General features: G+C 37.2%; 2 protein-coding genes and 2 long non-coding RNA genes across 5 annotated transcripts in view; 2 read left to right on the top strand and 2 right to left on the bottom strand.

Annotated features, from left to right (window-relative positions):
* The window catches only part of slitrk6 (SLIT and NTRK-like family, member 6), a 19,537-nt gene extending 12,660 nt beyond the window's left edge, over window positions 1-6,877 (bottom strand). Inside the window, exon 1 of the mRNA XM_084397598.1 lies at window positions 6,473-6,877. The gene's annotated coding sequence lies outside the window, so the exon portion shown is untranslated. The remainder of the gene's footprint in view (window positions 1-6,472) is intronic.
* Window positions 6,878-51,754: 44,877 nt separating this feature from the next.
* Window positions 51,755-123,275, top strand: LOC311286763. The gene is made up of 3 exons (XR_014626630.1): window positions 51,755-51,819; window positions 122,501-122,571; window positions 122,913-123,275. It is a non-coding gene; the product is annotated as an uncharacterized lncRNA (long non-coding RNA).
* LOC311286675 lies at window positions 62,348-62,879 on the bottom strand. Its single transcript, XR_014626614.1, has 3 exons — window positions 62,794-62,879; window positions 62,551-62,585; window positions 62,348-62,412 (listed from the first exon to the last, which is right to left on the bottom strand). It is a non-coding gene; the product is annotated as an uncharacterized lncRNA (long non-coding RNA).
* Window positions 123,276-134,809: 11,534 nt separating the features above from the next.
* On the top strand, window positions 134,810-140,228 carry slitrk5 (SLIT and NTRK like family member 5). 2 transcript variants are annotated; one of them, XM_084401963.1, is made up of 2 exons: window positions 134,810-135,564; window positions 137,157-140,228. In XM_084401963.1, exon 2 carries the CDS (start codon window positions 137,214-137,216, stop codon window positions 139,815-139,817), a length of 2,604 nt encoding a protein of 867 aa, XP_084258089.1. In that variant the 5' UTR covers window positions 134,810-135,564; window positions 137,157-137,213; the 3' UTR covers window positions 139,818-140,228. The 2 variants fall into 2 exon arrangements, with proteins under 2 accessions (XP_084258089.1, XP_084258090.1); XM_084401964.1 differs by lacking the exon at window positions 134,810-135,564 and adding an exon at window positions 136,058-136,374.
* The last annotated feature ends 3,951 nt before the right edge of the window (window positions 140,229-144,179 follow it).

Raw genomic sequence — 144,179 nt, 5'->3', positions numbered from 1 at the left:
AATTAGCTCCTACTTCAGAGTAGGGTCTCAACCAGCACAAAAGGAATTACCAGTGACGTAAGTGTACGCTGATTGGCCGAACACATGTAAAACACCAACACCCACCATTTTTTAAATCAGTGTAAACACACAGTTTACACAGAAAGCAGCAAAGAGATATAAACATGCATAAAGCTAAAGTTAACGGCATTTACCTGTCGCCTTTGTCTGCGGCGTTGTGTTCTTTCTCAGACTCAGTGATATGTATACTGCAAGTTCTCATAGGAGATTGTCTCTTAGCCCTCCTTTTTGGTCTTTCAATCGAATAACTTACAATATACATCTACATTCCATCTCTGTTATCACAAAACCCATGATACACAACAAAGAAACAGCTACAGTCACTGTGTCCTAAAGAAGTCTAAAGAAACTTCCACTATAAAGAACTTTGTGCGATGGAAAAGTTATATGGATCGCCCCTCTCTTTACCTCTCTTCAGATAAAGCGTTGTCGGGATAATTCTGGTTCGCGTGGCTACGTGGAAGCGATACAAATTCTGTATTATTAATTTTAAGGCCAGACAAGTAGTATGTTAAGGGTTGGTTTGTAGGGAAGGACTACACGCCTGCGCACATATATTCAAACGCACATACCTATAGACTGAACTCGTAATACGCATGTGCACGCCATCGGCGTTCTCACTGGTTCGCGTTTTTGAAGTTTGCGCAGAAAGAACTTAAGAGTTTTCTGTTAAAACGGTCTCGTGTTAGCGGCCCCTAAGTTAATAATGATCGTTGTGATGGAAAGTGAATCAATCAAACTAACTTTAGCTGGACAATAACTTTATTCTAGAGCTGCTATAAAGCTCATTGTAAAGCTGCTATCGAACAATCTACATTGTTAAAAGCACTATATAAATGAAGATGACTTGACTTGATGTTAAAGGTTCGTCATGGAACCATTTATTATTAAGAGTGAAGAAAACAACATCATGTTGTTGCCTACATTTTGGAACCGCATTAGTGTTGTGATGCCTATGATGCCCATGTAAGTTTTGGAGCCTATACATCGTCCCTGTGCACCAAATTTGTAATTTCTCATATTATGATATGCATGTATTTATCACAGCTATAGGAGGGGAAGAAGTGCTGTGTGCTTTCTTCCAAATGTGTTGTACAACAAATGTACAAATGCCGTAATTATTTTGCTGGAATTAGCCGTTAGATCTACCAGATGAAACCAAATACGTTCACAAAATCAAACATCTGGATGTAACAGATGTACCTCTCCCTGCAAATCAACATCACAACAGGAAGTTGTTCTCACTTTTTCTGCTCTCCATTTGATTTTCCCCTTCACTGCAGTTTATTCTAATAGACCACGCTTCCGTGATCCCATTTTATTGGTACATGCTAAAGTAAAGCAAGCATCACTGTTGCACATATTCAGGGTTAGTGATTTGAACAAACCCCTAACCCAAAGTATTAAACTTTGGTGCAAAACCCATGCCAGTTGTGCAATGGTTGTAAAATACCTAAATATTCATATGTTCTTAAGAAAAAAAAAATAATAATAATATCAGTCTGTCTAATATGGTGTTAGCTTACATGTGTACAAGAAAAATATATAAATAATGTTCAGAACTTTATATAATTTTCTCAGTCACTGAAGCAAATGAAGTGGAAGAATGACAGCAGTGAGTCTGACACAGAGCTGACATCTTAAAATTATATAGTGCTGCATTTCTAGATTAATCATATGAGTGTCCACGTCGTTCAGCTCTGTGAATTACGTTTTTGCCTGAAGCTTATGAAAAAGACTGTAGCTAATGAGACAAACGCAGAAGATATTACAGAGATGTAATCATTTAATAAAATAGCCATCACTTTTAACAGCTTTCCAACTGTTTTCCTTTTATAGCACTTTAAACTAGATATATTCGTTAACACTTTACAATAAGTTGCCATTAGTTAACATTAGTGAATGCATTAACTAACAATGAGCAATCCATTTGTTACCGTTTTTTAATAATCTTTGTTACGTTAGTTGATAAAAATACAATGGTTCATTGTTTGTTCTAGAGATGCACAGATGTATAGGCCATTGGTCGATTGTTTAGAAACAGCCGGTGATCATGACCGAATACTGTGTGTGAAGAAAATCACTCTTGTGTTGAATTCAGGGCAAGTTAATGCAACAATAACGCATTAACAGTTAAAAAATTGTTAAAGCAGGCTCTGTTTGATTATGAATTACCCGTAGTTTTTCCCTACACTAAACATTATTTGTAGTGCGCCCCCATCCAATAATTGCAAAGAGCTTTGTGCTTTGTTACATAAAACATAAGATAACATAAGATTTCAAATTCAGTCCATTTTGATCACAAAATTCAAACAATAAATGGCATTTGATGTTCTTAAATGGGACGTGACAGATCGCTGTAGCACCTCAGGTCTTTTCTTCCTCTTTAATAAAAGTTACAGCATGAGAAAACATGAATGGATATCAGAAGGTATGTTGAAAGATACAGTACAACTTACCGAAATGAATCATGTGTCATGTAATCGCTCAATCAGTGTTTCAACCGCAGATAGGCATCAATAAAAGATCTCGTGAACGATGTGTCACTTCCAAAATAGTTCACCCAAAAATGAAAATTAGCCCATGATTTACTCACCCTGAAGCCATCCTATGTGTATATGACATTCTTCTTTCAGACGAATACAATCGGAGTTATATTAAAAAATGTCCTGGCTCTTCCAAGCTTGATAATGAGAGTGATTGGCTGTTTGTCTTTGGAAGTCCATCAAAGTGCATCCATCCATCATAAAAGTGCTTCACACGTATCCGGGGGTTAATAAAGGTCTTCTGAAGTGAAGCGATGCGTTCGTGTAAGAAAATACTTTATCGACTAAAATAACTAGCTTCCGGCAGACGGCCGTAAAGAGTAACCCTTGAACTTGACGCACAGCGTAATGACGCCAATTGACGCCTCTCGCGGTTCAAACAAACAGGGCTGGGAAACTGCGTTCGTCATTACGTTGTGTGTTTAATATTTAATTATATTATTATTTATTATTAAATATGGATATTTTTTTCTTACACAAACATTTATTAACGTCTAATAAACGCCTTTATTAACCGCCGAAGACGCATGGAGCTCTTTAATAGTGAATAGATGCGCTTTGATGGACTTCCAAAGGCATACAGCCAATCACACTCATTATCAAGCTTGGAAGAGCCAGGACATTTTTTTTAATATAACTCTGATTGTATTCGTCTGAAAGAAGAATGTCATATACACATAGGATGGCTTCAGGGTGAGTAAATCATGGGTTAATTTTCATTTTTTGGGTGAACTAGCCATTTAGCCACAGATCACAGTTGGTTAGTTTGCTTTAAAAAAAACTACTAAAGATGAGCTTATTACCTGTTAATTATATATGTATGCTTGTAAGTGGTTAGGAAAACTACCTAAAAATTTCTGTTTTTATTTGAGTGTAACTATTATATCTGAAAATAAATACCAGTTGAATATAATACTTGTGTTGTTAATTTTAACCTCTAATATTATAGTAATGTTCTAAATGAGAGGGTTCCCTGTATAGTTTGCAGAATTATTTGGGAGAGATCAAACTCTCGGCATCGGCAGATGTCATTCTGAATCGTCTGTCGGTAACGGGCGGAGAAATTTTGTATCTGTGCATCTCTAGCTTGTTCATGTTAGCGCTCATCTCAAGTTTTTTCCCCTCTATTTGGCCAGGAAAAAAAGGATTTCAATGTTGCCCAGCATCAATAAATCTAACTCCTCTAACCCCACAATGTGAATCCTCTAGACAATCACATGTATTTACAAGGGCAACCGTTATCTCAATGCAGGGAAAGAAGATCGATGATTTAATTTTCTCAGTGTTGTTTTCATCAACAGACACTGAGCCTTTGATACTGCAGGTGCATTTCTTCCCAACAAAGTTGAGAATAGTTGTTAGTAGCGTGGCAAGCATCACTCATGGATTAGGGGTTTGCTTAAAGTACTAACATCTGGGATACAACTCATCCAGCATCATTTGAGCTACAGACATGAAGGACTCCAGTTGTGTGCTTACTTTTCGAAGCAATTCGACCAGGTGGTCGATAAAACAGGCAAAAACATTTTTTTTATCCCCACACAGACAAGGACCTGGGCCATTTCTAGAGACTTGGGGGTGGACTCTTTTAACTTGGGCTGGTAAGCAACCATACAGCAATGCACTAAAAATCACTCCGAACTCCTTAGCAACTAAAAGCAATGCCCTAGCAACCACCTTCAACACTTTGAAGCATTTGAACTGACAAGCACCACTAAAAAAATCCCATTCTCATCACAATGAAATCCTAATTGGTACAATTTGAATCAAGTATATAATTTTAATCAAGAGCTGCCTCGATACTTTGTAAAATGCAAACATAATTCTGCCAATTTAAATAAGATATAGCCAGGTATGGAGATCCAGTGCGCTTGTTTTGACGCACCGGTGATGTTTGTGTCGCTGTCGAGCATGTAATCACATAGCTCTCCATAAAAGGAAGTAACCTACAACAGATTGTTGCAGGTTGCCATCCGCAGCATGTCACTGGGGGGACCTTAACATCCAGCGCAGGAGAATGAGGGATGGAGAGATGAAGAGAAAGAGTGGATACTGGGCTCGGGGCAAAGGGATGAGTGAATCAGTGACGCTCCATTTTACCCTGCGCAAATCAGTGGGCTAGCGCAGATGGCCCTTCATTGTGTCTGTGGCACTATGGAGGAAATGATGTGCTCGCCCCAGGGAGACGCCACAACACCCACATATAAGAACAGAGGCCAAAGAAAAGCCCACAGTCCTGTGAAGCTAATAAACTCGCCCACTCGATATGGAGTGTCATTCACTATTTGTAAAAGTACACTGTTTAACGCTCACGTTCTGTTGATTTTACTAAAAACATGTCAAATCTCTAATTTTACTCATAATTCTTTTTTTAATATGTACTTCTGACCGTTAGACTGATATTATTGATGCTTTTAACCCTCTGATATGTTGCGTATGTGACTGTTATCTAAACTCTTAAAATAGAGGTTTTCCTTTAACATGGAACATTGCACAAAAGGTTCTTTAAAGTGAAAAATGTTCTTCAGATTATTGAAATATTCTTAGAAAAAAATGATATGTTTAGGAACTGTTCACTGAAAGGTTCTTTGTGGAAACAAAAATGGTGGATCCATTGCATCGCTACAAACCCCCCTTTTTGGAAACATAATTTTTTTAGAGTGCAAGGATAGTATTGATTCTGTTTGAGGTAGTTGATGCATGCAAAAAACATACTGTTATACAAATGCAATAAAACAAACCGTAATTGGCATGTACTGTGCATGTGTGTCGGAAAACGTTAGCATGTGAAAATGCATTGCATCTGTTCATGTTAAATACTTGGGGTCTCCAAGACCTCCAAAAGTTGAAATGTTGTTCATAATCAGTGCTGTTAATGGAAAATGAATTCAATATCAGCATGCTGCCCACATGTATGCATTGATCAGATACTTTTATGCAAAGTGATTTTCGTTTAATCAGCTCATAACCCTGGTGTCGCTCTGCCAGTTAAGCCACTAAACATATTAGCAATGGTAGTATGTTGTTTTTAACAATAAAAGGACCAGACTCCAGACATATTAATCCTACACATTAATCCTAATGCATATATCTATAGCTTTGTACTTATCCTGTGTGTTGCATTCACTAAAACAACAACAACAAACATTTAGATGTGCACAAACCAATGTCTTTTCTTTAACAAATGCATTCAGACTAGTTTAAACCTCTCTAATCATCAAGATAGATTTAATGTGGACTCTGCATGTCAATATCTCTTGAGCATCTAGAGATGGTGCTGCAAACTGCCTCTCCAGACATTAAATTAAGACTTGTCTGTGTGTGTGGGTATGTCTGGCTGAGTGTGTGTGTGTGTGTGTGTGTCCATGCCTTTGTGTAAATGTGACTTTGAAGGCGAGCATCTGTGCTGCAGACGGCTACATCACAATGAAGTCACCTGAGTTTCATTTACAGGGATTGAATTTGCAGGGAATGAATAAGTAAAATAAACCTTATAAGGTGTCCTTGAGATCACAGGAGACAGAGTTACATTAGCACGGCCTATTATACTTTTGAAATACTTTCATATTCAAATGAAAATATACTGTGCTATAAGAGGAGGTGCATATGAAACTAGCATACCCTGTAACTGTCCAAAGGGCAAACAAGTGCTGTGCATTTAGCAATCTAGGCTTTGTGCCAACATTTAAATCTTTAACAAATGTTTAAGACCGTTAAATGATACAAAAACGATCGCATCTGCCGTGATACAACCAATCATTCATTCTGAACACTTTCAGTCCTATAGAAAAAGAGACAGAAGTGCATGGAATAATCACACTTTGCTTGCTTTGACTTCGGATGTGCCATTAGTAAGCCACTCTTACCCAAATTACGCAGCGCAGGAGTCTTTGTAGCTCCACTTGGCCAAGTTATTTGTGCTTTTGTGGATCAAACAAAACCACCCAGTTTTGCAGCACTTCTCAAAAGGCTTCCCTGGCACGGAAGAGCCCACCGCGCAAAAAGACGCATGGAACAAGTCCAGGTCCAACTTGCCCTCAGCTGTCCATCGCGCAATGATGATTTGTTTTATTATTTACTCATGTGTCCAGTAACGATTTTCCGCATTTTTTGGGGGAGCTTCACGTCTCAGTGTTCAGATCACAGATAGTCCAGTGGTTGAGAGTTAAAGTCCGCGATTACAATTCAGTATCCTTCGGAGAGAGCCTGACCCCCGCGGTGTCTTATAGAAGGTATGATGATGGACATATTCTCTAGCCTCTCGATCTGCCCAGTGAATGAGCTTGTGCTGGAGCTTCACTTCGCTAGAGCTCCTCCCTCCGTACAGTCAAAGGAGCTATCGTGACTCCATATGGAGAGGACAGAGAGAGAGAGAGAGAGAGAGAGAGAGAGAGAGAGAGAGAGAGAGAGAGAGAGAGAGAGAGAGAGAGAGAGAGAGAGAGAGAGAGAGAGAGAGAGAGAGAGAGAGAGAGAGAGAGAGAGAGAGAGAGAGACCTGAACGCATCCTTGCGCAGCGCGAGCAGGACTTCTGCAGGAGTGTGTAAAGAAGCCATTAGTTATGTTGTTACCTTATGAATAATTGAGGGAAGTTGTCGCACTTTTTTACTGCAGTGAGGTTTATTGTTAAACGTTCATTTCTGAATCATACATTAAAGTTTTGACTACGATAAAAAATAAAAATAAATAAAAATAAAATAAAAAATAAACATCTGTCCAAGGAAAATAGCCTACAGCAGGGCATGTTTTTACACAATATGAGAAGTTTCACTCGTTTGAATCCCTATATATTTTGAATATGTATTTAATATGTACAGTATATGGATATGTTAAAGGAATCTCCTACTTTGTAATAGTGGGCAACAATCCATATAGACATGTATACTTAAAACTGGCTACAGTATGTATGATAATTATATTTTTTAAAAATCTATAAATGTTGTAAAAAAGTAAAACATTATATTAATATGCATTATATGTATATAGTACTGTATATTTACTATTATACTAGTAACTCATTTAAAGTATGTTTTAACCTTCATCTAATATGAACTTATCAACAAGATGTGCAAACTGATATCAAGATGAAATGAGTGCTTAAGCATTTTTTGAAAATAATTCTATTCATATGAAATCATATTTTCTTCAGTTTTCCTATAGGATCCACCCAACCACACACACTTTTTCTTCTGTCTCATCATGACATCAGCCAGACTGACGAGATCATGTATAGCTCATTGTGAGTCATAAAGCGTAAATTCGTTGAAACTGTTATGTGTAACTGAAACCTGCCATTTCAGAAACCACATTTAATTATCAGTTGTAATGTGTGTAACCATTAATATTAGGTGTATTGCACTCTTATACACGAGTGGAAAAGAGGAAGACAGCTGTGTTAAACACTGATTTTTTCTTCACTTGTATGCTTGTGTTTTCAGGTGTTGTGCAAACACCCAGAGCAGCCCACACCTTCTCTATCCACATTATGTAAGGTGAGTACACCCACGTGAGAGGAAGAGTCAACCCTCACATGCACAGTATCTGACATAAATCAATACAGCGTTCTGACATGCTTTTGATGAATACAAATATAATATTTCAAAACATGAGAAGAGATATGCTTTCATCCTTTACCTTTGCAACTAGGCTATTCAAGTTTCTTGTATGGATCATATTGTTTTGCCCTTCTCTCAGACCTATTCATAAAATATGTAAATCCATCAAAAATGACACATTTTTATAAACTCTGATCATTTAATGAGATACGTGTGACATTTCTCATTATTTTGTCTTACACAAATTGCGACCTTCAGTTGTGGGATCCTTTTCATCAGATTGAACCATTTTCCCAGATAAAGTTTTATTAAAAGTGAGTGTACGTGGTTATCAGGGAGGCAACAGTGTTATCGAGCATGTTTGAGATTAAAAATCAGTGATGTGTGAAGAAAAACAGAAAACAAAAACAAAACACAAACAAGGGAAATATCACATCAACCAAAGCTGTTATGGCTATTATTGCATTTTCAAGCTATAAGGTTGTCAAATTATATGTAAAAATTGTGAAAATATGATTAAATTGCGTGCATTTTGGGATGTATGAAATGCTATATGAAACTAGCCATCGTGCAAGACAAAGGAGTTAATTAATTTACTACAAAAATGTTTAATGTAATTTCAAGCACACAATGAAACATAATTTGAGATGATGACATTCTGGTGTTAATGTTCATGACTTTCAAAAAAAAAAAAAAAAAAAAAAAAGTCATGTGATGAATGGATATACATTTTACATTGTTAGAATCAAATACTACACTAGAGCGTGAATGTGTGTTTCACGAGTTTATTTTCTGAAAGCCCACAGGGCCAGAAGTGCATATTCAAAGAAACACCCATAAATGAATGAAAGCACCTTGAGGTCATTATGGGTTGCAAAGTGACAGATTCTTGAACTTGAGAAATGTTTTGCTTGAAAGGTGTGTTTGTGTGTGTGTGTGTGTGTGTGTGTGTGTGTACATATGCTTCAATGCAATGCAATTCTAGAATAGTAGAATACAAATATTTGACATTTTACTTATATACTGCAAAGGAATTGCGGCCAATAGAGTGGCGTTATCAATGCATGTAATGAATTTGCAGAATAAGGCATCTGCATTTTCCATCTGTTTGGGCTGAATTACTCTGAGATTCTCTGGGAAGCAGCATTCCGAAGTTCGGAGTCAGCAGCTGCTAATGAATGCTGAGTTAAGACATGCTCAGCTCAATGCAATCACTGATCTCCGGTAAATGCGATAATTCAGTCAAAAGTACAAAAGCAGCGCTCTAGTTTGTACAGGATTTAAAGGTGCATTGCGCAAGAGTCTGAGTTTTTGCAGAACTACGCCCCCTCTGGCGGCAAGCGAAACTGCAACCAGAGGTGTGCACGCTCACGGACCACACGCACACGCACGCTTGCACGAGCACGAGCTGGTCATAACCCAAGGAGCATCAGCCGCACAAATCTTTTGTTTACAATCATAATGTCTTCAGAGGTAATAAAGTTTTAAATCTGCAAGTAATTTAAAATATGTGAAAGGAAAGGCAATTGAGTAAATAACACTTGTGTGAGGGAAAAAATGGGGGTAGTAGAAAACTTCGTTTTTTATTCCCATCTATCTCCATGTTGAACTGTGTTATGTGTTTACTGTATCCACTTATGACTATTATTATGGAAACACGTTCATGAACAATATAAGTTATTACTTTGTAAAAGCTCAAAATAGTAATCATGATACCATACCATACACAGTCGGTCAACAAAGTACACCCAAATGTCTCAAGGTAATAAACAATCAAGTGGCACTATGACGTTACCATAAAAGCCAAACAGGCTAATCCGCCGAAGATTTGCGGGGGTTTAGCCTGTTTTATTGATCAGCTAAGTAAGTTAGCATATTCCAATAGCAATACATCGTAATTAAGCAGTAATTTGCTCAAAAGTATCTAACTTATATATCAGCATTTTATATCACAATCATTCTGAACCTGATCACTGACAATGGTAAGTTAGTAAAACCTATTCCGATTGTACATTTATCTAGCTTACGCTAAAGCATTACACATTTTATGGATCGTCATTTATTGTCATTATTGGCCGTATCAGACATTAGAGAATGGGATATATCTTACCTTTTTATCAAGAAAAAAGCCAACTGAGGATCCCGTTTGAGCCCTAGAGCAGACCGGAGATCTCTCCATTTGTTGAAAGCCTTCCCTATGTTTACTCTCGTCTTACCCCGACGCCTGTCTGACTCCAATTTGGACCTTTTGGTTGCACTAGACAAAAGTTCTCTTTTTTTTATCTTACGTGGAGTTTGCGTTGGTGTTTGAAATGAACTACAAACTTCTCTTCTCTGAACTTCTAATGAACTTCTCTTAGAATCCATTTTCTACGGAGAATGGCGGCGTCGGCGCATACACAAACCTGCCAGACATATGAGCGTGCCGTGAACGCGCATGACGTCACGCCCAGTCTCAGATTCCGACCCGAATCCCTCTTATTTATTTTACTGTACAGGATTATAGACGCAATCGCAGTGATCAGAGAAGGGCTCATTCAGCCCATCAGGCAATTGTTTAAGCATGTATGGGTTAGAAAACGGGTATTTTTAACATGAAAAGTTGCGCAATGCACCTTTAAGTTAAATAAAAATAGCCAAATCGATTATCTCTAGAACAAGCAAAAATTGCCCATGTGATATACACCAAATGAATTATATCTCATTTTTAAACACTACATAAGAGCCAGCGACAAATTCCCGAAGGACTGGAGCTTGCATCTCCAAAAACATCTAAGCAAATTTTTAAATAGGTGTTATGTTTATTAATACCATAGCTGAAGTAAACAACTACATTCTCGCAAACAAAAAAAATCTTGCAACTACATTCCGTGACACAATAACAGTAGTATTTGTAAAATTATAGTGGGTTTGCTCCTCCGCCACTGACACTTGCTGTGAGAAATGCTGCCAAACAAGCGGAGTGATGAAAGTTGTGAAATTGTTTCGGTGTGATACAAGCACATTTCTGGGTTCTCAGAAGCGGCAGTCGTCATAGTTGGGTAAACGTCTATAGTGGTGAATGGGAGATGACAGCAAATATATATATATATATTTTTTTATATTTATTTGTGCTAGTAGCAAAATAAAAAAAATCTGCACTATTGCATTTCCACAACTTTACAAAAGAGGGAAAACTAGAAAGAGATTGACTACAGCATCAGAAAATATAAAGATGTCAAATTTGCTGTCACTCCCTATAGTGATAAAAAACCTATACAAAAATGTTACCACTGTGCAGGCTGGTGGTGGTGGTGTAATGGTGTGGGGGATGTTTTCTTGGCACACTTTAGGCCCCTTAGTGCCAACTGGGCATCGTTTAAATGTCCATCCCTTTATGACCACCATGTACCCATCCTCTGATGGCTACTTCCAGCAGGATAATGCACCATGTTACAAAGCTCGAATCATTTCAAATTGGTTTCTTGAACATGACAATGAGTTCACTGTACTAAAATGGCCCCCACAGTCACCAGATCTCAACCCAATAGAGCATCTTTGGGATGTGGTGGAACGGGAGCTTCGTGCCCTGGATGTTCATCCCACAAATCTCCATCAACTGCAAGATGCTATCCTATCAATATGGGCCAACATTTCTAAAGAATGCTTTCAGCACCTTGTTGAATCAATGCCACGTAGAATTAAGGCAGTTCTGAAGGTGAAAGGGGGTCAAACACAGTATTAGTATGGTGTTCCTAATAATCCTTTAGGTGAGTGTATGTACAGTATATACACAGTAACTCTGCTATCACTTTGAAGTCAAGAACAAACTCAAGCCATAAACTTTAAATACTTGCGTGACATTAAGGTTTGCTGTTGACGTTGTTGAGCGTTTCTGATGAGCTCTCCTACGTAATGTTTCAAAACTGCAGGCAGGTGGAGACGTTCTTTCTCACGTAGACACGCCTGCAGCGTAAAATAATAAAACGAGAAGAGAAATATTCACAGAAAAGGACAGAGAGATTAAATGAACAAACAAAGGTATGATCGGAAATGAAAGCAATAACTCATCGAATAGACAAAGAAAAGGATTGTTTGCGTGTGAGATTATGAGTGGACAAACACGGAACTATTGTATGAGGGTTTTTCATCCCTAAACCTATGTTTGATTAACATGTGTTGAATTATTTGAACGTGTTCCATTAAACATTCAGAACAAAGAGCCATGATGATTATGATATTTGCCTGAGGTGAACAATGAGAAGAATGTGTATATGAAAACCACTGTAATACAGCACCTGCTGCTACTTAGGCAAATTATTTCTCAACAGAGCAAAGGAGCAGTGGTGGTATAAATATATAATAACTGATCTATTATTATATTGTAATATGTTATACAATAATATTGTAACATATTTACTAAAATGTAAAAAAGTTGTCATAATTTAGTTTTTTTCATATATACACAATGCAATAAATAAATTTATTTTTATTTAACTTTTTTTTATTATTATTTTTTTTATTTTTTTTATGAAAGATTTTGGACATATTTTTCCAAAACGTAAAAAGTAGTCATAATTATAAATGTGTTCAAATATACACAATATTATAATTTAATGTAATTTATATATTTATTTATTTTGATATATTTTACAGTTTATAAATAAACTTTTTTATTCTTCTTAAAACTAGTCATAATTATGAATTTGTTCATATATAGTCAATATAATAATTTAATATAATTTATATTTAAATTTATTTTTGATAGCTTATATTTTATGAAGGTTTATAATAAACAGAATTGTACACTTTAGAGATTCCTAAATGTTGTTCTCGCTGTTGGTTTGCAGTAGGCCTAATATATAATATATATATATATATATATATATATATATAATATTTGTAGACAACGTCTTGTCTTTACATGTGGGAAAGCAAGTTATCATGTCATGATGCCTCTGATTATGACTTATAGGACTCATCTTTCCTAACGCTAACCCCAAACAATAAGTCCCAAAACCTAAAGTATGCAAAATGGAACAGTGCTGAATAAAGAGTCTGTGCTTTCCCACAGCATGCAAAGTAAGAAAACTGAAATGTTGAACAGGAAAGGAAATGCTACCTGAAGTTAAATAATAATATTGCCATACTGAAGGAATTGTGCATATTTATTCTGTTTTGCATGGGACCGGACAGTGTCCTGTTCTCGTGAGGCAGATTAGAGGGCAAGCTGTCACCGGAGGCACGCATGCTTTATGCAAACATTACCTGAGCTGTCAACAAATGCCACAGAATGTTTTAACATGTTCAAACAGCTACCGGTACGGATAACTACACGCTCCTTATCAAAATGATCAGGGAGGCATTCTCTGGAATGAAACAGAAGTGTGGTCAAAGACGTAATGTCTGTGTTTTGTTGTCTGTTATTTTAAAGGTTGCACATTGCACAACATTGAACAACATTGCAACAAGTGTTGTTTTTATTCCTGCACCAAAAAAAAAAAAAAAACTGCATCTGAGCCAACTGTAAAGTCATGCATCTTATTAGCAGCTGATCGTTTTACCAGGTTACCCAAAATATTTAAAAAGTAAACATGCATTGGGTGGAGATGTGTAGTCACGCTTTCCAGTTTCTGCATAACTTCCTTACTGCTCAACACAACACTTTGAACATCATGCCAAATACTTTACATCATTTGAAGGCTGACAATTATTGCTTGAATTATATATTAAATAAAATAATTGAATATATTAAATATGCATTTATTATATCTACATATTGATTTAACATTGCATTCCAATCCCATTAGTATGAATATTACATTAAATTCAAATTCTTTCAAATTGCTTTGCTTATACCAACTGTACATACAGAAGAAGATTTTGGCAGAATGGCATAGAATTTTGTTCCTGAGAGAGAGGGACATCGTGCTCATAACAGTTCTGATTGACATTTCTCATGGATTTTTGGAAACCTTTCAAAACCTACATAATTTGCATACAGTAGGCACATTCCTTCCGATGTTTACGAGCATGAGGCATTCGATCATTCCATTCAGGTTTGTGATGAAGTCTCCTGCCCGTCTATAAGACATATTTATAAACAAATAAAACTATGCAGCACTGCATCAGTGATAGTTTATTAAAAGTAATGTGCAGCAAAGGTTCTTATTTTAATGTTTGTTTTAGGTTATGTTGCCCAGCTCTTATTGCTAAAATAAATTACTCCAGAACACATACAGTACAATAATATATTAAACGTATACTAGTTTTAACTCAGAAATTGCAAGTAAACAAGTAACACCGAATTAAACATTGTTGCATTGTAAACATTGACTTTAATATTATTTTATTGTACAACATACAAACAAAGTATTGACAACTTCAAAAATAATTTTTACAGTGTATATATGGATGGACGGACAGATAGATAGATATTTGAAGACAATAGATAGATAGATAGATAGATAGATAGATAGATAGATAGATAGATAGATAGATAGATAGATAGATAGATAGATAGATAGATAGATAGATAGATAGATAGATAGATAGATAATCAAAAATCATATTTATATAAATGAATCCATTAATGTATATTTATAGATTGTTTATTTGATAGGTATTTGATACCAGGCCATTGCTAGGATGTCTCGTGTGGTTGTTATGGTAGATTAGAAGAAAACCCGAGAAGGTCTCTGTAAGGTTCCTTGTCAAACTAGAAAAAGTTCAAGCACAGCCTGAAGTCACAACACCCCTGAGCTTCACCGATGTGACTGAAACAAAGCCTTGTTTCTGACCCAAATAATCAGGCCAGTGCCACATGATTCACATGATCTGTTTTGATCAAACGGGCACAGAACGGTGTGTGTCTGGAGATATTAAAACACCTATTGTATGAAGCGCTCTCCTCAAGGTAGGTGAGCATTCGGACTGTCATTTTGTCTGCGGGGCCGATCATTTGATCTCTCCCTCGGGGCGGATCGCACACAACGTAAGGTTGTCACCTTTAGAAAGCTCACATCTCTTCTCATGGCACTGCAGAACAAAGCTTTACGACCTGTCTTTACTCTGGAGTCAGATCCTGTCCATTGTCTGGCTGTGTTTCAACAAATTAAAAATGAATGTGTCATGTTTATCTAAAGCTCAGCGGCTTTGTGCCGAGTTTGTGGAAAACTTTGTCTTGCAAACAGTAGAAGCTTTTGTTGGCTTACATGCGATGTCTATTCAACGCCCTTCGGGGACGGGATCTGCTCACCAGTGCTGACCCACACGGTGGATGGATAAAGAGGGACAGCTTGTCCTGGAGATGCAAATGAGTGATGACCTGGTCAATCATGGACTAGGATTGAGCCACACGATCTAGTTAAACAGATGACAGATGCTTTCTCAAATAAGCATCCAGTGTGAATGTCTTGGGTTCAGTACAAGCTTTAACAACAGCATCTGTGGCTTGCTGTCCATTATGACGTATGAATTAGATCATAATAATTACAAATTGCCATTAGATTGTGTTGGAGAGAAAACAATTTCAACATGTCCCGCTATTTTTTTCTTTTATTTTTTAGGTGGATGAACAATTGCTGAGTGGATTTGCTATATAAACAGTCCGTTTCCAGTAAGCTTGCACGTATTGTCAAATTTGGGATTACCAACTGTATGTGTTCGTGACAGCAGATGAAAAATGTAACTTTGCACATAAGAAGGTTACTTGCTTTTATCAAACCTTATTTAATGTAGTAGCCTAATGGGAGCTGTTTTGAAACGTTGAATCACTTTAATCACATAATTCAGTTTCAAAGTGTTTCATATTCTGGGGCCATGAAATCTGTGTAAATTAGAGTCAACCTATATTGATAATATTGTTAAAAGTTAAAGAGCAATTAAATGTTAGTATTGTTAAAAGTTAATTAGCAATTAAATGTCTCTTGTTACTTATTAGAGCAGCTATTTTTTAACCCTTTGATGCACAAGCTGTGCAAACCCATTCTAATGCACAACACAGGTCTAAATGACTCATATTAGTGTCCTGTTATTTCATGAATGGCTTGATATTATTATTATTATTATTTTCATCTTTTAAAACCATTTTATTTCAGCAGTTAATATTCCATGATCTATGAATTCCATAATCCATTAATTAATATATACATTTTCCTAGGTTTTGTGTTACTACAAGTTTACACACGAGTCAAAAATGACCCATCTATATGCAAGCGTGATTTACTTTATTAGCGTAATAAAGACAATATTTTGTTCAAATAATCATTTTAGCAGTTATTTACATTTAACTTACATACCAACTGTACATTTACATTTAAATGTAACTTACAGACCAACATTTACATTCAGACCAACACATTTAAAGGGGTCATATAATGCCATGCGATCCTTTAGGGTCTAAATTAAAAGTTTGTAATATACTTTAATAAAAAATTCTTATTAGTATTGTAAGAAAACACTCTCAGCTCTGTTTTCAACACGCCGTTTAAGTGCATGTGTCTTTAAATGATAATGAGCTTTGCTCACCCCGCCCCTCTGTTCTGTGCGTACACCGTTTGTTAACACAATAACCATAACGCGTTGTTCATTATAAACGTGGGATTATGAATTATATTGAGAACGTTGTACATAGAAAGCATGCCGTAATGTACCCTGAGTGTAAACAGCCGCATTCATCGTGAAGCGTGCAGCAAGCGATTTGCAAAGATTAATATAAATATTAATATAAAGGTTAATAAAACGTTACACTCACTTCTTCTTCTGGAGGTGCAGCAGGAACACGAATAGTTGGTACCGGTCCTTTTTTCAGGAGCAGCTTCTTAGTAAAACCAGCTTTATACTGACCCTCGTTTGTAAAGCAGTCTGGTGTGTGAAATGATTCGCGCAAACATGAAAGCATTGACGTTGATCGTGGGGAATATTCCCTTCGAAAACAAACTCAGCCACTGCGTCTTCAGCGGTTCGGATTTAGGAACATCAAAATGATGCTGTGTTCGTTATTACACCCAAGAACAGAACACCACAATCGCTTAGACGCCATTCTGCTCATAGACAGTGCTCCAGCGTATCAACAATGACCGCGCCGGTCCGCGCGGACTATGATTGACAGCTCGCTCAGGAGCGAGGGCGGGTCTGTGTTGAAACGCTGCTGTCAATCAACAATCGTGGGAGGGGCGCCGATTTTGTGACGTCACAAAATCGAATGGCTTGATTTGAGAGGGCGGGGGACATATAAGAAGATTTAAAAAAATCTTTTTATGATGGTTGTGTACAGGCACTGCCAACACACATTTCAGTACAATCAACTTGTAAAAGTGCATGTACCATTATATGACCCCTTTAACACTTGAAATATGTTTATTTGCCACACAATACATTCACATATCACTGATAATAACACTAAAATTAAACTGTGGTGTATCTGTAGTGAAACTGCAGTGAATTGTGGCGAATGTGAGTGAATAAAAGAAAAGAAGACTGACAAAATAAAATCACACGGGTTCAGCGCCATCTCAATAGCCATCTCAGTGTCTACATCATGTTTCCTCTATAGATGGGCGTACTTTGTTTTACTTGAATTTCATATGATAATGAATTTGATGACATATAAAGGATTGTACAGGAGAAATTGAGAAATGAAATAAAATTCAAACAAACACATCAAACAATGGTTCACTTGTACCATCTTGTAATAATCCTCACAGTAATTCAAATAGGTAGTATCTTGATTTTTTGTTAATTTACTGATTTTCAGACAAATTTTTTTTCACTGGCTCTGGCCTTGCGGCGGGTACATATTTGCTGACTGTACCAGTTAACTTTAATGCATGTCTCGAAGCTGTTGTGCGCAGCTCTCTGAGGCTTAACTCTCAGTAAATAGCTGAACCCCAGAAAAACACAAGCCTGTGTAATGTGCTTTTCCCACCAAATTATACGGGGTGGAAGTGTTTCCAGCCTCCAGACATAATGAAGAATATATCAGGACATGTTTCAGAGCTGACACATTCTGCTCAAAAGAGACATGGTCTTCTGTCTCACAACGCCCTCTTCTGGCGAGTAGACACCATGGTCTGTTCATAGTATAATTGAGTTTTTCAATGATTTAAAGCAGGGGTTTTCAAACCAGTCATGGAGCCTAGCCAACCCTGCATCCTTTCTGACTGAATTAACTCAGATTTGTACTCCATGACCCAAGATGGGTCCAGGAACAGCTTAAAAAACTCAGATTTAAAGAAAAAGTGTGTAAGAGGCTAAAACAATATGGATAAGAATGTACATATGTAGTAATATTGTGAAATATAATGTAATGCAAAGTTGAATTTTCAGCATCATTACTCCAGTCTTCAGTGTCACATGATCCTTGAGAAATCATTTTTAACATGATGATTTGCTTATTATCTTATTGCTTATTATCTTATTGCTTATTGCTTATTATCAATGATAAAAACAGTCATGTTATTATTATTATTATTATTATTATTATTATTGCTATTATGTAATAACACATCACAGTTATAAAAAAAAGAAAAAAAGCCCACACTAAAACTGTGTGATAACATTTTTGTAAAACGTCTTGAACAATTAAACACAATAATAATAATAATAAAAATAATACAAAAAATGTCATGATGGGGCAATATGCGTTTCATATATTGAAAAACTCTACAGTTCATTATTTGAAAGGGTTTTATGCTATTTTATGTTATTGCTTCAGTTTTTGTCATTTCAGTTTAAGTTCATTGCTGAAAATACATATGAAGTAATGCATTTGAAATGCATATCATTTGGTATTTTTTATTTTACTTTATACTTTTAATTTACCAAATCAGTGAGAACCCATAACACGTGCAATGACTGTAAAACTATTTGTAATATTGTTATGTTTTTTATATCACATACATAAAAACCTCTCTATTAATGCTCTACATGATTTCGTAGTCATTTCACACAATATGAAATAAAAACGAGCTTTCCTCACATTTCTTCTATTTCCTGCAGCACTTCTACGGACACGGCTTGATCTGGTTTATGGAGTCCTTTCTGCACCAATTGAAGGAGTCTCCTGGGAAATCTGGAAGAGACCCCACCGCTTTAGATCAGTGGACATCACCCCGCGCAGTGGCGCTAGGACAGGTGTCTGTGCTGTTCCTGACAGGCTCGGTTAGAGAGGAGAGTGACGTGTGTTACTGAGATTATCTGTGGCTGAGAGTGAGTGCTGATGATAAGAGACAGGAAGTGCAGACTGCCTTTATCTGACTTTCAGAAGGAAAATGTGAATGTCTGAATACCTTTAAATCTGTGTCAGTCAATGAGATCAACTGATTGAAGAGTGTGACTTTGTGTGTCAGTATCAGGTATTTACAAACACTGAAAACACTGCATGTGTTAAAAGGGCTCCCATTATGACTGTTATTAATAGTAATAATAATAATTTCATTGTTATTTTTTATATTAATTTTATGTTGTTATAGAATTAATTTTATTTTAACTTTGGTAAAAAAAAAAAAAAATGCTTTTGTCATTAATATTATTTTTTATATATATATTTCTATAAGCTTTGATATATTTATTTCAATTTAAATACTTGCATTTAAACTGGCCTATTTCACTTAGTTGCAAGGCAACATTCCTATTTTTGTATTTTTTTAAGCTTAAGATTTTCATCTAGTATTTAATTATATTTTATTTCATCTTTATTTCAGTTGCCCAAAACATATGTGACCCTGGACCACAAAACCAGCCTTATGGGTCAAATGTTTTTTTTATTATTATTTTTTTTTTTTTTGAGATTCATACATCATCTGAAAGCTATAAGCTTTCCATTGATGTATGGTTTGTTGTGATATGACAATATTTGTTCGAGATTCAACTATTTGAACATCTGGAATCTGAGGGTGCAAAAAATCTAAACATCGAGAAAATCGCCTTTAAAGTTGTCCATTTATGTTGGCGATTTTGCTGCATCCACTCACAAAAATAATTTTTTGATATGTTTAAGGTAGGGAATTTACAGAATAGCTTCATGGATCATGATCTTTACTTAATATCCTAATGATGTTTGGCATTAAAGAAAAATCGATATTTTGACCCATACAATGTATTGTTGGCTATTGCCACAAATATACCCGTGCGACTCGTGACTGGTTTTGTGATCCAGGGTCACATATAGCAAATTATTATGTTATTATTGCACATTACAGTAACTCATAGCATGTTATTTAGACAATGTTAGCCCCAAAACATTTAGAAAGTAACTGGGTTGCCACAAAGCATGAAATGTTAATAATAATTGTTCCGAAACATTTAGAGAAACCAGTGAAACCAGTGAAAGCATGTGTATTGCCAAGCGGATGAGAGAATCTATACCTGTTAACTGAGCTTATTGTTTGGCTGAGATTTCAAGAAAGTCTCTTATTAAACTGCCAGCATGTTTCTGCACCCACAAGGGCAACAAAACATCGGATTGCTGCTGCTTCATCATTAAAGATGTGTGCTGTGCACTTTCTAGACCTTACTTTTGGAAAGTTTCATGATGGAAACACTGTTGCTCCGAGAGAAACAAAGACTAACACAGTTCACTATAGAAAAACAAACCAACTAAACTCCGCTGAGAGAAAACATAGATATATAGACAGAAACAGACAGACAGATAGACAGATAGATAGATAGATAGATAGATAGATAGATAGATAGATAGATAGATAGATAGATAGATAGATAGATAGATAGATAGATAGATAGATGAAAAAAAAAGAATAGATGAAAGAAAGAAAGAAAGAAAGAAAGAAAGAAAGAAAGAAAGAAAGAAAGAAAGAAAGAAAGAAAGAAAGAAAGAAAGAAACGATTGTCTCTTTTGTGTTTATTTTTACCTATACATAATTTTGTGAGAAAGAGCAATGTCTGAGCAATATAAATTTATTCTGGGATGAGTCAGTCACAAACAGGATGTGTGTATGAGCGAGCATGTGTGTGTGTGTGTGTGTGTGTGTTTTCAGAGAATCTGGTGCCGGGGCTGTAAATTGACAAGGGGCCAAAAACACGTCTCTCTCTCTCGCTCTCTCTCTCTCTCTCTCGCTCTCCCCTCCCCTCCCCGTCTCTTTTCTTCCCCGTCCCTTCTTTCTCTCGTCTCTCCATTCATGGCAGACTCAAGGCCCACAGTAGCAGGTGCACACATCCATTAGCAATTACCTTTATCCCTTGCTCTGTGACTTCGGGAGCCTTTCCCTGGATAGCCTGACTGGTGCACAGAATGCTAATGTTTTGGCCCCTGGGCACAGGCCAGAGCTTCCCCTTTCACTCCAAATCCCCCAATACGTGACCAAGCTCCTGGAACACGGGCATCAGCCGGGGCGTTTATCCCCCAGCCTAAACGCTCTCAGGTGGCACTTCCAATGAAACAATTACTTCGTTTTATCTCCAGTTTAGTTTTGCTGAAAATGGAGGTCAGAGACAATGTTGACTTGATGCAGACTTCAGTGTGAGGGAAAGGTAATCATTTAACGGTTTGATCTCCAGCAGAAAGCCGCCACCTGGAGTGTGTTTGCTGCCACGAGACACAGAGGTTTGACAAAGCTGCTTTTCTAAAGGGTTTGTTTTCTTCTGGGAGAATTTACACTGATTCTTCAGATATGTTAGCAGCATCAGGAAAACAAAACTGTTTCTGCATTTATTACATGAAAAATATGGTAATTTGGTCATCTGACGGCTCAGATCGATGGATCTGTCAGGTTGATGCTAGAAATGTCAATATGTATAATACATCTTTCACATGACAGTGAACATTTTGGGTTACACTATTTTAAGGTGTCATTGTTACAGTGTAATTAGCCTATATATGTATGTACTACTGTAAGTAATATTAATTAACTACATGTACTCACTATAGGGTTAGGGTAGGATTAGGACTTGGTTGAGGATGATAGTTGCATGTGATTATGCATAATTTACTGTTATTACTATGGTAAGTACATGTAACATATGTAAAAAGGACACTGTAAAATAAAGTGTTACCAAATTTTGTTAGTATTTGATGGTGATTATGCATAATTTACTGTTATTACTATGGTAAGTACATGTAATGTAAAAAAGGACACTGTAAAATAAAGTGTTACAAAATTTCGTAGTATTTGATGGTGATTATGCATAATTTACCGTTATTACTACGGTAAGTACATGTAACATATGTAACAAGGACACTGTAAAATAAAGTGTTACCAAATTTTGTTAGTATTTGATGGTGATTATGCATAATTTACCGTTATTACTATGGTAAGTACATGTAACATAATGTAACAATGAAACTAAAATAAAGTGTTACCAAATTTTGTTAGTATTTGATGGTGATTATGCATAATTTACTGTTATTACTATGGTAAGTACATGTAACGTAAAAAAGGACACTGTAAAATAAAGAGTTACCAAATTTTGTTAGTATTTGATGGTGATTAGGCATAATTTACCGTTATTACTATGGTAAGTACATGTAACATATGTAACAAGGACACTGTAAAATAAAGTGTTACCAAATTTTGTTAGTATTTGATGGTGATTATGCATAATTTACCGTTATAACTATGGTAAGTACATGTAACATATGTAACAAGGACACTGTAAAATAAAGTGTTACCAAATTTTGTTAGTATTTGATGGTGATTATGCATAATTTACTGTTATTACTATGGTAAGTACATGTAACGTAAAAAAGGACACTGTAAAATAAAGTGTTACCAAATTTTGTTAGTATTTGATGGTGTCGGTCCCATCACGGGATGAGTGACAGACCAAAATAAAACATTTTGTAAAAAAATTATGGTTTCAAACAGTCAAAAAGCTTTTCAATGGCCTTGACCCCTCTGGTCCAAGTCCTCAAGAATCAGCGATTAGACTTTTGTCATCACACAACATGATACACACCTTGTGGAACTTGAATCTGCCCTTGTTGGGTGGCAAAGTCCTCTAAAGATAATGAAATCATCTCATTAGATTAATGAGCAGAATTAGTAACGAGAGATGTGTGCTTGCGCTCAGTTAAAGGATGAGATTTGTCATCTAATTATCAAATAACACAAGGAAATCATTATGTAAAATATGTTTGATAACTCACTTAATGGACCCTGGGTCATGTTCACGATACCGAAGTAAAGAAAATTAAATAAATAATTACATAAATAAACAGATGTCTTGTCCCCTGTTAAAAAGGACAAACATCGCCTTCGTCAGATTTGTCGGGAAAATAAATAGAGACATAGAAGAAGCATCATTAAGTCTCACTCTGTGACTTTGTTAAACTTTGGATTAATTTATGACAGAGAACAAACACAGATCTCGCATGAATAATGGAATAAGTTGCTAATTAACTCAAATTGCTTAATGGAAGCTTGTCGAACTCGTCCTCTTGTACTGACTTTCCCTGTTACCTTGGGTATCATGGGTATTGCTTGACTCTTCATTGTGCTTTGGGCAAGAAAATGTGGAGAAATAATTATAAGACAAAACCCAAGGGAAGGTTGTGTGACAAACAATCAGACGGCAGTGTAGGTGGAGGAAGAAGCGCACACAGGCCTATGGACAAATAAACGTCCTGTGTGATGAATTCCTCACAGAGGACGTCTATTTGTCCACCGGGCTGTGTGTGCGACAGCCTTATTAGGTTCACCTTGCTAGTACTGAGTTGAACTCTCTTTTGCCTTCAGAACTGCCTTAATTCTTCACGGCAGAGATTCAACAAGGCGCTGGAAACATTCCTCAGAGATTTTGGTCCATATCGTCATGTTAGCATCACACAGTTGCTGCAGATTTGTCGGCTGCACATCTTTGATGAGAATCTCCCGTTCCTCCACATGAAAAGCTGCTCTACTGGAATGAGATCTGGGGCCTCATTTATAAAACTTTGCGTAGGATTTGCGTCAGAAGTGGCGTACGGATGAAACATACGCACAGAAATATTCGGATTTATAAAACCGTGCGCACGCACATCCTACGCAGTTTTCCCTTAATAAATCACAATCAATTCTAAATGTAGCGCAGCTTTTGCGGCTTCATGTCACGCCCATAGTTGCCCATAAATAGTCCGTGAAACGCCCACAAGTTAATATTCATCGATTGCGAAATCATGGCAAACACAGAGAGGAAGACCAAGAAACGGAACTTCACTCAATGTGAAGTAGAAATTATCGTCGGCGAGGTGGAAAAGAGGAGTAAAATGTGCCATTACTAATGCCAAAAAGGCACTTGAGTGGCAAAAGGTTGCAGACGCCGTTAATGCTGCAGCCTCACAACCTCGGACCGCGGCCGAAATAAAAAAGACATGGTCGGACATCAAAGTCGATGCAAAAAAGCGTCTAGCGCTCCATCGCCAGAGTGTGTCTGCCACGGGTGGGGGAAAGGGGACACCGGAGCTGACCCCTCTTGATGAGAGACTGGCGGCAATTATTGGGGAATCCCTATTAAGTGGAGTGGTGACTGACATGCCAATATTATTGCAGAACATATTTCACTTTTCTTTTTGCAAATGTGTTAATTTGCATTTCTGTTGTAATCTTCGTTTGATTTTGTTTGTTTTACACTGCAGATCGATCAAACGGGTGTTCGTGTAGGCTGTTAATTGTAAGACTTGCTTTGTGAAGTCTTCATGTTATTTATGAGAGGCAGTATTGCCATTTCTTTTACACAACGGTCTACAGTTTCACACACTTTTGCACGCTGTCACGTGTTTCTTCCATCTGCCGACGGTGTCGCCATTTCTCATTTCACCCGTTTTTGTGCGTACACCTGGGCCAGAGTTTGCGTGAAGGACCGCACATTTTCCAATTATTGCGTAGAGAGCGGCGTACGCCTTCTTTTGTGCGTACGCAACGTTTATAAATGAGGCCCCAGGTGACTGTGAAGATTATTTGAGTTTAGTGAACTCATTGTCATGTTCAAGAAACCAGTTTGAGATGATTTGAGCTGTGAGGCACCGTGTGTTATCCTGCTGGAAGTAGCCATCAGAAGATGGGAACACTGTGGTCATAAAGGGTCAGCAACAATACTCAGGTCGGCTGTGGCGTTTAAATGATGCTCAGTTGGTACTAAGAGGATGAAAGTGTGCCAAGAAAATATCCAACACACCTTTACAACACCAGCAGCCTTAACCCCTGATACAAGACATGATGGATCCATGCTTTAGTGTTGTTTACACCAAACTCTGACCCTACTATCTGAATGTTGCAGCAGAAATCAAGACTCATCAGACCAGGCAATGTTTTTCCACTCTTCTATTGTCCAATTTTGGTGAGCCTATGTTAATTGCAGCCTCAGTTTGCTGTTCTCATCTGACAGGAGTGGCAGTGGTGTGTGTTCTGCTGCTGTAGCTCTTCTGCTTCATGGTTTGACGTGTTCAGAGAGGCTCTTCTGCAGACCTTCGTTGTAACAAGTGGTTATTTGAGTTGCTGTTGCCTTTCTATCAGCTGAACCAGTCTGGCCTCCTCTGACCTCTGGCATCAACAAGGCATTTTCACCCGCAGAACTGCCGCTCACTGGATTTTCTCTGTTTCAGACCATTCTCTGTAAACCCTAGAGCATACATGCATTTTATTCATAGTTGCTGCTATGTGATTGGCTGAATAGATATTTGCATTAACAAGCAGTTGAACAGGTGCACCTAATAAAGTGGCCGGTGAGTGTTTTACAGTAAATACAACTAGAAACAAATCAGTTAAAAGATACAGAAATGCAGGAATTATTTATGCATTTTTTTCGTATAATATCTGATTCTTTTATTTCCACTGCCAAATTTCCATGATAATTCAATATAAACTGCATTCATTTCTAATAGAATAGAACAGAATGTTAAGTGCTTGCTCATATATATAAAAAAAAAGATAAAAAAAGAAAAGAAATACTGAATTGGTGTCTTCATAACTGCTGTTTCTGTGCAGTATGAACACCAGGGGGCACTAGTGTTGTTTGGAAAAGAAATATCTTATATCTACACTGATTTCTCTTCCTGTTTGACTTTAAGAGACATTGGCAATTATTTTGTTCATTAAAGGTAAGGAAACTCTAGAAGCCTTGAATGTTAACGACAATGATTATTATAATAGGTCTAACAATTACTCGTGTTTTACTTGATGCTGATATAACAACGATCTTGGGTTGAACTTATGAAAGCAGGCTGTTGCCTCTTCTTAATGTATCCATGATGTGATCTCACATCAAGGCCAAACAGCTTTATAAATCAGTAGCAGCGAAACTGATTCAGGGTCAATGTGGAGTTTTGACAGCCGAACATAAAATGAACAAACACAGACGGCCCACTGGGGAGTCATTCACAGCCCACTGGTCATCTGCCACTTCTGAGCTCACTCCATGCAGGAACAGACACATTGAAGACAATTCAACTGGTAGGTCAAACCACATACACTCTCTTGATTTAGAATAATAACTAAGTAAATGTTTTTTTTATTTTATTTTTTTATACTTGCTGCAGTAAATTTTTAGGGCAGGACAGTCACTAAAATGCACAGGGTCAAGGACTGAATACTGCTGAATCAACATAAATACATTCATTTATACCAACACAACTGCAGATTACCACTTTTTACACTGCTCCGGGGTTCGTTATGATGATTTTCCATAAAAATGTTATGATGAATATGGTAATCATGTTAGTGCCACAATACTTTCTTGTAAGGCTAGTGTGGTTGTCACTTACAATACTTGCAATACCAAACCACAGAGAGAGAGAAAAAAAAACACACACACACTTAAAGCCTATTTTTAGACTACATATGCCTGAAGATCATAGAGCTTGGCATGGCAAGTACATAAAGCAGAGATTTGTTGTTCATGATATTTGCCTTTTTTCTCTATTCTCTGAAGCTGGCAACCCATTAATATGAGCTGTCTAACAAGCACAAGCACCAGCTACATTTTCCTGTGAAAGTGTGTATTATTTCTGTTGCTACAGAAGATTTGGCTGAGGATGTGGTTGGGTTTTAGCTAGGGTTAGGTGCATGATAAAACATGTAAAAGCAATGTTCATCAATTTATGTAGGTCAGTGACATATCTTTTTTTTTTTTTTTTTTATAATTAAATAAGAGATACATTTTCAATCATACAGTTTAGACACCCATGCTAAAGTTGACTAAAAAGAGGAATAACAAATCATCTTTTGAAAATTGAACTTAATGCCTTAATTAAAAAAAAAAATAGGAAAAATCCAACCTTTAAGGACACCAATTTTCTTTGTGAATGAATAATGTATCGTAAATAAATAAATGTTCATCCTTAAAATACAGGGTGCATAAGTCTGGACACCCCTATGTTAAATTCCCATAGAGGCAGGCAGATTTTTATTTTTAAAGGCCAGTTACTTCATGGATCCAGGATACTATGCATCATATGGATTTTTCCTTTTTTTTTTTTTATTAAGGCATTAAGTTTAATTTCCAAAAGATGATTTTTAGTCAACTTTAGCATGGGTGTCTAAACTTATGCATAGCACTGTAAATACAGCAACTTTAAAATATGATAAAAAAAAATTGGTTTCTGAATTAAAATACATTTTATTTTATTTATTTTTTGTTTTGTTTTTGGGCATGAAGTGTTGTCAGAGTGTAAAAAAAAAAGTATAAAAAAAGTTTATATATATAAATACTGTATATATATATATATATATATATATATATATATATATATATATATATATATATACAGTATATATATATATATATATATATATATATATAATGAAAGTGTATGGAAATCACATAAAAATAAGTTATTTTAAAGCCATTAAATCAAACCTTTTGTTAGAAAATGTTGAACATGTTTTTAAAACCCATGAAACTATGATTAATAAAAAAATATTACGCTCCTAGAACTTTTTCATCCATAATTTCATCTTTTTAAATTATTCTTTTGTATTTCCTTCATCTCAGACATCTTTATTAGTCATTGACTCGTCTGTCACATGCGATACATTCATGCTTTTGATTGCAATCCCCATTCTGTCCTTACAAATTGTGTGCAGTTTCATCACTAGTTCCTGATTGACTTGTGATTAAAACAAAATGAATAAGATTGTTTTTTTGTTTTTTTTTAAATGAAAAAGGCTGAACCAAAAACACATATCTGAGATATCTGGCATATGCTGCAAAACATGCATTAATCATTCAGTTCAACCAGCTCGGACTTACAGAACAAACTAAAGATCAAACTTTTCTATGTAAGGCTTTTTATTTATTTATTTATTTCCATCACTTCTCTTCGATTGGTTTCAAAAGGCTACAAATGCATTGCATTGAGATGCAAACTGAGATACCGTCACTATCAGAAATGCCAATTGACTTGGTGTCCTGGTGTCACGGATTGTTACAAAGAAGAAATGGGTTTGCCCGGCCCCTTTTCTTACAGTGATGTATCTGTCATTAAGTAATCTATGCACTGTGTTGATGTTGCACGCCAATAAACACAATAAACACAGTGTCCCTCCATGTCTAAATTGACGTTTTCCTGTCGCCCACAAAGATATTGTTTGAACACTGTGGTCCGGTGCTTTGGTTTGGACCATCATTATGTGACTCATTGAAACACAAATACAGTCTATGCACTTCATCAGTATAATATGGACCTCTAAATAGGGATGTCCCGATACCACTTTTTCACTTCCGATACGATACAGATGCTGCAGCTTTGGCTATTTGCCGATACCGATGTCAATCCGATATTTTTATTTTATTCTTGAACTAATAATAATAAAATATATGGAAGCACTTTGCTCAATTAGCCACATAAAAACATCACTCACTCAAATGGAGAACAAATACTTCTCCAGTATATAGTGCACAACAACAGTTGATAATGAAAGACTGCCTCCCTTTATTCAAAAGACCTTGAGATATGTTTGGTAATTGTACCTGAATGAATTTAAAATTAATTTGCTATATTTCAAATCAATATATTTGTTTCCTTAAAATTTTAATTAACTTTAACGTTATTCTCATCTGAATTATAAATCATTTATTTCTGTATAAAATAATACTACCATTAAAAACACATTTGATTTTCTTTTTTAATCAATGTAGAATGTGTAACTTCAAAATAAACAGATTAGTGCTCTGTTTTAGGACAAGAAATGAAAACCAATGCAATATGATGAATGTCCAAAAGATTAGATAATTTTTGCTTTTAAACAGCGTGTGTGTGTGTCTGTGTGATTTTGGTTGGGTGACAGTTGTAGGTTACAGTTTGACAAGAGTTTACAGTTTGACAAAAGCACAATGCTGTGTTTTACACAAATATAAGGCTAAACACTTTTTGCAGTTTTAATGATGTCCTGTATGAACAAAATGACGGAGTATGTTTTTATGTTTCCACTGTTCGATCGCGCCCGTGCCTATCTCTCTCTCTGACACACAGACAGACACACACACACACACACACACAAACACACACACACACACACACACACACACACACACATTCCAGCATTGCAATGTTGACATCGCAGCCTGTTCATTTTGCTGCGTTCACACCAAACGCGAATAGAGTGTCAAATTCGCGTCTATCGCGTCTAGTTCGATGCTTGAACAGTTTGAATCCATTCGCGTGTCCAAAGCGAATAGGACGCGCCGCGCGCGTATAATGATAACGCGAGCGTTTGAAGCGAAATAGACGTGCGTTCAGAGCTAAGGCGGGGCTACAGATTAGGTGTCCCTGAAGAACGCACGTGTCTATACGCGTATCTAACAGTAGTTCCGCATTACATTAATTAATGTGCACGCGAGTTTTATTTATTTTTATACTGTGTATTCTCCGTGTAAATCCATGCACCGAACCGTGAGTCACGTACCGACCCAGCGGGCACCTTGACGTCAATTTAACATCAATATGACATCAACATTGATGTCAAAATGACGTCACGAAATAGGTCAAAAATGAAAGTCATATTGACGTCAAAGTGTCGATGTCAATTTGATGTCAAGATTTTGACCTCTGCTGATGTCATTTTGCCAAACAAAAAGGTGAAATGCATGGCCGTACTTATTACCAGCTTCACTTAAAACTAACCAGATTTACTTTATTTAATTTCCGGTTTAATGAAATCATATTTTGCATTTTAAAGTCACCATGATGGTGGTTAGCGTTTGCTTTAGTTGTGCTCTTGACCCTTGACTCTTTAATATAAAAATTTTGTTGGCTGCTATAATTGTGTGTTTATAAAACACATTTGGTGTAGCTAAAAAGCCATGAGAAAATGAGATCAGGTGATGTTGTCTGTTTATTGGTGATGGCCATATCATCATGTAATTGCCTGAATCCCTGATCTTATTCAGTGTCTAATGCTTTGATTATATAGGACTTGTGGTTTTAATATTGTCTTACTCATAGTAGAAGTAATTTGATTCCACAGCATGTCTAGAAGTTTTATCAAATAATATACTTGTTTTCTAAAAACTATTTAGCGCGCAAAAACCTTTCATCTATGGCATTACTTTCACGCACACAGACATCAAGAAACCGCATATGAATCTCAACAATGGTGACAATCAAACAAAATATCCAGATAATCAGATCAACAGATCAACATAATTTATTAAAGCCGCAATGCATGCTGGGAGATAAGGGTGAGTTTTGATTGGTGGTACCCAGCATGCACTGCAGCATGAAGCATTTCATTGATTGTCACCATTGTTGAGAGTCATACACTGATTCTTGATGGTTAAGTAATAATGTAGAGGAAAGTTTAATGCACTAAATGTTTTTAAAATCCTTTATATTATTTGATAAACATCACTGCTCTCATGCTGTAAAAAGCAGCTTCTATTAGAAAACATCAAAAACACAAGTCCAATATAATCAAAACATTAGACACTGATTAAGATCAGGGATTCAGGTAATTACATGATGATATCATCACCATCATCAATAAACAGCCATCATCACCTGATCTCATTTTCTCATGGCTTTTTAGCTACAACTATTGTGCTTTATAACCACACAATTATAGCAGCCAGAGAGCATTTAATATTAAAGAGTTAAGGGTCAAGAGCCCAACTAAAGCAAACGCTAACCACCATCATGGTGACTTTAAAATACAAAATATGATTTCATTAAACCGGAAATTAATTAAAGTAAATCTGGTTAGTTTTAAGTGAAGCTGGTAATAAGTACGGCCATGCATTTCACCTTTTTATTTGGCAAAATGACATCAGCAGAGGTCAAAATCTTGACATCAAATTGACATCGAAACTTTGACGTCAATATGACTTTCATTTTTGACCTATTTCGTGACGTCTTTTTGACATCAAGGTGCCCTCTGGGGAACGTACGTTCAATACGAATACACATACTGTTCCACCCCTAATAGGTATCGGATCATAGGTATCGGATATATTTTTTTTCTCCCCTCCGATATCCGATCTAGCGTTCTGGGCCAGTATGACGTGGATCGGATCGGGACATCCCTACCTCTAAATATGAAGCTGATTTATAAAGTATGAGTATGTACTGGCAATTGGTTATATGGACATCCATTAACCTTAAGTTTTTTTTTTTTTTTCATGTTCAACATAAGTGTAGTTTTTCCTGCTAATGCACTTGGATCCGAACCAAATTATTTTAAAATAATTAGTACTCAGAAAGCCCTTTCTAGCTTTATTTATTTGTAAATCTGTTTATTTAAGTATCTTTGAATGTATAATCCAGTGTTCTGACCACTATTTTCAGGGGTCACTGACTGAACTACTCATAACCAAATGATAGTGCTTGAGATGAATAAATGTGGGCAACTGCAGATGCATTTCATGAGTCAATTTAGGTACATGAAATTGCTTTACTGCCATTGGTGGAGAGACACTTGAGCAAACTGAAGGTCAGTTTAGGTCAGAGGGCATTGTTTAAGATCGATCCCTGCTCAGTGCTTTCCATCTGAGGTTGAATGTATTTTTCCAGATATGAGGTTTTCGCATACGTTATATTTGCTAGAGGCATGAATAATATGAATATTATGTTATTTGTTTGTTGCCACTGTTTCAACACAGTTAAAGGTGAATTTTAGTGGAATGTATCACAGTTGCCATAAAAAATATGAAGCAGCACAACGGTTTTCAACACTGATAATAATAATAATAAATGTTTCCTGAGCAGCAAATCAACATATTAGAATGATTTTTGAAGGATCATGTGACACTGAAGATTGGAGTAATGATGCTGAAATTTCAGCTTTTCCATCACAGGAATAAATAACATTTTAAAATATATATATATATATATATATATTTTTTTTTTTTCTTCACAATTTTAATTCACACTATTACTGTTTTTACTTTATTTAGATCAATTAAATGCAGCTTTGTTGAGCAGAAAAGACTTATTTCGAGAACATCAAAACAAATTAACAATTAATGATATTGTATAGTTTTGTAATTAAATCTAAAATAAAAATATATAAATATACTTAAAAAGCTCTTGCCCTGTGGATTCAAAGCTTGTTTAACTATACTTTTTAAGGAGTCTTGCCTGTAGTTGATCGTCAAGTCAACTACTTTTTAACCTTGCCTGTAGTTGAACTTTAAATGTTAAGTAGCTTGTAGCTTTACAGGCTATATAAGTAGCTTTACCAACATTTGTTAAACCAAACTATTCCACCAGTTTCCAAGACCATGTATTGTGGACACAAGCAGCTTATAGGGGTTAACATCTCTCATCTGGGGACTTAAACATGCATCTCACACAATACCGAACACTGGCTTCTTTGTGAGCGAGTGAGAGAGAAACAGAGGCAGACAGAGAGAACATTATAATGCATGAGAAGAAATCCTGTTGCACTTGAAACCTGGCATCATCAGTCTCCCATGGTCTCATAACAGCAGCACAAACCTAATTCTTTCTGAATCGAAATCTTTGTCTTTCCCTTCTGGTTTTTGTCTTTAGCAAAAACACTGCGGGTCGCTGTATGCTAGCTGGCAGACGTGTCTCCAATTTGCTTAACTGCCCTCATAAAATTAACAGCAGTGATAAAACACATACTGGGAGAGTATGTTTCTGATGAGACCTGCGGGCCCTAGGTCATTTGTGTTAGACATTATACACTAAAATATAATATTGAGAGATTTGCTTGAGTCCCACCAGCTCCTTACTGGCACCTGTGGTACACATACTGATTATAATGATTCAGTTGATTCAATGATTCAAACAAATTATGTTAGAATATCTTTAGATAATATTGTGACAATATTAAAATAATATTGGCCACTATAGTAGTGGTCAAAAGTGATTACCGGAGGGGATGTTTGTTTTTCAAAGTTCGATTAAATCATTAAAATATGAGAAGAAGAAAAAAAAAAAAAAGAGGCAAACTATGGGTTTTATTTTACAATGCAAAAAAAAAAAAAAACTATGTAATACAGTTACAAAATCATTGGGTGATGTCAATTTTCCTAGGCTGGACATCACTTGTGGTCACTCCTGTATATCTTTAGGTGTTTATTTATGATGAAGATCAAGAAACCAAGAAAGCTGTCTTAGGAACATTTTATCTTCATTATTTAGTTTTGCTGCTTTACAAATTACTTTTATGCATAGGTTGCATTGTTTATTGTCGCCCAGACACAGACTTGGAATTTTAATATATGACAATTCATAAAAAGTTATATATTATAAAAAAAAAAAAAATATATAATAATAATAATATTATATATATAAACAAACAGTAAAATAAACAGAAACCTTTTCTATATTTTTTTAGATTGATTTATACACTAATTCCTGTGACATTTGTGGCATCATTTCTGCCACACTTAACAGTTTTGCTCCTAATATTATTATTAGTTTATTAAATTATTCACAAGTTCAAGTTCAAAAGTATCAAGCAGACAGTGTCACTCAAGAGCATGCTTATTATTAAATGAGACATGATGTATGACAAAAACAAAGATGATCACTTAGCAAACTGTTATTTTATTCTAAAAATATTTCAAATATCATTTTTCCTGAGCAATAAATGATTTCTGCAGCCTTCAGATATTTTTAGAGGAATTGAAGCAACTGAAGCATGTTTGTCCACTGCATTTGCATCTGTAATGGCAGAGAGGATTGTTTTTTAGGCAGCAAGGCATACTAAAACTTTAAAGCAAACGCCCAGTCTAAGCAATAATTACACTACTGTCTTTTATTACTGGAGAGAGTGTCAGATAACTTGATGTGTTTTCCAGGTTGCACCGAGAAGAATAGGCCTACTAATGATCAACGAATGACTGCTTGCCAATGAAGAATAGTTATTAATGGCTCAAATAAAAATGAATAAATAATAAGCAAAACAAATAAGAACAAAAAAATATGCTGCAGACCAGTTAAAACATTAATTATTTAAACATACATTGGTTGCAATAATCGCATGATGCTGGAACACAAACAAAAACAGTCTTTAATCAATATATCCAGCAGAAAACACACAGGAGATCACAGGAGTGAGCTTAGAACACGACCCCCTCAAACAGCAACGACACCAAACACTTAAGGGCTTAAATGCACAGGGTTTAATCAACAGAACATGAAACAGGTGCGCAACTTAACCGGTAACCACAGAAACTAACAATGACCGGGAACACAGGCAAAAAAGGAACAGGAGAAATAAAACCATGCACAAAAAACTGAATGTAACTAAACATAACCCTGACACATATATAAAATTATTAAGATATGCCACAATTATGACTTGAATTACATTAGTAAACATGTAGCCTTTTTCCTGTATTGATGAGAGGCACTAAGGGAATGTAAAGACACAGTGATGCCAAAGAAAACAAACTCAGCCACAGTGTCCACAGTTCGATCTGTTTAAAACACTAAACACGGTATCGTGTGTATATTTTTCTCCTGATCTTCTTCACATAACATGGACTCAAGGGGAGGATAAAGTCACATTATCATTAAATGTGCAATTTCAAGAGAATCCTTTAGATGATTAACACTCTCAAGCAGCAAAACAATCATTGTTATTATTTTTCTTCCCAGACAGTGAATATGCAGTATGGAGTTCATGAAAATGTTATGACTGGTTCGTTCGTTCATTCATTTTCTTTAAAGATGTTCTTTAGATTTTAGAACAGCGAAAACAAAGAATATGCATTTATATTCGAAAAAAAGTATTTAATTGTGAAAATTATAGTCTAATAATCGAACTAAAAACAAATCAACCACATTAACCATACAACTAATATTTGTAATAACAAACTAAAGAAAGAAAGAAAGAAAAAAAAAGTCATGTAATGATGATAAAACACTATAATCAGCTCAATAAAATAAAATAGAATATAAATAGAATGTACAGTATATATGACATGATTCAAGCATCAGCATTGCAGTGCAATACCTAGTAAACAACACATCAAGATAACAGTGACACGTCCTTCTCCTATGCATAAAGAATGACAGGTTTAATTTAGACTGAGTGTCTGAAACTAAATAATATACTGTATCTAACAAACACAATAATTAATCAGTCAACCTAACACTCCAAAGATTGGTGATTTCAGACACATACGTGTGCACGCTCAGTCCCATGTGGCGTCTGCACCCAGTGTCATATCAGAATTGACAGCATGGGGGCATTGAAAGATTAAAGAAATGCCACATGGGATTGTTGCGTCACTAGGGCGGAGTTTGCTTTAAAGACATGGTGGCGGAAAATTAGATGCATTAAAGTATGCATTTATGCCATTGTACAGTGGGATTTAGTTCGTCTAACGGTGTGTGTGTGTGTATGTGTGTGTGTGTAGGCAGACAGTGACAGAGATAAAGGGCCTTCTGTGCTTTAAATGAGAAATCTGTGATCCTGAATCCTGATTCAGAAGGAACCTTTGCTGTTTCCCTTAAGTAAGCACATCCTTGTAATTGTTTTCTATTTTTTTTGTCCTTTTTTAGGACATGCACTTCTAAAATCTGCAGGAGAGACCATGCCTAAGGCGACATGATTTATATTGCAGACAAAGGGTCAAGTATTTCTGTATCATAAAATACAGTGAAGAATATCAGATGAGGAAGTCATGGCCCGAGTGACGAAACGCTGTGACAGAGCGCCTCAGCTTTTGTTGCCTGCCCTTAGGGTTGAGAATGATTCAGAGGAAACAAGTGATGAAAGCAGAATGTATACAGAGGATATATAGAGGGAGAGTTTGGTAAGATGTGTAAGTGGTTTAGCAATGTCACCTCTTTTAATCAAGTAAGCTGCAAACTTTTTTTGGGATCGCATTACCATATGTTGAGAAAGAGCTCATCATGTTCACATCTGACTGCGATTGAAATATGTTTTTATTTTGTCAATTTTGTACAGAGCAAGCATAATTATTTTATTTATTAATGTATACATTTCTAGTCCACTCAATCAAAGCTACCAGAATATAGGACTACTGATGGTCTCGAAACAAAACGAAACTGTAGAATAATCATATCATATAGGCTAGTTGGTAAAATGTTTTTTTTTACAAATACATACATTGTTACAAAGTTACTGAAGCTACATAAGCCTCACAGAGTTTGTAAACTGAAAAAAAGGCGAATCGTTTCATTTATCACTTCAGTCTTGATGGATGGGATTGAGAAAAATAATGCCTTGGTTTGTTCCGCCCAGTACATTATCCAAAGACCGAATTTATCCCTTTTACTGGTAGGGCTTGAATTGATACAGTTCTGTCACTTGACACGAGTTGTGTCTGATTTCACTTGATGGCAGACATTCTGAAATAGGCCTATATTTATGAGTATTAGTTTCACCTCTCATTTCTCCTTGAATGAAATAATAGTTCAATCCAAAATACAAAGAAAATTATTTTACTCACCATCGTGCTGTTCCAAACTCTTTTGGAACACAACCTTTCTATTATAAAGCACAAATTCTCGAATCTGATTGGCCGAGTAGCGTTTCAAGAGAGACAATATAAAATGGACTCCCTCTGCAGGTTACATAGTTGCACAGGTAGGTGGCGACTCTTTTGTGATCGATTCAATGGCCGCGTCAGAAAGCTTAAAAATGCTGCCTTCGAAGGATGCCTTCCAAGCCGGGAAAGCATCAAGGCCAACGCTATCTCACGACCAATTCGTACGAATTCGTACGAATGATAAAAAGTTGGCTAATTCGTACGACCTCACTCGTACGAATTTGTACGATTTGTCTAAACCCACGTGATGGGTAGGTTTAGGGGCGGGGTTAGGGGTAGGTCATTCGTATGAATTCATACGAATTGGCCAATTCGTAAAATATGTACGATTTTGCTAATTCGTACGAGTCAGGTCGTATGAATTCGTACGAATAAGCCACCTCGGAGAATTTGTACGTTTTCCCGTGAGATCGGGCTGTCAAGGCACGTCCGAAACCAATGTTAGCATCACTTCTAGTCTCCTGAGATATCTTCATCTGATGGAGTTTGGAAGGCAGCATAGATGTATCCTTCAATGCCTTTGATATCCCACAATCCTGTGCGTTCCATTCAGTGACAGTTGAGCTCGATAGTTGCGGTTTGTGTGACCAACATTTTTCACTTCTGATGTTATTTCTAGCAAGAAATGACTATTGCAGTAATTCAATATTTGCTTAGTTATCACCAAAGCTCACTCTATTTTGCTGTAGATTACGGCAACAAGTCAGCTGCAGTTTTCGGATGCAGTACGATGATGGACACCATGAGGCCACGGGAGAGGATTTATAGAACGCACTTTTTTAGTACGTTCAAGTAGTTTAGTTTTTCAAGTAGTTTACTGAGGGTTGATTTGTAAAGAAGGACAACACGCCTGCGCACATATATATTCAAACGCGCGTACCTTTGGACTGAACACGTAATACGCATGTGCGCGACGTCTGCGTTTTCACTGGTTTGTGTATTTGAGGTTTGCGCAGAGATAACGTATAATCGTTTGCACCTTCGAACCGATTTCGGGGAGTGCGTTCTCGAGACACCAGGCACTGTTTTGTGCGGATGGGTGGCCAGAGCGCGTTAAGGGTTTTCCTGTTAGAACAGTGTCGTGTTAGCAGCCCCTAACTTAATAACTAATGATCTTCGCAATGGAAGTGAATCAATCAATCAAAACTAACTTTAGCTGGACAATAACTTTATCCCAGAGCTGTTGTAAAGCCTAAACAATTTGTTACGGTAATTTCCCATTATCTCTGTAAAGCTGCTTTGAAACAAGCCATATTGTTATAAGCGCTATATAAATGAAGGTGATTTGATTTGACTAGTGGTTGTGAAGTAATTACTCATTCAAAATAAGTACTGTACCTACTCTAAGGAGTGTGATTTTGGATGCAGCCACTGTTTCTTTTTGTTCTATGGCGGAAATATGAGTAGTATGCTAGTATGCAGTTCCCAAATTAAGATATTAATTATATTTATGAGCGAGTCAAGCAATTTGTTCATAAACGCAGAATTCAGGTACGAGACAAATCTTTATAAGTGATGTAATAATAATTTAATATAAAATTATACTAGGGGCCAGATTTACTAACAGCTTGCGCCAGCACAAACCCTCTTTGGGATTTACTAAAGACATGCAGTGACTTTTAGCACTGAAAAGGCGTGGACAGGGTTATTTGTGTGGCTGACCGTTTTGCACATGTATTTGTAGGAGTTTCCCTTTCAGAAGCATGTCTTAAACCAGACTCTAATTTGCGGTGCTATTGGTAGATTGTGTTGGTCATTATGGAAATGATCCGGCTGCGTCTGTGTTCTTTAAGGTGTGTGTCATCAGTAGATCACGCGCTTTTTTCATCTGCGCTTTTGGAATTGCTTAGATTGCCATCAGGCTAATTTGACCTGTTTATTAAATTTGGCCTAAATATACCGTTATAAAATATATATTTTTACAGATATTAAATTTAAGACATTATTATTAATATTATTATTATGAAAACACTAACATCCAATCTTGGCTCATGAATTTTTTTTTGTCAATTTACCGGTTTCTGAATCAGATCTAAATGATTCGCTTACTGATCCAGTTCTCGAGTTCAACTTGAGCTCAGTGATACAGTTGCGTCGGTTAACAACCAAATGGAGTCGAAGTACAGTGGCACAGTGTAGTACTCTCTCCTACTCAGACAATAGGTGGATTCAGAGCGATTCTCTCTTTTTAACTCTCCTGGGCAGTGTCTCCCCCATTCGCCTCTTGGTTGGTCTCATTTTCCGCTCTCTTGCTCATGTTCATAAATGAGTTCGACGAGGATCCCGGGTATCCAGGCGGGTCTGCGAGCTCATCCGTGCAGTCTCCACTGCATGAGTTCTGGAAAAGAGGTCACTGAATAAAAAAGTACAGTTATACATATGGAATCCCCTGTCCTCCCTTGGGGCTGCCCACATCTTAGATGTGTCATTTTAAAATTGTCAGCACTTGTAAATAAATAATCATAAAAACCCCTCCTGCTACTGCTGAAGTAACGTTCCCGGGTTCAATACAAGTCATGCTCAGCTCAAAGGCATCCGTGACACGCTGGCGATTACCACAGGAAATAATGTTGACTAATCCTTCGATTAAACAAAAATCACGCTTACAGTGACAACGTTCTGCTGAGGTTATCTCAGAATTATTAGCAAACATTATTCCTGTAAAGTTAATAAAAAGAAATTTCTAAATAAAATGACTCTATTGTCTTCTGTAGAGCTGCTTTATAAACTGAGAATGAATTTGTCTAATATTATTTTCCTGTTTATTACTGTGAAGCTGATTTGTTTGAAACAATATTGCATATAGTTCTTTATTGATGTTCTCAAAATGTTAGCACAAAAACATTATTTATAGCCTACATTGTTCATGGATTTTTTTTTTTTTTGAAACATTTTAGTTGTACATTTGCTTCAGAACATTCAGAAAACATTCAAAAGTAACGTTTCCATAATGTTTGCAAAATTATAGAATGGAATGTTCCCTCAACGTTTGCAATAAAAAAAAAAGAAGATTTTCATTACTTATGAAATGTTAGCTAAATGTTTTGTTACATGTTTGTTAACTGTTATCTGTAAAACTAGTGCACTGGAATAAATGTTAAAATACACATAATTACCCAATCCATAGATATAGCATCATTCATTTTCATGTGCTGTCTGCATGTGTTGTTTTATAGGTAATTAAATATAGGGTGTTCTGCACTAAAAATCAATTTCCACTACAATTCTCTATTTTTGCACACCTGGAACATGTATTATGTCAATATTGATTTCATGTCGATTTTTAAAGTGCATTTGTTGGTTTTATTGTCTACCAAAGACCTTCAAGCACGAGGACTGAATCATCAGTAAGTACAGTAAAATACTCTGCAACTGTGCAGTTAATTGCTGTTTCTCTGTAACTTGTTCACTCTTCTAAAGCTTTAAATCAGTTTTAATGCTCTTTGTGAGCAGCTTAAATTCATTTACATTTGCCTCTGTTCGTACAGAGAGCGGTGGAAAGTCTAAAGAAGATAAATCCTGCCTTTTTAGAATATTAGCCTTATCTCAAATGAGCATAAATAATAATTAGTGTAGTAAGATAAATGGACAAATTAAAACTGTCATACGCTGAAATATAACAACATAAACAAAGAGTTTTAGAGTGCTTTAATTATCTTCGTTTACTGGAAAGTTACTGTTCATTTGTGAGAAACGTTCAATATGCTGTTACTTAGACATTTTTGCGGGCTAAATTTAGAACAATTTGTTCCATGCTGGGTTCCTTAATCATAAGCTTTACACAATGACAAACACATAACCAGATTATAATAATTATATTCTTTGCATTTATTTTATATATGGAATTACACAATGATAATTCACCCATATGTGAAAACTCAGTTGTTGTTGTTGTTGTTGTTGTTGTTGTTTCTGTCAATCCAAAACTGTATGCTTTAGTTTCTGTGGAATGTGAAAGTCACTTTGAAAGAATATTCCTTCAATGATCCCTTTTTACACTTTTTGCCCTGGTGACAGATCTGTTCAACTGCAACTCACCGAAGACACAGCCACATGTCTAATATAGAACCGCATAAAACCAACACTCAACCTCTCCACATGTTTGTCCTCTGAAGACACAGATCTCATCAATACCACTGGTGCAAAACATTTCCCATGAACAATTTTCTTTGTTGCATTTATTTATAGCTAGGTAAACAATGCACAGGTGCTGAATAAGGTCAGTTTGTGTGGGACCAGGGTCACAAAGACAGAGAATACATTCCAGTTTCTCACAGCGACCCACTTTTTCGGTTGTCCTCTTGAGCTTTTATAACTGGAAGAAAAAGGTTGCTGATGTCGATCTGTTGAGTGAAACCGCGCATTTTATACCCTGGAAGATATCCGGTGCATCATATTGTAAGAAAAAAAAAAAAAATCTGGAAAAAAAAAATGATTAAAGCAGCAGTTTTCTCTGGATGGATGGGTATTAAAGAGCATTCTAGGTCGAGATATGGTAGAGGTTTTGCATAATGGCAGATGAATCACTTTCAGAGAAGTGCAAAGAAGTACTGGTTTGGTTTCTGAGAAAAAAAGCTTAGAATTTAATCACATATTTCTGTTGATACATTTGATTGGAATACAAAAATACTATATATAAGTTCCAGTAAAAAATTTAAACAGATAATACAATATAAGTAAAATTCTATAAAAATATTTTTACATATTTGATTTTGATACTTATTACTAGGACAATCACATAAAACCAAAAAAAATTAAAAAATATATAAAAATATAAAATTAAAATAAATTAAATGCTATCTAGTTTGACATCCTACTTGTTTGTTAAGAAAAAAAATCTTCAGGATTTATTTTTCATGTATTGTTGGTGCAATACCTACATTTATTTACTTACATACGTATATATACTTAAACTTATACATATACATACTTACTACTTATATATATATATATAATTTTTACAGTATGCCATCTTACTTTTTCAAAGTATGTCAAATCCATATTACACTAGACATATTACACTTCACCAAAACAATGTGAAGTATTCTGAATCCACCGATGTTTTCAAGGTTCCAGAGGTTTGTCATTCAATTTCATCTCATTTCGAGCTGTATACGCAATCACACTTCAAAAGATCTAAAGCCATGTTGTCTCGTTTCGTTCCTAAACTGGCTTCAGTACAAGTTAACATCGAAAATATGATATCCTATCTGGGGCTCAGAAGAAACCTGTAACTGTAACTTTTATTCAAAGGGACAAGCTTTCCCTTTTAACTACAATGTTTTTCTCTGCAACACATTTTCAATGACGCTTTGCTTCTCTTTTATAGTACTACATCCGGAGAAAGGGAACTTTGGCTCAAAGGTAATTTTCCGTACCTGCTGCTATTCTACAGTATTGTCCATCAAACTGACATCTTTGTGTCCATATGGTGAGTGAGGAGGCTTATTTTACATTAAATCAGCTATTTGTTGGCATGTGTAATGAATTAAAGCTAACAAACCATCATAGGTTCACATCCCTTGTGATGTTAACTCCATCTGAACACGCATTTGTCTTAATGCAGGCACCTAATATAGATGTAATACATTCTGGATATAAGTACCCAGTGGGGTTGACATAATTGAAAGCCTCTGTCAAAACCTAAATTCATAAAAAAAAAAAAAAAGAATCTCCCCGGGACTTGGTAATATTAATTATCTCCCATTGCTATATGTCCTAGTTTTATAATTACTGGTCCATTCAAGTGCATTACATGAGCAGGGCCTCCCAATGGACAATGTAGAAAGAAGACGTGAAAAAAAAAGAGTGAAATTGAATTATTAAATTAGTTGTGGGCATGTCGGATCTTGAATAGCGTTGGGGAGCGATTCACTTAAAGTAATGGCGCTACTAACTTAACTAGCATGACTGTCTGCACCTCAGTAAGGAAAGCATTGGTAAGTCAGATTCATTTTAGTGAATTGATTCATTCGAATGATTCTTTTTAATGAACTACTTCAAAAATCAATTCATCCTTTAAGCACAAACAAAAGTTTTTTTTTTAGCGATACAAAAGCTCATAAAAACAAAAACAAACTGATTGAAATGGAAAAGTAATCAAAGAGGCACAATTAAAAAGCTGAAAACTAATCAAATAAAAACTAGAGTGAGGCTCTGGTTTCAAAGTAGCTTCTCCAACACTGATCTTGAAGTGATTAGAAAAACTAATAGAAATAGCTGGTAGTTAAACATATAAGCCCTGACCTAAGTAAATCCATTTACAAGGTTGTTCTTGTGGTGTGTATATATATATATATATATATATATATATATATATATATACTAAAGGTAACCCAAAGGGTAATTAGGGTCACTGTCAGAGGACAGAGTTAATTTCTGTGTTTATGCAGGAGTCTAAAATTACTTCAGTTCATGCGAAGAGTCTACGTTGGCTTGACCTTATGGCTTTTCATTTATTTAAGCCCCTAAAGCAGAGGAAGTGATGTCCCCTGCCTTTAAATACTGAACCTATTCTTTTCACAGGCCTTCCCGATTGGTCTTAACAAAGCGAGGCAGGCAATCAAGGCCCCAGCTGATATAATATAGTGCAAATTCATATTGACCTTTTTAGATTACCATTTAATGACATTATTAACCCATTAATCTACAAGATCTTTATTGCAATGCGCAATTATAGGCTACTCCAATATCAATTTCCATTTCAGGATATATGTAAGCTAAATATAGAATTAAACCATCCAAAGAAATTAGTTCAAATGGAAGAGGACAATAATTAAAAAAATTAACATGGGTTTCATAATCTCTTGTATTGATGCATGTTCCTTGTTTTATTGACAGCTGCAATGGAGCTGATCTGAACAAAACCTGATCATGTTCTACGGGATGAATTGAGATGTCCAGAGCATCAATGGAAGCTGGAACTGACCTCTTGACCATAGATGATTTCACATGATCAGTGATAATAATTTAGTGTTAAAACCTAAATATCTCAGTAACTTCTGATGTCATCTATTATATTACAATATATTGTTAGGCCTGTGATTCTTTACATTAGTGAATAAATAAATAGACCTGCAATCAGTATTCGTATCCCCTAATGGTCTGGTGGTACAACATTTGCTGAGCATGTTAGAGGTTCCGGTTTCTAATCCTGTTTCTAATATCAAAAATCTTAATTAATTACTGTATTTCAAGTGCAGGGGCAGAATAGAGAGTCTCCGCAATGGTATTAAGCGATAGATTGAAGCGCTCGTCTGTGTGAAGACTCTAGCTAAAAGGACCGCAACTGTTATCAGTTCCGCAACTGATAACATTGGTAACTAACACTCATCATGCTTTCAAAAACAACACATTACAGTGCCAGATAGCCTCCTATTTAACACAAATGAACATCAACTTGATATGTTTAAAGGTGCTCTAAGCGATGTCACACGTTTTTTAGGCCAACATTTTTTTTTGTCACATCCAGCAAACATCTCCTCACTATCCGCTAGCTGCCTGTCCCCTGAACACACTGTAAAAAAAACGCGGTCTCTGTAGACAGCTCAGGCTCCACAAACGGCAAGAAAAACAAACTGGCCCAGCCTGGACCACGAAACATAACAAACAGTGTTCCAGCCAATAACCGACAAGAATGATTTGGGGGTGGGGGTTGGGGGGTTAGTGTGGGTGCACATGAAGGGGGGTGTGGGGAGTGTAGGAGAGAGAAGCATGAAGAGGAAAGTTAGCTAGAGGAGAGATGTCCTAACAACGACTAACGTTAAAATGGTATATTCTTGAGAATTTTGATATGGCCGACACACGACCAAAGAAACGGCGTTCCGATGAACAAATAACAAAGAAGAAAAAGGAACGCGCAAAGTCCCGAATTTACATCGGAAAAGCGTTCAAAAGGTGGCGAGAACTCCGCCGGCAGAAGGGCTTCCAATCCGACATTCAGGTGGCTCTGTTTTTGCTGGAGAGGGCAAATCCAGTTTGTTTTTTCTAAATGGTTCATGACTGTTTCTCAGGAAGCACGGAAGGGAGGGGGAGGGGACGGGATGAGGAGGAGCGAGAGTCGAGCTAGCCTCCGTTTTGTTTGACAATACTTCGAACGTCAACAAGAAGTGACGTCACCCAACATCGCTTAGAGCACCTTTAATTTGCAGTAGGTATATCCGTGCAGGAACATGATCCACCCATCCCACCCACAAAACTCTAGAGGACACAGACTGACAGGTCCTTTGCATGCAATCTGCAAGCAATCACATCATCACCGCATAGCACAAGCTGATTGGCCTCTGCTCATCCTGCAGCCAGTGAGATTGCTGGCTCAACATTTAAATAGTCTGGTTCTGTAGAGTGCTATCAGAGTTCCTCTGAAACCCTCCACCTCCCCCAGCTCCACCTGCCTAGATCTTTAACAGGATTTATGAATGGCTATTTATGTAGCAGCAAAAATACAAAACTGGTGTGCACATCCCAAACACCCAGACTGAGCTCAGGTGCAGGACAACAAAGTTACATAAACGGAAAAAAGAAGCGTGAAGTCCGCACATTGAAAATAGCTGCTCCAAATGATTTTTTTAATAGCACAACGTTTCGACCATCAGGTCTTCATCAGGCGCCTCAGTTTGAGCGCAAAAATAAACTTTGTTTACTGAGAAAAAGATTGTCGATCCTCTCCAGCTGCGAGCACAGTCAGGCCGTGATATCAGTGAAACTGCATTTGCCTCATCACACATTACGGTAAGCCCATTTGCAAACCATTACACGACACAATGCTGATATAATTTGCGTTACTGATCGATCTCACCAACAAAGCAGTTTTCGAGTTGAACTCCATTTACCTTTTAATTCCTGAGGAAAATAACAGACATTTACAAAAGACTACTTAGACAAAAGATGTTTGGGTGCAGTATCAAATAGCAAAGATAAATTAGCCGGTTAGTTTCACACATTTTTCTCCATGTACACTGGAACTCAGTCAGGAACCCCCGCTGGTTTTCCATTATAATATCAAAACGGTTTTCGGATTGTTGACTTCCTATGCACGCTGTAAGATATGCATGGAAATGAAAACTGGGGTGTTTTTATGATCAAATGTCATGTTGAACAGCTTGCAAGCCCTAAAACACATATTTGAGGGAAGCATCAGCTAATAAATTAAACTCTTTTATGTATTTTTTATAAATGCCTTCATAGTGAAACTCTAGCTACCTTTATCCTGCAAAACCAAAATGTCACTCAGTTGACATATTTGTTCTGTGGATTTCATTCGTTTATCTCTAAGGCTAAACTTTTAGAGTTGAAATTTCTTTCACCTTTTACTAGGAGTCATGTAATTCCAATTCCAAATTCCAGATTGATTTTCTTCTTATTTGTTTATTTATTTATTTTCAATCTGAACTGCTGTTTTTTTATATAATGAAAATCACTGATTTTTACTATCAGACATCAAGTATCATGAAGGTAGTCCATTCTGCTGGTCTACACTTTAAGTAGAAACGTTTCTATATAGAACATTGAAGGGGTCCCCATCATTGGACTATTATATGGATTCAGTTTTGATTAATTAATTTTGTTTTAATTCATAAAATGTGTTTTAATTCATTAAACTATTGCAATTAAATGTTATGAATTAAGCTCATAAACATACTCTAGCACTAAAAAAAAGTAGCATTTGGGGTAACACATTAAAAGTAACGTGTGTTATGTAATCAGATTACTTTTAAATTTAAAACAAAATGCTACTTTATTTCAATCTAATTCAAATAAGTAATTAAAGCTAATTAAACAGTGGAATGCAAAGTCAAAATAAAACCTGCAATAATTAATTATGTCAAATAATACAAATACGCTTTATGTATTTAATCTTACTTTATTAACCAATGTCTTTGCTGCTGGCTTTCTGTCACGTTCTGTTGTTTCTTTTTCATGGACTTTAGTTTGTTTCTCTTCTGTCTGTTTCCTTTGCTGTAGTTTCCCAAAACTAATCAGATGTCATGGATATTCATTTAAAAAAGCACAGCTGCTTATTATTATCATTGTGTATTTAAGCTCCTCTTTGTTTCCAGTTCATTTGTCAGGTATTGTTTGTGTGTAGAGTTATGCACGCTGTCACTTTGCCTTTCATCCTGTGGAGATTACCTGAGTTTGTTTTATTTAATAAATCATTTTGTTATTTGAACATTTTTGGACTCATCTTCATCATCTGGAATAAACGTTACAGCTTCGATGATCCAATTCAGACATATTAATAAGCAAAAATGACATCACATTTGTGTCATTGCTGAACTGAAAGTGTTAAACTTTCTTCTCCTGTGTCATTTCACTTATTGTGAAAGTGAAATTTATATATTTGTTTTATATTTGTATATAAATATAATATACAATATACAAGTATATAATGTAATATACTTTATATTTGCCAAACATATAACTTTTTTTATTTTTTATTAAATAACAAGTTCAGCCCACATGTGCTAAAAAGTAATGTAGCACATTATTTTCCATAAAATGTAACAAAATTAGTTACTTTTTTTCAAGTAGTAATGCAATATTGTAACACATTACTTTTAACAGTAACTTTCCCCAACACCGCTTAAAACTCATTCAAGAACCCTATAGGGTTCTATATAGTACACCATTGAACCTTTTTTTATTTTTCTTAAAGTACTGTTCTGAGTCTTTTAAAGCCAATTATAGAATAGCCATGTGTCTGGAAAGCCTGATGTTTAAATTGATATAATTATACTAGTATAAAAATAGCAAATAGTGGCACCACACTCTTCTATCCCACATCAAAAAAATACGCGTGTCAGCCCGTTGCCATGGTCGAATCTGGATGCTTGTTGCTATATTCAGTCTGCCAGGTCATGCTAGCTGCTTCGTTTGTCAGCTGCAAGAGCTCTTCTAGTTCACCACAGCCGAGGTACGGAATCATTCTCAAAGACCCAGTTTGGCAAATGCTTTTCCTACTCCAGGGGTTTCCACATACAGCAGGCATTGTGACGCATTAGAAGACAAAGTGGCAAATCTTTTGCGAGACAAAAAGACCACAATAAATCTCAGTTATCCCATGGACTGATCCATCCATGTTGGATCAGCAGCCACTTCACACGTGCCTTATGATTACTGTTCCTTGTGAAATAAATGAACCAATAAACAAAGAAATTCTGAAAACACTGCATGCATATTAAAGGCTCACGTCTGTTTCAAGACGATAACTTTTAATTTAAGAATCCTCAGGACTGCATGTATTCATTACTTACGAAACTAACTTGATTATATGGAAATATTACATAATTATTATTATCTATGGACAGAATACAAAATATTTGTAAATATTCAGCTTCATGCCTCGGGAGCCTCTTAGCAGTCCTCTCTTGAATTTTAGCAAATGGGTTTTCTCTGTGACTTAAGGCTGAGCAAGACTTTGGATTTGTTCAGTGAATAGCCACTTTATGCTGATTTTGGACAAGATGCTGTTACTCGAATTTACATATTAACCATGCATTGCACACCATGAGGGCAGTTCTGCATCTGCGCAAAAAAAAAAAAAAAAAAAATTTCCATGAATGTGTCTCTTTGCATAAATGCTGAGCAGTATACTTTGTTGCCAATGTAGCATAATATTTTTTAGACTGACAAAGAGTATGAAATGCTGATGAATGGATAATGTTTTATCATTGCTGACAAGCTTTTGCTGTTATATTAAGAATAACAGAACAGCAGATACTTGAAGTTACTTTCTGAAGAACGATTTTTTTTATTTTACATATTTGGGTATTGAGAAGCCATTTAGGCATGATAAAGTTAGATAATGACATGGTGTGCTTGTTGAACCAGAGAACATAGACAAATGATGCAGTTTTCTATAATGCGTACCTACGTTTCAAGTTGATAAAAGCATCTGCTAAATGCATAAATGTGAAAGTGAAATGTGAAGGCATGTCATGTGAATTTGTCCTCTGCATTTAACCCATCCAAGTTAGTGCACACACATTGTGAGTAGTGAACACACACACACACACACACACACACACTGCAAACCATGGACACACACACTCAGAGCAGTGGGCCGCCATTTTTTACTGTGGCGCCTGGGGAGTGATTGGGGTTTAGGTGCCTTGTTCTAGGGCTCCTCAGTAATTTTTCTTTCCGTATTGAAAATCGAACCCGCAACCTTGAGGTTTCCAGTCTGGCTCTCTAGCCATTAGGGAACGATTGCCTCCTGTAAAGGTAAAAGTCACGTGTCACCCACACGTTTAGTCAAAACTTCTAGAGTGCAAATTACGACGTTCCTGCAGCCGAGGACTGAACGAGTCGTTGTTTTGAGTCTAAATGACATTCAAATTTCAAACTTGCTCTGATCGAGATTTCTTGCTCTTGAATGAATCAAATGAACTGGGGAATATCTTGTTCGTTATTTCGTAACTAAATAAATGAAACATCTCAGGTGTGACTGTGGATTGTCTGACAGACTGATTGCGTCAATCTTGTTCATGACAAGAGGAGGAAGGAGATGATTAATTTTGAATGCGTACAAATGTCCGATGACAAGCATACACAATTAAATTGATGGGTTTTTATAACAGTTTGAACAACAGTAACCGATTCAGTGACTTTATCAGAACAGGACACACAGACACACACACACACACACACACACAGACACATTCTTGTACATCTATCTTTATGAGGACATTCATTGACACAATGCAATCTCTAGCCGCTTACCCTAACCTTACCCATCACAACTAAGTGCCTAAACCGACCCTTAACCTCATTATAACCTTATCCCTGAGTCTTGACCCTCAAACAGGCCTCAGAAAGTGAGGACCGGCAAAAACGTCCTTACTTTACTCTCTTTGTCCTCACTCCAGTGGTCTAAAACTCAAACTGGTCCTCACAAAGATAGTTGGACAAGTACAGACACACACACACACACACACACACACACACACAAAACAACTTACCTGTCACCATCGTCTGGACTGGAGTAACTTAATTAATTAACTGAATTAATCTGAATTAATCTTATTAGTGAAATGACTCAACAGATTCAAGAATCAAAATCCGGTCAATATTTTATGTAAAACTGTCTAAGAAATGTTCCCTGAAGCAGCAAAACATTATATTAGAATGATTTCTGAAGGATCATGTGACACTGAAGACTGGAGTAAGGATGCTGAAAATTCAGCTTTGATCACAGAAATAAATGACATTTTAAAATACAGTAGAAAACAGTTATTTTAAATTGCAATAATAGTTCACTACTGTTTTTACTGTATTTATGATCAAATAAATGCAGCCTTGGTGAGCATAAGATACTTTTGTTTTCCAAAACTTAAAACAAAAAAATCTTACCAAACCCAAACTTGACCGGAGAAATAGTCTATTCCATATTCACAAATAAAAACTTTTTTCTATTTATCTACAGTAGTTTATCTCAAGGAATGTGCCCTCCATATAGCACTGCACCGACGTCTTTCTGGATTACCATATGACAGAGATATATGTCATAATGCATTTTCAGGAGGGTGAAGTACACACACATAATTGAGTAGGTCTCAGCTATATCATCCACCTAATTGGACGTCTCAAGAGTTGAATTGAGCATCTGACATTTTACCGGTTAACTATGTCATTATCACTGTAAATATACATGCAAATGTTTTCAAGTCAGCCTTTTTTCCAAATCTGTGAAACAACAACAGCAACTTCTGTAGATGATTCATTATCGGTCCGGACCAGTTGGTTGTTGATCTGACCTGTTTTGTGTGGAAACTTACTGATGTGTCTCTTGAAGATTATTCTCTAATCTCATCTCTGACAGCAAATGAGTGGAATAGGCTTTTAAAAACTGCTTAGCCCAGTATAATATTGGAGCTGGATAAAAATAAACTTTGCTATTGCACATAATAAAAGTGTATAAAGCTGAAAATTCTCAGGAACATCAAATTACTTCCCTTAAATGTCAGTGTATTACAGTTATTTGCACAGAACTGTTGTTTGTATAATGCCACTAACACGAATTAAAGAACTGAGGCTCACAGAGGTTAAACTGCTTAACATTTTAGGTTCTCGTTTGCCTGAGATGTTTCGGTATGTTAATTATATTCAGATTTAATTATGATTATTAGAGGGATGCTTTTAATGAGTATTATTATCATGTCAGATTATGTGACTTTATGCAATCAATTTTCGATCCAGCTTCTTACCAAGACTATAAATAAGAATGAGAGTTTATAATTGTCAAAGCAATTCCAACTGTTGTGCAGCAGTTGTAAAAAGCAAATACATAATGCAAAAGTAACTTCAAATGAATAAAAAATTCAAAACTAAAATGATATAATATTAAAACTCATTGCTTTTAAAAGTAACATTCTCCAACACTTGTCGTAAGGTAAATCATATCAGTTTTAATGTCTTCCTTTCCATCACAGCGTGAAAAGCCGTTGTTACCTGAGCCAGATGTGTTGCTGACATGCTGAGTATCTGTTGACAACAAATGACTGTAAACACACTTTTATGTTTCAGCATCGACTTGTTCAATCTGCCACTGTTGAAATGAGCTCTTTCAATCACTTTAACATCCTCTGTGCAAGAGTACAATCTTAAACACCATGATTATATCAATTAAACCGCATCCTTACATAAACTGTAGCTATGGAACATGTCTGTAATACAGTACCATGTAATACAGGCAAAGTTGATGGATACCTGGGGTCCTCGTAGCACCTGTTAGCGGTTCGGCTAGTGGTTTCAAGGTAGGCACATGCTTCTGTTTTTTAGAGGAACTTGGATTAGCTTTGTGGCTCAAGGACTGGTTTTCTTTTCATTTGTGTGTGGTGGACATATAATGTCTAGAACAAATATTAATATTTTATGTAGTGGTGGTTTGAGGTAGGCTATTCATGAACTGTTTTTGCATATGCTTTAGATTCATTGATGCATGAGAATTCGTGGTTGACATTTACCATGCTTAACGAGGCACTACTAAATTGATTTCTCATGAAAGCTGGTTAATTATTTCTGTTTAGTTTTTGTCTGATATACTGCCATGATTCACTCAACTACTGTCTAATTCAACTCTTCTCCATAGGCAAATATATCATATCTAACTGTAACAGTTATAAGTGTAGACCTTATATTTATGTGATGTATATTGATTTGATAGGCCTTTGTTGAGATCAGGTCCATCATATTTGAATTGTAATGATAGTAATTCTCTCAGTGACAGCCTGTGAAAGAAACACTGTGAAGTTGTGTTATGATGGCATGATAGTGTGATAACAGTGGAAATCAAACCCTGGCAGACAAATGCAGTTTGTTCAAAATATAAAGCAAAACCTTCAAAGCGCATCTAGCTTGATATCCAATCTTGGTGGCTGTAAAATACTGTGACCACTTTGGTAAAGCTAATTTCAGGTTCTCATCTTTAAGACGTGAAATAAAGTTGATTTTCAACACACAAAAAATAGCCTTGATATAATTTTGAAAACAAAGCGAAATGTAATGTTTTGTTTGCGAATCTCTACTTGACAACTAATACAACTAAAATACCTGTCAAATATTCAGTGGCATAAAATCTCACAAACCGACGTGTTTAGCCCTTCCCCAGAAGTGATCATTGCATTTATATTATTTATCTGCCTTCCGGAAGTCTGATCAGAACTTGTGTTTCTGCCATTTTAGTGTCTATATTGTGCGTGACATGCTTGAAATGTGCATGCGTATGTCTGAGGCTGGTAAAAGAAACTATTGCGAGTATTTCTTCATGTCAGGCAATTGTAGTTCACCAGGGCTGAACGAGAATGATCAATCTCATCAGTCTTGTTCCTTATACTGTCATTGGTAATTGGATTGTAATTGGAAGCTTTGCTAATCGCTTAATTGTATGTCTTGGGATGTTGTAAATGTGCAAGTCTCACATTTAAACTCAAAAGCAAAATTCACTGGTTTATCTTTGTGTATTGTTTCCCATACAAAGCTGGTGTAGACTGCAGTTCCTTCAAGGTGAGGAATACATTTTCAGTCTTCTAGTATACATGTATTTCCAGGTACACAAGTGTAATTAATGTTAGCCTACTTACCTTTACACAAATTTAAGTCAAGGTGTCCTACCTTCCAGATATTACCCTCAAAATTAAAACGCTTAATACCCATGAGAGTATCTTATGAATTATCTTCATTTAAAAAAAGAAAGAAAATCATTTTTTTCCCTTTTTGCTTAAAATACCAATTTCCATCGAGTTTCCCTCAGTGTTTCCCCCAACGGGGTGTTTATAACCAACTGAAATCCCCTGTTGTATAGCTATTAAAATACAGTCAAGAGTTTGCTACCATCATCAGTCCTATTGCAGATTTTCATAGCACTTAATATAACTTTAGAGGAAGAAAAAGGAGTAAGTTAACTCACACTAAACCTTATCATGATCACACCAACTTACAGCCAGACAATGAGGCTAGATTACACAATTCTATGAGCAAGCAAAATATGGAAAGCTCTCATTCCTGCCATGCATAATGTTTCTATTAATCTTTAAAAAGAGCTCTTTTGTGTTATTATCTGGCCATGAGCCAGTCCTATACTACATTTTTTGGTACCCGTAATCATTTTCTAATGCACTGGCAATACCTATGGGGGAGTTTTGTGTCTAGTCTAGTTTTTCTTCAGCATGCATGATGTTGTCTTTTGTTCATTGTTTGCCTGCGTTTGTAAGAAAGCAACAGTTGTCTTTTAAAGAACAATGATGGTTGAGCAAAGAGCTTTGGAACGTTTCCTCCACACTTGTTAGTAAGGGACATTTGCGAAAGACGTGAGGCTCGCTGATTTATCGCAAATAGGGGTGGAGGGCAAGAAGAGCGGATTATTATGGCATTTGAAAAGAAGAGTGAATTGGAAATGAGGTGATAAAGGTGTAAGGATTTACAGCGTTTAAATGTTGGCCCTGAAAGTGCTCCAGCAAATCATTGGAAGGTCTTTGAGAGGAAATTAGAACGGTGTGAATCTATTTTCTTTTTAGACAATCCTTGGTTTAATTTGTTTTAGAGTAAATCTATTGTGCTAAATTACACAGGCTTTCCTTTGCATCAGCACATATGTGTGTAATGATGGATTATGCATGCTTTACCTGTTAAGAACGAATGTTTTTCTGTCTGAACACGTCTACCCGATTTAACTAATTAAGTATATTTGTTGGTCAAAATGAATGTATTTAGGTTGATTCTGTTTCTCTTTTATTTGAATAAACGTTTAAGAAAATTGATGCTGGGTTCAGACTACACTGTTTTTGTCTGTTACGGTAGCCACTGTGTCAGATTATTTGATTTTGACTCCTAAATTATTGTGTCGTTGACAAGAAACATGTCAGACTACACGTTGCTTCCCAACCAATCATTGCTTGTCATCTTTAACAATGTGTTGTGATGTCATAGAGAAGGCCGAACTAGTGACTGACAACTGTAAACAAGAGTGTAAACAATGGCGTGTTAGCTTAATGCTAATTCCAGTACTCACCAGGTTGCTGAAGCACTGCCGCTATCGTTCGCAAACATTTATCTTTGTTTTACTCAGTCCCTCGAGGAAACATCATAAAGACATGAGTATTGTTGCCATAGCGCCACAAACCTTTCATCTGTTGCATTATTCCACCTGTCAGAACCAATAGCATTGTCTCTCTTTTGTAATGCTATTTTTGAAAGCTGTGTACGGTAGAGCTTCTGTGCTCCTATTGGTCAATGGTCAATGTCACAGATGTGATGGGACCATGCGCGTAATTTGCACGGGGGTTACGGGGGTCATGACCCCCTCAAAAATCAGATCCAGCTAATATAACCCCCCCAATATCATCACATCATTCAGATTAAAATAAATATGAAATATTCCGAATTAATACTTTTGTTCGTTTTCTTTATTAATTTCATTTGCCAGCAAGAAAGATAGTATCATATTTAAAAAAAAGCTGTAATGTACCCCCGCCCACCGCACCGACTAGCCTACTTGGTATTACCCAACCCGCTTTCTCTACCAAGTTTGTTAACAATTTTGCGCAGTCGCTGGGATGACTGGTTGGAGAAGCATGCTAACGGATGGAAAGATGAAAAGGACACTGAAAGGCAGCCAGACAACGATTTTTCATTGTTGGTCGACACCAGCCAAAAAGAGGAAAAATCCTGACCAAACGGAGGTACCCCTATATTAGCTCAGCGTTTCTCAAAGTGTGGGGCGCGGGCGCGGCCCACTGGTGGGGAATAGAGCCATGACAAGTGGGGCGCGACAAACAGGATTTGTGCCCAACTTTTTAATTCCTTTATTTATTGACCATACACTCAAAACAAAACAAAGACACGTTTAAATGTAAGCCTTACTTAACCTTTACACACGTAAGTTTAAAAGTTTTTCAAGGCGACCGTTATTGATCGTAGTATCACTTTATGGTTCCCATGGAGACGCGTCATTCATTGCTTGTCACACCGCAGCCACGCTGAATGACTGATGATCTGCTTTTATTTCCTTTTTTATTCAAGATTTCACAAATTTGTTAGCTATAGCAGGATATATATGATATTCCGATTGTCAAATATGTGCAAGTGGATGTGTTTTGTTGTGCAAACACCTTTATAACGATCGCGTTAGTTGAGCTGTATGCGCAACGTATTTTAGGTATCTTATTAAAATACCTAAAAAAAAAAATACGTATATTATTAGGAATTTACCACCTCCGGCTCAATTTGAGATTATTATTATTTATTTTTATTATTATTATTATTATTTTGTTCTTTTTGCATGGAGTTGAATCAAAGCACAACTAACGTTAACGTTAGTCCACACTTGTATTTTCTCAGTTTCTGAATTTTATGTTATCAGAGGCTAAATGCAAACACACATTTTTTTTTATCTACTTTTGAGTCTTATTTCATGCAAAGTGATAATATAATTGCACTTTCATTTTCTCTATTTGAAAGTTTTTAATGCTGTTCAGGGCTCCAGACTAACTTTTTTCACCTCCGTCCTGGAACCGTCCTGAAAAACGATTTGAACCGTCCTAAAGTGAATGTCAACCAGTGTTGCCAGATTGGGACGGTGATTTCCAGCCCAAAAGCTCACCAAAACCCGCCCACTACAAGAAAAAACCGCCCAAAATTTTACTGCCGCCAAAATAATATGATATAAATTCATTACCATGTCATTCAAGGTTGATAAGCACAATTTTTATCTCCTTAAAACAAAATAACAATGATAAAATAAAATAAAAAATAAAATTCCAGGAAAACAGATCAAAACAGGGCAATAATAAAGGAGAATTATAGCCAATATGACTAAAATGTCCAGATGGACACTGTCAAAACGGCAATCAAGAAATGAACCGATTACTTTAACCCTCGGAAGTACACATTGCAGAACATAACGCAGAATTTAGCAGTCAAACTCATTCATCGTTGATTCAAACCTTTTTCAGCAGCTGTCAGGGTCGAGTATAGTGCAATCTGGACGGTGTAAAAGTTGCCGATGTCTCTGGTAAGGTTAGGTTAGTGTGCACATGGCCATGGACATATTTCACGTCCCATATTTCATTTAATTTCAAGTCATTCAACTGTGCTCTCCTCAGAGTTATATTCACCATCTATCCCACCAGGTGTACGTTTTTAGAGTTGCTCACTATCTTACTCTTTACTGTGTAGATAAAACTTTGGCATTAGCGATCACTTGAATATACAGCTACAACTTATCGCGCTCAATCGCATCTGCCTGCTGATCACTGATTGGCTAGAAGTGCGTGCTCGTCGGTGATGTCAACACTAACGCCAGCTGACTCTGCATGGGCGCGCGTGTGTGTACAGTAATGTCATGAATGATGACTGATTTTATGGACTACATGCACACTTTAGTTTAGTTTTTTAATCAATTAGACTTTAAAATGTAGATGTTTGAAAACCGCCGAACTGACCCCAAACCAGCCCAAATTTTGTCCACCCGCCCAAATCCTTTTTTACCCGCACAATCAAATTCAAAACCGCCCAATTGGGCGGGAACCCGCCCAATCTGGCAACACTGAATGTCAACCGTCCCAAAATAAACATGTTGTTTCTGTACTTTGTTATTATCATCTATAGTTGTTAGTTGTTAGTCACATAACAAAAACACCATTAAAATGTTTATGATATATAGTATTATATTTATTTAGCTCCATTCAAAGTAATTATCTGTAAACAGGTAAAAAACAGATTTGTGTATGCTTTTTTGTATTCATGCAGAATTTATTTTTATATATTTTTTTTTATATATTTTTTTACATATACGAAAATTAAGATAAAAATACGTACAACTCAAAACGTTTTGGAGTTGGTTGGATTAAAAAATAACTATACTGGTGACAACATATCTAAAAAATATCATCATTCTTTATTCTTTCAAGCAGAAGACATATTTATTTGTATGAATTAAATATAATGAATTATTATTAAAGCTATTAACGAGCAGTGAATGCTTTTCTCTTTTCCTTTTGTTGCTTGATCAATACACAGACCGCATTAGGTTTATTACCCACTGTCACTTTAAGACGTCGGATCATGTCCAGTGACGTGCGCTGATGCACATCCAATACACTCAAAACTGTTTAAAGGGATAGTTCACTTTGAAATTAATTTTTTATATGTTTTAGCTTACCTCAAGGGCATCCAAGATGTAGATGTCTTTGTTTCCGCAGTAGTTTCAATTTTGATATTTTTAGGTCAAACCGTTCTTGTCTGTCAGTCATATAATGCAGGTCTGTGGTCACTGTCTCAAAACACAAGCACAGAGTCCAAATTAAAACAATTCCCCATCGTCCAAATGAAACAATTCCCCATCATAAGTACACATTGATGGCCTAAGACACGAAACGAGCGGTTTGTGTGAGAAAACGAACAGTATTTATATAGTTTTTAGCTCTTGAAAACAGCACACGTCCAAATGGTCTGACGGCGCGGGCGAGTATAGATGTATACATAGATGTCGCCTTGGCTACTGCAGTTCATTGGAACGAAACCGTAGCAAAGCGACATCTAGTGTATATATCTATGCGGGTATAGATGTATACACTAGATGTCGCATTCGCTACTGCAGTTCATTGGAACGAAACCGTAGCCAAGGCGACATCTATGTATACATCTATACTCGCCCGCGCCGTCAGACCATTTGGACGTGTGCTGTTTTCAAGAACTAAAAACTATATAAATACTGTTCGTTTTCTCACACAAACCGCTCGTTTCGTGTCTTAGGCCATCAATGTGTACTTATGATGGGGAATTGTTTCATTTGGACGATGGGGAATTGTTTTAATTTGGACTCTGTGCTTGTGTTTTGAGACAGTGACCACAGACCTGCATTATGACTGACAGACAAGAACGGTTTGACCTAAAAATATCAAAATTGAAACTACTGCGGAAACAAAGACACCTACATCTTGGATGCCCTTGAGGTAAGCTAAAACATATCAAAAATTAATTTCAAAGTGAACTATCCCTTTAAGACATAACCAACATAGTTTACGTGAATACTCTCCAAAACGGACATTTCGACATAATGTTGTGTGTATTTGTCCATTCAGACACGAAAGAGAGCTCAATTCAGTACTCGCGCGCATGTTACCTTGGCTTTTACACAAGAAAATTATTCAATAAATAAATAAATAAATAAATATGCCGCGAGTTTAACCCCCCCAATGGTAGACCCAAAGTTACGCCCTTGGATGGGACCCACCATGGAGGATGATTTTTTTTTTTTTTACATGCTCGTCTTTCTGTCGTGACATGGTGAAGTGTTGCAGACACGACAACGGTTGGCGGAACTGATTGTGTTCTCACTCATTGATAATAATCCATTTATACTTACATTTAAAGTTGAGTGGGGTTTTTTTTGTGGGTTTTTTCTTCATGCACAAAAGTAAGAACATAACAACCAGTTATAGTATGCAATTCATTTCTGTTCTCTGACCTTACCTTTATAAATGTTGTATTCATACTGCAGGTTGCTGAAATAAAGATACTCTGAAAGTCTTGAGTGAAACCTAAACTCTTCAAATCCGATAACCTTGTGAGATACAGTATTGCTTATGTGATTTGAGTGCTCATTGTTATCGATGTTTGCAAATGCTAAGCCTTAAAACACTTTGTCCTGTACAGTATGTCCTTTCTGAAGATAACTGAGTTACCGTTTTAAGCTTTTCCATTCACACGTTCCCACTGAGCCGTTTGTTACCCTTAAAGGCTTTAAAAGTCATCACGTTGCTCCAAGGACAAATGTTGAAATAAGAAACCCAATCCATAGAGTGAGGTGCCCCTTCAATCAATTTCTGTGATTTAAATAGACTCACGCAGCAGCCTGAAGTTCTCCCGTACGAAGGTGCCCGGGGAATTTTTTTTTTTTTTTTTTTTTTTTTTTTTTTTACACAAGAACGTTTTCTCTAGCATTATGTCTGACCAGTAGGACTGTACGCATTCAGTTTGAGGGGTGCTCAGAGCAAATGCCCCTTTTTAGCTGAAGAGTTTCCATGAGGAAGTGGACTAATAACCTGGTGTACGTGTGTGCAATACATAATTTAGCATCCGAGTTTTCTTTCTGAACAGTGCTGGAGTTGACCCAGTTTTTTGGCACTTCGTAAAAGTAAGTGAAGATTGTCCTTTTCGCCATTATTCTAACTAAGGACAGGTTTATATATATAAACATCAGCCATGTTCATTAACACAAACATTAACAGGATTTCAGATCAGGTTTGTTCTCTTCTGAACTAGACGAAGTGCTCTCAATTAGTTCATTGTTCTGTGCCTGTCATATTACAGTACAGGGTTCTTCTGTATCACACTAACATGATTTCAAGATGGCACGTGCACATTTGCACCTCCAACACACAGTGTAAAGTGCTCTTCTTCTTTTTTTCCCCATAATGTCCAGGAGCTATAATCTTTGAAAAAGAGGTTTAAAATTACAAACGATTGGCCGAGTGCAAAGCATTCGTCTTCCGGGGGAAAGTGATTTCCATTCTCTTTAGTAATTTTCCATTTTAAAGCCTCAATGTTGGGTATCATTTGCCATGATATTGATGCTTGGGCTTTATAGCAAATTGCTTTGTCTTGTTAAAGAAACATCGGCGTAATTGCACACTGAAACGAGAACTCTTACTTTTTGAATCTTCTTTGTTATATACTATGGTAGATTAAGCCTAGAAAATGTTTGCATTTAATTATGAGTCTCATAAAGAAAAGACCACCACTTTATCGACTCTTCATTACCAATGAAATTCAAAGCAAGAGTGTGAATCAGTTTCCTCTTGACCTCAATTTTCTAGCAACACTCATTAATAACTGCTTTTGCTAATGCTTTGAGTTACTGGGTGATGCACTTTTAAATACAAATGTGTGTCTCTTTAATAGAGGAAACCAATTCTACACTCTAAGGTGATTAAAAGGGTTTTGATTTCTGCCAGAAACGGAAAAATGAGGTGGGAGGAAAAACTATATTTCAGTGCTTTTGTGAGTGAATGCAAATATTTTTGGGGGAATCATCTTCGCTTACTTAAAGTTAATTGTTAAAATAATAATGACTCTTATAACTCTTACATGTAATATTTAGCAAATCATTTTTCATACTGCAGAATGTTATGTCTAAATCCACTTGTAACATTTTACTCATTTATTTGTTTATATACATCTATCAGTTATTGGCCTTAACGATCAAATCATTATCACTGAATCAATGTCGTTATTCATTGGAAATCTTGCCATTTCTTCTAGCTCTCTTTGTTGAGTTTGTGACAGATGTAATGATGTTTGTTTTGTAAAGAATTGTTATTTTTGGTCAGATCAATGAATCAATTGATCAGGTTCACAATTACTACAATTGATCTCTGAATGTTCGTTGGAAACTATGGTTCGGGGAAACACCAAATCGTTGAACTATGTTTGTAACGAAGGAACTTGCGACCTTAGTTGGCAAACAATGATTTCGGGAAACACACCCCTGAATGGTTTGTCTCACAAATCAAACTAAACAAAATCAACTGGCATGTGGATGAGTAACCTGAACTATCACTTTAAACCTCAACATAGGGTTTGTATAAAAGTTTTATTTAAGTGGTTTAAAATTGAACTCTTAGTGTCATATTAAATAAGGTATTCCATTAAATTGTTAAAGAAATTTCCCTCGTATACTTCACACAACATACATGACTTGTATTGTGCTGGCTTCATCTAAATGTAGTCAGTGGCAATTACAATGCACACCTCTGTCGGATATTTAAAAAAAATATACGTTATTAAAATGTAACTTTTCAGCTAGTGTATCAAGTATATAATTTAGTTATTTGAACCTCTTCTAAGGACTCTTTTTCTGTCTGCCAAACTATAATAACTCTGGGAGAAAAATGTCACAAGATGAGTCAATTAGATGCGTGTTGTGCTTTAAATAATCTTTTTGGAGCTGTACTTTGAGAAGGAAACCTTAGTGAAGGAAACGATCCAAGTGAAGGACGATGAAACATTGTCATACAATTTCATATCTATATTTAAGTGTAATCTAGAATGAATCATGGCTGAGCTTAACTTATATAAAGTGAGAAATATTGACAGGCTTTCTGTCAGTCAGTATCTTTTATAGACAAGACCGTTTGATTTAACCTATGGGTTAATTAAAGGGATAGTTCACCCAAAAATGAAAATAACCCCATGATTTCCTCACCCTCAAGCCATCCTTGGTGTTTATGACATTCATCTTTCAGGCGAATACAATCGGACAGAGTTATATAAAAAAAAAACGTACTGGCTCTTCCAAGGTTTATAATGGCAGTGAATAGCCGTTTAAGTTTTGAAATCCATCAAAGTGCATCCATCCATGACAAAAGTGCTCCACACTGCTCTGGGGGGTTGATAAAGGAGTTTTCACCAAAAAAGATTTTCGTTCATCTTTGGAACACAAATGAAGATCTTTCTGATGAAATCTGAGTGCTTTCTGTCCCTTCATAGACAGCTACGCAACTGACACTTTGTTGCTTCAATCATTTCATAAAGAGATCGTTTTGATCAGTTTGATTCAGAAGGATTAGTTTACGATCTCTTTATGAACTTTTTGAAGCATCAAAGTGGTAGTTGCGTAGGTGTTAATGCAGCGACAGAAAGCTCTTAGATTTCATCAAAAAGATCTTCATTTGTGTTCTGAAGATGAACGAGTCTTACGGGTTTGGAATCACATGAGGGTGAGTAATTCATGACTTAATTTTCATTTTTGGGTGAACTGTCCCTCTAAAGATGCTTCGCTAGTTTTGATTATTTTTTATTTTTTTTTATTTTTTTTACTACAGTTAGTAGAATGTCTAAACGTGGACCTAAACGTTGTCTAAACGTGGACCTAAACGTTGTCTAAACGTGGACCTAAACGTTGTCTAAACGTGGACCTAAACGTTGTCTAAACGTGGACCTAAACGTTGTCTAAACGTGGACCTAAACGTTGTCTAAACGTGGACCTAAACGTGGACCTAAACGTTGTCTAAACGTGGACCTAAACGTTGTCTAAACGTGGACCTAAACGTTGTCTAAACGTGGACCTAAACGTTGTCTAAACGTGGACCTAAACGTGGACCTAAACGTTGTCTAAACGTGGACCTAAACGTTGTCTAAACGTGGACCTAAACGTTGTCTAAACGTGGACCTAAACGTTGTCTAAACGTGGACCTAAACGTTGTCTAAACGTGGACCTAAACGTGGACCTAAACGTTGTCTAAACGTTTTGGTCCATTTTCCATCATTTCCACCATTTTCCCTCTGCAGGTCAGTTTTCATTCTCACATTAACCCCAATACCAAAAAACAACAACAACAGCAACAACAAAAAAACACTCTTGACCACTTCCTCATGGTGTTTGATAATGTTTTGACTGAGCATTTGTGATTTGATGTTCATATGCAGGGGGAGGTCATGGTGCGCTGGAAAGACATGTATCTGGTTTGGGCGACTGAACTTTAGTTGACTCACTGTCACTTGGATGAAACACTTAGGCACTGAAGTTTTCCACCATTAGCTCTGTGCTGAGATGGGTTGCTATGGAAACTGAGCTGACATGAAACTGGTAATAACACTGCTTAAGGGAAAGAGTGAGGGCAAAAGAGAAGTTATCACTTTTTACTCTACTTTTAGGTCAGCAGCCAATCAGATTTGCAACGGATAATAATTTTGTTTATAGAGTGGTACTGAATGACATATGCACAGGAAACAGAAACCTTGACTGAGATGAATAAAGGCTCAGAGAAAGTGAGAGGTTGAGTTATGCCAATATACTCTTAATATACCCGCTGATGTGTAGCTCTGCTGACTTCCATATTAATATATACACATACATATATACACATACAATAAAGAAAAAAAAATACTTCATAGCAATTGTGATAATTGAAAGTTGAAGTTAGTCAGCTCAATCATGGTTGTTTTGTGATCGATTTGCTTGCTTTCTCTGCCTCTCTAAGACAATAATGTAGGAGAGTTGCTATAATTATATATATACACACACACACACACACACATATATATATATTATGCAGTGTTATACATATATACATATACAGTACATACATATACAGTATATATGTGTGTACCCCAAGAGAAAGAAACTGAGAGAACTGAAGCCATTCTTAATGCATAATGAATATTCTGTGGCACTCAGTCAGAGAGGTAGATTTCCTACTGTGCACACAATTCCTAATTGCCGTTCAATGATTAATCCAAGATTCACAGACAAAGGAGACGTTAACTGTACATCAAGCACCAGATTTATGGCTGCCTCGCTGTGCAAAGACTGAAGAGGAACAATTACTGTGATCCTGCACAATGTGTTTGCCTACCTGCTCCAAATTTGCATAGAAAAGGGTTTATGAATGTCAGAGATAGCATACCTTCAAAAAGTTCATAAAAGTTCAGTTTGAGGAATTACATTCCCATGTATTTCAAGTACAAATCACTCTACACTCTGATGTTGGATAGAAAGTATATGTGGGAGGAAAAAAGAAAAGAGAAAAAAAAAAAAAAAACTGAAATGAAATTATTTTCTCACACAAAGCTATCATATGGCTTCAAAACACTTGGAATATTTTACACAAATCATATGGACTTATTTTATGCTGCTTTTATGGTGCTTTTTGTCATTTTAAAATTTGACAGCCCCATTCTCATTGTATTATATGAAAAAAAAAAATGAAAAAAAAGTTGAGATACTCTTAAAAACAAGTTTCCTTTTGTGGTCTATGTAAGGTGTGAACCGACACGAGTAAATAATGACAGAACTTTTGTTTTTGTGTGAACCCTTTCTATAATATTTGAAGTTTTTCTGCATAAAACTTAAGTTTCACTACAGTCTGCAACTTCACGAAACATTTGCAGGTTTCGTCATCTCGCTTCTAGCATATTCCTGAGATTCTAGCACTGCCCAAGGTAACAGGTAACTCCGCCACACTTACCGTGTCCTATATCAAGTGTTTTCTCAAGGTTTTTATAGCATCGGGGCATTGTTGGCCTCGGGATGGCACAAACATTCATTGATCTTTCACGGTTAGAATAGCATCAATTATTAAACCGCAGTTTATAATTCCCACTTCATTACATTCTAACAGCCTACTGAATGCTTTAAAACACGTTGCAGCATTTTAAGTATGTGTTTGTTGTGCTGTAACTTTGTCTTGCCTGGCACAGCACTCCGCTTTCTTTATACCGACAGATGAGTAGTTCTCTCGATTAATAGATTAGTTCACCTGAAAATGAAAATTCTGTCAGTAATTACTCACCCTCATGTTGTTCCAACCCCGTAAGACTTTTCGTTCATCTTCGGAACACAAATGGTGCTTGGTTATTGCATCTGCAATTGCATCTCGCGTCAGAGGCCCACACGGAAGAAAATGAATAGTTGAATGTGCACAAAGTATTCTCGTCGCTTGATAAACTTAAGGTTGAGCCACTGTAGTCACTTGGACTATTTTAACGATGTCTTTACTTACTTTCTGGGGCGGCAGATGAAATTACCAAGCAGCCTATAAGGGAGTGAGACAGCTCTCAGATTTCATCAAAAATATCTTAATTTGTGTTCGAAGATGAGCGAAAGTCTTATGGGGTTTGAACAACATGAGGGTGAGTAATTACTGACAGAATTTTCATTTTTGGGTGAACTAACCCTTTAACTTGCTAATTTTTAAGTGGAATTGTAAGCGTTTATTTTAAACTCAATCATTGGTGGTTCTGTGACCCCTTTCTTGAATTCCCAGATGGTTTTAATTGTCAATCACAGTCCATGATGGATATTGCAGTAGAAATTATAAGGTTTGCTGAGACCGATAACATTCTGTCTCCATTATTTTCTGATTGAAGTAAAGGAATTATTTGCGATCTAAACCTTCCTACCTGCCGAACTTACCAAACTACCTACCTATGTTTTGGACCACATACATATCAAACTACATGCTACCTACTGAACTACCAACCCGATCTCACGAATTTTACGAGGTGGCTAATTCGTACGAATTCGTACGACCTCATCCGTATGAATTCGTACAATTTGTCTAAACCCACGTGATGGGTGAGTTTAGGAGTGGGGTCAGGGGTAGGTTATTCGTACGATTTCATACGAATTGGCTTCACAGCTCATAAAATATGTATGATTTAGCAAAAATCGTACGAGTGAGATCATATGAATTAGCCACCTTTTACTCACTCGTACGAATTGGTCGTGACATAGCGTTGGAACTACCTACTGAACTACTGAACTACTTGCCTACCTACCTACCGAACTACATAACTACCAACTGAACTACCTACCGATATCCCTAACCGAACTACCTACCTACCAAATACGTCTTCTACCTAAGTTTTTACAATACCACACTACAAATAATAACACTAGTGAAACTTTGATTTTTTTACATTTTCTGATGAAAATGTGAGTGCTGATTACAATGATCCTAGTTGCAGCTGGTGGCAAAGCTCTCTCTCTCTCTCTCTCTCTCTCTCTCTCTCTCTCTCTCTCTCTCTCTCTCTCTCTCTCTCTCTCTCTCTCAAAATGTTGCTATGTTGTTGCTAGGATGTTTTAAGAGTTACTCTCAGGACTGATCGCTTGTAAAAGCAATAGCACACCTCTCCTCAACAAGCAAGATGATTTTGAGGTATCATAAATCAACAAAGTGTAATAGGGTTTGGGGTTTACAACAAAGGGATGTTTGCTTTAGCAATCTCATCTCTGTAATTGTCCTCCAAACTACAAGATTTTATTTTATCAGTAAACATGCTGAAATGGATATACAATGATGACAAATAAATAAATAAATAAATGCCATTGGCTTGTTGAGCAGACCTGTTAAGTTGTGTTGTGGAGAAATTCCATTTCAGGGTTCACTGACCTTTCAAGAACCGCTCACCCATGAGGAAGTGTAATGCATGCCCACTCGTAAAACTTGTCAGTTGAATCAATTTCCCCATTTCAATTACTGTCCACAAAACTAGCTTGATCCCAGTTTCACACAGTCACATGTTAGCATTCAACCATAACTGTTAATCTGTAAAATTGAATCATTTCACTTTGTAGCATAGGGAAAACAACACTGTTAAAATGTTACTACTAAAACCTTGCATCTCTGAAAATGCTACATCTATTCTCATCTGATGTACTAAGTAACACACTGCCCACTAAAATAACCTGTATTTAACTTCCAAACCGATAAATACAGAGATCAGTTGACTTTGGAAAGGTCTGCTTGTAGGGTGTAATGGAGTGGAACCTATTTTTGTCAATTCTTATCTTTTCTGTCAAATAAACATCTCTTTGATGAATCATGAAGTCTATCATAAGAGGCACAGCAACATATTCCCTTAGATGTCAAATTCCCTCTCGCATTTCCAGGCATATTTTTTTACAAATCTCTCCTTGTCAAGGTAGACTGTTATAGAACCGCAGGCTCACAGAAACCTTTTGAGTGCTAAATAATATGAGACAAAACAATGAATCAAGTCATAGAAGGGAAATTATTCAAATATTTGTACAGTGAGAAGGGTAGAAAGTCTCCAGATAATGTGTTTTTTTTGCAGTGTTTTGAGGTGTAGTCAAACCTTACTGATATGATGCTAGATTGTACATTTGATGTTTCGATGATGCCTTAAACGTTTTTTTGTTTGTTTTTGTTTTCTATTTCCTGGTCTTTTTCTTTTTTGCTTATTTAAGATAAACCCCAAGGGATTGAAAGTAGAAAAGACACTTCAAGAAAGCAGCTGGTGGTCAGTTCTAAGCACAAGTGTCAAACTCCGCTCCTGGAGGGCCGCTGTCCTGCCGAGTTTAGCTCCAACCAGCTCCAAAACACCTGAAGTTTTTAGTAATCCTGAAGACCTTGGTTGCATCTCAATCAGCTCCCTAGGTTGTGAGTCACAAATCCAGGCCCTGGTAAGGACCCTAGCTCACTACACATTGGGACACTGATGGCTCTATTTTCCAGCGATATGGAAAAGTCGTCATTGTACATCATCATGACTGGTATTTATGAACAACAGCAGAACTGATATCTTTCTGGCATTATTTTTTTTAAATGTGATTGAAAGTACATTATAATAAATACCTTGCTTGTTACATATACCTGCAACATTTCAGCCGTAATTAAATTATATATGTTAGCTAGCTTACCTAGCTTGCTTGTCTAGCAATGTGCGTTCATGCTGATATATAATAATGGTTTGTTTTTTTCAAAACCTCTATTGCGTACCATTATGTGTGGTGAGTTGGCTTGCATTTATGTTTCGTGCTTCAGAACTTTCGCTATGGAAACATAGTTAGCATTGATGCACCCTGGTTTTCACAGTGCATTGACTTTTTTAGAGATGCGAACGATTTAGTGCATGGAAGGACTTTGCGATTGAGACAGCCCTTAAAATGGCCGACTTCCTGATCAGTGCCCTGACTACTGAACTAGGGAGCTGATTGAGACACATCCCTTGATTAACTGTTTCAGGTGTGTTTAATTAGGGTTGGATCTAAACTCTGGAGGACAGTGGCCCTCCAGGAACTGAGTTGGGCACCCCTGGTCCAAAGGTTCTTTCATTCATAACCGAAATTGAAGACTACGAATGGATGGATAACAACAGAAGAGAGTCCAGTCTCCCTCCATTCACTTGCACAGAAATGCTCATCAGTGTCATGCAAACTCTTGCTTGCTTGGTTTAATTGTTTGTTTTTAATCCATCTGTCATCAAGTAGTCAGGTTTTGAATTCAGATACTTAAAATATATAAATATGTCTTATTTTTCAACTGTCTGCATTGTAGACTGTTGCAACTATTTAGCCATTCTCTAGATTTTCTATTTATTTATTTTTGCTGTCTTTTGTCAAATATTTAATTGAGATTTTATACTGAAAATCGGTTGTGCTTTGGCATTATTTTTGTTCTTTTAATAATAATAATAAATAATAATAATTCATTACATTTATATAGCGCTTTTTCTGAGACCTCAAAGCACTTTACATATGGAAGGGGGGAATCTCCTCAACCACCACCAATGTGCAGCATCCACTTGGATGATGCGACGGCAGCCATATTGCGCCAGAACGCCCACCACACACCAGCTTACTGGTGGAGAGGAGACAGTGATGAAGCCAATCAGTATATAGGGATGATTAGGAGGCCATTATGGACAGAGGCCAAGGGGCAGATTTGGCCTGGATGCCGGGGTTACACCCCTACTCTTTTTCGAAGGACATCCTGGGATTTTTAATGACCACAGAGAGTCAGGACCTCGGTTTTACGTCTCATCCGAAGGATTTTTATTTTTAAATTTTATTTTTTAATTTGAGATACTACTAGTATCCTACTGTATCAGGCTGTTGTTATATCGTGTTGTTGGCAGCATCCCGGCAGTGATCCACAGCATGCAGTACAATGAAGGGTTCTTCTGTAAATTGTTGATCAAATGTCCTGTTATTGCTCTGTGTGCACCCCGGATTACACTTTGTTCGCTCCATCCCGCATGTGTCCATTTAAAGGTTAAGTGTTATGATTTAAGCCCATTCGATGTCAGTTATTCATTGTTTTGAATCTAGTTCAGTATGATTAAGCTTAGAGAGCAAATGAAATCATGATTATTTTAAGTTGTGTACATGAAATCAATCAAACAATCTTGTCTTAAAATAGGCGGATATCATTTTCTGACTTTATTTTAATGTATGCTGATCTGAACAGCGAGTAGAAAAATGGCTTAAAAGAAGCCTTCTGGCTATTTACACTATATAAAATCAAACATATTTCCCATATCACTCCTCACAGATCAAGATAAATTACTTATTTTCACATGTGAGCACATATTCGGGAGGATTAAATCATTTATTCTGTTGACTACATTAACATTTATGAGCATGCATTGCATTGGTGGGTACAACAAAAATGAATAATTTAAGAACTAAATAATGTTATTTAAAAATTCACATCATTATTCTTTATTGTCGACATATGCTCACTTATATGGTGTCCAGCCCCCTTATAAAGTGCTTATAAATATTGTACCAAAGCCTCTGTCTCTAATGGTTTGCTCAAAGAGCTTTACTTTTCATCAAAACCGGCACTCGTAGCAGTTAAATGTGCTTTTAGGCATATCGGGTTCTGCCATCTTTCCTCTTCTCCAGCATTCTTCACAGCACATATTCATTACGTCTCTCTTGAGCCTCCCCGTGCCTCCATTTCAGAGCACATTCTACTGTCAATAACTACACGGGATGATATGTACTCCTCAACCGATTCAATTTCCTCATGCCCTTAGAAGAGTGGTCCTTGCACAAGCAGTCGCAGTGGAAGATGTATGCCCCTGTCGACAGCAAATCTAATCAAGTGCTGTCTTGGGTATATCCTCACTGTGCTTGTTGGCTGTTTGCTAAAACAGCATATGGAGCGTGGTTAAAGAGACTACTGGCGCAGGTCAAATGTTGTGAGTCAGGCTTGTTTCTCGTGGATCATACAAACAGCAGACGTTTTAAGCAAAAGAAGCCTTTGTTCGCACCCCGAGGTCTATTAAAGTGTTAGTTCAAAAACAGACATAATTTCCTTTCACAAGACCATTTTCCTTCCTCTCTCACACCCACAGGACATTTTTGGTACTTTATCTTAAACTGGCAAATCTACCAAACCTTACTGTTTTTGTTTTATGCCAGTTGGGATTACAACAGCATTTTCTAGTGCTAGGAATAATAATACTTAATTTATGTTACTTAACAGCAACAGTGAGGGCAGAGTTGGTGAACACCAAATTTCATTCATACATCCTTTTCTTTAAATGTAATGCAATTTATTTTCTTTTAGATTTGTAAACATTGTTAAAATCAGTGTTGGGTCATTACATTACAATACTGCATTACTCCCTAAAAAAAATAACTAATTGTGTTACTTTTTATGGAAAGTAATGCGTTATGTTTTCATGCATTGCTTTTTCTCACCTGGGCTGGACTTTTTACAAAACAAAACAAAACTTCTAGTTTTGGAAAATATAAAGGCCCTTTCACAACAAAAGTGAAATGAATAAGCCAGGCTGAAGAAAATGCAAATTCACTCCTGTACTGTAGGTCACTAAACGGGAAACTATTTTATTTGAAAAAGTAATTCAGATATTTTGTTCTAAATTTAAATGTAATGCATTACTTTCCTTGTTACTTTAAGAAAAGTAATTTGATAGCGTAACCTAAAGTTACTTGTAATGCTTTCTCCCCAACACTGGTTAAAATGCTGGCAACTCATTCTAAAACTCATTGTACACATTATTATTCACAGTGTAATCTGGTGACTAATTTCTTCATCCACCTGTTTGTAGTGAAGGACATTTTCAATAACATTTTGCATAAAAAAGATGGAAACCTGGCACATGGTACATTTACACAAAAATGTATCCTGGTTTCAACCATTTAATATCAAGCAGAATAACTGTTTTCTTGAGCAGCAAATTGGCATATCGGAATAATTTCTGAAGAATCATGTGACACTAAACACTGCAGAACTTCCGTCACAGGAATAAATTGCATTTTAATATATAGAATATAATTATTATTATTTTTATTTTATTTTTTCACAGTATTACTGATTTACTGTCTCACATAAATGCTGCATTTAGGCTGCCTAAGTGAGAAGAAAAGACTTCTTACAAAAACCTAAAAAAACACACAAAAAAAAAACTAAAATGGGCACATGAAAGATTATTTTTACTCTGAAATAACCTTTGTGTGAAAGAAGTGGCAAAAGATGTGCACTTTTGGAATTAAAAGGATTAATGTTTATGCAATTTTGATTTTAAAAGATTGTCTTTTTGAATTGGGGAGAAGGTTTTCCATACATTTACATTTTAAAATTATTTAAAAAAGATGAAGGAAAAGTCCAAACCCGACCAAGGAAAAACTATTTTATGAGATGGTGATTTCGTGTAAATTGGTTCAATGTGTGAATAGTACAAATATAAATGATTAAAAAAAACATAATCATAGACGACCCCTAAACATACCCGTCACTGGGGTGTAAACCGATCACATGAAAATGTATTTCATAAGAATTAGCCCCCAATTTGCCAAAACATAAAATAGTTACGAACTGCGAATGAGATCGTATTGAAAAGTTGAGTTTTCATGATATAGATTTTCAGTGCTTGAGAGTAAGACTTAAGATTGGCAGTTCTAGATGTTTATGGCTTAAGCCACTGTGGAGGATCTACGCCTGGAAATGCAGGGTTACATGTCAGAAAAGAAGATCATAGAGCTCTAGATTTAAATTCCTAACATGGATGTCTGTAGGTTCAAAGATACCTTCTACCCCCAGGGCCGAGTTGGTGCAATTTCTCAATGGACTTTCTGTGATCTTCTTTGGCGTAATTTGTTTACGAACCCAAAAGTTTCAACATCTAAAAACATCCTGGTTGGCAAGGAAATGTAGCCTCACACTAAATGCATAAATCAATCAACTTAGCACCGCGGCACAAATGACTTAAACAGATCAAACCGAGCTGGCGTTCTTCCTGGACCCTGATGTCCTGTGGCTAGAACAGGTGCATTGTTATTGACAGCTGGATCTTTGAAGTCATGGCCAAACCTGAGCGTTTCCACTGCAGTTTCTAGAATTAGAGAACGGGGAATTGACACAATAGATACATGGATTCATTACAAATGGGTCTGAAACCAATTTGTGAGGAAAAAAAAATTGTACCAGCAAATGGTGTTGAGATTAAATGTAGTAACTGTATAAAAGTTGTCTTTATGCAATCAGTGTTACTGTTTCTGGACAGTGCGGTCTCATATGATAAATTTTGCTGTTGCAACTGATATTTTTTGCACATTCTCACTCCTTGGCAATCATTATGGAAATAATGAATTGATTGAATGACACATGAAATATTATCGTGTCACTCCAAACATCACTCAAACTGCTTCAAACGCAGTATGCTGAGATGTTTTCAAACATTTTAGCTGTCTCATTTTGAAGGCTTCATCCTCCTCCGGTCGCATTTGTTGGCCGAATACGTTAGTATGTTTCCATCCATCAATTTGTGTGCACTTTTTGGGATGCAAAAAAATGCTAGAAATTCCAAACATACGCATAAAAGTTGATGCACTCAATTGAATCCGAGAAGAAGACGTGCACATGAACTACGATGGGAACACATTTACCGGATAAATCCCTCGATACGCAACAAAAATCTTACGTGACTTTGCCTCAACCGAGAATGTGATTGGATAACTGGACTAACCAGTGGACCAATCGCATTGCACAACATCCCAAATGTTGATTTGGTCATTCTGAAATGCCTAAGCCAAAGTCTGTGGTCAAAATGAATTAGTTTAAGTCACTCCTAGAAGAGTCTCCCATGATTGCATTCCCAAACACCAGGCACCCGAACGCAAAATAACAGGACAGCATTTATTGCCACTCTGCGTTTATTTCATCTGCCAGTCTGAGATGCAAGTCATTTATGATGTACTGTAGAAGCCGCAGTGGCTTCCCCGATTGCAGCAACTTCCATTTTTATTATAAATATTTTGCACCAATTTTCCAGGAAGTAAAATGTTGTTCTCTTGCAATCAATTACAAGCATTTCACCTTCTGAGTTCACCTTCCACTACAAGCATGGTGTTTTAAGACTGCTCAACTTGCTTTATTTGAATGCAAGAACAGATCTTGTGTCTGCTTGTTATAGATCTTGATGTTTACCAGGTATTGCATTTAATCACTCTGAAAGAGAAAATCAGATCCAACAAAAACTAATATCACCCATTGAAACCAGTTGACAGAAGATGCATAGTAAAGACACTTGTCATCTGCTTTTAATCTCACTCCCTGCCCATTCATCTCACATTTGTGCATTTAGCTTAACACTTCTTTACTACACAGTCACTGGGATTGATCCATTTTTACCTTGTCTCTTCGGGGCTGACATGACGTCTTCATGAATCGTGCGATCAATGGCAAAGATCGGCACGTGGATCAATAGCAGTTCAGACTCTGGTTGTGCCAGCAGATCACATGAAGAGCTCCTGCTATGGTATTCATGCCCTATTGTCAATAAAGTATAGAGCAGGAATGCAGATCCATGCAGACGTTCTCTTCAAGGTTCACTGCATGTATGCCATATAAAGTTTTACAAAGAATGCTATTGCACTTCTCAAGTTGTAAAGATTCCAGTCATATTGGTCGCCTTGAAAATCTGTTTTAATCTACATAAAGTGGAAAATATCTATTCACACCAAGGGTCTATTGACATCAATAGCATTATTTAATTATTGCAGGTTTGCATTTGTATTCCCTTGATTTGATTAATTTATACAAATCACTATTTTTTTTATTACCTTATTTATACCTTTTTTATTTATACATTTTATTACTATTATGTTCTTTATTCACACATATAACCGTATAAATAATACATTATTTATGTATTAATACATAAATAATACATTAATCCAATACTTAATGTATAATAATACATTATTTCCTTAGAATTTTATTTTTATTTTTCTTAACTATAGGACCGTCAGAAATTATTTAATAAAATGTATTTGATGCAAAAGGAAAAAGAAGCAAATGAAAAGCTGCATGCATGTTTGCCATATTGGGGTGGTGTGGCGCAATGGATAAGACACATGCCTTTGGTGTGAGAGACCCGGGTTCGAATCCACTGTGAGACACCAATGTGTCCCTGAGCAAGACACTTAACCCCTAGTTGCTCCAGAGGCGTGCGACCTCTGACATATATAGCAATTGTAAGTCGCTTTGGATAAAAGCGTCAGCTAAATGAATAAATGTAAATGTAAAATATTGGGCATTGTAGTAGATAAACATGAGCCAGAAAAAAATCAGAATGTCATGGTTGAGCTGGTTAGCTTTGCTTTTGACCGTAAACTAACTTTCTTTTAAATTAAAAATACATAATTTGCATTCTTGTTGATTACACTTCCTTGGCAGTAGTTGGTATCTTCACACCGGCTCTGAGTGTTTTATAAAGGTTACGCATCTGTTTTATATTTTACATGAAAGTGGCTTAATGGAATTGATTACGGTGGTGATGCCTTCGTAGTGTAAGGTTTACATGCACAGCTCTTACTGGCCCATGTTCTTACCCTCCTCACTCCCATCCAGGTCACTGCACCAAATGTATCCGAGTGAGATTCGAACCCGGGTCATTAGAAATGCGTTTCTGAATAGGCCCTTGATCCGAGCTGCACCAATCACATCGGGTTATCTGATATTGGCGGGCCAGAGGCGAGATGACGACAGCGCTGCGACGTCGAAGTCATTAGTAAACATTGCACTATGGCTATGGATGAACACCATTTGTTTGAAACGGCTTTGGCCGCTACAATGAAAGATTTAGACTTGACTTTTTCTCTAAAAGAGGAACAGAAGACGGCGCTCGAATCGTTCTTTTGCAAGAAGGGCGTTTTTGCTGTTTTGCCGACCGGATACGGTAAGAGTCTAATCTACCAGTTAGCTCCGCTGGTAGCTAAGCGATGTTGTGATTGGTCGTAGTGTTATCCAATTGCGTGCAGTGAGCTTGGTGCCGCCCCTCGAGCTGGCCGATTTTCATTAGTCGACGCCAGACCATTAATCTTTCAGATTTAGGTCTGGATTTCCAGGCTACCATAATAAGGCGATAATCCATGTAGTGCACTGAAGGCCTTTGTATTGTGTATAAAAACTTTTCAAAAAAACTAAGAAGTGAATTAAAAATGTATTCCATATCTGATCAAGTGGATATTTAGACCCTATACTTTAGTGGTCGCTTTCAGACACTTCAGATCCCTCTAAGTGTTACGGTTCAACCGGTTATTATGATGGCTTTAATTACAGCTGCAATTAATTATATTCTGATTGTATAATTAAGGAAAATAACATGAGGTGTTATCGCCCTTTCACTTCTGCTGGGAACATGCTTTCTGTGTTGATCACAGACTCACTCGCACAGGCGCTCCAAGGTGCCGCTTTCCTCCCTAGACCTCATTTTGGATTCAGAACACACATCTACACAGTCCACAACTACCACAATAGGGACAATTGAGAGGGCTGATGTTGCAGCTAGACACACTTAATGGAAACTGCAAGCTTTGTCATATCTAAAGATAACAACTGATCTGATGTCAGCTGAAGACAATGGCCACTCATTAATCTTTGTGACAGGAGGTGTAGACAATATGTTCGAGCCTGGGCGTCTTAAATCATGTAGTATGAGACTTGGGCCAGTTACAGAATGTTGATTTAGCCTGGCAAGCTCTTCAGTGTTGTTCGCGAGGCCTGGAAATGCATGAGAAGGACTTAAATTAGGAAGAATTACCCTCCTGACGGATATGCTGATAAGGGATCATTTTGGGGTAGACGTGCAATGCTTATCTCAGACTAGATTTCTGTTTGATCCTATATTAATCAATGGTATCAGTGGTTTAGATTGCACAAATGCATGGAAAGGCAATGGATAAGGAATCAATTAACAGATAATCTGGTTCCATCGCAGAGCTGATTTTGTTTTTTATAGATGCAATATCCGAAGCCGTTATGTATTATTGTCAATTATTTTTTCTGTAATGAGAGGTGGGATTAGTGGTGACATGCCTCAGGCTTTTTATTTATGCAATTAAAAAAAGGTGGTGAAAGGATTAAAGAGTCTGGAAAAAGGAGGTTGTGTAGTCAGGGATTGGGTTCTGGTTAACACTCAGCAATACTGTATTAGTAATGTTAACTATACTATTTTCATTGTTTAAAAAAAAGTGTAGAAACAATTTTCACTCAGAAATTGATAGAAAATGTCACCATTAATTACAAAAGTAGGCAAGTTACATTGAATTAAACTTGAAAAAAAAATAGACTGAAGTATTATTTTATTGTAAAACATACTCCAATATGTATACAACTTTTGTTAATTCATGTTTCTTTTTCATAATACACTATAGAAATTTTAATTAAAGGGCCCCTATTATGGATTTTTGAAAATGACCTTTCATGTAGTGTGTAACAGCTCTAAGTGAATGAAAACATCCTGCAAAGTTTTACATCTGAAAGTGCACCGTATATAAAGTTATTGTCTTTCAAAAGTAAGAGTCGACTCTGAGTCAATTAAATGAATCGTTTTTCAAACGAGTCATAAGCCGTTTCGTTGTGACATCAAGACAAAACATTAGCATATTACCCGCCCACATATTGCACTCGCAGACACCAGGGAAAACTTGAACCTCACACCAGCAGCTGATTCCTGTGGATACTGGATAGCATTATGTCGAGAAGACGCTGTGCTCTACAATGTAAAGGTAAAGCCAGTTTTATTTCACTGCCCAAGGACGAATGAAAAATTAGTGGTTAAAATGCATCTTTACCATGATATCACAGAAGTATAATCGACGAATGGTCAAATCGACGTTATCGTTCGTTTCTGTGTTTAGTTTGCAGTGTAGGAAGGACAGCTGACTCAGGATAGCTGACTTTTTTATGGCAATGGGCGGTTTTGTTTTCGACGCGCTGTACGTGGTAGGCCAATCACAACAGACTGAGCTGTCTGGCCAATCAGAGCAGAGTATATCGCGGAAAGGAGGGATTTAGAGAGATTGATTCATTTGACGAGTCGTTTGAGAGTCATTGAAAATGTGATGATGTGCAAATGTATATTATGAGGAAATGAAACAGTTTTTTTTTTTTTTACCTTTGATGCATGTAAACATGTTGTAGGAGACTCCACAACAACATTAGGAAACTTTAAAATAGCATAATAGGGGCCCTTTAATGTATTGATGTATGTAGAAATACAAATTATCTAATAAGTACTGTAGAAGTATCATGGTTCGTTCATGATACCCAATGCATTAATAAATGTTAATGAATTGAATCTTATTCTGGAGTGTTTATTCTTTAAATCTGTAACCATAGATCAGTCATTTATTGCTGTATTATTTTTTATATATATATATATATATATATATATATATATATATATATATATATATATATATAATATAATATATATAGATTTTTTTTTTTTTTTTTTTTTACTGTAACCATCTGTCAAATAAGTAAAACAAAAACATTATACTGTCCATACATGGCACTTTCAGGATGTATATCTGCATATGTAAATCTATGACATTAAATCTCTCCTCTTCACTGGTCAGAACCACTCAAAAACACCCTTTTGCTTTGGAGATGCATTGAATATGCATTATAAGAGTGTTTTGCTGATGAGTGAAGCACCGGTCGGCATAATTTATTGGAAAACGGCCATGCATGATGATGAAATCCTTAGTAAACATATGAAAGTCCATCAGTATTCCTTTAAATGCTCACACTTTTGGACTAAAAACTCTAATGGATGTTGCATAGAATTCAAACATGCAAAATGCAATATTGGTAAATTTGTCATTATATTAGCATTGCTGGAACCTTTTTGAGCTTTTGAACCTTTTTAAATTATATCTATTAGTTTGTAAAGATTCATGTTTATATTACAGAACAATGCAGTAGATGAAAACAATTAGACGCAATTCTGAGGATGGGGATTGTGCGCCAACAGGAACATCTCAAAATATATACTGTATATGGTTTCATTATGTAACCATTGGCATTGTATCAGGCAGTTGCTCAGAAATCACCATCGACCTGTGAAAAATCTTCATCCGTTGACCACTAATCCAGAGACATGGCGCCGGGAAGTCACTGGCATATCGCTTTTGAAAACGCCTTGCACATGCACAGGGCAAACAGTTCCATGAAGAAGAGAGATGCAATGCTAAATTTATTGCAGCAGTGACAAAGTACAATAAGTATCAGGTGTGTGTGAGCGCTGCCAGCACCGTTCCATTTTTGTATTCCTCTTCTTGGCCGCAATCTCCTATTGTGAGGCTGGATGTGGGCCAGTGATAGGAGGGCCCAGGGGAGTGATGTTTGGGAGGGAGGCGGACACTCTCTCACACGTGCTAACTGTCTTGTAATTTTCCTTTGATCCCATAATCTTGATTGGAACAGACACATAAAAACAAATGCCAATACGACAAGCACAACTGCGCATCATGCAAATAATAATAACCTTTTTTTTTCATAGCTTTGCTATGTGGTTTCCAGGAGGTTTTAGGTGGTTGCTAAAGCATAACTGTGAGTCAGTAGACCATCCATGTTTCATAATCCATCTTGACCACTTTAATCTGCTTCTCAAAGCACCATCCACACTTTAACCTCCATCCCAAACCTTATATCTTACCTGAAGCAGTTCTATTATCGTCACATTTATATCACTGCAAAACTTCTCCCTAAATCAATGGAGTGTTTGAGGGAACTTTTAATGAACAGACTGAAAGATTTGCACCCTCCATCCTCTGCTAATAATGTCAGATGAACTGAAAATCAAGGGATACGTCAGTCTATATGTGTCAGTGGATGGAGTGGGTGTAATGAAGGATGGAAGAACAACTCTTAACAGCACTGTGGAGTGCTGAGCAGGTGATCTTGAACAAATATTTCAACTTATATTGAATGTGAGTGGTGTTTGCCAGTAGACAAATTGCTGTACAATCAAAAGGTGTTTTGATTAGTTGCTAGGGCATTGCTATGTGTTTTGTAATGCTTGATTTTTAAAGTCGTTGGATTGCTGTTCTTCTCACACTACACAACTGTCTGTGGTTCCATCTAGTTGCTGTTGTGTACGGTGGCCGAGAGAGCTCAAATGAAGAAAACGCATGCAAATAGAAAAACACCCTCACATTAAGAAAACATCTTCATCAGTTTTACAAAACATGTGTGCTCCAAATACTCACAACACAACCAAATACAGAAATGCACTGCTAAAGTTCAAAACACAACCAAATACAGAAACACGCTGCAAATAGCACAGACCACAACGGAAATGTTTCCAGGGGACTTTAATAAGTGACTGATTTACAGTAAAAAAAAAAAAAAAAGAAGAATATAAAGGAGGGAATGGTTGCTTGCTGATGGCCCGTTGCAGGTCTATGACTCCTCCCCCTGAACCTTCCCTTGCCCTGTATCTTGCTCTCTCATTGGCTGCTGATCGTCTCCGATGTAATTACCTGTCAAAACACATTTCACACTACAAAACTCTGAGTCTTAGACAGGTCCAGATTTTAGCATGCTACATATCCCTCAGGCATCTGCAATACACCCGCACTTTTATCACACCACCTCTTTGATAATACAGATACGTGATTGTGACTCACTTATTTGATATTGTCTAACCGCAGAGTCAATTTGGAGGAACAGCTAATAAACCATGTGTTTTGTTGTTAGGATAAACATTGACATCAAACTTATTCGTGATTATATGCCTATTATTTTAAAAGTATTTATTGAAGTTGCCCCCTGACATACACTTTACAAGCATGTCATCATGAAATAACCTCTCGCTTAGGAACCCTGAAGCGAAACTCTTTGATATGTTGACACAGGCCTTAATGTGCGAACATATTTACAGTCGAGTATTTTCGGTATCAGTTATGAGCGAACAAGCCCCAGATCAAAGCGTTCTTACATATGTCTTATATATGCCAGTTCATTCAAACATCTGACGCTACATGTAATAGAAATCTGTGTTCAAAAACATAATCATAATTCACGTGGCATGCCACTGGAGACACGATCTTCCCTTGTTTGTCTGGTTTTCAATGTTTTAATGAGATGTTTTCAGAAAGCTGAAGATGACACCGCAAACGTCACAGGCCTGAGGCCTATGTGACACAGATACCAAAGAAATCTGTTTTCCTCCTTTCTCCTCATCCCATGTTGTCACATGAAATCTTCAATCTTTCATTTTATATCAGACGGCAAGTTTTTCCTCTAGCACAAGACTGGCTTAGTCACTCTCTGCTTTATTTAATTATTTGTCTTTCTTTCTTTTCTGTTTCTCTGGCTCGTCCTCTAATAAGACGTGTTCCACTTTTGAAGGTCTCATTTCACTGATAATGTCGCACTCCTAGAAGACATTGACATCATCTGTGTGCAGATAGCTGACATATATATATCTCTCTCTCTCTCCTCTCTGTCGTTTTTTTTTCGCTCTATCACCTCCTTTCTTTAAAAACTAAGCTTAATCAGGTGAAGGTACTACTCGTCTTCTCTGGCTCTGTGAGTTGTTTAGTTCCATTTCTCAAAATGAAATTGAACATTTTCATGATAAACGCAACATATTGGAATATCAGAAATGGAAAGTTGATGTCCTTCCTTCCTTCCTTCATTCCTTCCTTCCTTCCTTCCTTCCTTCCTTCCTTCCTTCCTTCCTTCCTTCATTCCTTCCTTCCTTCCTTCCTTCCTTCCTTCCTTCCTTCCTTCCTTCCTTCCTTCCTTCCTTCCTTCCTTCCTTCCTTCCTTCCTTCCTTCCTTCCTTCCTTCCTTCCTTCCTTCCTTCAAAAAAATAAATCTTACAAATACATGGCACAAAAATTAGGCATAAATAAAATGAAGTAGGTTCTTTGTCAATTTGACATTATTTTTGTGACAGTTAAGCACATTGTCATACATGCATTACCATAATGCATCTGAACATTTTTTTTTTTTTTTCACAATAAAGTAATCTTTGTGATATTTGTTATAGGTGTCACAAACACCCAGCTATCTTTGATCTTAGATTTATTTTCATGGACTTTTATTTTGCTATCGGTTACTTTGTCTTCATTGTTGTGGATTACCTGAGTTTGTTTTCATTAAAGATCCCTTTTGTTTATTGAAACCATTTTGAACTCTCCTTCATCTTCATCTTGTGACAATTGGAGAGGAAGACTTGTCTAAACTTGTTAAATCATCAAAATCACCAACATGAATGTTAGACTGTAGACATATACTGACTAAGCGACTGAAAGGGATGCTTCCTCTTCTTAATGTTAATAGTTCATTATTGTCTTTAGGATGTGCCCTAATATTTTTTTTTAAGCTGACTGTTATTAAACCTCTGATATTAAACCTAAAAAAATAAAATAAAAAAAAAAACCTTGATCCTAGATAATTAGTTCATTACAGAACAATCTCGTATCTCCCTTTTATGCCAAAAATTCTAGAAAAGACCATATCCTCACAACTATGTCCCTTTTTAGAAAGAAATGGGATCTGCAAGGATTTCCATTCAGGATTTTGACCGTATCATAGTACTGAGACTACTCTCATTAGAGTAACAAACATAATCCGATTGTGGTTGTATCTCTCTATTAGTGTCACTGGACCTTAGTTCTGCATTTTTCTGTACTATCTACAATAACATTATTTTAAATAGACTCAAATTATTTTGGCATTAGTGGAATTGCATTGGCATGGTTCAAATCATACTTATCTGACCGTTATCAGTTTGTAGCAGTGAATGAAGAGGTGTCATATTGATCACAAGTCCAGTATGGAGTACTGCAAGGCTCAGTACTAGGACCGATTCTTTTCACCGTGTACGTGCTACCCTTGGGAGATATCATTAAGAAGCATGGTGTTAGGTTGATGTTACTCAGCTCTCTATCTATCTATCTATCTCTATCCTCTATCCTCTATCTCTACCTCTACCTCTACCGAAACTGGGAACACTTCCCACAACATCCAATGTACGTGATACAGCGTACGAAGAATGGCATTCACGCTAATATTAGTATGTCTGTCGCATCTTTATCCCAAGGCTACCATATTCAGCCAGATCCGGGCCGTATTCAGATCAAATGGTGGACCTGCACCTAGACACCACTACTGTACAACGCAGCCCTGTATTTCAGCAGAGACCTTGTCAACTGGACAAAGACCTGTGCACAGACTTTGATGGCCAGCTGGTCTCCATACTGGCGTGATGCATCCGATTTTCAAGCAGAAGGAACTGGATGAAATACTTTGAATGATACCAATCCACAATCTGACTTCTGACTTGTGATGAATCCTGAAATCATAATTACACCATGCATGTTTGTTTGTTGGCCAGAGGAGAATATCCCCCAACCCCCAATCCTGTCTACTGATGGAGTTTGGGTTCCTTGCCACTGTTGCCTCTGGCTTGCTTAGATGGGGACACTTAATATTCAACTATATTATTGATCTGACTGCACTGGAACTATTTGATGAGAACTGAACTGAGCAGGGCAATGACTTCACTGTTTCCTGCAGCGCTGCTTTATAGCTAAACTGAACTAATTTAATAAATGATGATCTTTATAACGGAACACATTGCTAGTACTGCCCGGTCCTGCAGATTCGTCTTATACAACATTAGGAGGATCAGGCCCTTCCTATCAGAGAATGCTACACAACTTCTTGTCCAAGCTCTTGTACTATCCAGACTGGACTATTGTAATGCTCTCCTGGCTGGTCTTCCAGCTTGCACTGTCAAACCTCTGCAACTGATCCAAAATTCTGCAGCTAGAGTGGTCTTTAATGAGCCGAACAAAACACACGTCACTCCTCTCCTCATAAAATTGCACTGGTTGCCAGTTGCCGCTCGCATCAAATTCAAGTCACTGACGTTTGCCTACAGAACAACCACTGGCTCCGCTCCCTCCTCCCTAAACTCATTACTTCAGACCTACGTGCCATCCAGAAACTTGCGCTCTGCAAGTGAACGCCGTCTTGTGGTGCCATCTCAAAGAGGCAGAAAATATCTTTATCTGACCTTTACCTTGACTGTTCCCTGCTGGTGGAATGATCTGCCTAAGTCCGTGGCCACTTTCAAGAACATCTTTTTCGGCAGCACTTGATCCATTAATACTAACACTTTATCTTCTATTCTATATCTATTTATTAATAAAATAAAATAAAAATAAAAAATACATTTACTACTGCGTTGGATTAAACTGGGAAGGGTCATAGCACTTACATATTGTTGTCCTATTGTTAGTTTAACTGCTTCTATTGTTCTCATTTGTAAGGTGCTTTGGATAAAAGCGTCTGCTAAATGAATAAATGTAAATGTAAAATGGAACTGAATCAACACTGAAATGACCTCAGCTGAACAATGATACTTTGTTGTTGTTTTTAGAGCTGCTTTACAGCCGCACTGAATCATTATTTTCCTGTTGATCAATCTGTATAAAAAAATAAATAAAGTTGACTTGTCTTTGTCATTTTTAAGCACACATTAAAGTCAGTGCTATAATGATACGAATCCCTCTAAATGTATCCTTTTTTCATATTACAGTACAAAATATTTCTTTCTTTAGATTTTTGTGGTGAAATTTGACTTTTTTGACAGGTGATCTCTTTAAAATGTTAAGTAAAGGATTGTCATAAATCCTTTTTTTTTTTCTTTTTTTTTTTATGTAATTAAAATCTGTATTACACTGATGTATTATATGTTGTTTAGATTGACGGTCTGGACCCCTCTGGTCAAACTCTGTTGAGAGTTAAACTGCCTATATACACGCACAGAGGAACCGTCCCGGTGGAGTGTCATCCCATTAGATGACTGCTTTTGTGAAGTGGTGTATAAGACAGATATACCTCTGAGAATTAAACCAGAAGATTCTGGAGGGGTGTGTGTCTGTGTGTGTGCGCGTACGTACGTGCGTGTGTGTGTGACTAAGGCCTGTCCTAGATTATACAGCTACATCTCTATCTTTAGACTGATGATGTGCACCCATCAACTTCTGAACATTTCTGCTCTGAATCAAACCATCACTTCTGAATTCTTATTTTGCCGTGACACTGTTGAAACTCCCAAGTTTAACTTTTTGACTTTATTTTTGGAGGTTTTAAGGAGATGTAATTTCCTGGTTTTAGATATACTGTAGATCGTGTTGTCATAGGGGATAATATGTCATACTGAGCCAATTTAATGTAGATCCAGTTATGACTGTTATGCTTTAATTATTGAAATTATTTAAATGCAAAACATGTTTGGAGCTAATACAGCATCACTAGATCTTGGATTCTTTTGATAGCTTCATGACAGTGTTTCATTCCCGTTTTTCCATCAATGTATCTTCAGGGAGAGTCAGGGTTAGTTTTTGACATTTTCATGCCCTTGGTAATATATGCGAAAACATGTCTGTCAACATGTTTTTTTTTTTTTTCTGTTTTTGGTGTATAAATGTTCCTTTTCTTTACCCAACATCAATGCAAACACGGAATTCATTTGATTCCAACAAATATTTGGCTACAAGATCTCCACATATATTTGGCTGTTACTTTAGGGGATTATTCCCATTAATTCTTGTTAACCTATCATTGCTTTCCATCGTTTCTTTGCACGATTCTCATTACTTGTACTCCCACTAGTTTCATGATGCCAGTACCTGCCATTCTTTGTTGGGAATGTTCGAAATGTGCATTCGAAAGAATGTGGACTTGAACCATTTTTATTAGCATGTCGCTATGCTGCCTTAATTTAGCCTACTGCATTAAACTTTACATATTTAAACAGCTTATCAAAACAGCATTAGCCTTACAAATAGCCTCATTTGTTTTGTTCTACTTTAGTTGTTTTACTTTCATTCTTCATAGCCAGCAAATCAATTTGCATGTCTTTTGGTACTTGACAAACTAGAGAACTATTTCATTTCTCCAAAAAATAAGTTTTTTGATGTTGCCTTTAATGGGGGAGTTTGCAAATTTGCATTCACAAAATAACCATCATGTCAGTGCATGTCAAGTGGAGTGAGAAGGTGTTGGTAATGGTGCACAAATTATATCTGCATTTAAAGATCATAAATATATAACAAATGTTTGGGGACTGTATTTATCAATGTATTTGTCTGTCAGTCTGTTTGTTTGTCTAATCCATCTATTTCATCAAGGACGTATTGCACTGATCAAAGGTGAAAGTAAAGATTTATAATGTTGCAAATGATTACTATTTCATTGTTTTTTAAGAATCCTGAAAGAAAAATCAGCATCCACAAAAACATATTACACAGCACAAATGTTTTCAAAGTTTATAATAATCAGAAATGTTTCTTGAGCAGCAAATCAGCATATTAGAATGATTTCCGAAGGATCATGTGACACTGAAGACTGGATTAATGATGATGACAATTCAGATTTGCATCACAGAAATAAATTACATTTTAAAATATAATTATTTTAAATTATAATGATATTTTACAATGTTCCTGTTTTTACAGATTGCTGGTCAAATAAATGCAGACTTCTTTCAAAAACATAAAAAATATATAATTAAATGAATAAGAAATTAATTAATTAACTAATTAATTAACTAAATATTGTTGCACACCCCACTCCACAAATTTACCTCAAACTTATTGGTACAATAATTGTTTTTGTTTTTTAAAGAGAACTGTGATCAGGCTAATTTCATTTGAATCTAGATCAATTAAGAATGTCTTACATTTTTTATTTCTGCCAGAAAAAGCAAAAAAAATTGTAAATGCGGTTCCAGCAATATTCCTCTCAGAACTCAGAAATGTATTAAAAATGTATGCAGTTAATCCCCAATGACACATGTATGCACCACTATTCTGTAACTTTGATGGCATGTCAAATATTGAATAAATATTTTATAAATGCCATGGGATGTGTCTTTATTCAAAAAGAAATTGTGCATGTTTTAGTCTAGGAAAACTTCCAAGATTTTGGAAGTTGACGAACAGCACGAAGGAAAAATAAAGGTTGATTCCCAAATCACCAGCGCTCAAAACAGTGAGCTCCAGTTCATTTAAAATACAGAATATTAATGCACAAATCTGTTTTTTCTATACATGGCTACTGTTCTGTACTACTTTCAAAAAGTTTTATATAAAGAAACACTCAAGGTGGTTAACTTTTTATCATCTCAGTTCAGGATTCTTTAAGATTCTATGTTTTGCGCCCCGTGGCAGGCCCAGGGAGACAAGCTGAGAATCCAGCATGTATTCATCCCGGTCCTGTTGCTCATGAGGCCGTGGTGTTTTTGGCCTGGATGGGCTCCGATCTCATATATTTTTTTTAAACAGATCTCATATTGCCATGTGGCAATAGCCTGCTGTAATAAACCCTTGCTCAATTGTTTTCTGCTCTGGCTTTCACCTGCATGGGCTTCTACCTCAGTGACATTCAGATCAGTGCCAGTATTCAGACAGTGCAGAGATGCACAGAAACAGTTTGCTTCATAAATGCCAATGAGAGGGTTCCATTGCAAAGCGTCGAGAGGGTCGCTCTGAATCTTGTGTGGCAGCTTTACATGACAGACAAATGGGGCTTGAAGTCGAGGTCTTCACAGGGTGCTGCTGTTTGACTTGGCAATGGAATCAAATGCATTTTAAATTTCCAAAGATGTATTTCTAGATAAATGAATACAAATTCTATTAAACTGTTTTTTTTTTTTTTAAATAAAAGTTATTAAAATAGATATATTTTAGAAAATGTATAAAAATGACGAGAACACACAACAGAATTACTAAAACATGAACTAAAATGAAAGTGAAAACAGAAAATAATAATAAAGAATAGTATATCAATGATACTAAAATAACACTGGTTTAAAAAGCATTTTTTTTTTGGAAAGGGAAACAAAGTTGCTTTTTTTTAACATAACAACTGTTTACTTGTCCATCGTGCATTTGGTTAAACCATAAAAAGTCATCTGCAAAATGTGCTATATTTTGAACCTTCTGAAGTCATATGATAGTTTTGAGCAAATTGTATGGTAGACTTTAGCTCGGAATCTCTATTTACTTAAGTCAAGCAACCTTTATTCGTATAGCACTTTTTACCATACAGATTGTTTTAAAGCAGCTTTACAGAAAATAATGCAACAAAGTTTGTGTCTAGAATAGTCCAGCTTAAGTAAGTTCAGTGATGGTTCATTTTTGTTGTAAACAAAAGTTATTAATTTACTTCATATATATAGCCACTCTGGAGAAAACCGTGATTTCATTGTCCAGCTCAGTTCAGTTCTCATATAATGGTGTCAATGCAAGGCAGATCAATAATATTGTTGAATATTAAATGAAATGTCCCCAACTAAGCACCAAAAGCCAAAAGCCGAAGGCGACAAAGTCAATAAAGGCGACAGTGGCAAGGAAGCAAAACTCCATCAGTGACAGAATGGAGAAAAAAACCTTGCGAGGCTCAGTCAGGGCCAGTTCTCCTCTGGCCAAACAGTGTATGATTATGATTCAGGCAGCATTACAGGTCAGATTGGATCAGAACATTTTTACATTTACATTTATTCATTTAGCAGACGCTTTTATCCAAAGCGACTTACAAATGAGAACAATAGCAGTTAAACTAGCGATAGCACAACAATATGCAAGTGCTATGACCCTTCCAGTTTAATCTAATGCAGTACCAGTTTTTTTTTTTTTTTTTTTTTTAGATAATAGATAAAGAATAGAAGAGAAAGTGTTAGTATTACTGGATCAAGTGCTGCCGAAAAATATGCGTCTTCAGCCGTTTCTTGAAAGTGGCCACGGACTCAGCCGCTCTGGTTGAGTTGGGCAGATCATTCCACCAGCAGGGAACAGTCAAGGTAAAGGTCAGAGAAAGAGATTTTGTGCCTCTTTGAGATGGCACCACAAGACGGCGTTCACTTGCAGAGCGCAAGTTTCTGGATGGCACGTAGGGCTGAAGTAATGTTTAGGGTTTAAAAAAAAGTTTAGGGAGGAGGGAGCAGAGCCAGTGGTTGTTCTGTAGGCAAACCGTCAGTGACTTGAATTTGATGCGAGTGGCAATTGGCAACCAGTGCAATTTTATGAGGAGAGGAGTGACGTGTGTTTTGTTCGGCTCATTAAAGACCACTCTTGCTGCAGAATTTTGGATCAGTTGCAGAGGTTTGATAGTGCAAGCTGGAAGACCTGCCAGGAGAGCATTACAATAGTCCAGTCTGGACAAGATAGAACAAGCGCTTGGACAAGAAGTTGTGTAGCATTCTCCGATAGGTAGGGCCTGATCCTCCTAATGTTGTATAAGACGAATCTGCAGGACCGGGCACTTCTAGCAATCTGGTCTGTAAAGTTCAATTGATCATCAATCACAACTCCAAGGTTCCTGGCTGACCTTGATGGAGTTATGGATGACGAACCTAACTGAATGGAGAAGTTGTGGTGTAGTGTTGGGTTGGCCAGGACCACGAGCAGCTCTGTTCCAGCACAAGCAGTTCCATCTGGTTGAAGATCAGAGTCATCACGCCGGTATGGAGACGGGTTTGTTGAGGATCAGTGTCGATGACTGTCGTGAAGCCTTCACAGGGGAGAGTCTAGCTGACAATCTCTGCTGACACTCTGCTGACAATCTCTGCTGACACTTGCAGCTGACTACATCATGCATTGTGGTTGTGTCTAGGCGCAGGTCCTTTATCTGATCTGGATATGGCCCGGATCCGGCTGATTTCAGTAAACCTCGGAATGAACAGAAAGACACATTAGCGTAGATGCCATTCTTCGTATGATGGAACAAGTACATCAGGTGTTATAGGAAGTGTTCGTGGTTCCGGTGACCTTTATGCAGCCTAATATAGAGCAGCATGAACATTCTGCTAAACATCTTGTTTTGTTTTGTTTTACAGAAGCAAGCAAGTCATATGACATTGGTATGAAATGAGGGCGAATAAAAGGTGACATGACATTTAGACTGTAAAAAAAGTTATTTTTCGAAGTTGTAAATATAACAGATTATTGGGGTGCAATTTACATGAAAATACTATTTCAGTCTTTCTACTTCAAAAAAAATAATGTTTAAGTAAATCTTTCTTGCCATTTATTTGTAATTATTTAGATAACACTTTATCTGGTAACACTTTATTTTACAATATCCTTGTTACATTATGTTACATGTACTTACCATAGTAGTAATAGTAAATTATGCATAACTACATGCAACTAACCCTCAACCAAATTCTAATCCTACCCTAACCCTAAAGAAAGTACATGTAGTTGCTTAATATTACTCAGTACTTAAATATATAATTACACTGTAACAATGACACCCTAAAACAAAGTGTAACCTTTTATTTTAAGGTGACGTAGTTACACTTTACTATGTACTTACTATAGTAATAAATTATGCATAATTACAAGTAACTAACCCTAATCATAACTCTATAGTAAGTACATGCAGTTAATTAATATTACTATTTGAGTAAGCACAATGTATCTACATCACCTTAAAATAAAGTAAATCACCATTATTTGTGAAATTTACTTGAAGTTTCTAAGTGAAAATTAGTGTATTCTTGTGTTTTCTTTTAGAGTTCTTATATTTAGGTTATGTGACCAAACTGAATCAGAGGTAAGACATCTATCAATATTAATTCCAGTTCTACAATTGGAAATTCTTTCAAAAGAGAGTTTTTAGGGGTGCACCTCAACTGAATAGGCACAAGTACCCCGTAATGAACAGTAAAATCCCCAGCTGCACACTGACAAATGCGCTTTCATGAGAATCCAGGTGATTTTACCCTAAACCTTTCTTAATCAGTTACGCTAGACAAAGTGCACATGGCCCTCTGGTGCATTCCAATTTCCAGACATCTATATGGAAGATTTTCATTTATTTTCTGTTCCAAATTTACATCAGTCAGCAGAGTTCAAGAGAGGATTTCCTACACCTCACTATGTTTTATGGCCCGGGGCTCGCCTGTCTTACTCGCTGTGTAGTTTCAGCTATGCCTTTCAGTTGTATTATAGCAGCCTCTGGGCCAACCTGAAGCCAAATGGTCCTATTTAGAAAATGTAAAAGTTCTCTAACTTTTGCAAGGAATTATCCAATTTGCACCTTGAATAACTTTAGCAACGATTATCAATTAGCACCTCGCATTTGCTGAGTGAAGTGAAAGGTCACGTCCGTATTTAATGAAAATGTCTATGAAAACAGTCTATTAATTAAAGTTTGTTTTAAAGAGATCTAATAATTATATCGATTCTAAATAGCCATTTTGCAGCTTTAGCATTGAATGTCAAACTTCATAAACTCCACATGTTTTGGTCATAAAGTATAAATGATGAGGCCTGAGTAGATTTCACCAATCTAATCTTAAAGTGGTAACATCGCACAAAGGTGTACCAAATCGTGATTTATGTACTAACATAAAACCAAAGTGAACATCCATAAATCTACTTTCGACACCATAACTGTGGCACATCAACCTTTCCTGCTGTGAATTTATAACGCTGTGGATTGTACACATCTGTCATCGATACAATAGAGAAACATACAGTGCAAACTCACTTTGAATGCCGTCTGATGGAATTGCAAGCGCATTTAAAGTGTTTTTAGCACGTTTTGCTACAACATTTCAAAAGTGTCAAAAATAGACACAAAAGTGCCGATTGTTAAAATCCACATTTTGAGGATTAATACATCTTACTCCACTCTGTTTGCTTTTTAAAAAGGAAGCAACTTGTCACTTTCTCAAAAGAGCCGCATCACAATGTGCTGGCTTCTAACTATAATGATGTCTATTTTAGTCCAAAATGGCATTCTTTATGTTTCTAAAGCAGCTATTTTGTGCATTTATCCAGTTTCTTGCCCCAGACATGACTTTTATCTCCAAATGTGTCTTTTGTAGTGATGCTGTTATTGAAAATACAGAAATTATAGAATGCCATACATGCACCTTCACCCAAGACATCTGTTGGAACTGATAAATTCAGTGAATCAGAACTGGGAAACATTGTCATATATATTGCTTTTTTTTTATTGATTGGGACAGAATGTGCAAAGCAAGTTGAATTGATAAATTCCCTTTCATTAATTTACTTGTAAAGCTGAATTGTGTCATTTATGTGCCACAAGCGTCACCAAAGGGACAATCTTATGACCTTTTTCAAAACAGCTTTCCTGACCGCTCTCGGACTTTCATTGGCTATTGCCGTACTGTAGTCCCGTCCCAAGCTCATGCCATTGGTTAAGCTTATTATAAATAAAATACACTTTAAATTTGAACACTTTAAAATATTATAATGTATTTTTGTAACACTTAATAAGGTCTCATTTGTTGACATGGTAACACTTTAGTTTAGGGTCCAATCCTCACTATTAAGTAGTTGCTTATTAGCATGCATATTATGAGCTTATTGGCTGTTTATTAGTACTTAAAAAGCACATACGAATGCTTTATTCTGTATGACCATATTCTGCATCCATTAATCATACCCAATACCTAAATGTAACAAATGTTCTAATGTATATTCTAATAATACAATTATTATTATTATTTTTTTTTTGCTAGTTCAGTGTATGCTAATATTAACAGCAACAATATTTGATTTGATGTATCAGTAAATGTTGAAATGAAGATTTTCATAATTGCTGCAGAATTGTTTATTGTTATTCTAATTAATGTAAATGAAACCATAATGCAAAGTGTTACCTCTATTCATCCTTATGATTTCCATCCTTTGTATGTTTTCTGTTTTGTCGTAATGTAAAAAGGACTACTTAAAAAGGACTACTTTAAGTATGAACACAGCTGATTTTTCACCATGATAAATTGGATTATGATTTCAATAATACTGATATCATTCCATCACAATGTTTTCATGATTATGCCTGCATGAAATCTGTACATAGTGAGCGTAAAGTTCCTGAGAGCATTATGAAATTAGTACAAAGACAAAAAGAAAGAACGTTTTAATTCAATGGATTACGTGCAAGCCTAATCATGACATAACTGTAATTAGACAGGATGACACTTTTGACATCATCTCGACACGTAACCAAGATTACTTCTGACATCATACCTCTTATAAACTACATGAATCCATCACCAGATCAGCATTTTAAAGCAGCTTACATGTGTTCATGTGGTGTGTGGGTCATGACCTGTATTAGTTTTATTTAAGAAATCACTGTAAACCTGTTAAGTCATCAAGTGCCGATGGGTTTTTCTAACCGCCCCTGCAGGAGGTAATGCTGGGCACTGTTTTGGCCGGTGAAGCATAAGGTGCCCTTGCTGGGAAGTAGTATAAAATTACATTCCCCTTCCATTGCCTTTGGCAGGATGCCGAGGCAAGGCTATTGTCCCCTCTGTACAAAGCTTGCGACATGAAATAACACATAAATGAATTATTTGGTCAGAGGAGGGAAGCAGTGAAATTAATCAAAGGTGCCATGGCTCTATTGTAGTTGTTCACTCTTCTTGATAGCATTCTGCATTTGAAAAAAAAAAAAAAAAAAAGATAGAGGAGAGAAGATAATGGCTTTAGGAGAGCCATTCTCTTGTTTTGCAGTCAAACATTCACCTCAACAGAATCCATAGCCTTGATGCCTTGATGCCTCTCAGTGGTTCGCTGATGTTTGATGCAGACACAGACAAAATTAAGTTGTGACGCCTGATCCTTCAAATGGAATTTTAGAAGATGTGTGTATTTACATCTTAGTTTTATGAAGTGTATCCTGTTTGTGAATATTTTATGTGGTGTTCTGGCAAAAAAATAAAAATAAAATCAAAGTCTTTATCAGTTTCCCATGTTTGGTGGAATCAGTGCACATCATCAAGCAAAGACGACTGAATTATTAGACACGGTTACACTTTATTTTAAGTGTAATTACACATTTAAGTTCTGAGTAATGATAATAAACTACATGTACACACTATAGGGTTAGGATTATGGTTTGTTTTAGGGTTAGTTGCATGTAATTATGCATCACTTATTGTTATTACTATAGTAACTACATGTAACGTGTAACGGAGTAAAATAAAGTGTTAAATTTTTTTTTTTTTTTTTTTTTTTTTTTTTTTTTCTGCGCCTCTCATTTGGCTGAATGCAGGATCAAAGCCTAAATGTTTTAGTTCTACTTTGTGAACAACTAGAATAGGAACTGAAAAATCTTTCTGGTTTATAAATCAAAATAATTTTCAAAAGTAAGCTTTCCTATGACATGATGTTCTGCTGGGCTTCCTGCCAAACTCTAGTACTGTAGGTGTGATTTGCCTAGGGTGAATTAAATTAATGCAACAAGAGGTTAAATGCATAGTTTGTAGGTTCGCTTGGTAAGCATTTGGAAAGTAAATAAATGCAGGTAGGGAAATCATCTTGTTTACACTACAGGCTGTATAATTATTCTGTAAGAAGTGGTATTGAGATGATGATTTCAGAAATCCCTTCCGAGGCCATTTCTATTTCTTATACTGGTAAATTGCCCAAATGAAATTGCTAAAACAAGGGTTTGGGGCTTGGTTGGTGCCATCTCTAAGGATAAGCATAAAATAGGATGTCTTAAGGCCCGTTCACACCAAAGATGATAACTATAAATATAAAGATGTAGTTCTAAAAAATTGTCTAAATATAAAAGAGTCCACACCACAGCTATAATGATAACGTCACAGAGAAACATCACTGGAATCATTTATTTTGTTCCAGCAGGTGAATGGTTAAAATTGAGAGCAAATTAGAATCCATCCTGCTTTAAAGAGCTCAAGCATTTAAACTGCAGCACATGCTTATAATAAACAGAACGACATGGCACTGGTGTGGATGCTAATATAGTTATATAGTTATCTTTATAGTAAGCATTCTTGGTGTGAACGGGCCTTTACAGTTCATAAATACAAATCATTCTTGCATAAGGAATGGAAAAAGTACTTGTGTACTTAGATTTTGAAAATTGATGTGTTGAAATTGCACTAGAGTAGATGAGAAGTGCTAGTGAGTCTTCATTTGCATAAAACATCCAATGTGTTCCTCTTATGTGACCGAATTCAGGTGTTGTTTACCTCAATGGAGACGTTAGGGTAATGCTAGGTTGTCAGTTTGTTAAGAAGGGGCACATCTTGGTGGAAGAAACAGTCTTGTTTTTGCTTTGAATATCCGGAAATCCATGACTGTGAAATAGAAGGTGGAAAATATAAATACAAAGGGTTGGCATCGGTTCCTGTCTGGATCCGGTGACGAAAGTCCTTGGTTGGGGAGAAGGTCACATCAGTGATCTGTGCAGCCGCCCAGATGATATGATATGTTGTGTTGTGAAGTGGTTAATGTTGCTGTATTCCTGATTAAATAAATGCAGCCTTAGTGAGAAAAAAAAAAAAAATATATATATATATATATACCTGTATATATATAGAATTGCATGGGTAGGCTCACCGTTAAGATCAATTTCATGCTAGAGAGCTGAACTCCTTTATTCACAATGTTCTCTCTCTAAAAATAGAAACAAATATACATGTCAACATAATATATATCTTGATGTATTTTTATTTCAGCTGTTAGTTTATATGTGGGGTTGTCATATGTAGCTCATAATATAAAATGAGTTGGAGGCAATGTTTTAAATATTTAATTATGCATTCATTATACACAGTGTTCATTTACGCAACTTAGAGAAACTTACAGAAGTTTATGATTACACTTCTGGTTACACTTGAGCCAGCGATGGTTAGAGATTGACAAGCATCTCCACAGTCTTCAGAGAGTTCAGTTCCAGTATGTTAGAGCAGCAGAAGGTGTCCCACGTCGTGTCTGTGAGCAGGCTCGTCACTCTTAATTAATAAGGCCAATGAGTATTTGGCCCTTCCAGGAGAAGACTTCAGAAGCTGCAGCCCCTGCTGTTGGGGGAGCAGAACAAAGGAGACTGCGGATCTTCAGCGAGTTGGAGGTGTGCTTTCACAGACTCACACGCTGTTTCCCAAGCTTCAGGAAGTCAAAGATCCACTGACAGATGGAGTCTGGCACAGCCAGATGGGATGGCTCGGCCTGTAGAAGCTGTGAGATTACTGTTTAAAATGTGAAGTCAATGAGCGGATCCTGATGCGGGATCTTCCACAGTCCAAATGCTGCAGGATAAAGTGCTAGCCCAAGCTCACGCTGTTATCTGCTGACCTGCCAGCTCTGAAATCAGATTTACAGAAGGTCTAGCGAGGGGTCAGGGAAAGTTTTGACACTGGCCAAGAAGGTCTTCATGACCTTCATGGCTGCTGGCCTACACTGCTAAGACATGTTTCCCTTGGCTTTAAGGGGATCATGAAGGTGATGCATTCCAGAAATTGTGAAACAAACAGAGTGAACCAAACAAAGAACATATGTCTCAGCTTGGCTAAAATTATTTACATTTACGCATTTAGCAGCACTTTTATCTCAAGCGGCTCATATGCACATCAGTTCATGCATTCTCTGGGTCTCAAACCCAGGACCTCTGTGTTCCTAGTGCCATGCTGTGCTGTTTTCAGTCCCATCCATCCATCCATCCATCCATCCATCCATCCTCCCACCCACCCACCTTTAATTTCATCAATTCAATGTTTTCAATTAAATTTAGAAAATGCATCCTATAACCTTGTTCGGATGCATTTCAGATGGAAGCAAATTATGTTGATTTAAATATCCATTCTAATTGGTTAGTTTAATAAAGTGAGGAGCCTTAATGCTCCTTAAGTCTTCTTTATTTTCAGCATCATTACTCCAGTCCTCATTGTCACATATCCTTCAGAAATCATTCAAATATGCTGATTCTTTGAAAGTTCTAAAGAACAACATATATTTAGAAATCCTTTGTAACATTAAGCATTTCTTTACTGTCACTTTGTATCAATTTTGATACATTTCTGCTGAATGAAGTACATTCCTAAAAATATCTTACTGCCCCCAACTTTTGAATGGTATATGTGTGCATTTTTATGATATATGTGTGCATTTGGTAAAGGACCGCCACTGCACTTTTTGTGCTGTCCGCATATTTTACAATAGAATTTACTGACACATTCATGCACAATGCAACCTTTCTGACTGATGTGGCACGTCAACTTAATTTCCTTCAGATTATGCTGATGATGCTGAATAATGTGCCTTCATTTGAAACGAAACTGACATTTATTTGTGCAGCAACCTAATGAAAATTACTCACTCTCTTCTGCAGCTCCGAGTTTCACAATAATATAAATTTTCACCCACTCCTTACCCTGCTGATGTCAAATTCTTCAAACCCAGGGTGAAAATCACAGAGTTTCAGAGTGGTTCGGATGTGGCCCTCATGGCTTGTGAAGTTGAGTCCCGCTGTTTTAAACATTAATTCAGGTCGTTCACCGTTCATTGCTCTGACACTAAACTTAAGTCTGAGCAACTCTGCAATTCCTTCTCTTCTCCATCATTTAACCGTAGGAAAAGTTTTGAGTTTTTGCGTGTATGCCTTAATGACATAGTCCTGTTGTGATCAAATGTCCCAGAGCAGCATGAGAAACAAAAATGGCAAATTGTATCAGGTGTAGCAATGATCAACAGTTTTGCCGTGTTGTTTCTATTATGAGAGTTGTTTGCTCGGTCTCGGATTGCTGAAGTCTCCCAAAATGATAAGTGGAGTGCAGGTTCTCCATTTCCTCACCTGCTATCTGTTCAGCGGACATCTGCTGCACAGGCTGAAGGTGTACATGCCGACCAAGATAAAAGATGAAAACTCTAGAGGGGAATATAGGCATTTAATTTATAGGATATGATTATAGGGAACCAGATTTTCAATAAAAATGGAGCATAGTGGAACCAAAGCCATTAATATAGAAGGTAATTCCTCCTCCACTATTTCTTTCTTTCTTCTATGTATACTAGTTTTTACTATTTCAGAAAATTGAACTGCCCCACTGCTTAGCTAGTGAAATTATAATTCTGTCATTTGTTAGATTACTTATGTTGTGCCTGTTTTTTTAGTTTTTCCATGGAACAAAGAGAAAATGTGAAGAGGTTTTCTATACAACTCTGAATATAGTGCACACATAATGTAGATTCATTTCATTTTTTTTAATCAGATCTTTTGTGTTTGACAGCCATGATCAAGTGAACTATTGAAATGTAAAGTCCTGTGCAAACTTCCATTCCCCCCCATAACTCCATCCATCCATCCACGCACGCACGCACGCACGCACGCACGCACGCACGCACGCACGCACGCGCACACACACACATACATACACACATACACCCATACATACACACATACATCCACACTGCATGAAAAGACTCAAATCCGGCAAAATACGGGCTTGGTAAACTCCTGTGTAATTTGATGTATGCTGGATATATGTGGGAAAAAGCGGATCAGAGTAACATGGGACAGTATATTTCCAGACAAACCCGGAAACCTCACATATGCGGTCATGTACAGGAATCCGTGAAATTTCACGGACATAAACACTGCTGGGTGTGAGAGGATTGACGACTGTTAGGTGTGAAGACCTTTCATATGTTAATGACTGACACTAACAGTGCTGGCTGTTCTCAGAGGGAGGGGTGGCAGGGGAGGACTTCAGGATTGAGAATTATCTGTGTATTAATATAGGCTACAGCAAACAAGCTTTTTGTACAGAAAAGTAAATAAATTCTTAAGGCCCTGAAACACAAAACCGACGTCAAAGAACTAACAATGACTGAAGCTGACTCTATAGGGTTGGCTCACGTCGCCTGTGCCAGGGCCTTAAAACCACACAAAAAAAAGTCTCTTAATCAATTTTTATTTTATTTTTTTATAAAAACAGGACAAAATAAACACCCTGTCTGAACATATACGTTCACAAAAACATCTGAATATTTAATGAAATAAACAAAGGAATTTAATGGAACAAATAAAGAAAAATGAACCAAAACATTTCAGAATATCTCTTTTACTGTCTATGGAGCGACGTGGTATTCTTTAATACTGTCTATGGGTATCAAGCATGAAACAACTTGTAAGTAAACCAAAACACTTCAAAATTACTTTGCTTGTTGTAATATTGTAAGAATGTCATATTACACGTGATATTTGACTGTTAGACGAGGCTATTTTTCATTTGCAAGCGCGGTGCCGCGGGCGCGATTGCCGTCAGTCCGCCTGCTAGTGACAGAATATCCTGTGTACTGTTAATGTCGTGGCAGGGCAATAATGTTAACGTTAGTCAATAACTCTTTTCAGCAAGCGATAGTCCTTCTGTTTTTGAGTGTGTTGCTGCTGTTTGTGTTTAGCGCCCTGCTCTGGTAACTTAAGTTACATACATCACATAACCTGGCTGTGACCACTTACTTCTTCGAAGAATTAAGGACAACTTTTACAGACGTTGACCCTGAATGTGTAAAAGGTAATCTTAAAGATGTTGTAATCATTTTAATGTCCTCTGTTTTACTTATTGGCATTACATTTATTTATGATTTATTTAACAGGTTGCAAGACGTATTTTGAGACTTTGCGGAGGAAGTATTCTTTGGCTCAGCCTGAAAAGGCCCAGAAAAGAAACACTATGAAGAACATTGCAAAGAACCGCCAAAGAAAGAGACGGGTAAGTTAAAGGTATAGTGGAGGATTTTCTTTTTCCGGGTGGATCATCAAGACTATTGGTCCTCCTAATTGTCAATCATTCTGGTGATATGTTTACGTAAGACCGTCGTATGTGCTTGCAAGTAAGCATGTATGAGCGATGCCGACAGCAAATTGTAAACAGAGCATGCACGAGGAGAACTGGGCCCGTGCATGCTCTCTCGCACACGTTAAATAGGCGTTCTATTAAATTCCATTCCTTTTTAATCCTTGTTTATAATGCCTTTTTGGAATGTTTTATTGTATAAATTATATTTGAATGTATTAAAATTGGGGGAAGGGGGGTTTAGTGTATACCGAGCAATATCTGCATAGCTGGCCTATAACCAATCAAATCACTGTGCGATAAGGCCTAGGGTGGGCTTTGTTCTAAAAGTAACCAATCAAATCACTTTCCTGGGTTTTCAATGTGTCCTGTCCTCCAATAGTGGTCTGGGTAATGGGAGTGGTTTTAAAAGAAAAGGACCAATAGGGGGGGAAGGCCAAAAGGTGCACAAAGGTGTGAAAATGTTCTCTTGAAAAAACCTTTGATGGGATTACTTGCCATGGCAACAAATGGCTGTAGCACGGAAGTATACGTCCACAACATATATCCGATTTGGTATCATTTCGGATGTATACGGATATATACAGACCCATGGAATTTGAGCTATCCGGCCAGTATACTCCTGGATTCTTCCGAATTTCAGCAGTGTATACAGGAGTATACTGGTTTGGATACATATCTTTTCATGCAGTGCCATACATACACACATACACCCATACATACACCCATCTATACACCCATACATCCATACACACACACACCCATCCATCCATACACACACACACACACACACACACACACACACACACATCCATACATGCCTCCATTTAGTTAGTTATGATATGTTCTTTTTTGGTAGGTGAACAGAACATGTGACAAGGCAGGTGCATGCTTTATCATTTTTTTTTTTTTTTTTTCTCTAGGGTGTCTGGTACAAACATGACAGAGTATTTAATGTTTGCAAAAATGGGACAAAAGTCTCCCTTAAGAAGTCTTGAAGTTCACACAGACCCCTGAGAGCATCCTGAGAGTTTCTGAAGGACTGTGGAGAATCCATGAAGTCTTTTAAGGACATCGTCTGGATGCTTAATATAAAACTTTAGTGTCGGTGTTCCAGTATTGATTGTCATGTCCAGACTTTTGACCTGCTTCAACAAACACTTTTGTAGTAATTTGAATGCAAGAATTTGTTACACAAACACTACTATGCAAAGACATTAAATAAATATATATTTTTTTAACATTTATTTTAAGCATTTCATTTTAGTTTATGTACTACTTGTGTAGTACTACTTGACACTGATTGAAGAAAACATTGATCAAGTGCACTTGTGTGAGTTTTTCCTCCACGTAAAACAGCATATGGTATATCATCCATCACAGTGATAATCTAATACACATCCCATCTTCTTTTTTGTAATGTCTCACAGGTACATGAGAGTACTGTATGGGTTAGAAGTATAAATTTATTGTGCAGCATAAAAACGAGTCAGTCGGTAGAGATTCTGCTATACCGTTTAAACCGCAGTAGATATTTGCATTTAGCGGATATGTTGGTGTGACTGGGAAATATTTGGTTTCTATGAAGTGTTTCATAATGTAAATGTGTTTTTGCATCAAAGTCAGATGCATCATTCATTTGATATAAATATTATTCTAATCATTAATTTTCAAGTTTGGAAGACACTTTATTTCGATAGTCCACTTTAGACATTCTACTAACTATAAATAACTTTGCAACTACATGTCAACTAACTCTCATTAGAGTATTAGTAGACTGTCTGCTTAATATCTGCTAACACTTTAGTTTGATGCTCCTCCAACAGACATTCTACTGACTAGAAGTAACTTGGCAACTAAAAGTCAACTTATTATCCTAACCCGAACCCAAACACCTAACCATAACCTACCAGTCTACTGACAGTCTACAAATACTCTAATGAGAGTTGGTTGACATGTAGTTGAAAAGTACATTTCTGTAAAGTACTGCAGTAGATGATTCAGAAATAGACATTTAATTATTATTGGTGGATTATTAATAATAATAATCCAAATAATGAACTGTAATAGCAATAATATATAACATGTTATAAAATGTTATAGCAATAATATATACTTCCAATCACGTTTAGGGTCAGTACTATTTATTTATTTATTTATTTATTTATTTTTATTACAAAAGATGTATATTTCAAATGAATGCTGTTCATTTTAACTTTCTATTCATCAAATAATCCTCAAAAAAATAAAGAAACTATGAAGCCGCACAACCTTTTTAACGTTGATATTCAGAAATATTTCTTGAGCATCATATCAGCATTTTAGAATGATTTCTGAAGGATCTGATCTTTGCTCACTTTGCTCGTTTTGCTTTGTTGTTGCTGATACAGTTCCTAGAGTACAACATTCTGTGTGTATCCTGTGATTGAACCATTTGTCGCATTGTGGTTGTGAAGTGTTTTGTTTTTCATGCTAGGTTTAGAAGAGAGTATCACACTCTGTAGTTTTGTTATCAGGTTAGTCAGTGTAGTTTAGTTTGGGTGTCTTGACAATCCTTTTTATTTCTACATTTTTCTTTTGGTAGATAGTTTAGTTGAATTAATCCTAGTTAGTTTTGTTTTGTTTTATTTATATATTTTTATTTGGCATCTCTCGAGCTCACCTTCCTACATTGTTTTTGGTATAGTTATTTGAGTTGTTCTTTTCACTTCTGGCACTGTACAATAAACACTTTTGAGCAGAGCGGAGCTTTGATCCTTTTTCTTTTATTGCCCTGACCTTCATATTAAGTTACACACCTCTTTATTTAAATGTTATACTCCCTTTACCCCTAGCCAAACATGCATTTTTTTTTTATTATTATTATTATTTATTTTTTTTAATCTAAGGGACGTAACAATGTAACACTGAAGATTGGAGTAATGATGCTGAAAATTCAGCTTTGATCAAAGGAATAAATTGCATTTTAAAATATATTCAGAAAACAGTTATTTTAAATTGTAATATTTCAATATTTCACTATTTTCGATCAAACAAATTCACCCTAGGCATAAGAGACTTCCTTTAAAAACACTTAAAAACTCTTACAGACCCCAAACTAAGATTTTCGACACCCTGCCAAGTTGATTAAGTTGAGTATCTCAACTAGAGGCTGAATTTATAATATTTCATTCAGCCAGATTGGTGACCAACTGTGTTGCTCAAGAGACCAGACAGACAGAATGTAGTTAAATAACACAAACATATACAGCAGTCACTGACTTAAACTTATTGTTACTGTAATTTTAAAAGACATCCTCTTTAATTTTACACTAAATGAGCCCAGACATAATGAGACAGTAAGTATAAATTTTGCATTAGATTTCCCATTGTCAACACATTATCCGAGAGCCATTTCCTTTAGAGGTTTGCATTATTCAGATTTGGATTCTTTTAAAAGAGTGTGTTAGTTTCAATAACCGCGGCATGTTTGATCAACGGAATAGCAATTATATATTGATGAGTGAGTATGATGAAAGAAACGGATCTTCCATTTCCCTGCGTTTTCAGAGAGCGGAGAAGATCTGTGTTGACTTTAGTGAACCAATGAAGTTTGATTATCAGACATTCATTACTTACAAAAAGCATGTTCTGTTAATTTTAATAACTTTAAATGGAATGCTATTGGTGTGTGTGTTATGGCTTTCAGTGTGATTTATAGGGAGTTAAAACACATTTCAGAATAATAAAAAAAATTATTGATCCCAAAGGAAAATGTTATTGCTCTGTGGTTGCTCTAACATAGTTTGGGAGACTTAATGGGGTTTTCAAACAGTGTAAAAATGGTTTATACCTTTTTGGTATAAAAATAGACTCAAAGAGGACTATCGTTGACATACAATGTGAATACAAACCATGTCAATGTGGATTTCAGGGTAACAATCAATAAAACTATAATATCAAGGTATTAACCCTAATCCTACCCCTAAACCTAACCTGAACCCATGTAGTTACCATTACCCACTACTTTCTAAGTACACACAAGTGCACTACTGTAGAATAAATTGCAACCGATTTCAGCTTTAATTTTGAAGGAATTTCATTGAGATATCTGATTGCAGACTTTGATTTGATTGAGACCTTTTTTTGTTTTAAATAGGAGTGCAATGACATGCAATATTACTAAGGCCTTATATTCTCAGGAGGCGGATCTGAGAAGCAGGAGATTCAAGCAATATTTGCTCTTCATTTAATCTCATTGTGACAACTGGGAAATGCATGAGATCCTATTTACGATTTCCCTTACCTACGGGACTAAGACAAAAAGACATAATTAGTAATAGAGCATTGCTGTGCGACCAGAAATGCAATATTGCAATTGACAATCCTCTAATCCTAATATGATGGAGGGTGTGATTCCTCTAAACCTGCCTGATTAGCTCTTAACCTCAAGTGTCTTGATTCTTTAAGAGTCCTTTAAAACCTCTTATTGTTTGCTGTCCACTCAGTACTGGAAGAATGAAGCGTGCATCCTTCATCCCAGAGACAACAGCCGTGTCCTTCAAACCGTTATTGCCCAAGTGCCGTGTAGCGGCATTATGCCCATCAGAGGCGACTAGGATCCCGAGTGACTGTTTTGGCTGAGGCGGCATCTTCAGCGACAGCCCACCAAAGACTCTTTGGCATGGCTCCTCATCCGGTTAAGGAACGGGATTGGGATGCAGTTGGCAAGCCTTGGGTAAAACTGTTATCGCTCCCAAACAGATAAGAAGCAAATCTAATCAGAGGAGAAAAAAAGGCATATAGTGCAATTTTTCCACTTTTCTTGCTCTTTATTTTGTGGTGCCTCTTTCTCTGCCTCTCGCTCTCGATTGACTTTCAGATCCATCAAGGGCAGTCGAAATACAAATGGCATCATTGTTTTGGAAATAGGAACGAATGTGAACTGATGACTCTTCTTTATGGGAAAAATCAATAGGCGTCTTTGAGCAAACAACCCAGTAACACATACAGAACTATTTTGGTTTCAGACCTGTCATTGCACTTGCACCTTTTTCTATAACTCCGCCAATCCTACACCCTCTACTTTCAAAGCTACAGCGATTGAGAAACTAGCATGTGCCTTCTCCGAAGCCTGTCATGGCCAACAGACTGTAAGGTATGTCCTTCCTTCAACCGCTTAAGCAATTAAGTGGAGGACTATGATTAGTTTAAGTCAGGTGATATTTGCATGTTAGCCATATGATATGAAAATATTATTTTGAAGAAAGAAATGGGAATATGTGGAATTCCCATGATACATTCCCAAGGCACATACAGAGGCTATACTGCATATATCATTTGTTTATCCGCTTGTTTTCTTCTGGTCATTCTCATGCTCTCATTTGCTATTTCACTTTACTATTATTCTAATTGTGGAAAATGGTACTAAAGAATGAGTGGATGTGCCAAACTTTTGACTGGTAGTGTACATTTTATGTATAGTCAACAGAGGAAACATCTAAAATGCAAGCAGGCGTATGATTGGTGTCAAGGCAGTGCTGGAAGGGGTAGTGTATAGGATATTTAGGCATGTGGAGATTCTCAGGGGAAGCCGTATGCTTGACAGACTGGTGTGTTCAAAACGCCGTCTTCACTCTTTAAACAGAGTTTATTAAAGCTGGGAATCATCTGTGAATGTTGTTTGATAATTATTATATATATATTTTTAAATACATACATTGCAGCCGATACAGTTTGATCTCAGGCAAAGAATGTAGTGTATTAGAGCAAAGTATCTGTGAGGCTTTCAAAGTTTATATTTTATTATTAATCAAAGTTCTGATTGGATGAGCAGCATTCGAAGCTATGAAATCACACATTCTGTATTAATGTGGCATGATGCTAATCCATTTGGCAACCATAAATAGATGAAATATATCACTTGACATAATAATTATTTTAAAATATTTACCTAATTTTCAAACATGAGTGTTTGATGAGGGATAAGGAAAGAAATGGGCGATGTGTGTAATGTATTTGTTTACTGATGTACTGTTTTTCACAAACTGATTATCAAGTTTTAGGGGTTCAGTTGAGTAGCCCTGAAACCCTATTGTAATTCTTAGGATTTTCAAATATCAGCATTCTGCCCTTAAAGTGATTGGGCAGATCAAACCATAAGTCGTAGAGATGTAGATGGTAGTACTCACCCAATCTACAACATCACCGAGGCCTAACCGGCCTGACGGTGGAGCTACAGCAATCGAAAGTATGAAATTGTTAATAACTCGCAGACTCAAGAGTCGTATCATTGGAATCCTTGGCTCAAGACGAACAAAACACGTCTTTGGAAATTCGGTTGACCAATGAAGTTTGAGCAACAATCGGATAAGGTTCACTAAGGTTCAATTTTTCAATTATCAAAAATAAAGAAATATTTTTTTGATGGCTATTATTATAGGGTCGTTTAGAAAACGAGTGTGGCTAAGTGTACATAAAAGCCTATAATTCCTAAATGAAAACTTAGAACTTCACAAAATTACGTGTGCACATGCGACACATGATTCTAAAGAAGCATGCAAACTTTTATGGAGATTGGACCATAGGTGGCGCTATAACTGTTAAAAAGCTTTAAAACACATATTTATTTAGTAAATTGCCTGAATTGAATGTAAATAGTCTTTTCCATCTAAGATGGTTACAGGCTTGCTAACATAATACCTTTTTGTACGCATGTGCTTAAAGGTCTTAAAGCGCTTGAACCCCGATGATTTATTTGCAAATTATGTAATGCTAATTAATATACAGTGTAATATGACATAAAAAGGTGCATTTTGAAGTAGGAAAGACCTGTGTTAGTTAAGTCATTTATTGAGGTAAACATTGTGAAACTCAACAATCACAGATATAATTTCAGTGCCTCTATCATTTCCCATTGACAACACAGGATAAAGCCCATCCTCCTCCTCTTCTTCAACTGTCCTTCAACCTGAGCCGAGGGAGTCAGTTTGATCGCATTAAAATTTAACATTACCCACAAACACCAACCTGCATGACAGGAGCGATCTGCCAAGTTGGAGTTCTATGCAACTCCATCAAAATCAGGGAAGGCTCACAATATTTCCTGTGGGATGTGTTTGCTGCGATCTGATTGGCAAATCTCAGTCTAGTTGCTGACTGCACACAATGCAAACTTCTTCTTCCCGGGTCAAGAGGGATTTTGTCAGATGCCTCTAATCGTTCTAATTCTGAGCCGGTCAGGAGTATTTCACTGGGTGGTGTTCATTATAGTGCATTAATCTCGTCATGAACTGATGTTGAACCCTTTATCAGCATAAGGGGAAGTATAATTGGTCTAAGGAGATTTTTTTTGGCAAGATTTTAACGTCATGACTTAGGAAGTCGAAGGGGCATTTGTATGAGTGCGTATGGAGAGGAGCAGCTTATGCAATAATGCACAAAGAGTTTGTCCATGAACCCAATGGAGAAATGTTTCCTGCATATTGCCCGTCATGGAAGTTGCTTTGCTGTTTAATGAAGAAAAAGATGTACATGCATGTCTGTCATTGAAAAAGATTCTTTTTGTGTACATCCTATAATACCAGCAGGGACTAACTTGCCCATGCTAACCAGTAAAACCTTAACCTCTGTGCCTGTGAGGCAGCATAGCGCCCCTAAATCCCACAGCCAATCACAAGGCTAGGTGAGACAGGTGAACCAAATGGCAAAGGCCTTGCAGATGCCTTCTGTTTCTTTTAGAACGACCCAATCAGTAGAGCGTGGCGCTTGCAACGACAAGGTCATGGGCTTGATTCCCAGGGAATGCATGAACTGATTAGATGTATGCCTTGAATGCAATGTAAGTCACTTAGGGGAAAAAAATTACAAATGCATACATGCCATAAATATACTGTCTGTAACCTAAAATGCAGGTGAAATTATGTTGGCCGAGATATTGTTCATGAATTGTTCATATTGTTAATTTATTAAACATTAATAAAATAACTGCTATCTATTTTAATGCATTTTAAACTTTATTTCATTCCTGTGATGTAAAGCTGATTTTTCAGCATCAGTGTCACATGATCCTTCAGATTATAATTGATAATATTTGCTGTGTGGCCAGTTATATGAATATATATGTATTTTGAAGCAAAATTAATCCGATCTGGCTTGCAGAACAAATCCTTATTATAAATCCTTATAATCATAGGACAATGAAGGAGAAACAGGAAGCAGTGGTAAAACAGAAGAGGATAGGGAAAGGACCTTGAGCTGGACTGTGTTTAAACGTAAAACATTGTTAAGACGCCGGTGTCCTCATAAGTGTTATTAATCTTGTCTTGTTGTAAATGTTAGAACATTTTGAGAAAAGCTGTGCTTTCAAAAAACACGAATAAAATCAATGAGGCAAAACTATGCTGAACGATTGACCCTAAATACAACGTTCAAGTGATTTCCCTTCTGCATTGCTTTTTAATTAACAGCCATTCTTTATAAAGAGAGATAGACTCTGTTATGAAAGTTAGCATTCTTGTTACATTATGACGAGTGGTCCCAATTCAGTGAGTGTAAGGAAGAGCATGCTGACCTAACCTGAAGTGTTTAACTGCTCTGAACAACAACAATTTTTTTTTTTTTTCTGTTTTTAGATCAGGAAGCATGTTGCCATGGCAACCCCAGAGCTGTGTGCATATCCATTGACATTTCTGAAATTCAGAGAAGCCGTTTTGACTCATCCTTGAGAGCATGTGTTCGAAAAGAGACGAGACCTAAAGAAATGACCTTTGCCTCCTCATCAGAGGCGGTCCGGGCCTCTTCCCTGGAATGAAACAGGAATTATGGGAATGCATCTGTCAATGCATATGATCAAAATACAGTGAAAACAGTTATGTAGTAAAATTTTCAGCATCATTACTTCAGTCACAAGATCCTTCAAAAATCATTATAATATGCTGATTTGCTGCTCAAAATACATTTCCTGTTATCATTGTTGAAAAAAAAAAAGTTTTGCTGCTTAATAGTTTGTTTATGGATTTTTCAGGATTCTATGACGAATAGAAAGATGGAACAGTATTTATTTTTTAATAAAAAAAAAAAAATGTCGCATTATAAAAGCCTCTTAAAGGCATGCAATTTGGTTCAGTCTTGATTAACAATCTTATACAGCAAAAATCTGCCTGACGACATGTAAAGCAACCAATCACATTTGTTTCTTGACATTTGGGGGCGGGGACATTTTAAATGGATTCAACCACAATAGTAGACCAGCATGAAATCATTACCCTGAATTACCGGTATAGACAACTATGGTATAAACTTGAATGAGTCCTGATGCATCAAAGGTCCATGTACTCGCATAACACCGCTTTTAAACTTTAAAACATTTGAATGTAATCAAACACCCAGTTTAATAAACAAGGTGTCAACATGTACAATGAGATGCTGGTGAAATGTTGAGAGGCTGTGCATGCGTGCTGTGCTGTTCTCACAGTAAGCTGTTGATGATCATCGTACGCTCATCCACATGAACAATTCATCACTATAAAAAATGATCATGACACTTTCTATAAATTCTGCACACCACAGGTTTTATAAAACATGCGATTTACAATTGTACGTTTCATCACTGAACTTTTGCAGGATGGTTTATTAAAATAAATGTGTAAGGAGATGATTTCCCCCAAAGGTTCACAGTTTGACTTTGAAATATTACGCTGACTTTATTCGGCTGCCAGTTCGCTCATTACAATTCTCTTTAGTCGTCTCAGTTTTCCAGGAAAGGAAGGAATTTAGCAGAGGTAGAGTCGGATAGCTTAAGGTAAGTGCTTTAAAGTTTGCCTTTCATATCCTAATGAGTGTGAGCAAGTGGACAGATGGTTGATTCTAGATTACGTTTTCTGTGTGAAGCAGCACACATGTACTTATGCACAAAATCTTGAAAGTTATCAATGCAAACAATGTGTACAGATAACTTAAAGTAGCTGATGGCAACTTTTGTTTAAGGTCGAATTCTCACTATTAACTTTGCTTATTAGCATGCAAATTATATTGTCTGTTTATTAGTCTTTATAAAGCAGATATTAATGCCTCATTCTGCATGACCATATTATTATGCATCCCTTAATCCTACCCAATACCTAAACTTAACAACTACCTTACTAACTATTTATAAGCAGTAATTAGGAGTTTGTCAAGGCAAAAGTTATAGTTAATAAGGCCCTAATCTAAAGTGTAACTTCCCACTCTCCCACAGAATCAGAAAAAAAAATGGCAAATATACAAAAAATAAATAATGAATAAACATAATCATCCTGTAAGGACTTTTTAATGCATATTCATATGTGTTATTTTACTTTAGTATTATGCTATTTTAGTATTATTTATATAGTATTATTTTTAGTAATATTTTGAATTACCTTTCTTTTTTAGATTTTTATTTTCATTTTAGTGTGCATTTGCCTTTTTAATAAAAAAATTTTTTTGTTTTAATTTTATTTTAATTTTAGTATTTTTTGTACTTTTTGGAAAAGTGTCAAAGCCAACATTTTTTTTTTTTTTTTTTTTTTTTTGCGAGTTTTCATCTAATGTTTATATTTTCTTTTATTTCAGCATTATTTCAATTGCCGAATATGATTTTTGAGAGCTTTATTTAAAAATAACAACTCTTATAATCAGTGTTAGGGAAAGTTACTTTTAAAAGTAATGCATTACAATATTGTTTACTACAATATTTATGTAAATACATAAGTTTACTACTTTGTTTTTTCATATGGGCTGGGCTGGGCTTAAAAAAAAAAAAAAAAAAACAAAAAAAAACTTGTAATGTGTTACTCCAACACTGCTAATAATTTATTAACACTTAAACATTATTTATCTGATAGAATATCAGATATCATCAAAATTTTAAAAAGTCAGTCACATAGAATTATCTGTGTCATATTAGAGACTGATGTTTGAATCCAAAAAATAAGCGCATGGAGAAGATGGGTTTGTCCTTAAACTCCCACTTTTCATTTGAGTGATTGTGAAGATTACATGGGACACTGGGAAATAAAGTGGGAGGAGCTTGTAGTGTAACCTACATAATTACATGTCTTGCGTTCCCACTGTGATTAATTATATCTGTTGGGGGTTGGAGGAGGGAGGTCTAATTTTGGACTAGGTGAGGGGCAAAAAAATGAGAGAGAGACAGAGGAAAACGAGAAGAGGAGGAAGAAAGACGACTAAGACATTACATAAGCAACAACTTATCAAAATCAGGTTGACAGAATCGGGGTGCCGAAGACAGTGGTGCCTCTGAATGCTGCAGGAATTTGATGCGGTTAAAAATATGTTTTCTTTAACGCTTTTTATTCCTCGCTCAGCTGTTTCTCGTCATGGTGTTCCACAAGCATCAAGGGATGCAACAGGATCGGTTTGGACAAGGATTATTCGCTGGTGGTACAAACATTGTAATTGTTCAAATAACTGATAAAATTGGACGAATGCCTTTTATGAAAGAATTCAGGTTTGAATTCATATGTTTAAAGCAAGGACCACATTGTTAATGCGTGTGACTGTGTGCGTTTAGGAGAGGATCATCATCTGTTACAGTGTGTGTGTGTGTGTGTGATTACAAACAGATTTAAGCATGATATATTCATCCATATTGAGGGATTACATGCTTTTGTTGCAAGGTTTACACAAGTTATCTTAACAGGCTAAAACAGATGGCACTTTCCCACTAAATGGCACCATGTATAAGCAGGTTTCATTTGTGCTGAAGTTAAATGTCCACCACTCCAAAAACTACAGTATATTTAATTTATACTGATTCTTCAGTTATTGGTACAACATTTGACAAGATAAATTGCTTCATATTATCAGTTATATCAACACTCGTATGCAAAATTCAGAGTTAAGGAGTTGGAATTTGAATTGAATTGGCCACACCCCTCAGGAAGCTGAATTGCAGTGACAGGAAGATGAATTTAGTAAATTGCAAACTCAGGACAGGTAATGCATTCTGGGAAATGAAGTGATATTCCATCCTGGTCCACAAAAGGATTTATTGGTTGTTCAATCTCTCTCTCTCTCTCTCTCTCTCTCTCTCTCTCTCTCTCTCTCTCTTCGTCAGCTAATATTATTGTTACACACCATTTCTCTAATGATGCACCAGCTAGACCAGCATTAAAACTAGCATAACTTTGCCTTGACCACAATACAAATACATGCTGGTCTTTTCAGCAGGAAAGCCGTCTTTAAAGGGGAACACAGTATTCCTCTCGAAATCATCACAAGAGCATTCTATCACGACATGGATGGCGGCGGGCCTTTGGGTGAGGGCTTTAATCTCTCGTCTGACAGCGGTGAGAACAGCAGAGGCAGTTTGTTTGGGTGTATTACTGCTTGAAGAGAACTTGGGCCATGTGAATAGTTGGCGCTCAGAGGTAGTGAGCCAGGGCTGGTAATAGGATTACACGAATGAATGGTTTCCTTGGACCTTCATCATTTAAGGCTAACAGTCCACATGATGGAAACCAATTAAAGCTAACTCTTTGACGAGAGCAGATTGGTAGACATTGACACCACATCAAGAGTTGAAGAGCAGAGGGCTTTACAAATACACAACCAGACACTTACTGAAGTTGTGTATGTGTGTGTGTGTGTGTGTGTGTGTGTGTGTGTGTGTGTGTGTGTGTGTGTGTGTGTGTGTGTGTTAATGTAGGTTCATTTGTAAAAATGCTGAGAAAATGACGTGGCAGGTTAGGGTTAGGGTTAGGGTTAGGGTTAGGGTTCAAACAACACCCTAAAGTGTCCCTATGCTATTTTAAAGGTTCCTAATTTTGTTTTGGAGGTGTACTACAATAGGATTACATGCATCCAATGTCAAAAAACACTTTGATTTTCTCATAATATGTAATGCACATTACCTCATTTCTCAAAAGAGTGTTTGAGTCGTTTGAAGAGTCAGTCTCTCTAAACCCCTCCTTTCCGAGAGCCTCCTCTGCTCTGATTGGTCAGACGGCTCGGTTTTGATTGGTCAACCGCTTACAGCGCGTGTCTTAAATTAAACACCTATTACCAAATATGCATTTTAGCTCTGGATGCTTCCTCAGCGCTTGATACACAGAGATATGATTGATGGCGTCGGGTTTTCTGTATCAATTCGAGCGCGAGAAGTGCATGCAGTGGATTCGCAGCACTGATAACAGCATCTTCTCGATAACACAAACCAAACTCTTCCAGTCTCAGCTACAACTACAGTGTTTGAGGGCGGGGTTAAGTGGACGTTGTTCATGGGCAGCTAATGATAGCCATAGGATGGCATTATGCAAATTCAGTGTGAGACTGGAATCACTGGCGACTCGTTTCAGCAGTTCAGAATCTTTCTTTTAGGAGACAGTTACTTTATTTGTCGTGCACTTTGATCTTTAAAACTTATCAGACCTTTTAAATTAACAAACAGCATTACAAAAAAATATGAAAGGTAATATCTGAAAAAAAGCATAATAGGAGCACTTTAAGCAACAAATACGTATCAAACTACACAATGAACGTGAAACTAGTTCAAAAAGCTTTCGGATGCTTTGGAGACGTCGCATATTGATTACTAATTATCTCTACACAACCACTTTCATAGAAGAACTGACATTGATTACATTTTCTTGCCTAATTGTCTTTAAAAATAGGAGAGTATATGAGCATGTTATATCATTCAGTGTAACTCATTAAGTGAGCAAGTTTCCAGGTACAAGCAATTTGTCTGTCTACATTGAAAGTGAAAATGTTGAGTGCCACAGCCAATTATTTGCAAATATTTTATCTATATATTATAATGCAGCTATTTTACTCAAAATATGCAAAAATGTACATTTAGGTCTCCAACAGTTTTGAGTGTATAAGCTTAAATATACAATTGTTGCATTTTCTCAGATAATACTGGATTACTTCAGCAATCAGTGGTCAAATATTTATAAATGACTAGCTAAATTCCTACATTGCTGTGCTAGTTTCTCTTGTACTGTCTCTTGCATGTATGAATATATAATGTCCTTTTTGTATTAATTCAGTATGTAGTCATGTAACAAGTGGGGTTATGTACAGTCAACAAGTTGTTTTTCACAAAATAAGCTCTGTAAAGCTGATTGCAAGACTCATCTACTTCACATCTGGATCCTACCTGGGTTTATTTTACAGTACTGACATAATATACTGAATGTATATTTAGTACATTAGTATATCTACAAATATTATGTTAAAATTTTAATATGCCCATTCTTATGTTTATATTTTCAATATTGAATATTCTTAAACATGGATTACTATAAATCAAATTGTGGCATTATCCTCAGCTGTGTCCCCAAAAAAGTGAAAATGCAAGATATTTAGTCCTAGAACGAAACATGATACTTGACAGATATTCAATCCTTCCAAACAGAGGGAAATTTAGAACGGATAAGCTAATCGAATGAAACCTAAAGCACCAATCTAAAAAAGAGACCTGAGAGTGATAAAGCAGTTTTGAGAAACTCTGCAGAAGAGGTCATCAACAACAGAAAGCTGTTGAGCTTCGATAGCGGATATGACTGGCATATCTGCTGCTGAGTAAAACTTGGAGAAACTTCGCTGTTATATGAGTTTCTGATGAACAGCAACTGAAAAATGCAGTCCGAGATACTCTTGGCAGTTGACGGTAATCATTCATGTCACAGTGGAGAGGAAATTGGCATCTAGAAGGAGAATTTTGCTGAGGGTAGAAACATCCCAAAATTATCTTCAAAACCTATATATACAGTATATACACACACTATACTAATGGCAAAAAACAAACAAACAAACAAACATGATCATAAGTGCTAAATTGCGTACCCCTAAGATGTTTGTACGTTTCAGACAATGGCAGCTCATTTTAATAATAAACACATTACAATTATTACATATACGTTTTATAATATAATATATAAAATAGTAAAAACTATAAAAGTGAACATTCGTTGTTAGTTCATGATACCTAATGCACTGACTGTTTACAGATTAAAGTCACGTCCATCACCTTTTCAATTACTTCCCATCTGTGTCAAAGTCCCGCCCACTTGAGAGCTTGTCCAATCATTTTAGACGTGACCCGGGCCAAAATTAATTTGAAAGCCCAGTCTTCAATAAACCAATACTTTATCCCATCCCCATGATGGTCTCATAGACTCCAAGTGAAGCGCGGCATCCAAAATGATGTTTTTTGATCCAATTTTGCAATCAACATTGTTTTGTGATTTGTTACAATCAATGATGGCATAAACTCCGACTGAAGTCTGAAACAATGCAGTGTGGTATTTTGCACATTAATTTGCTGAAAAATATTGAACCGCATGAGAAGCATTAAATAGATATACTTGACATTTAATGAAATTATAGGAGAACCCTTGCTTACAGTGCAGTTTTATAGCTTCTATTATTGGGCACAACTTTTGGAGTGCAATAATGGCTATTTATGAAGAGATAAAATGTTAATATGTCAACTCAGCATTTCCTAAACTCATAAATCGGGAGCAAAGTCATTTCTTTCCCTTTTAGCTACTATTGAACTGTACAGTAAGTGCTCCTTTAAAGCCTTGACGTGTTCATCTCTGAAGTGCATACACGGCGCACACATTTCCGGCAGTGTGGACCGAGAGAAAAACAGGACTAGCCTATGACTGGCAGCTGATATCGGGAAGCAACGCACACCTGACACAACTTCAATCTCATCAGAGTAGCAGACAAAAAGAGGTGCTGGTGTCCCAGTTCGAGGAGTTCCCAGAGGAGGAAACGCTTCTTTTTCTTCCTCTCCTTGGCGTCATTATCCCAACTAAATCTGAACTGGGACGCCTGGCAATCTATGCACCCTTGTGTTCACAGCGGCAAGCTTCTGGCTACAGTGACGATACAAAATCCTGTCCTTCATTAGCATTGAAAATACTGTCAATACCATCACCAATTCCCTGACTTCTCGAACACCTCCCCCCCCCTACAGACTCTGCATAGCTGTCACTCCATTTTCTAAGGCAAGAGTCACTATTATGCTCATGCTTAGGGGTAGGGATTTGAACAACATTATCCCAAGCATTAATATTAATGTGCATAATTTAGGAATCCACTGTTTATAGAAATCATTATGCTTAACCATAGTTTGTTTTGGAACTCATTTTTGAAAAGTTTGGACTTTCAGTGAGGCAACATTTCAGCATTGTTATATAATTAAGTGGCCAATGAAGTAGGGCGCGCTAACAAGGTAGTGTCAGATGCTAGCGCGCCTCTTGTGGCCTGGGAAAAGAGGTTTACACACACAGCTCTTACTGGCCTATGTTCGTCACACTGCGCGGACTGATCGCGTATGACATCATAGTACCGCGAGAGTGATTAGCGAGCAGACGCAAAGTATGCTTTCGAATCGCTCTCACAGTGCTTTCATATCATACGCCCATTGGTCTGCGCAGTGCCGCTTCAAGTCGAACACAACTATTGGTTTGTTCTTTTCGGGTGTTTCTCAGTTCTGTCTTGTCATTGGTTTATCATCGTAATTACTCCCAAGTGTATCTTCTTAGTTTGTCTGTGTATATATAGGGGAAAGCTAGCCTGGCAAGCCAGACCTACATCAAGATGTTAGGTCTGGCAACTCACCATAGACACGGCTCAATCCGAGGGGCGGGATAAACGGCTGTCTTTCAAATTCACTCTGCACGCAATAGGACAGCGCTTCAACCAACCAGAGCGCTTTCCCAACAGCGGAGCTAACGTTAGTTGATAGATTCAACTTTTGAATCTGGCCGGCAAAACTTTCGAACACATCTTCCTTTTTTAAGAATGACTTAAGTGCCGTTCTTTGCTCTTTTCTCAAAGAAAAACTTAACTCCAAGTCCTCCAGAGTCGCGGCCAAAGCCGATTCGAAAGACTGTTCGCCAGCAGCAGCCATTCTTTGTTTTCAAGTAGCAGGGAACCGTCGCAACTCTGTCGTCATTATGTTAAGCCCGCCCCGACTACTCTATACACGATGTGATTGGCCTGACCCAATTTAGGTTTTTACAGCTCCGAAAGTCAACAGAGAGTTGCTAGACTGCCCTAGGGTGCGTCTAGATTTCTAGGCTAGGGGAAAGCGGGGAACAACCAAACACTTAAACCCGGATAGTGTTTTCTACTGGTTAGATAAGCACTCAACTGTTAAATAACAAATTGGAGATTAAAATTATAGCAGATTTGTCTCACTGTCTATAAACACTAAAACTGAGATGAAAAATGTACTTCAGTAAGCAATTTACTTCTGGTTAAATAATTGAATAATCAATCAAGTTGGCTATGGTTCAATAAATGTTCAGTGATATCTTTCATTTTGCTGCATTTCTTTCTCTGTATATTGTTGATATGGCGACTAGCAAATACACTAAAGTTTTATAATGCTGGCATGTGTGGAAACTTTTAAACCATGAGTGTTACAGCTATCCCTGTGTTAGGCTGTGCCCCGCTCTCCCCTAGTCCTCATTTTTTCATTGTCTTGTGTCTTGTTTTGTTGTTATAACCTGCTGTTGGTGAGTTCATGTCAAATCTGTTATGGCCGAGTCAAGATATAGTCTGCTCTAGTTTATGTCGTGGTTTTGGATGTTTTGTATCTGGTTCACGTTTATCAATAAATCTGCACATGGGTTCTCACTTCAACTCGCCTTCAGTGGATTAACATTACAGTTGCTCTCATTTGGTTAATGTAATGTAATATAATAATCATCAATAAATCATGTTGTGTGTGTGTACTTGGGAAACCGTTGACAAAAGCCAACTGCTGCATTTCTTACAGACAGTCTCGTATTTACACAGGTTTAGATTTTTTGGAATGTTGCCATTTTTCAATCACTAAACATGTTGAAAATTGAGAAAATAAATTTCACAGGCCAAATAATTACTTGGAAGATTGCTAAATTTGTTCCAAAACAGTCAGCAGGGGAGTCAGTAAACGGTGACCATGTTTGGCACCTTGAATCATTGAAAACGTTTCCATGCCAGACTTGTTGCTATGATTCATTTAAGAGTATGAGCTTCTGTTATATGCATTCTAGCCCATATTTTGTAAGACAATATATTATTTAATCTTTCAGCAAGAGCTCATTTTTAGTTACAATGATGCTCTGAACTCTGGTGTGTGACAGACATGATTGATACCTCACAAGAGGTGTGCTATTATTTTTCTAAGCTAACCGTATAAGATAAAAAACCTCTCAGAACACCTTGTATGTTGAAATGTAAAAATCGAGTCAATCTCTCAAGCATGTCTAATTTTTAACCTAATTTCTCCACTTATTGCCTTTCTGGCATATTTAAAACATCACCCCATTTATCGATAGTGTCTGGGAGACAAATATTTAAAAAATTCCACAGCAGTTACCATACAAATGAATGGATCATAAGCAGAAAGAAGCAGAATGCTTTCCCAAAAATGGTCCTTCTATACAGTTTATTTCAACGCAGCCCCGAACAAAGGAAAACACGAAGTCCACAACCTCAAGGCAGGGTCACAGATCAGTCTATCCTTGAGAAATAAACAGCTGAAAGGCTTCAAATGTTCCAGCAACAAAGGTATCACTTGACCATGAGGAACAGACTAAAGCCTTCTTTTCGGTCGACCACCTACTCTTCTGTTCGGATGAAAGACATTGCACAAGTCTGGAAACTTTGATGTCTGAAAAATAGTTTTGTTCATAGTTTTTTTTTCTTTTTTATCTGTCACTACACTTTTCGGTTGTGACAGTGTCTAGAATTCCACTGAAATATATATATATATTTTTATCTATTTATCTGCAAAGATGTTGAAGACTGGGCTTATTGATCAGTGCTTGGCCTATAGATATTGTTGAGTTTAAGGGCTATAGAGACATGGAGAATGAGAAGACATTGCCAGTAGTCAATTTATAGCAGTGTCTCTGAGAACATGCTGGACTTCTGCTGCCAAAGACCTGCAACGTTTCATTATCTGGACTCTGTAGAACTTCACAGGGTGATGGGAGATGAATCTTTAATGGAGTTTCGGTTCATCGAGTAAAAGCGGGTCAATATAATGGTGAGGAGAGCCGCTCAAGGAGCCCACACGCACTGACTTTGAAAGTTTCTTTCCATTCTTTTATAGTGGTTAAAAGAATAATTCACCCAAAAATAAAATCTGTAATCATTGGGGATGGGAAATGTAAGGAGTTTAAGGATTCTGATTTTGATCAGTGGGATTATTTATATGGAAAACCTGAACTTTTACCTTAAAATTAGAAGACTCCAAAACTAACTAGAAGTGACTACAAATTAATTGTAGGTTTTTGGTGCACGGTGTATTATATCATTTTAAATATTTACAGCTGCCTTCATTACATAAAAAATAAAATAAAAAAAATGGTTTCAAAACTCAGGTAATCTGACCATAATACACTACTCTTCATATTTACTATATGTCTATTTATAAGTCCCTTATGCTCTCCAGGGCTGCATTTATTTGATCAAAATATATTATAGTAAAATTGTGAAATAGTTTTATAATTTAAAATAACACTCTTCTAATTTAATATATTTTAAAAAGTAATTTATTCCTGTGATGCAAAGCTGAATTTTCAGCATCATTACATTTTTTACATCTATGTTGAAAATAGTTGTGCTGCTTCATATTTTTTTATTTTTTTATGGAAACTTTTATATATATATATATTTTTTTTTTTATGAATAGAAAGTTCAAAAGAACAACATTTATTTGGAATTGAAATCTATTGTGACATTGTAAATATCTGTACTGCCACGTTTGATCCATTTAAAGAATCATTGCTGAATAAAATTATTATTATTTTTATTTTATTTTTGGAGCTTGACAGCCTTTTTCGCATGAACTATCCTTTTAAGGGCGGGGACTGAAGCGAAGGAAGCTGTTTCAAACAAAAATGCAATGCTTTAAATCTGAGGTGATGGCTGGCAAACTGAGTTCTGTCAAAGAGGAAAGAATTCTAAACAGTTGTACCGTGTGATTTTGACCTTAAAGCTAATAACTTGTCACCAGTTTTTTCTGCTGACAGATGCAGTCAGCGGCCAACACACCGACAAGCTGTACACAATAAATCCTGAATCCTGTTCACCCAGCTATCCATCTGACAGTTCTCTCTCTCTCTCTTCTCATTTCTCTTTCTCATGAACCCTGGTCATGAAACTTCCTCAGTGAAGATGTTTATTGATTAATACACATTATGTCAGCTAAAACATGATCGTCTGGTTTTAATCCATATTGCTCCTTCCTGTAGCACATATGAACAGGCACCATGTCTTGTTCAATGAAAAATACATATGATAATTTCAAACAGAATTTTTGTTCAGTTTTATCGATTCATATCCAGCTGTTCATCATGCGGTTTCATTAGTTCAAGGCACTTCGAAATCTCCCTAGCAGTGTGATGAATTTCCAGCCTGTATTAATGCAACCGTACTTGTCTGAAACAAATTATTACACCATCCTAAATGTGCAAATATATAGAGTTCTCGTTTATTACTTGACTTATCCAAATTCAGGCAAATGGAGTGTTGCTTCCACTGATGTGAAATGACACAAACGTCTGTTGCTAAATGAAAGCAGTGTTGCTAGTGGCTTTGAGTGACTTGAATATCTGACTCAGCTTTGAGTTCACAGTGGCTGTTTTGTGCATAAGGTCCTCCAAAGCCTGTCAGGTGCACCCATTTTATATTAAATTGTTTCTGCATGAACGGATGTCCTCCAGTGGTGTTTTGCAAACTTTCTAGTGCTAAGCCCAGAGACAGAATAAATAAAGCTTCCTCAGACAGTTTCCTGCAGTGCAGATGCATGAAGGTCCTTCTCATAAATTAAACTGAACTTGTATCTGCGAGCATTAACATCAAGTAAACTGACCAAAGGCTTTATTTGATTGATTTATCTACAATTGTTGTATTAAATTACTGTATAATAATAATAATAATAATAATAATAACAATATATTCTTTATTCATGCATTTAATATTATCATTATTTTTCAACAAGTGTCAGTATGACGAATTGTGATACATCTGATTAATTAATTGACATGATTTAGCTAGACTTTATTAATATGGATTTATAAAATATTATTAATTTGACAGTCATATGTATTATAAAAGGAGGAAAATAAACTGACCAAAGTGTTTAACCATGGTTATAGTGCTATAATCAAATTTAAAATACATTATTTTTCTCAAAAAGTATCAGTGTGTTTACATGTGATTCAACTGATTTGATGAATACATTTAATTAATCAACATGATTTAATCAACAAAATTTGTATATTAATTTGTACAAATATGAATTATTTGACAGCCCTATGTATTATAGGAAAATTGGTATTTGCAAACTTGTTTACAAACTGAAACAAATGTTTTGTCAGTTCAACTTAGAAAATGTGGTAACATCTAAAATAACTGGCTTTGTTGAAATTAAATAAATCATTTAAGATTACTGATTATAACTCAATTCAACCAACCTAAAAAACAAACAAGGTTTTTATGGAAGCATAACTGTCAGTAGATGTAACCTGATTTCTCCAGCAAGATAAAATTACTTAATACGTTTGATATAACCTTGATGTAAATACACTAAGAAAATTAATTCATTAACCGGAAAAAATTTGTACACACAACTTAATTTAGTTTTTTTTTCTAAATCAGTTTAGTTAGGTCAACAGTGTGTGTTGCTCAGCCTGAGCACAAGCGCTACTCTTCAGCACAATGGTAAACACAACATTCGGTAACAGAAACTCCTCTAAAATGAGTTAAGTTGATCGTAGAGACCATTGGTGGCAATGTTTCTACTATCTACTTAGGCTTACGATGCTTGAGTTACAGAGACGCAGCCCTGGGCAGTGGATCTGTAGTTCCCATCAGGTACTGCATTAGGAGAGTAATGTAACATGATGTGTATAATAACCCCAAATCACAATTTGTCATTGAAGCAAACTTCACCGATCAACAAAGAGCATGTATCGAATGTGTCCACCCGAGCTTTATTACCTAGTTCTGGCATGAAAGTCTAGATGGCGCCGGATGAATGAAAGTCTTCGACTTATTATAGCCATCACATCATCTACTTAGCACAGCTGATTGGATGCTGTTCCATCAGTGTCCAATGAGCTGCGGCTCAACATTCAAACAAACGCCGGGGAAGCCATGCGCCTCAGAAACCCTCCACCTTCCCCAGCTCCACCTGTATAGATCTGCTACGGGGGTTAACTCATGTATGTTCAACCTGATCTCACGGGAAAACGTACAAATTCTACGAGGTGGCTAATTCGTACGAATTCATACGAATGACCTACCCCTGACCCCGCCCCTAAACCTACCCATCACGTGGGTTTAGACAAATCGTACAAATTCGTACGAGTGAGGTCGTACGAATTCGTACGAATTAGCCACCTTTTTGTCATTCGTACGAATTCGTACGAATTGGTTGTGAGATAGTGTTGGTATGTTACATGTGCATTCCACCAAGACCAAATACATTGCCATGCCAATCTCTATTACCATATCTCCCGAGAGTTGTCATGACAAAATTGGAAATTGTATAATTTGGTCAATGTAACTCAATTAAGTTAAAACGACATTCCCTTGTTTTACGTTACATAAACCTGATTGAGTTAGCTTTCAACAACAAAATCTGAATCTATAGGCAGAATCAGGTAAAAATACTTCCTTAAGCAACTGCACATACACTTTTTAATAGTGTGCTATGTCTAAATAAGATGATGCTATTAATGCAGCAATATGTTTTCCACATTGCTCAGAGGGAAAAGTCTAGATGTATTGCTGAATTACACTCGATGTGACCCAAGATCTCTTTAGTTATGTAGTAGTTAAGAACACAAGCTGTTTTCATCTCTATTTCTATATCATTTCAGAAGATGCTTTAGTAAATTCCTCTGACACAAAGCAAGTTTGTTGATGAAAGAATCGTTGAATCACAATTGTTTCTTTCCTCCACCTATGGCAAGATCCCATAAACACTGTCATGTGTTCCCAACAGTTTACCTCCTTTAAATATTTTCTTCAGACGTCGTCAAAGCGGGTGACATTATAAAGGTCTGTAGTGAGAAACATCACTTGACTGTGATTTGTGATGCCTTCATGCGTGTCTTTGTTTCATATATTTATCTCTCAAACTTTTTTCTATTTTTTTTTCCCAGTACAAACAAGTCAGCGGACGGGTATGATGTTATGCAAATCAAGTCTCAAGGGGACAACATGACAAGCCCCCTAGAAAAAAAATCAATACCGAGAACAATGAACAAGTGACTCGCCAACAAAAAGACAGTTTCCCCCACTTAAGATGCCAAAAATATATTCGGTGTCTGCACAAAGCTGCAAGAGCCAAGGCCACAATTTTGTACGTAAATAACGTATCCACATTTTTAATGTATGTCCCCACGTCGCACAACCTTGGAGTTACAGAATAGCTTCCGTAGGGTTTCAGCCTCCAAAATGAAGAGACTATGCAAATGTAAACATATGTGTGTGCTATCCTGCGAGGTAATTGTGATAGCTTGTTACATGAACAGAACAATTAGAAATGTATGTACATTTAAATCACTTTATGCACAATGTTCAACTTACTGTATAAAACTCCAGATTAGCAGTATGTCATGTGGGTTTACTGAGACCTGTTCTGAGGCTGATCGGTGTATTCATCTGCATATACTGCACAGTGCGCAATTACATGTAAACCATGACGTCCGGTGCCATTATAAAGACTATAACTTTAATGTTTGCTCCTCACAGAAAAGTTATCAACGTCAAGCTTTGACATCAGCCTGATGGTACTTCAATGGCCAGCTCTTATAGTAAACCAGGTATGTATAGCGCCATTTTGTATTATGAGGTTCCAGCTTGTAAAAAAGCGCTTGTAATTACAACTTGTGAACTGGGGATTTTCTGAGAGCTCCTACTTCTACCACATGACCAGTGTACCACCCTTCTGCTGCTGATTCATTTAGCCGTGGATAGTGTTGCCTTTAAAATGCATAATTCCCAGTCAAAGAACATGAATGGCTCAGAGTACAACGTCACATTTTGTCATCTCGGAATTACAGTAATACAACATGGCGTGAATGCAGCAAATTGCTTTGAGTATTTGACAACAGAATCATCTGACATGATAATGTATTTGTCTATCTTTTTCTTCCTCTGTTAGGATGCAGCTGACAAGGACTCACACAGACAAACTCCAGTGAGAATCCTCTGCGTTGATCAAGAAAGTCCTCCGCTAAACCCATCTAGAGTGAGGATCGATTTGGAAGGATGTTTGTTGATGGATGAACTGACCAACCTCAGGCCTTCTGTGTCTTTTTTTTTTTTCGGACTGATTTACGCTAACTGTATGAAAAACAATTTAAATTTAATTCAGCAGGTAATGTTTAGCCTGGGGAAAAGGTGAGCTGGCACCTACAATTAAATACTGACAATACTGTGAACTCATGAGTGTAAACAAACCATATAGTTTTGGTAAGACTGTTCATATGCTTAACAATAAATTGAACATGTTTTGTTGTATTTCAAATGAATATTTGGAATTGAATTGAAATAAAATATTTATTAGCTTTTTTTTTTCTTAATTTTCTTGTTTAACAAATAAAAAATAAATCAATTGACATAAATTTAACTTACTTAGTAGATTGAACTTAAATATTATGTGTTATAATAATATAGTAATTGATATTACAAAACATTTTAAGTTAAATTCACTCAAATGTTTAAGTTACCGTTACTTATTTTTTTTAGGGCAACCAGTTTACTCCAATTTTTTAAGTAGATTCAACTTGTCCGGGCTAACAGTGCAACCTTGGAGTTACAGAATAGCTTCCGCAGGGTTTCAGCCTCCAAAATGAAGAGACTATGCAAATGTAAACATATGTCTGTGCTATCCTGCGAGGTAATTGCGATAGCTTGAGGTGAATTCCCCTGCTGGGCGATTTATTGCGTGCTTGATTAATTACCTTTATCAAAGAAAGGCCTTCCGGCTATTTTTTCCTCCTGTTTATTTCCTAAGGCAAGTCCTTAAAAGTTGTCGAATAAGCGGAGGGATGTTTCTCTGGGGTTTGTAATCTCGTGAATGTGTGAAGGTTAGCAAGGTATAGAAAAATGAATTTGTCAGAATTTGTCAGAGGCAACTGGAACTGCAATTATACAGCTAGTTGACAGCGTTTTGGGTTTGTCAGCATTTCTCAGCATTGCGAGTCGACACATAAGAGCCACTCAGAAACAGGAAAAAAAAAACAATTATCTTAAGATTGCCGCGTTTGATTGAGTTCATGACATTTGGGGAATTTGAATGCATTTGAAGCCGTCAGGTTGCCGGCCTGGCATAAAGCAGTGCTTATTTCATGCTTTACTGTCACCTAATTGGGTTGTCTGAAAATATGCACCCGTTTTCGTCGCAGTATGTGGTTAATTGATTTAATTTATAAGCTCATGATATGCAATTGCTCTTGTCTAATTTGGAGCGATCGTCGTTATGTTCGAGAGATAATAAAAAGAGACATAACTAATGGTAGAGATTAGAGACATAAATGAAGGTGCTTTACCTCTGTATCTCTACATAATGAGATAAACAGCCCTGGCATTTTTTTTTTGTTTCATTACCAAATGCTTGTCTTTTCATTTAACTTGAGTCACAGGCAATGCATTCTGGCCTAAGTTTCTTCTGATTAATGCTTAGCGTTTTGGTGTAATGGACCCAGTTCAGAGCAAATAACAAAACATTTTGCGATTAATTACACACTTTTCGTGAAATTAAGCATACACCATTTATATTGTTTAACACATTCATTTTGCTATATCCAGCAAATTAAAACAATCAGATTAAAGAACAAATCTCACAAAACTGTATTTTCTGCAAGCTTCAAGGAACCTTGGGGACTCCAAAAGGACACCAATTAACCAAATGACATAAGGAGTCCATTTAATTATATTATATAATAAATGTATGCACACCAAAGCGCCAATGAAAGAAACATTACAGAACATTACATTACATACACAGTTTGTTGTTTGTGCATCAATATAACAGACTCTCACGCGCTTACTGTACGACTCCTGTACGTCACCAAACAATCACAGAATATGACTGGAATGAATAATTCACTAAAAACGCAATGTGAGTATCTATTCTCTCTGTTTTCCCCGATTTAATGAATTTGATTACTGGATCACTTAAAACTTTCCCAGAGTTTAACAGCTTAAAATGGTCTGATCATAAACAGAAAAGCAGAATCGAGTTAAAGGGTTAGAATGGAAATTTCAATCGAAGACGATAACGGTATCGTTTTCAAAACTTGGTTTCATAAACTTGCAGTTTGAATCCTACTTCAAAATGTGCATTCTCAGGCCACCAAGACGCTGTTGTCGTGTAAATGAACAGCCAGAACGCATTAAATGTTGTCTGTTTTCTGTTGAAAATGGTGTTGTGCAAGCGTCCTTTAACTGGACAAAGAAATTCTTCTAGAGCTGCTGTAAAGCCAAAACGTTACTATTATCATATAAAGCTGCTTTGAAACAATCTGTGTTGTAAAAAGAGAAGGTAAATGCGTTAAATAAGGGTAGACAAACCGCAGGTGCCAACTGTTTATGTGTGTATGAGAGGACAAAACACTGAGAAAATGTATCAGAAATATTGCTTGGGATCTAAAAAAACACATTTGTTCGTTCATTTATTTGTTTTATTCTCATCATGCATACTTTATAGTCAATTATGTTTGCTGACATTTACTCATAACGATCATAAAACGACATTCAGATGTGTTTTTTTTTTAAGTGTGACTTAAGTGTCCAGATCTCTCTCTCTTTCTCTTCACACTTTTGCCGTCGCATTAGCCGTCTCTTTCTTCATTACACGTCCAGCCTGTGTGTTTCTTTGGCCTGTTGCTGTGGCCTGGCTGCACTGGCTCTTTGAGGACACTAGAAAAGGCAAGTTTCAGTGGGCAGAAGGCATCCTGGGAGAACTCATCCGCCAGTCTGCTTTGTGATCTTCTGCCCAGGAGCTCAGGGAAGGGCCAATTTCATCAGATACTTCTAGCAATGCATGACCTGTCCGGTTTGAAACACTGGCTGTGAATGAAAAGAAAATGAGGACTGGTGACTGTTAGATACGGCTGACCGTGAGGCTCGAGGGATGGGAGACGCTTTTACGCTTGAAGCTGCATTTGAATTCAAACGTGCTAGGATGTGATGTGAGCACATACACATTCATTCATTTGACTTTAAATTGAATACAGTAAAGATGTTTGTAATGTTACAAAAACAAATGATATTCATTGAACTTTCTATGCATCAAAGAATACTGATCATCACGGATTCCACAAAAATATAAAGCAGCAACATTGATAATAATAAGAAGAATCATTATTAATAATTGAGCAGCAAAATCAGCATATTATGATGCTGAAATATAACGATGCTGAAAATCCAGCTTTGATCACAGGAAAAAATTACATTTTAAAATATATTCAAATAGAAAACAGTTGGTTTAAATTGTAATAATATTTCAAAATGTTGTTTTTACTGAATTTTTGATCAAATAAATGCAGGTGAGCATAAGAGATTTTTTAAACATTAAAAAAAGAAAATTTAGTTATTCAAGACTTTTTACCAGTAGTGTGCCAGATCAAAGAAAAGGGTTTGAAATAGAAAAATCACACTCCTTATTTTCCTAATTTACATTCTGTGAGTAAATGTGTTCTGTAAATGTGTGAGATCACATTCTGGGAAAGACATTCATTTTCTCCCATGTAAATATGGACTCGGAAATTGAGATTTGTGAAACTCTCAGCTGTAATGTGTGCCGTTCAATGAAGGGAGAGTAAATTTAGTGCAAATAATGCTGAAATAAAAAGAGCAAAAGATTTGGTTGATTATTGTCATGGTGAGTTTTGGTATATCAGGTGTGTCCCAATGACGTTTGGTAGCTATAAATAGTTTGAGTAGTGTGTTCACAATTAAAATACCAAAAAAGAAAAAGTGAACTTTGAACACAGATTTTCTTCAGATTCAGTCTTTAAAACTGCAAACATGCGAACAGTATGCCAACTAGGAGTGATAATTATCTTTTCTGCAAAAGCAATGCTGTATATCGAATGGAGGCTCGAAATAGGATTTCTCCCATTGAGAAAGACATCTCCATTCCTTCAGCGTTCATTCCTATGAACCTCCGAAGCATGACTGAATCACGGGCAAAGAAATCAATGATCCACAGACTAACACAGTCTTTGCATGGAAAGTCGTCCCAGCAGGGTCTCCATAGTGATTTTCCATGGTAAATAAATACTCATTGAATCCAGACAAATATTTGCATTTCTGTTTCTTGAATATTGCACCCCGAACCAGATAATTCTGTTGATTTGAATATGGAGAGGTGTGTGCACAACTTGTGATAATCCCTTTTGTTCTACATATTTATGCCAGTCAGCAACAAATGAAAATAACATCAGATGTACTTAAATGAATGCAAATGTTCTTATCTGATAATTGAAAAAGAGAAAATGCGGTTAATGCGTGCTCTGAAAAAAGATTGATGTGTGCATGATGATATTCTTATTCGTATTTGCAAAGTGGTTTTAATTAAGCGACCAATTTAAACTGGAGGACAAATAGTCCCTATTTTGAGTTATGTAAATTGTAAATTTATTAATTTGGTCTCAGCGTAATAGGCAGGAGTATCCTCTTCTTTCTCTGGATTTCAGTCTAATGGCAAACAAATGCGATCCTCTCAATAAGAGGTGTAAAGTAATGATCAGGTCATTAAAGAGCCACTATGGTTCATCTGCAGTGTTGCATATGCTAAATAGTTTTCCTTCTGTTTGTTACAAGATTCAAAGCAGAACAATAAAGCTATTTAAAGCATGTAGAAAACTGCCACGGAACACTCTGTACAGAGTGCACAAAGGTGCCGAAAAATAAATAAACAACCATATAAATAAACTTTTTGAACTTTAGCATCCAGCCGAGGAGCAACTTGCTGTTTGTTTATATTATTATGTATTTTGATTCAGCCTGATGGATTGAATTCTACAGTAGAAGTGTAAATTTTGTACTTTTCATTGCAGGGTAATGTACTGTAAAAACGACAGAAGCTGCACTGATATGTCTGCTCGGAGAGACGCTTCAAACCCGCACCTGTCACAGAGGAAATGTTTGTGTACTTTTGTTACGTTTTGAGGCAGTATACATTTAGATTCCATTTCACATTATCAAAGTGCTGACAAAGTAGCGTGCTTCTGTCTAAAATGAAGAACATTACTCAAAGACCTAAGATTGTGGAGTTGAACAAAATATCCAAAAAATAGGCAGACAGACAGATAGATAATTGGATAGATTTATTCAGCAATAACACATTAACTTGATCATATTGTTATGGAACAGAGACCCAAGACAAAGGATACGAGTGAGAAACAGGTTTATTGTTCTTTAGCAGATGATGAAGGAGGTTGTGGATGCTGTGGTGAGAGATCACTGGAGTACACACAATGGAACGGAGAGAGGTAAGTAGCTGGATGATGACAGGAACCAGGAAGACAAAGGAGACTTTGGATGAACAGGACGGGAGACGATCACACTTAAACATCAATCGTTGGAATGTCAGAGAGACAGGGAAGTGAGTCCTTACTCAAACGAGACCAGACAAAGAGACTGTAAGGTCAGTGCTTTTATGCTGACTGCTGATGAAGATGATGTGCAGGTGCAGGTGACAGCGATCTCTGTGATTGGGAAGTGCATGCAGGTGAGGGCCAGGGAGGATGATGGGAAATGTAGTGAGGAGGTGGTGACTTAGTTGGTGACTGTGACGGTACTCCCCCCTCCCGGTAGGCGCGTCCTCGAGCCGTAAATGGCGCAACCGGGGAGGGGGGCGGGCCTCCTGGAGTCTTTACCCGGAGGGTGAGCAGGGTATGTAGACTCCAGGGCGATGCCGGCAGCTCGGGAGACCAGGGTGGAGCAGGCTGTTCGGTCGGCAAGGGCGGAGCTGGCTGTGCGGGCGGAGACGAGGGCGCAGCTGACATGGCGTGAAGAATCTCAGGCTCGGCAGGCATGACGTGAAGAGACTCTGGAAGGGTGGTCTCGGCGGGACGAGACTCTGGAAGGGCGGTCTCGGTGGGACTCTGGAAGGGCGGTCTCGGTGGGACAAGACTCTGGAAGGGCGGTCTCGGTGGGACGGGACTCTGGAAGGGCGATCTCGGTGGGTCGAGACTCTGGAAGGGCGGTCTCGACGGGACGAGACTTTGGAAGGGTGATCTCGGCGGGACGAGACTGTGGAAGGGCGGTCTCGGCGGGACTCTGGAAGGGCGGCCTTGGTGGGACGATACTCTGGAAGGGCGGTCTCGGCGGGACTCTGGAAGGGCGGTCTCGGTGGGACGAGACTCTGGAAGGGCGGTCTCGGTGGGACGGGACGCTGGAAGGGCGGTCTCGGTGGGACGAGACTCTGGAAGGGCGGTCTCGGCGGGTCGAGACTCTGGAAGGGCGGTCTCGACGGGACGAGACTTTGGAAGGGTGATCTCGGTGGGACGAGACTCTGGAAGGGCGGTCTCGGTGGGACGAGACTCTGGAAGGGCGGTCTCGGCGGGACTCTGGAAGGGCGGTCTCGGTGGGACGAGACTCTGGAAGGGCGGTCTCGGCGGGTCGAGACTCTGGAAGGGCGGTCTCGGTGGGACGAGACTCTGGAAGGGTGGTCTCGGCGGGACGAGACTCTGGAAGGGCGGTCTCGGCGGGACTCTGGAAGGGCGGTCTCTGTGGGACGAGACTCTGGAAAGGTGGTCTCGGCGGGACGAGTCTCTGGAAGGGCGGTCTCGGTGGGACTCTGGAAGGGCGGTCTCGGTGGGACGGGACTCTGGAAGGGCGGTCTTGGTGGGACGGGACTCTGGAAGGGCGGTCTCGGTGGGACGAGACTCTGGAAGGGCGGTCTCGGCGGGTCGAGACTCTGGAAGGGCAGTCTCGACGGGACGAGACTTTGGAAGGGTGATCTCGGTGGGACGAGACTCTGGAAGGGCGGTCTCGGCGGGACTCTGGAAGGGCGGTCTCGGTGGGACGAGACTCTGGAAGGGTGGTCTCGGCGGGACGGGACTCTGGAAGGGCGGTCTCGGCGGGACGGGACTCTGGAAGGGCGGTCTCGGCAGGACGAGACTTTGGAAGGGTGGTCTCAGCAGGACGAGATTCTGGAAGGGTGGTCTCAGCAGGACGAGATTCTGGAAGGGTTGTCTCGGCAAGACGAGACTCTGGAAGGGTGGTCTCGGCGGCACAAGACTCTGGAAGGGTGGTGTCGGCGGGACGAGACTCTGGAAGGGTGGTCTCGGCTGGACGAGACTCTGGAAGGGCTGTCTCGGCAGGACGAGACTCTGGAAGGGCGGTCTCGGCGGGACGAGACTCTGGAAGGGCGGTCTCGGCGGGACGAGACTCTGGAAGGGTGGTCTCAGCAGGATGAGACTTTGGAAGGGTGGTGTCGGCGGGACGAGACTCTGGAAGGGTGGCGGCCATGATGGGACAAGACTCTGGAAGGGCTGCGGGGACAGAAAGAGAATCTGAAACTGCTTATATTGTGTAGGACGATCCACTCACCCACAGGATGTTGTCAATATATTCCCTCAAGGAACACATGGTGGCAGTGGCTGGGAATTGCCTAAAGAGTAGATCGTCCAGACCTATCCAGAAGATGTGCTTGAAGGCTGCCTCTTTCCAGGACACCTGGTGGGCGAGGTGGAGGAATTCCTCTTTGTAGGTTTCAATGGGCCGGTGGTCCTGGGAGATGGCCAGAATCAGATCGACAGGGTCTAGGGGACTGAGTAGGATGCCCATATTGTTGCCTTCCTGTTATGGAACAGAGACTTTAGTGACAGACACACATATGTGACTATACTGTTAAATATATTCAAATAGAAAAAAAAAGTTATTTTAAATGTTGATAATATTTGCACAATATCATTGTTTTTACTGTATTTGATCCTTGCTCAAATAAATACAGCCATGGTGTGCATAAGAAACTTATAAAGTGTATATTTTAGTGTATATATAACATAGTTTTGCTAATTCATTAATTGTTAAATGAATGTTGGTTCACTTGAACTGGTTATAGAAGTGTCATCTGAAACAATGGGGCACATTTGATGTCATTGTGTCTTATACCTAAAGTAAGCTGTGGTAGATCAGTCTAAAAATAATTCTACTCTGCCGGTTTCTACTTTCAGAGGTTGCCTGCTTGTCTGGGGACAATGAGAATAAATAGTGTTGTCCGAGGAGCTATGAGAGGTTATGGACATCTGATAGACATCAAAGGCTCCTTCATAATTTCAGTGTGATGAAAAGAAAGCATTGAGCACCTCTACAGATACACATCTATTACTGTTATTTTGGCTTCTCACGGGCTAAACAGATATATAAATGTTCCATGATGTTGAAAATGACATGGAACAAGAGTAAGGTTAAAATTACATTAACCTTGTTGTTCAGATGTAAAGCCATGCATAATGTATTTTATTCTCTTGATTTCACAGTTCCACAACTGCTCTCGTTTCGCTTGCAAAGGCAATGTCAAATGTAATTATTCAGGGTGTTTGCTAAGGCTAAATACTATTGCTCATGCTTTGGGTTGGTTGGTGGTTTTAACAAACCTCAACCCACATAGAAACATACTTAAAGATATACAGATATACAGATACAGCACAAATATTATTTGCTTCATATTCATTTATTTCATATTACTATGAATGGGAGAAAGTAACACACAATATGGTGAACTAAGGTTCTGCTTTAGAGTGCATTAACAAAGGTGAGCCCATATACAGCCTCCCTGTGTCTTACCAATCTGTCTTACCTGTCAAACAGGTAATCTTGTCTCGCCTCAGTCAGAATCCTAGTCGACATTTTACATCAGAGCACCAGCTGATAAATGCTGTACTTTAACTTTGAAACTTTTGATTACAACCCCCTCAAAGACCTGCATTATGAGCAGAAGCCAAGATGGAATATGCACTCACACACTGGCTGTAATATCCAGGAGTGATGTGTTTGTTATGCCTCAGTACCTCTTTATATGATTTATGACTGGCTGATAAATGAAACATATATGTGAGCTCTCGTTTTATTGCGGTAAAGTTAGGTCTAGAGACATCTGGCCGGAGGGTTATGGTGTGCTTTGTGGGAAGGCTTTTACATGCATTAAAAGTGTGGTTTATCCCAACCTTTCTGGGAAATACCATAGTGGAGGGCAAAGAGAGTGAGTTAGATGTACTAAAGCACAAGGTATATCACGCTATTTCTCTGGAAAATAGCATATTTGTCTTCTGAAACCAGCCAACATTATCCAAAGTAAGAACTTTCTCCTGTTTTAAGTTTCTTTAAAGGGTTACCAAAGACTGAAATAGTATTTTCATGTAAAACATGCATATATTGTTTTATTTGCAACATTGAGAAATCATTTATTTACAGTGTACGTTGCCAAAGAGAGTTTAATCTCTTTCTTTAGGAGTAAAGACAACATGTTTCAAACTCTATTCCAATCCAATCATTTTTACCAATATTTGCTGATGATTTGATTGAATGCAGCTTTAGTTTTCTTGTTCTAAACTACTTATTCCGCAGTGAAGAATCAGTTGACTTTGTCGGTCACAACATATGCTAAAATTGATTTTGCTTCTTCAAGTCAAGACTTTGCCATCCAACCTTGTGTATATGTGGGGAAACAATGCCACTCCTACAGTTCTTGATGCAATCTCTGTATAAGAATTGCATTAATTTGTGTAGGTAGACAGTATGACATTTTAGACTTTGGCATTCATAGACATAATATATTACATAAGAACTATCTGAGTTCAGATATAAAAAAAAATCATATTCAACATATGCTTTAATTCTTCAAAGTAACCCATCACATATAGACTCATAAATGCTACATACAAATAGTTTAATTCCTTTCATTGCACTGTATTTGTGTCTTACTTACAGGTGGAAAGTTATTAACATAATTCTCACTCTGTATGTTGGTTAGTTGTTAGTTAGTTCATAAAATGCTCTTTTATGTAGAATTGCTTTAATTAATCTTGCTTAGAAACAGCCAGGTTGTCTACATTACTAGTTAGAATGAGTCTTCATTACTAATTCCAAAGCATTTACTATAATTTCAAAGATTTCTATGCAGTGAGTCATTTCAAGAGAGTTGTCCTTGTACTGTATGGTAAAAAAACAAATGCCAATTTATATGTTTAACGTATTTCCTGGTTTAGTAAATGCTGTTCACATAACATAAAAAATGGAAATTTGAGAATGGAAATTGCTGTCAATTTTACCATTTACCATATACTTTAAAGCTGTGCGGTTATTGAAAATCGCACATAGAAAGTCTAACCCTGAATCAAGCATTTAAGAGCACCATGATATGTTGATTTAATGTTAGATAATATATAGTTCAGATTATAAAAAAAAGAAGTAGTAATGGGACTCCTATTCATGTAAAGTGTGCACTACAGATACCGTGAAGCCGTAAGTTTTGCGGCACAGTGACTATAATGCATTTTGGCTGAATCTGCATTCTGAGTGTACTATGCTGAGTGGGACTTTCTGAAAGATTACGTTAATGGTATTTCAGTTTTGGAGATTTGTCCTTCACAACAGGAAATGTCCTATAACTGTAGCAGTTTAATGCGATTAGCCACAGCCTGTGACTTAAATAATTTAATGCATCTTAGTGGTTAATTTCAATGCCACGCTAAAGATGTCGTAGATGTCACACTTGCTTACTGTCCTCATTGGAATGTTAAGAGAGGTGGACATCACAAATTATCATACAAAAGAGGACAAAGGAGGAGATTCCTTAGGACATACGAGCTTTAGCATGCTGGAGTTAATTCTATTTACACTCAGAGTGCTCAGTGGCTCTTGAGGTGTAATTGGAGCTGAGCCCTTATAAATCAACGGCTGGCAGTTAAAGAGGGTAATGTGTTTAAGAAAACATGTAGCACTGGTCTTCAGGCCTGGTATGTGTGTATTTAGATATTTTAGTGTGTGATAGCCACACTAAAAATGTTTATAATGCTTAAAAATGTCACTACATTAGATACAAAAAAACACGAACCAAATAATTTGAGTCATGTTTAATAATATTAAACATGACTCAAATTATTTGGTTTGTGTTTTTTTTTTTTTTTTTTTTTTTTTTTTTGTGTATCTAATGTAGTGACATTTTGTGATCTCATATATATATATATATATATATATATGAGACATTCCAAAGACATTCCAACAATATATATATATTTTTTTTTTACTTTATTTTTTACTTTCTGTTTATATGTTTATTATTATCATTATTATTCTTACTTGCTTATTTTGCACTTGTTTTAAAAATATATTGAATTATCATTTTAAAACCTTTTTTTTTCTGAAATATTTTGCTTAAATTCTTTTTGAAATACTATTAAAATATTTTGTCTACGTATTTTGAGCAGTAAATCTATTGTTTTATCATCTACAACCAATTTCGTTTTTTGTGCTTTTCCTTTTTTTTTTTTTTTTGATTTCATACATCTTTTGGGGAAACATTATATTTATCCGACACTGTACAGTATATCAGCCTCCAGGTGAAAAATCAGAAACCCAATGTTGAAGGTTGCCTGTCATTTAGTTTATCTTTCTCCCAAATGAAAGATCAGGGATTAGAAGTAAAAGCTTGCTCCATGCAAGCTTAGGAAGCTTTGCTGATCTCTGCCTTAAGGGTGATGTGGTTGATTGGGCATTGGTTGACGTCTTTCTCTCTCAACCAGCTTGTGTAAATGACAACACACATAAAAAAATAAAAAAAAGTTTGCATTGCCAGTCTCATGCATTATTAGACCTTTATTTTGTGCAAAGTAAATTAGCTGCAATTTTGATTGGCATATACTTTGTGCCCATTATGCAAAATGGAACTGAGCTATAGGATATAACAAGTTAAATGTGTCGTGTACTGCATACAGATGGCAAAAGCTTCTTTTACCGAATTACACTGCCCTCTATGGGTCTCTCTCTCTCTCTCTCTCTCTCTCTCTCTCTCTCTCTCTCTCTCTCTCACACACACACACACACGGTGCCTTTTTTTCTTCCTCTTCTTTCTCTCTCCGATTGTCTTACCATCGCCATTACCCTTCAATTGTTCTGTTGCGTAAAATAAGCTAGAGAGAGGGCAGTGTGCGAGCAACATATTGTGCACGAAGCTCTTATTTTAAGTCCTCTCATAAATATTCCACCCTGCCCCAAATTTACAATTGATCTGACGACAGTACAGCAACAGTGAACCAATGGAAATCCAAGTTCCACTAGTTGAAAGTCTAGTTAAGATGGCAACACATCTCCAAAGACGGATTTATGGGAACCTCTTGCCAAAACAAAAACAAAACAAAAAAATATGAAAACAGACAACACAGCATTGGAGGAACCAGAGATCAGCGAAGAAATCACATGTACATCCGGCAATATACAACGCGATACCAGCTGTACCACTCACAAGCGTCTCGGGGATGCGTACTTTGCGCGTCCGTTTCTGTGAAAAAAGGATAGACTGCCTTGCTTGTGGATACATTCCGTTTAAAATGGACACTGCACTGGTTGGATTGCGCCAGGGAATGGCAATGCACATCAAGAGAAATTCCTAAACTTGCGTTTTTCCTGTTTTCAGCCTGCTGACCGTCACGTTTCCAGCGAGAGTTTGTGATACCCAGGCTGATCACGAACCACTTCACGGATTATTATACAGTCGGGCTGAAGAGGGACCAGTGTCTTCAAGGTTATAGATTGGCCGTGCTAATTATGTTTTCGAATTTACCACGTTTAAGCGGGTAAGCAACATGGATTGTCTTCCAAAGCAAAGCAAGCAATCTCATACACGAAGCCCCGTTTTCTTGCGGCTGGAGCTGTCCGTGGTGCTGAAACGCAGTTATCTCGCTGCCATTGAAACTGCCTCTTGAACACTTGTGCTGTCTTTTGAAATATTTAGTTATGCATGCGTTACACAACTTCATATGTGCTTCACACGCTTCGGGCGTTAGATTTAAGAGCCTCAGTTGTGAAGGATTACGAGTTGCTTTGGAAAGACCGGCTTGGGTGCGCGATGAATGAGCTGTTTTGTAATGGATCGGCTCAGTTATATTGTTGTTTACTTAATTATTGTTTCTTTCATAAAATTGAAACCCTAGATAATTAACGTGGCTAATATATACTTTAGACTTATGTGCTGTATCTGTGAATGTGTGAGTGTGTGTGTGTGTGTGTGTGTGTGTGTGTGTGCGTGTCTTTGTGCGTCCAAGTGTGTGTTTATGTGGGAGAGAGGGGGGAGAACGAGAGAGGGAGTGAGAGAGAGAGGTTGATTAACATGAATACAAATGCTTCTAGACAATAAAATGGTTTAATATAGTATTGTTTGCTCCCCATCAAGATGGAATCGGGCTATAATCGATGACGTCGCGTTTTGATTTTAATCAACTCGCGTCTTTGTCGCCTGAGGGACGAGCTATGACTGTCACATATAGCATCAAAGGGAGAAATTCAACATAGGCACCTTTGTGAAGCATAGATGTGTCGTGCACTCCGACGTTTAACTTTGATACTGGTTGAGAGTTGATAAAAACTGAAGTCGTCGGATATGTGGGGTGAGTACGGGAATATATACTGTATTTTTTTTATATATATTTTTTTTGCATATGTGTATTGTAAATGGTCTCTGTTTTGAGACAACATTTGTTTTTACTTGCGTGATATTTAAAGCGATTTGCTGAGTGATATTGAGATGTATATTTGCTCATCTGTCTCGTTCAACGGCAGATTTTCAAGTTGGAAACCATGGAGATGTCGATTTGTTCAATGCATGCAACTGGCTTTACGTTTTGCCTCTTTGAGTTGAGATGCCGCCGGAGAGTATGTTGGAAATGCATTCCCAAATTGCGCATTGGATAGTGTTTGTGCCAGTCGATGTTACTTTGAATTTCTAAGGATCGATAACGTTTTCTCTTTTTTTTTTTTTTTTTCTCTACGTTCTCCCCTCTACAGTATGTCTTCATAAATGTGCCTGAGTGTCGTGATGAAAATAATGTGGTTGTGTTTGAAATATCATGAGCATTACATAATATACATGATGTATTGTATTGAATAAATCGATGCATTTGATATATATATAGTTGGTATGAGACTATTCTGATATTATTAAACACAGATAGCCTAACAATATATTAAATCCATTTATTATGTTTTGCATTTTCAAAGTTTAGGCTAAAGAACAGTGCACATTGGTTATTAATATCAGCATCTGCTTTCAAATTAAGTTTTTGAGATATTCCTGTAGCATGTTGTGATTGTCCGCCATGTAATGTAGCTTGCATATGTAGATATTGCATGTTCATGTAACAGACATTCATCAGATCTTTTCCTTTTCTAGATGACACCCAAAACTACAACTGCACTACCGTGAGCCGGGCCATTCCTGCACAAGAAAATGCATATCTGGATACTGAAAATAATATTGCTGGTTGCCACATCCCTGAGTCTGGTTGAGATGTATGACAATTATGGGGAGATCTGTAGGAATCTGTGCACTTGTGAGGAGAAGGAAGGCATTCTGACAGTCAGTTGTGAGAACAGGGGCATTGTGCGACTATCAGAAATAAGCCCGGTGCAATTTTCTACGTACCATCTTTTACTGACAGGTAATTTGCTAAAAAGATTGTCTGTCAATGACTTCATCAACTATACTGGAGCTACCATTTTGCATTTAGGTAATAATGACATATCTGAGGTGGAGACTGGGGCGTTCAATGGACTCCAGGGATTAAAGAGATTACATTTGAACAATAACAAAATAGACATTCTTCGGGACGACACTTTCGCCGGACTCGAGAGCCTAGAATACCTGCAGATTGACTATAATTTTATTAGCACTATTGAACCTAATGCTCTGAGCAGGCTTCATCAACTGACTGTGCTGATTCTCAATGACAATTTGTTGTCCTCTCTGCCCACGAACATTTTCCGAAATGTGCCCTTGACGCACCTGGATCTTAGGGGAAATCGCTTAAAAATGTTCCCTTACATCGGCCTTTTGGAGCATATGGACAAAGTAGTGGAATTACAGCTTGAGGAAAATCTGTGGAATTGCTCTTGCGAGCTCATTGCGCTTAAGGCTTGGCTGGAGAGCATCGCCTACACTGCTCTGGTGGGGGAGGTGGTTTGTGAGACTCCTTTCAGGCTCCATGGCAGGGATCTGGACGAGGTCTCAAAACAGGAACTGTGTCCCAGAAGGGCCATATCAGAGTACGAGATGCGCCCACCTCCCCCGCTCAGCACCAGCAGCTATTTCCAGACCACACCGGCAGCTGTGACAGCATCAGCCACGTCTTCGGCCGTCCTGCGATCCTCATCTAGGCCGACCAAGGGCACCCGCCAGTCCAGCAAAACCAAGTCCAAGCCCACATCTCGAATCCCAGCCAACCCCTACAACTACGGGCCCATCATTGCTTTTCAGACCAAATCTCCCGTGCCTTTGGACTGCCCCACCACCTGTACATGCAATCTGCAAATCTCTGACCTGGGGCTCAATGTCAACTGCCAGGAAAGGAAGATCGAAAACATATCAGATCTTAAGCCCAAGCCATACAATCCTAAAAAGATGTACCTCACGGGGAACTACATCCCCGTCGTACGTAGATCTGACTTCGTGGAGGCTGAGGGACTGGATTTATTGCACCTGGGAAACAATCGGATAGCACTCATACACGACAGAGCCTTTGGGGATTTAATTAACCTACGTAGGCTGTACTTAAATGGCAATTTGATTGACAGACTCACAGCAGATATGTTCTTTGGGCTAAAGAGTCTGCAGTACTTGTATTTAGAATATAATAAGATTCGAGAGATTGTGGGTGGCACCTTCCGCTTTGTGCCCAACCTTCAGCTACTTTTCCTCAATAACAATCTTTTAAAAACGTTGCCAGGAGGCATCTTCTCTAGTCTGTCTCTATCCCGCCTCAACCTTCGCAGCAACCAATTTCAAAACCTGCCTGTGAGTGGAGTTCTAGACCAGTTGAAAGCATTGGTTCAGATTGACCTGTTCGAGAACCCATGGGATTGCACCTGCGATGCGGTTGGCATGAAGATCTGGTTAGAGCAGCTGAACACTGGAACGGTGGTGAACGACGTCAAATGCGTGACACCCAAGCGGGTTGCGGAGCAGGATATGCGGGTTGTCCCTTCTGAGCAGTTATGTCCAGATTACTCTGACGTCATCGTGTCCACCGTGGTTCCTTCCGAGGAGCCTTCAGCAGACCGGATCACCACCACCGAGACACCCCAGAGGTTTAACACCACTTCCAGTAATGTCCCTTTGTCTGTTCTGATTCTCAGCCTCCTTCTTGTTTTCATAATGTCCGTGTTTGTGGCAGCCGGCCTGTTTGTGGTGGTGATGAAGAGGCGTAAAAAGTCTCAGAGCGACCGTACCAGCACAAACAACTCGGACGTGAGCTCCTTCAACCTGCAGTACAATCTCTATAGCAATCGCTCTGTCCCCAAGGTCAAGGCCCCAGCGGGTCACGTCTATGAGTACATCCCCCATCCATTAGGTCACATGTGCAAAAACCCAATCTACAGGTCCCGGGAAGGGAACGCCGTGGAGGATTACCCCGACCTGCACGAACTCAAGGTCACCTACAGGAGTAATGCTGATGAGGACCAGGAGGTCACCTTGAGGAGCCCCAATTACACGGTGAGCACCATCGAGCCTCGTGAGCAGCCGTCTCCTGTTCAGGATGCAGAACACTTCTTTAGAGGGATTCTGGAGCCGGATAAATCTCCATCGACTGCTGGCAGCAGGTTTGAATATAAGTACACTGGCCCTGTCCCATACACATACCAACCAAACTTCGACGTGAGGCGCCAGTTCTTACATCCTGAAGGAATACGAGAGACTATGCTTTATGGTACAGCGCCAAGTACTGTCTATGTGGAGCCCAATAGAAATGACTATTTGGAACTAAAGGCAAAACTTCAAATAGAGCCGGACTACCTCGAAGTTCTTGAGAAACAGACAACACAGAGCCAGTTTTAAACTTTGGTCTGTCTATAAATGCAGTAGACGCATTTTTCCCCTTTTTTCTGACTCAAACTGGAGGGTGCCTTGGCACAATATACACCAACGTAAAAAAAAAAAAAAAAAAAAATTCCAAAACCTTCAGTGGGGTGTGCCGAACTATGTTACTTTAATTTCAGAACCACATGGCATTACAGAAATAACTAAGAATGAAAATAAATAAATAGTGCTCGCTGAACTTGGATGAAAGCACGAGTTGTGATATAAAACTGGCGATGCAAAATCTATTTTTTTAAGTCGATGATTGAATACGCATAAATCTAAGTGTACAGGTTAATCTCACCCAAATACATTTTCAGGAATATAATCATACAACTATTGTGAATTTAAGAGGGTCGGGAGGGCTTTCACATACAAGATCAAAAGAGAGAGAGGAACAAAAAAACAAAAAAACACTTTCTGACATAAACACTATACAACAGCGCATCCAGTCGAGCAGGACAATTCCTCTGCTTTAGTCTGTAAGTAAGTACTGTATTTATTGGTATACTCTTTGCCATGTATTTTCAAAAAAAATTCAATGCTCATCAATATTATGTGTGTCATGTCCCATGATTCTCTGTACGAACATTTTGTTTGTAGTTTCCGATCACTTACTGTAGCTTGCATTGTACAAGTGGCTTTTTTTGAGCAGTGGCACACCCCAATGTCGAAGAGAGACTTTGCATCATTTAACGATTTCAAAGGAAAAGTGTCTTTGTATGCTGTCTGCACTTTTTTGGAAGATGGAAGGCCATAGGGTCTTCCCAGCTAACATTAGAAGAAATATTATATATTAAAAATGAATATGTGTATTCATTCTTAATATGTATTTTTAATATGTTATATCAAAATTCATAAATAATAATTGAAGTAATAATTATGTTGTGTAATACTGATATTTTAATGTAACACCTATTTTTATACAAGCATTCGCAATTCTCTTTCCCTTATCGTTTTCATTGTTTTGATTGCTTTGCACTTATTGCACTATATTGACCAAAATATGTTTATGTCATCAATAAATATGATGTCCGGTTCTTATAGATCTTTGTTGGAAATTAAAACGAGCTTGATAACACCTTTCGCCAGGTAACCAACGATCGCAGGCTCATTGTGAGTTGACAGGAGTTAATTCAATAGCTCAGGTTCAATGCACCAAGTTGATACTCGGTGAACCTACAGTATGTATCGGTTCTGCTCACAAACCCCTTATTCTTCAAGCACGGGAGCAGAGCACACAATACTGTACTAAATAGGGTAAACTACTCTTAGGGTGTGGGAAAGAACAAGAAATCGATACGAGCTTCTCTGCCGTAATAAGCTATTACGAACAGGTGAAATTATAGCATTCTTGCATGACCCAAGTGATAAAGCAACGTATATATGCAAGCAGAAGACTTTAAAATGAGGGTCTGCATCGATCAATCTCAAACTCGTTTTGGAGATTGCTAGTTGTTTAGAAGCTCTTGGATCGATGGATTTTTCCGATGCTACTTTGATCTTTAAAGGTGCTTTAAAAGAACTTCCCCGTTTGCCCTATATACCACGACGGGCTAAAATATTGGTACAGCTGTATCTGCCGGTGGATTTTAAATTGCTGTGTCAAGTGTTGAGAGGAAGCGAGGAGGCAAGCTGACCTGGCCCTCTACTCAATGATAAAGAGGTCTGCTTTGTACCCAGTGCCTCACTAGGCTCAAGGGTCCTATTCCACTTTGAGCATGATGTGGATCTTTTTATAGCTGCGGAAAATGAAGGTTGCATCTGAGGATGAGGGGCTTGAATAATTTGGGTAACCTGACAACTTGTCTTTATAAGCTGAAGAGGGTGAGTCGCAGCTTTGTAAAGCCACAAAGGGGCTATTATGAGAGGACCGACCTTGACATACTGTTACACACCGATGTGCTGCTGAGGGATGTTAATGTAATTAATAATGTGCAAGGGCTGATTGTCAGGTGACTGTGCTTTTTTTTTTTTTTTTTTTTTTTTCATGCCTAACCATTTAAACTTATTTCATGAAGTGTTTTGGATTTTGTGTTGCTTGTTTTCTGTCATTTTTGATCGAGAAAATCTGGATTAACAGACATAAATAAAATGTTGTGCATTGAATCGCAAAAACATAATTGGAGTCTTCAGGATCAGTCTCCTGGGTTCACGCTCTACAGCAAGGAGAAATCATTTGCATCCATCTGCGTCAAGGATATCTGCATGGCAAGGTCAAATGCCAGGGGTGTCTTTCTTCTACGGTTTCGGGGGAAAAAACCCGCAGCTGTTGCTGTGGCATGTTTAGGATGCGTTCCAAAACTGTGCAATATGGTACTGAATGTTTCCAGCCCCATCACCAAAATTATCTCCATTTTCACGTTTGCCCGTTCCTCGTACCATTAGCTGATATTGTTTTTGGCTTCCGAGCTAATGTGCGCTCTGAACCGAAGGATGTTTTGAACAGCGAGGGCTGCATTACCGGTTTGGTGGCACAAAAGTAAGACAAAAAACATAAATTGCATACTTCCAAATCCACAAATCTCAAATGATGCTTCTTAATCGGCATGATGGGCTTTGGGAGGGGCCGTCAGGGAATGCTACGATGTTTAATTTCCCCACTGATTATTTCACTTATCTCATTTTAGGGGGGTGTCACTGCAGCAGAGAGGACCTGGGAGGGAGATGGCATGCGATTGACAACATTTGCAATTGAGTTCAAGGAGGTTTGGCTAATTGAGAAGGCAGCGATGATATCTGACAGGCACCAATGAGTCTGCTGATTAGTTTAATCATGGTATTTAATGGAACTCCTTGAGCCGTGGGGAAACGTTAAAGTGCGTTGATTTTGCAGGTTGGGAGTCATTTTAAGCCTCTGTAACAATACTAGTTTGCCGGCTGGCCTGGAGATGTTCAAAGTCTTGTTTGCTATTTGTTGCTAATTTGTTTACACAACTATTCGTATGGGTTTTCTGAATGATTTAGTTATTTATTTGTGCATGTCTTTTTGTGCAATTTTTTGGCCTCAAATGTGGGGTGTTTTGATCCGATCAATTCAATGTTTTGCATTGCATGCCTCTCCACAGGTCTGTAACTGCTGTTTGGGGGTGTTTCTGTCTTTTGTAATATATATATATATATATATATATATATATATATATATATATATATATATATATATTATTATTATTATTATTATTATTATTATTATTATTATTATTATTGTTAATATTTGAAGAGTTCAGATGCAAAAGCCGCTAAGTGCCATCTGAAATTTTCTTCTAGATTGCTTCTAAAATGATCATTTTTATCAAGCTTGTATATTTAAGTTCTGTAATTTCACTTAAATGACATTTCAAGGTAATTTTCTTTGCCATTTAAAGGGTTAGTTCACCCAAAAATGAAAATTCTGTCAGTAATTACTCACCCTCATGTTGTTCCAACCATGTAAGTCTTTCGTTCATCTTCGGAACACAAATTAAGATATTTTTGATGAAATCTGACAGAATTTTGACTCCTCCATAGGCTTCCAGTGTGACCGAAACTCATCGGCCCAGAATAGTTATTAAAACATCGTTAAAATAGTCCAAGTAACTACAGTGGCACTACATTAAGTTTATAAAGCGACGAGAATACTTTTTGTGCGCAAAAACAAACAAAAATAACGACTTTATTCCACTTTTCATTTCCTTCTCTCTGGGCCTCGTAGTGTTTTTGCGCTGCGCGTCTGTGTTGCACGTCATCACGCAACACACACATGACCGGCGTCGGCCAATAGTGAGCCTACGTGGTGACGTGTAACACAGACGCGCTGCGCAAAAACACTACGCGAACCAACTAGAGGTCCAGAGAGAAGGAAATGAATAGTGGAATAAAGTCGTTATTTTTGTTTGTTTTTGCGCACAAAAAGTATTCTCGTCGCTTGATATACTTAAGATTGAGCCACTGGAGTCACTTGGACTATATTAACGATCTCTTTAATAACTTTTCTGGGCCAGCAAGTTTCGGTCACATAGAAGCCTATGGAGGAGTGAAACATGGCTCAGATTTCATCAAAAATAGCTTAATTTGTGTTCCGAAGATGAACGAAGGTCTTACGCGGTTGGAACAACATGAGGGTGAGTAATTACTGACAGAATTTTCATTTTTGGGTGAACTAACCCTTTAAGTGAAATTACTGAACTTAAATATACGAGCTTGATAAAAATGATCATTTTAGAAGAAAATTTCAGATGGCACTATAGAACTCTTCATTTTTTTTTTTTTTTTTTTTTTTTCAGTAGTATTATGTACTTATTATAGTAATTGCAATAACCGGATAATAACTAGGTACTAACCCTGAACCTACCTCTAAACCTA

The sequence above is a fragment of the Rutilus rutilus genome (genome assembly GCF_951802725.1).
Source record: "Rutilus rutilus genome assembly, chromosome: 2".
NCBI lineage: Eukaryota > Metazoa > Chordata > Actinopteri > Cypriniformes > Leuciscidae > Rutilus > Rutilus rutilus.
Note: the sequence above shows the minus strand (reverse complement) of the source record. Positions and strands in the feature narration are given on the sequence as shown.

What these genes read in the sequence shown, in the direction of transcription:
- slitrk5 (XM_084401963.1), top strand. Translation starts at nt 137,214, where the DNA reads ATGCATATCTGGATACTGAAAATAATATTGCTGGTTGCCACATCCCTG.